Source organism: Carassius gibelio, chromosome B14 (assembly GCF_023724105.1).
Source record: "Carassius gibelio isolate Cgi1373 ecotype wild population from Czech Republic chromosome B14, carGib1.2-hapl.c, whole genome shotgun sequence".
Taxonomy (NCBI): Eukaryota; Metazoa; Chordata; class Actinopteri; order Cypriniformes; family Cyprinidae; genus Carassius; species Carassius gibelio.
Genome location: NC_068409.1, coordinates 2,280,681 through 2,424,859, shown reverse-complemented (window position 1 = coordinate 2,424,859; position 144,179 = coordinate 2,280,681). Strand labels below are relative to the sequence as shown.

The following is a 144,179-nucleotide window of genomic DNA, read 5'->3' as shown; positions in this document are numbered from 1 at the left end:
ATGCAAAATGATAGTTAAAGGCAGTTCATCATTGAATTCAGTGATGTCATCTCTGTTCAGTTTAAATAGTGTCTGTGCAATCATTTGCAATCAAGTCAGTGATATCGCTGTAGATGAAGTGACCCCAGTTCAGTTGGGGGGGGGGGGCAGTTCTCCTCTGACCAGACGAAACCAGTAGTTCGATTCCAGGCTGCATCAAAGTCAGATTGTGCAGAAGAATCATCTGTTTCCTGTGGTCTTGTCCTGGTGGTCCTCTGAGACAAGGTCTTTACAGGGGATCTGTATCTGGGGCTCTAGTTGTCCTGGTCTCCGCTGTCTTTCAGGGCAGTAGAGGTCCTTTCTAGGTGCTGATCCACCATCTGGTCTGGATACGTACTGGATCGGGGTGACTGCAGTGACCCTCTGATCTGGACACAGACTGGGCCACGGTGACCTCGGAACAAGAGAGAAACAGACAAATATTAGCGTAGATGCCATTCTTCTAATGATGTAGCAAGTACATAGGGTGTTATGTGAAGTGTTTCCGGTTCACCTAATTAATGCAGCCTAAAAATCCTTTAACGGATTTGGAAATTAAAAGCATATTAGTATGTTATGTGTAAACCAGGTTAAAGAAATGGGTCTTTAATCTAGATTTAAACTGCAATAGTGTGTCTGCCTCCCGAACAATGTTAGGTAGGTTATTCCAGAGTTTAGGCGCCAAATAGGAAAAGGATCTGCCACCCGCAGTTGATTTTTTTTTATCAAATTGCCTGAGTTTTGAGGATGCAGCAGACGTGGAGGATTATAATGTAACAAGAGTTCATTCAAATACTGAGGTGCTAAACCATTAAGGGTAAATGGTTTAAATCTATACGATGTTTGATAGGGAGCCAGTGCAGTGTGGACAGGACCGGGCTAATATGGTCATACTTCCTGGTTCTAGTAAGAACTCTTGCTGCTACATTTTGGACTAGCTGTAGTTTGTTTATTAAGTGTGCAGAACAACCACCCAATAAAGCATTACAATAATCTAATTACAATTACAATAATAAAACCCATTATAATATAGACATAATTACGGATTATAATGGCTTATACTGTCTTTTTACGCATTGCATTGCATCGCGCAACATAAACATAAAACCCACGTCTGCATTTGTGATCGGAGAAACGACAAACAACAAAACGCTACTCTACACTTTTTAAAACTCAACAAAAGTGCAAAAAAATTTCGCTTTAACAACGAAACACACAGTGTCTCTACAACATAGTGGCAGCAGCTACAGTGAGAATAAAGGTTACACCATTTGCGTGAACATTTGGGTGGCGTTATGCAAATCTTCCCACATCGGGATGTACTGTAGACATGTGTGGGCATGTTAGAATGAGCCCTTTTAGGAGGGCATGTTTGACTTTTAACTTTTATAAAATCTCTTTGGATTTGAGACTTTAGTCTTTGAAACTTCTTTATGCACCAGGAGCTTGTAAAACAATTTTTTTCTTGTAAAGAAAAGAGAAAGGAAAAATTTAAAACATATCATATGACCCCTTTAAAGTAAACCTATAAAATTTAACAGATGAAAAAAAAAAACAAACAAAAAAAACATTTGAAAATATATTTGAATAATAATAATAATAATAATAATACAATCTCAGAATAACGTTTTTATGTGTTGAAAAGGTAACGAACTGGTTAAGAAGTGCATTAATGCACATGAATACATAAATTTATGTTTTTCATAATTTGTCTTTATTCTGAATTGACCCAAAATTTTTAAAAAAATTACAAAAACAGTTTTTCTACACCAAAGTAGTGAGGAAAAGTGGCCATGTCTTAAGAAATAAAGCAAATTTAGTTATATTTGTCTTCTTGTATATAAATAAAATAGTGTAGCACTAGCACTAACTATATGGCACCATTGCGTGGGGGGTGAAAATACAGGCCAATTTTTGGGCTACAGTTTATAAATCAGCCACAATGTGGTCTTTGATTATGTGTTTATATATATACAGATTCTAAACCTAATAATAAATAATCATGTCTGAAATTAGTCTTTAAAACCATTAGGGAATACACAGTCCTACATTTATATGAACAAGCAATTAGGTAAACCGTGGTATTATGTGAACAAAAAGAAACGTTTTTACTGACATTTATTATTTATATATAGTTTTTTAGCTGCTGACCAAAACATATTCATTTGTGTTTCAGTTATAATGAATATGCACAGTTCTGAGTATGGGACACCATGCTTGGCCACACGTTGTTTAACTTCACTTCACATACAGGACTACCAGAAGGTTTAAAGAAGAAAAAGACCAGCAAGATGGAGGCAGCCATATTATGTAGTTCCTTCCATCACAGAGTTACGTATATACAGTTGCTAAAAGGTCATCTTTCAACTACAGTATTATTACACAGAAACACTAAAGATCAGCAATCAGTGTATCAGCTCTCATGACAATGAGTAAGTGCGCCGGTCATTATTGTTTTGCTCTTGCACATGTGGCTGAATGAGAATAACTCATCATCTGTCATGATGTCCTCATCTGCCATCCACCCACATGCAGCCGCACACAGCTCTAGACTTTGCGGGTGTCTCGCGGTCCCTGTGAAGTGAAGGGAGCCGGGCCGAGGGTCTGATTGAGCCCCAGTGATTGTATTTGCTCAGCCCTCCTGCTCGGCTGAGATGAGTCTGTGATGCTATCACACACAGGCCTGTCTCCGTCACACAGGTCCATTTATGGCTGTGCAGTTATTTGTGTTTGCCCAGAGATCAGTGTGTTATATGAGATGTGTGTCCATGCATCACGCACTAACTCTGCGTCTGCAGTATTTGTGTTTACCTCTATCAGACCTTAGTCTCTTTTATCCACTCTATGTTTTCAGCTCAGTTTTTTCAGTAATAGACAGACAGATACTGGGGAACACAGGATTTTATTTCTGTATACGCAGAATAAAAAAATGTTAATAGTAACATTACATTCAACCCTTTAAAATAAATGAGTGTTTTCATTAAGAGACATTTTCTCACATTGCACCACTAACTCCAAAACACTGGTGTTGGAGTTACTTTAACAATGGCCCTTTTTATGTCTCAGTGGTAGAACTTTATTAAAGAATAACAGATTTATTTTTCTGATATGATGACACAGTACAGGTTATTTCAATTGATAACATCTTTTTTTCCGATCTGTAGTCACATTCTCAAAACCCTATACACAATGAGCACAGCATCAGTCTGTTGTGACCATACCTTTAACACAATTCATGTTGTTTTCACACAATATTCAGCAAATTAACAAGTTTCTAAAATGCTTTTTTTTCCCCCACATAAGCTTACCCCATACCAAAATTAATCTTTCTTGAAAAAAAAAAAAAAAAAAAACTGTAAAACTGCCTTTTGATAAAAAAAATAATAATAATAAAAAATAAAATAAAAAAATGCTCCACTATTTACTTTTGATATTTTAAAAGCACATTTATCTCTTGGTTTTATTGTTTTATCCTTGTCACAGAGCCTGACTTTTAGTTTTACAGTTTTTTTCAACTGCTTACACACACAATTATTACTTGTCACACAATTTCTAAAACCTGACACTCAAACACCAGAACCACACACTAAATCTGCAAAACCATACACAAATGTTTGGCCTTTTACTCAATTTTCAATTTCGCTAAACACAATTTTCTATGCAACACACAAAAATCTGACAGGAAGTTTCTTGATTTCCTTTTATAAACACAACCAATCAAAATATCACACTAATTCATCAGCGCCTCACACTAACTCCTCACATGTGCAAACACTTGTTGCTTAACTGAACAACAACCAATCATAACTTTAGTAGTGGCCATAAATAGGCCAAAGGTCAAGTAATAGGTTTTGGACAATGGATGCGAACAATGCAGACAGAGTAAGAGGAATTGGAGGGAGAGCCAGAGGATGAGTACGACTAAGAGGAGTTGGAAGGGGAGCAAGGGGAGGACAATCAGAAATGGAGGAGGACAAGGAACAAGAAGAGTGGTCTCGAATGAGATTAGGGCTACAGTAGTCGATCATGTGATAAACCATGGTTTAACAATTAGGAGAGTCCACCCTAATTTGAGTAGATTTACTGTGGCGGGTATAATTCGAACCTTTAGGAGAACCGTAACAATCTAATGTAATGTACACATGTTCTAATGTACACATAATGGCTTTTTTTTACCATAACAAACAATAGGCCTATACTAAATATATTTTACTGTAGTACCCTTGCATTCATTTACTTCAGTGCATTGCATTGGTCACAGTTTGTTAAGGTATCAAGAGAGAATATAGCATGTGACGTGGATGATGTATTGTGGCCGGACCCAGCCCGGAGGAGAGATGGAGCCTAGATACACCCAACCATCTCCACATGCAAGCACACACATTATGTTCGGTTTTACACTACATGCTACAACACTACATATTTTTGATGTTTTTTTTTCTTTTCAAACTGTGTTCACTAATACTACATTTACAACCACAAAGAGCAAAAATAAATAAATAATAATAATAAAGTTTGGTTTCAATTTTGCTTTTGTTTTTACTTTATATATATTCAACAGCTCTTTCCCAATTACATTCAATCATGTGAGCTTTTAAAAGAAGAGCTTTAGGTTTTGAATAACAGTGTGTATATGACATAATAAAAAATATAACATTATGGTAAAGGTGTTTACAACGTAAGACAAATGTTTGCTTTTGAAATATGTTTGTGATATTGTGACTGTGGTGTTTCATTTTGAAAGAGATGTGAGGCATTTTGCATCTTGTGTGTGCAATTCTTGGATTTGTGTGTTAAGTTTTGAAAAAAAGAGGAAAACTTTGGAAAATGTGTGTAAGCAGTTGAAAAAAACTGTAAACTGAAATGCCCATCAGAATTTTAATTATTGGTTATTTAATGACTATGATGCTATAATTTTGTACAGCTATACACAATGCACTATAAACTATTTTTTTCCTGAAGTTAACAAAGATTAATGAATACTTACTATAACAAATGCATTGCTCATTGTTCATAGGTTAAGTATTGCATTAATTAACAATAACTAATGGGACCTTAATTTTTATTTACAGTACACTGTTGGACGATCTTAGTAGACCAGGTTTTTTTTTTTACTTTTTCATATTGCACACTGAAGGAAGTATAGTATGCAAGCGAAACAACACTGTAACTGTGACGGCAGGCTCACACATGCCATTTCTGCTGCATAACTGCACTATGATTTATTTGCTATTATGCAACTCTGCATCTTCTGTGCTGCTGGTATGCAGCACTGTTCCGCTTCAATGGGCAGCGTGAATATTGTAAGCCATAAAATATGTGGTGTTTTTGTGTGTATGTAAAACAGGCCTTTAAGATTCTTTATTTAACATTCTTTCTAAAATGCCTGTGCAGAAAAAATTACTTCTGTAATAAATATGAACAAATTGATATATTGGTTTGATCACTAGTCGCCTTGTTTGGTCTTTTAGGTCTTAGAGAAACAGTCCCTCTGTTCCTCTTACAGGAGCTGCTGTCTACACTTATGCTTTCAGAGGGATATGAGGCTTGTCATAATGAGCGATGAAAAGATATGCACATTCATATGACAATGTTTGATGGAAGACATTGAGAAAGGCACTGAGATAGTCATATCTGATATCAATGAATAATAAAAGAAATCTAGATTATTTTAGTAGATCATAGTTTGTTTCCGATTACAAATATTAAAAGAATAAAAAAGAAATAGAAACAAACTGAGTATGACTGATCCCCAAAACACACAGTATGTTTCAAAAAAGGACTCCTCTTGTTCATGTATTATTTAGTAACAGTGGAAATATTTGAATATATTTAAAACATGGCCAAGCTGAATTTTCCGCAGCCATTTCTTCAGACTTCAGTATTACACGATCCTGCAGAAATCAAACTACAGTAATATGCTGGTTTGCAGCTCAAGAAACTTTTCTTACTGGCACTGACATTTCTAGCACTATCTCATAAACCTCATAATTCATAAACCCTGTAAATCCAGGAATAATTCAGTGCAGTTAATTGTTAACACATAACAAGATGTTCTTAAATGACTCCCTCATCTAAACTTCAGACTGTTTAGTCTCTGACTGACATACAAAGTTTTTCTCCTCTTATCTCTCAGTCATAAAGAGTTCTGTGTCTGTGTGAAGGCTGGCTGGTGTAGGTGCTGAGTGTACAACTCTGGGTCCTCAGATGAACTGAGCAAAGTTATAACAGTCTTGCAGGGCTTAAGGACCTCTTGATAACCCCCACAGTCTGTCACATCCTAATGTCATTTAATAATTGCTTCTGTGCAAGGATTCTCCAAATGTGAAATTACATCTATCTGTTCTCCGATCTTAATGCACCAGTGACATACCTTAATTCCCTTCCCATTTCTCTCATTCTGGGGGGGCTTTCAGTTCAAGACAAAGTGGCTGTTGAAAACTGGCATGGCTTTCTATATACAGGATTAAAGCAATGTTTCAGTTAGTCATGTACTGTTTATTTCCCAGTTCAGGGTTTTGATTTAAATGTTAGAACTATCAAAATTAAAACACTATATTTCTGTATGTGACCATGTCATCAGAAAGCTGTGAACATGCAAGTGAGCTATTAAATTATTGAGATATCAGCTTAAAATATCAGGGGTTACCTCAAGTAAATATTTTAAACCAAAAGGGTTTGGAATTCCTGCACTATTTAACTATTTAATCATGAAAAAACAAGATCATCTCCATTCTGGACTCTATTTTTTTAACCAGGTATTAACATCCATATCAAGTGCATTAAATTGGCACAATGTTGCTCTAAAAAATATACTTGACCTATATTGAAAGCTTAGTTGTGTCAAGTTTTTCAGAAATGCATCATAATTATGTGGATATTCACCAGAGGCAGTACAACAACAACTTCAACCAACAACCAAATTCTTTTCACACTTTCAAAATAATGATTACAGTGGCAGATTATCAAATTTTCATAATAAAAACTTATTTTCACATGGTTCTTCGCACAATGCTATGACTCCAGACTTGTTTTTCTTCTTTTTTTTTAACCACTGTGTAAGTTTTGTAAATTATTACTTTAAAAAAGTTGCATTAAGACATATTAAACCTGCCTGGTAGCTCATCTGGTACAACATTTCACTTGTGATGCAAAGTACTCAGGTACAAGAATGAGAAACACTTGATGACATGAAGATTCAAGCTAAAATGGCAAGGTTGCTTAAGGTAGTTTTTTATCTCACATTTGATTTTGTTAACCTTGTACGTTAGGTTTACTGTGTGTAGTACAATAATTTCAAACCCAATAGAGCATTAAACATTTATCGCCACTCACTACACATTGAATTTTCAAACTTCCATGATACAAACAGTCTCCAGTGCAACATCATCGCACTTTTTTGGATTTGGATATAACTGAATGCAAGTTTAGTGCCACTCATTGGACATTTCATTTTGAAAGTGAAACAACATATTATCATTTTGCAGAAATGTTGCTACAGGCACACTTTTCCAACGATCCTGGGTTGGTTTAAAACCATTGATTTTGAGCAAGGATCACATTCTTTTTTTTTTAGTAGCCAGTCCTTTACTGTTGACCTACAACAGAATGCAAAGTCATAATCCAATGTGTGGCTATATGATTATGTTCAAATGTGTTTTGAATGATTGGATCACAGAACCTTTATTTTGTACAGGCCACTTGTGACCTGTTTCCCCAAGATGTACTGTATGCTGTATTTTCTGGACAGCTCGACAGTTCATACATTCCTTAATTGAAAAGGTTCAGCGTTAATATTCTGCTAAATATCCTCTTTTGTGTTCCACTCACTCAGGTTTGGAACATGATGAGAAAAGAGTAAAATCATTGGTAAACTAATCCTTTAATCCTAGGTGTAAAGGGGCTTTAACCAGCAAACTTCGGAGTGCTGTAAATGGAGTGTTAGTGCTTCAGTTCACAGACGGTCTGTCTTTCATGGTCTCTCCAGTAGATGATGCTCTGTCTCTCCTTTTAAATGACAGGTAGAGGAGTCAGCTTCTCAGAAAACCCACATTAAAGCCTGATCTTCCTCTCTTTATCACCTGCTCAGAGTCAAACCAATGCGAACAGGACCACACCATTTCGCCTATGTTCAGCACTGCTTCAATGGATAATGTGGATCAGTTTATTACATTGTCTCACTCATGAGAAAGCAGAAATAAGTCTGAATAGAGTACCCTTTCAGTTAATGAATAAGGTATACATACACCATCAATTGGGGGTTGGGATACGGAGGGTTTGCTGCCTAAATGAACCCAGCTGGCAGCCCTTTCAGTAGGGTTTTCATTAAAAGCTGAATGGAATTCCAATAACCACTATCGAGCTGGACAATGCAGTACATCACTTTTACCATGTTATTCCCTCTCATCAAAGAGCACAGTGTACCACCAGAGACAAAGCAAACTGTGTGATTCTTGAAATGTCTTAATTTCTGGAGCTCTTTCGATTGGAGGGAATGAGGACAGATGACCCTAAGCCAGATGACCTGTGTTTGATGTGTGCTTTCAAAGGAGAAACACCTGAATTATGAGTCATAATTGGTCGACACATTAATGAACTGGCTGTTTAAGTGGCCATGTATTTTGGTAGTTTTATAAATTTAAATACAATTAAAACATTCTGGTGTGATAACAAACCATTTCATGTTTTTAAAGGGACATTCATTGTTTTGGAACCCCCATGTTGTTCCAAACTTGCATGTCTTTCTTTATTCTGTTGAACATGAAATAATGCATTTGGAAACATGTTTTTTTTTTTTTTTGATACAATAAATGTTCTGTTTGTGTAAATACGACATCTAACACAGTGTAACACGGCCATGCTAATCAACCCGGCTACTTGATTGAACCTTCAACTAAAACTTACCATAGAAGTAGACAGTTTCGCAAATGCCTGTTATAGCATTTCTTGCGCCAATGCTGAGAATGAAGTGCATAAATGAAGCACTAAATGCACGTTCGTAGGGAACTTCAGTCCTTTCAGTCATAATCACAATAGATTATGAACAGCAGTCATTCAGCCACATCATCCCTCCACCACCCACTAACCCATTCTCTTCTGTTCTCAGATACTTCATTCTATCAATCCCGTAGTCCAGGTGTTTAGCTTGAATCTCAAGTTTCAACAGCATCAGAATGCTGTATCTCAGAATGCTGTAAACTGATAAACCTCAGCATTGAGGCTCTAACACAAGTTTATGTGCATAGGAATTCTAACACATTAAGTCTATGACTGTATTTTCCATAGGATTTGGACTTGGCATGGATTCAAATGAACTTGCAGGTGAACTTGTGAATTGCAGTATAAATTGTGTTCTGACACATTTCATAACATGATGCATGACAATAAGTGTGTATTTCTAGAAGCCTTGACATATACATAGAGTGTGCTCTGGGCCTTGTTTTGCACATATAAAATGTATGGTAGTGTTTGAGTGCACCTGGGACTTTTCAGCAAGCGCCGTCTGATGGTTTGATTGTGTATTCCACTGAGGACCAAACCTGTAGATGTAAGAGGATTTTCACTTGTCTCGGTATGGAAGATAATCCACAGACCCCAACACGGGAGTTCACTACATTACAGCACTGCCTTGATTTGAAAGGGATAACAATGCTTCTAGATCGATCGACTAATTTCTTTCTTGCGTGTTTAATATTACACACCAGAAATGCTCGGTGGAAGAGGTAAATAAATAAATATGACTTTGGATCAATGTTGAACTGAATTAATATCAGTTACCTTGGAAACAGGAGCAAGTGATGTGTATAAGAGAGAATACATCTGAGAGGTAAAAGTTCAGCGGTTGCATTCACCTCACTGGAGTTTTGCACTTACCCCCCCCCCCCACTTTCTCCAAAGGGGGCTTTGTTTTGTTTTATATTCTGAGGTTTTTCTGAGGTAAAATAGAGCATTTGAACCTCGTCCATGTGAACCAAGCCATTCAGCTACATTAAGCATTCTTTTTTTTTTTTTTTTTTTACCATATCTATTTATTTGTTCATATTGTTAAATGTATTTACAAGTGATACAACTGCCTTGATGTAACAAAAAAAAAAAAAAAAAAAAAAAAAAAAAAAAAACACCGTTAATTAAAAGAAAGGCATACATTCTTGAGAATTTACTATTATTATTTCTTTAAAAATAATACTGCTTTGCTGCATATTAGTATTTGAAAAATGTAAAGGAAAATCAAAACCATGCAGGTTGTAAAATGTCATGTGATATGACTCCCCCAAAATACATAGGCAGCGATGGGAGGTTTACTTTTAAGATGTATTCCGTTACGTTTACAAATTATTTATTTAAAAACTTATTCAGTCATGTAATCCAAGTACCACAATATGAAAGTAATGTAATCTGATTACTTTTGGGTTCCTTTTAGTCACATATGTAAATAAATACAAAACAGCAATTTCTAAGTACTTTTATTTTACTATGACTTTAAATTTAAAACCAATAAAAAATGTAAACCTGTTAGTATTCCCACGTTTTACAAAATTTAACTGTAATCTGTTTACTTTTTTAATGTGACTGTAACGGATTACATATCCTGATTACATAATGCCATTGCATGTAGTCTGTTACTCCTGTTTATATGTTAAAATTGTAATTAATTTTAAATTAATGAATGAATAAACAAACAAAATGTTTAGAGTCAAATGTATTCACGGTGTTATTCAATGTTATTACTTTTTTACTTGAAGGTTACATAACTGACTTTATTATTATTTATTTATTTTTTTGTCATTTAAGCTAAACCTTTCTTGAATAAATTAATACAAAGAGTAGATTTATATTCTTTCATGAGTAGATTTCAGAACATAGATTAGATTAGTGCAGATCCTGCACATGTGATTTAAACTAGGTTTCCTTAAGATTTTTCCTTTTCTTTCTAATGGACACTCTTTCTGTTCTCAGTTCACATGTCACAAGCACGTGCACAACCCACATAAACTGCAGCCCAGACACCACTTTTCATTGAGTAAAATGAATCTCTGATTGAAACATGTAAATGTGACCAGACATGCATTAAAGGACATCCGTAAATCTAGCTCTTCTCTCACAGATCACATAATGTCCACACTTTATTATCTTCCTTTGTAATATCATTGGAGAAATTAGAAAATAAATTAGCCCACAGTGTCCCAGCAGTGTGTCACTTAAATTACAATTTTCTCTTTTCCTTTCTAAGTCTGTGTCTTCCTGTTTCTGTGGAGTAATATCCCTTGAAATCAAGTGGAAGTGGAGGATGAGCCCTGTGCCAGGTATCAAACCCTGGGGCATGGTAGAGTTTGGTTGAGATGGCTGGTTAAGAATTTATTACTTTTAAAAGAAAAAAAAACAACAACAACTACTACAAGCTAGTAGTTTGATGTGAGGAGAAAGCAAACAAGGAAGCTTAACTCAGCACTTTCTTTTTTCTATACCCTCAACCTGCCTGTAGCATTTGCAGGAAGACACATGGTGCAGACTGATAAATGTGTTTTCTGGTAATCTGCAGGTGTCTGATGAAGTTGTGGCACATGTTTGTTTGTTGAGATTGACTCAAAATTCAAAACTCACACAAAGATTTATAATATTAGCATTGGGGAACTGGAAGGATTTGCATTCATCAGCATTTAAAGTGTATTTTCATACTTATAAAGCGTATTACCCAATTTATAAACCTCCTCACCAAAATTATGACTATTTGGATTCCTCATGTGTGGTGGTTCTCTGACCAACACTGAAGAGAGAGAGAAAGATTTGGAAAAATCTTGAGTTCCTGTTATTTTTTTTTTATTATTATTATAATTTTTTGAGTCATGCCTAAAAAGACCTAGTCTGCAGCAATCTCCTTGTTTCATCTCCTCTAAACTCTACAAACCTCAACCTGTTGGATGAAAGGTTGCTGGATATATCCCATCATTCCGATTTCCTTTGGAGCAAGACACTGGGGATTATATTTTGAATGAATGGAAAAATATATTGAACTCAGACTCTGTTTCAGAGTAAGAAACAGAGATGCAGATAACACGAAGACATTCTGGGGTCCATAAAAAAAAAAAAAAAAAAAAAAAAAAAAAAAAGCTTTTTTTGAACTGAGCTGTTTCCTCCCCTACTTACAGTCAACTTATGCCCTTTCCCATTAATTTCATCCCCATAGTCTCCCATGCTATTCTCTGATCACTATTACTAATGCAGAACTTAAGAATTAGAAGTAAGTTTATTCCTATCATGTAGGGACTTCAAAGACACCCTCTTTCCCTCTCCCCAGAGAAGTCAGATACTAGCATTATGATTCGCTAATCCTAATAGTGCACTATCCCTTCAACAAAGGGCCTTGGATCTCCTTTGAAGTCTCAACTCAAGCTCCAGGACAAGCAGACTTCCAGATAATGGAGCGAGCCAACCTTTTCATCCCCCTAAACCCCTCTGCTAACTCTTGACTTCTTTGGTTCTTCTGCTTTACATAGGGAAGAAAAATCACAAATGATATCTCTTTAGTATCTCCCTAGTTTCTCTGCAACACCAGTGAGATTAAATGGAGCATAAGATAAAGATTTTTGCTTCTCATATTTCATCTCCCCAGGAAAAAATACAAATAAAAAAAAAGTATCAGAAGACATCTCAACAATGACACCAAAGTCATTAGATTTTAAGCTGGTATCCACATTCAGTTTATAGAGTACCTCCATACTACTATTGCATGGCATACATGTTCTTATTTATGTCTATGTTTATTTACAGTTTTTCTCAGTCACTTTGGTGCATTTTTCAAAACAGAAATGAAATTCTCAAAACTACTTGTACAACCTCCACATCATCTAGTCATTAATACACATCATAAAACCATTTTCTCATTCTTTTGAACAAGTTGCGATTGCTATTGTACATTCATGCAATTGATTACGCACATTTATCTGCGGTTTCCTACATTATCAGTTGCTAATGTCATGTTGCTCAAAATGTATTATACAGTTTTCTGTGCAATAGTCTTACCCCCCAAAACATCTAGTCTTTAGTTCATCGTATAAGTCATTAAATGCAAAATGGTTAATCTAGTTGTCATAAACTGCCAAGCACACTTTTTATTTGTATTTTTACACACTATTATTAGATGTTTTGTCAATTTGGCATGAATTGTGCAAGTGAATCTTTACTAATGAAGAGAATGTAGATGATAAACCAATGATAAACCATTTCTCTGAAATAGCTCAAAGGTTCATCTCATGAATCTTCAGTAGGAAAGCTTATACTGTATAGACAAAGGACAACACAAGAGTTACAAATTCTGAAAATGGAATTATTTTCATCTTTGTTCCCATATTTCCTTTTCTATATCACAATGGCATTGTAAAAGTATTTTTTATTTTTTTTATTTTTTTGGTCAGACCACTAGTAAAAGTGTAACTGGGAATTCTATCCAGTCTCTTTCAATCAACATCCCACAAACAGTAATGTGTAAATGTGTAGTTTTGAAATGGATATATGGCATACATAAGCATATGGCATACTGTTCAATACAGTAGTTTACATCAGAACATCCCTCCACTGTTAAATTGACAACATGACTAAGCAATTTGACTGTCTTATCCGTAAACTATGACACAAGGACTTGTCATTCTGATGGCACTGACATGTTCATTGACACAGATATTTATTTTTGAGAGATGAACTAAGGATTTTGAGCAAGAGACTGGCTTTTGCAGGTCATCCATTGTGTTTTGATATTTGTACGAGTTGTTTTGAGAAATGCACTTACTGTTTTGCAAATCTCAAGAATGATTAGAGAAATGTACCAAAGCGACTGAGAAAAACTGTAAACTGATGTGAAACTTTTGAGACAAAGACTTGAAATGCAATCATGTAAGGGATAAAGAAGAGCTAGCTGTGCTTAAACAATTTTAATGCTCGATGTGGAGGCCAATAACCACCAAAGGCAGAGCGAAGTGAATAAAAATAGTTTAATGCACAGCTAGCCATGTTTTATCCTGGATATACCATGGTCATTTGAAAGCATTGACAAGTTAAATGTGTTAATGATGTTTGCAGAGCAATATTTGACTGGAAGGGTAAAATTATGGTTATTTTCTTCAGTTATTTTTCGTTAGAGCTAGCATTCTGGCCACCACATGGCTGAGGAATATCTTTCTAGGGTATTTTGTTAATGATAATCATGGGGCAGTTTCTGTGTGCGTAGCAATCTCTGTTGGTGTGAGTGATATGTGTTGGTTTCTGTGCATCAGTTAAACCAGAACATAAATATTGATCTGTGATTAAACTGTCTTGGAACTACCTGTGCATTAAATGGTTTTAATGAATCCCTGTCAGCCAATCAGAATAAATTATTCAGACAGAAAATTGTATAAGAAAGATTAGAAAACAACATAAAAAAAAGAAAAAAAAAAAGAAAAAGATATTACATATAATGGATTACATATAATGGACATCAACATTACATATAATGGACATCAAATACAAATGTATTTAATACTTAAAATGGAAAACTGACACACTATTATTCATTTACGTCTAGGATAGAATTTAATTGGAATTATGCCATGCTTTTCTGTCTTAAATCACAGGCTTTACGATGTGGCACCCACAGACTGACTAAGTGACATCCAGTCTACCAATCATTTGCAATTTGGATGGGACAAAAACACCAGAGGAAAGTGAGAGACTCAGAGTCGGAATAGTCTCATGAATTCTCCAGAGCTGAATGAGCAACCTGCGAGCAATAAAATGTTCCCATGGGTGTCTTTATTCCAGTGTTACAGCAAAAATCTGAACATTTCAACAGAAACATCAAGGGCAGTTGACAATTTATTTTTAGCTAGTGTAAGTTCGTAGCTGCTTGCTGTTGATGAGAACTACCATTAACATCTCTGTTGGCTCTATCCATGTCATACAGAGTGGCTGAGCTCCTGCTGAGAGAGCTTCTTAATCATGCTGCGTGAAGTCTTAAACCTCCTAAACATCAATGCACAACCCACCTGGCACACTGATGTGGTAATGACAGGCCATTTCACCACTGGTACTGCTCTAATAATACACCATGCAATACACTAAAGCAAGTTTGCCTGACAGCTGTCGGAAGTATCACGACTGATCTCCAAAACAGCAGTCCCCTTTTGCACCATGGTAATTGGCCAGTGTAAACCCAAAACAAATCCCTCACCTCTGCTTCTCAACGATCTCTCAGTGTTCTTACACAACAATTGCACATGTCTTTGCCTGCAGAAGTGGTGGGTGGGTAGGGAGTAATTGGCTGGGTTTCAACTGGAGACGGGCGCACACCCCAGAAGCACTCCCGTGACGCAGGCCTGCTTCCTCTGATTCACTCTTTGAATAGAGGCGATCTCTCCCTCCTTTTCTCTCCTCGCTCAGCTCCCACCTCACACTCCACCTGAGTCATCCTTAGTTATTTGCGTGGCCAGTTTGAAGCTAATATTTCTGCCTGGCTCCCATCCAAATCCTGGCTGTTCAAAATGAAGAAGCACCGTCAGTCAAACAGTCTTAAACCTCAATAAATCACAGGAATTAGTGCTCAGCAGTAAAGAGGAGATGGTAAATTATCTTGGAGGCATCCGTTCCTTGATTATGCGGCAGATGTGCTGGCCCGGATGCCTTGTTTATTTGGTGCCTTTCTAAATCCAGTTTTCTTCTCTTTGTGTCTGAGGGCGGCATGGGGGCATGACGCCATAGCCGTGCCAGTTAAATAAGGCTCTGCACAAATTAGGACCCTTACAGCCCAGTAATGAATCCCCAAGCTGATGAGTAATACATTGGGCTGTCTCTCACTTGGCTGACAGAGCTCTGTCTCTTTTCGCTTCGGCCCGGAGACAAATGGCTGACAAATGAGCCATATCATCTGGCATAGCGCAGTTCAGATTGGGCATCAGGACTGGGACACTGTCCGTACCTTGGACCAAGCCTACTGGCAACCGCTTTGCAGTTCAATCCAGTCCTCTTGGAGCTACAATTATGACTGTAAGCGGAACCTGATCCTTTTCATTAACAAGCAGGATCCTTCGTCTTTAGGTGTCCCTATGGTTTCGTTGATGACGCAAGCTCATTCATGCCTGCTTAGTGCTTGTGTAATACGATTGCTGGGTTTCCATTCACATCCTGGATTACTGAGATTTTCTAGAGGTCTATGACACCCATTTTCACCAAAGTCTTAGTTTGTAGTTAATAGATTCCTCAACGTCTGTCCAATATAGGTCACTTGGGTAGAGTGTTGCAGTACCATGTGGCACGCTGCTGCCTACCTGAACCCTCCATCTGGGCTGTTCAGTGCCTCCATCCTCTCGGGATCGTCTCGGATCGCGGCTCCTGTCTTCTGTCACTATGGCACCAGCCATGACAATTAGCATGCTCTTAATTACACAGCAGCCGCTGAGAGCCGTGGCCACCTCACAGTCTCACCCACCCACACACAGCCACCTCGCGTCGCTCCGATCACACATGCTCATTGCTGGATATTTATCAGCACCACTGCCAGTGGGGTGATGGGACCAGAATGAGTCACATCTCAGCATCAGGGGCTGAGGGAGCCAGAGAAGAAGGGCTCATTTGCAACTTTTCGGTTGATCACAATGGTGGCTTACAGCTCCATCGCTGTTCTGGAGAAAGGGAAGGCCTTAATTGCAACTCACGAGAGATGGCTGGAAAAAGAATAGCATGGTAAAGAATGGTTTACTACTGGATTTCATTCCGAGGGGAAGGCAGTTCACAATAATTTGATCTTCTGAGGAACATTGTCTCATCAAGATTACTCAAAAAAATCCATGTGCGAATGGTGCGGTGATCTGGCTGCTCCTGTGGTTAAGCACCATCGGGGTGGGTTGTAAGGGGACATAGCCTTAAATGTGTCACATCATTAAAGACATATCTTCTGAGAGATGTCATCAATAATCTCAATATTTATTAAAATTTTCCCTCTCTTTTCTGTGACTATTGTAGCATTTTCATCAGAGGGGCAAAAATAGGCAGGGAGGGGTCAAACAAACACGCCAAAATTATGTTATATTCTTGAAATTTAACAAGACCTTACAACCCCCCCCCCCCCCCAAGCAGTTAAAGACAAACTTAAACTATGATAAACAGTATGAAAATATGAAATAAAATGTTCCAATATTCCAATTGAATTATCTCCATCAGCCCATTTCCCTCAACAGAGATGTACAATGAATAAAAACTCCATTATTATACACTTTTTATATCCATTATTATAATATTATTATATTATATTTGTCCACAATCTAGTCATTCATTATTAGACTGCACAGATAACTGATACCCACTGGCTTAGTTGTGTAAAGTGCATTTTTCTTTTAGATTTTTTTTCATTTGTTCAGGAAACTGAAGTCGTTTTGGATCAAATGCACATGATCATTCTTTTGCTTGGGTTGAACACATGATTTTTGCTTGGCTGGAACAGCATCCGCTTCAGTCTGGATTCAACCCTTAAAAGATCTGAGATGACAGAATATCTGAGAAGAGACGATGCCAACACTTCAGAGGACCTCAGATGATGCCAACCCTGAAACATCATACAAAATTGCATTGTTCATATCTTGCATGCATTTTCCATTATTCCTGTTTCAATAGTATGTGTTAATGAAATCATTTAATTAGCATCATGATGTATGTGATAATTATACCATCATGATTTGTTTTCACAAAAAGGTTACTTGGTAATTTCATAAAATTAACCTTAATTAATCATACTAAACCAGACAGACCAAAGCAGTTTTTATCTTTAGAGAAATATATATTATAAATGCTGCAAAACTGAAAATGAATTACATAAAACTACATGTAAGCCATACTACTGGGAGCTTGCTTGTTGTGTGCATGCATGCAGTAATGAATTACCCTGACCGCCGGAAGATCAGTGGCCAACACATTGCTGTCATTTACATGTAATGACATGTATCTTTCGAATAATTAATAGAGGGTGATAGACCATCAATATCTCAGCTTTAAATATTTCTCCTGTCCTGATCTAGAGTGATATAATGGTTCATCATAAACTTTTTAATGTTCTCTTTGCTCTGGCAACAACTCAAAATAAAAAGTGACACTTTTATATATTAAACAACTTATATATTTTGATGCCATAAGCATTGCTTTACTCATCTTTCGATCATCTGCATTGAAAGCTGCCCTAAAGCTAACACAGCTTTAAAGTGAACAGTCTGAAAACTGAGTTGTTGTTGTTAAAATTGTATTTTTTTGGTCATCACTTTTATGTAATTACAGTGTTTTTAAAGATTTCATAAAATACATAGCGATCAGTTATTATCATCCCATAACTGAAAGCCTTTTCAATAGCCTTCTTCTCAGGTGTAAATGGCACATTTTGTAACACGTTTTGTACCGAAAGAGCTTCATATACAAGTCATTTCTTTATTATCCAACATAATTCCTTAAAAATGTATTCTTCCTATTACTGAAAAAGAAGAGAGGGCTAAGATAATTACAGAGTTTTTTCTGTTATGCACATTTTCACATCCATATCACTTTCATGATGAAACTTTTTAAACCTCTTTTTATAAATATTTGTTTTTATTTATTTTTTTTATTTTTTATGTTAATTAATTAATTAATGGATGAATTAATCTAAATAACACGAAACCCATCCATTTATTATTAACATTACAGGTGTTTCTTCATTTTTTCCACATGTATAATTACATTTTTTTACACAGCATGTTTTCTTGAGAAAATTATTGTAATTGGCTACCCTAATGGGTTTTGTGTGTCCTCAGGGTCACCTTCCATCCTATTAGTCTTTTGTAAAATACATTTTACCAAGAAAAGGGAGTTTTTTAATGACATTATTTTTTTGGTACATGGCACAAACAGTGAATATTAGAAGTAAATATTATCAGTGGATTTGATGTTTGTGATATTTTAATTTTTATTTCATCTGTATGTAAATCGCCATCCCTGAGCTATAGCTTACTTCAGCTCTTTATTTTTGTTTTGTTAGGTGTCCCATCCAGTATTTCCTGTATATGTAAACAATCCAGTCATAAATAATAAAATGTATGTGACAGAGCAAACATGTTTACATTCTTAAAATCTGTAAAAATAAGGCACATTGTAAATATGGTTTTTATTATTATTATTATTTAACCCATATGTTGAATGACCAAATGCATTGTGTTGTGTTTTAGAGTTAAACAAAATCTCTTTAAATTTAACCGATAAAGTCCTGGCAGATCAACCAGTGCAGTTTCTGCTTTTCTACTTTTTTTATTTTATTTTTTTCTCACAGTGTAGAAATACTTTCTTAAACTACAACACTGGCATTTAAATGTTTAATGCCAAGTTACAGAGCACAAACAGTACTGCAGATTTAGTAAAGTAAAGGCTAAATCATACTGATGCTACTGAATAAGCATTGACAAAATAGCTTTGGAAGGACTACATGCAATAATATAAAGAGATGACTCAGAGCTTTGATCAGTGTCCCTAATTAACGATGTGAATACAAGCTTTATTCTATGAATCAGACAAGATGAAACATTTCACCCATCAGAGATGACCAGCTCACATTACATATGCCTCACAGATGCTGGAGTCCAGTGCACTCACAAACCTGGACATTCTGTCAACAGTGCAGCTGGTATTCTTCCCTCTGATTTCATACACCATCGGATGCTTTATTCAATTTATCTAATTAAGAGTCTCACCGCTGAATGTGAGCCAAGTGCAGAAGCTGAGTTTGGTCTCTCCAAACATTTACGTCACGGTATGAGTGATGGATTTATGGAGAAAGGCATTACAGTGGCAAACAAACAGCCCCTCAGGCGCTGATATTTGCAGAGTGAATGCTATGCTGCTTTACAAAGTGCCTGGTGACTGTGCTCCCTCAAAAATTGGGGCAACATTTTTCTGAGCAATTTCACAAGAAGGTTAAGTGTGAAGAAACATGTCTGCCACATAACGCATTGATGAATTCAGAAGGTCCATCATGGCCCTGGGCAGAGGGCACACTTTTGGGAATTGATTTGGAGATTTTGGAGATGGGAATAAGAAGCAAGCAGGAGAATCTGGATGGAAATCTTTTTTCCATTGCTGACTTATAAAAGTCTTAGGCTTCAACTGAAATCACCTGTTGTAAATAGAGGAACGGCATATGACCGAACTCAGCAATCCAAACAAACACAAATCAAATATTTTACAGAATAAATTATAAAGTACTTCAAAAACATGTTAAAGGATTAGTTCATCCACAAATGAAATTTTATTTATTTATTACTATTTTTATTTTATTCTGTAAAACAGAAGATTGGATTTTGTCTTAATCTTATTTTGTGTTTCACAGAATAAATAAATGTTGTATATTTCTAGCCAATTAGCACAACAGCTTCCAAAACACATCTCAAATTAAAATAAATAAATAAGATATAGTAATTCATTCTTTCTCCATTTATTCTTAATGGTCACTTAAAATATTTTGTTTGTGATATGAACATATTACGATTTATTGAGCTAATTTGCAACATTAAAAAAAAAGTCCGAATTAGGAGTTTATATTTTGCAACTCTGACTTTTTCTGCACATGAATATGTAATATTCATAGATTATATGAATAGATAAAGAATCCCTTGTTATATGCAAGACACTGTAAAAGCAGCATAGTGAAATGAAAAAAACACATTTTCTATCATTTCTACTCATGCACAGAATAGATTAACCATAAAAATTTGCCTCTGCCAGTGAACGGTCTCTGCAGCGGGAATGGCGGCATATATAGGGGTCCTACCCTGGTAGAACAACTGCCTTTCCTAAAGCTGTCTCCAAGAATTATAGTCCTCTTTGCTCAGAACTACATACAGAAAGGGTGAGTAAATCATGAGTGTTGAATAAGGAGTAAATCTATTTTTTTTTTATTTTGTACTAAATTAATCCTTTAACCCAATAAATAGATGAGGCTAGATGCTAATCATTCTAATCTACAACAACAGCTGGTCAGAATATACCCCTGTGTCCTTAAATGCTGCACAAGTCTCTGTTTTTGAGAAATCATTTTATACTTTTCATCTTTATATTCGTATTAATATTCATATCTGACCCCGAACAGCTTTCCGGCCAGCCCCCATCAACCCAGAGGGCTTATTGCTACACAGAAGAAGCCAAGACTGGCCTGCCCCTCATTATACTGGCTTCCCCTTCTCACTAACCTAACACAATAAGGGCAACAGTCCTTGTGCAAGGGTGGCATCTGTTGTTATCTGGCACCGCCACGGGGGGTGGGAGCGGAGACAACGATCATGTCCAGCAAGGAAGTGCGTGTGCTTGTATGTGTGCTTTGCTTATGAATGCACAGCTGTGCTATTATCTCGGCCGGCCACATTAGGGCTTGACCCCAGCCAAGCCATCTCCAGGCGCTGATGGAGGCGAGATGATGGCCACGCTGGCTCTGCATGGATGTTCGCGAGTCATGCCACCTTCAGAAGGGTATAATAACACAGCATCCCACTGCCCAGAGGCAGTAACGTCATGCTTTTAGACCAATTTTTAGCCAGCCACACAAGCTGTGTGAAGGCAAGAGAGCTGATAGAGAGGGAGAGAGGTAAGGTGAGGTGAAAAGATTAAAGAGGAGATGTACAGATGTACAGAAGACACATAAATAAATACTGTTTCAGTCATGAACTACTGGTGTGTTTGATTGAATCTTTTAAACTGCGAATCGTTCTTGTTCACTTTCATGGCTGCACTGATTTGCACGTTCCAGACTGACTTTAAAAGGAGTCTTGAAGAATGAGGAGTGGAGAACCACCGACTGAGACATTGTGAACCTACTGAATTGGGAACAAAGGAATATTTGAACAGACAATAACTAAACAACAGGAGACATGTTGTTCAAACACCAATTGCATGTAAGTATTTTAAAACAATAATAAAATAATAATAATTCTGGTGCTTAAACACTTTTTTTACACACACAGTGTTTTGGTGATAAAAGTTTAGAACAAAATTGAGGGAATAATCTATAAATTGGAAATAAATATAGTTTTAACCAATTTCTTTTCTCAAATCATGTTCATGGTTCATGGTTCAAATGCTAAATTTTGATTCTATTAATCCAAAATATTTCTTTTTTATTTCCAAAAACAAATATTGACATTAATACAAAAAAACAAAAAACAAAAAAAAAACAAAAAACATTATTTGTCATAAAGTCACAATGAGAAGCAACAACAGATCCTTTTTTTACCTGTATTTGGAGTTACAGTACATGTGAGTGAAACGAATTACAGAGAAAGAAAGAAAAGTAGGATTTGGTTCCGTGCATATTCAAGGATACATTGTTTATTATTACATCTACAACATGCATGTGGAAAACAGACATGGGGAATTCTCATTTCATGTCAACTTAAAAAAAATAAATAAATAGGAAGTGACTTTGTAATATCAAGCTTTAGGCTTCTTGTAAATATGAATATACATTTCTTTGCCTATGACTGATTTTTAACTTTAATTGCACTGTCACCAAAATGGTTCATACATTTCCCGAGCAACAGAAATAAATATGCTAGAAAACCCAGCTCAGAAAGCACATTTACTGCTTGAATGGAGCAAAATGTAAGTGTCTAAAATGAACAGTTCAGCTGAGTGATATAATTTGCCATCTTTAGCTTGCAGTTAAACTGAATGCATGAAGCAAACTGTTTTCTGAAGAAAAGAAGAAGAAAACAACAACAACAACAACAACAACAACAACAACAACAACAACTATACAGTAAAGAATAATACACTCAGAATACAATCACCAGTGAATAACCAGTTTAATATTCAGTTTTTACTATCCAATGAAGAAAAGTAGGGAAAGTGGTGGATGACATTCATACTTTTTAAGGCATTTTATTTGCTTACATAAATTCATCCATCTTTTGCCACATTAAAATAAAGTGATGTATAGCAACAGTAAGAACTAATATAATCTAACAAAGGACAAACATATATTTAGAAATGGACATTAACCAAGATGAACAAATGAGTGAAAATATATTAATTCATTCATAAAATCATAAAAAAAATGTCATTTAGAATTCACCATATTAGATGTGCAAATCTAACTTCTTGCTGCATAAATAACTCTTTTTTATGAGTTTCATAGAAAGAAATATTCTAAGTTTATGTATTATGTATATGTACTAAATGTTGCTTAAATTAAAACACTACAGCATGATTAAGGTGCATTTGCTTCTGTCCCCTGTGGGGTTTTGTGTCTAAGAGTCGTAAAGAAACTCCAACATGCAATTACTTCCGTTCCTGTTGCATAAATCAGTTTTTATTCCTCTTTTTCACAAATTGTCTGCTCTAAAAATTTAGCGGCACCACACAGTACATTAAAACTTGAATCGTGGGATATAAATAACAGCTAAATTGCCTGGTTATCTCGATGGGTAATATCAAGCAGGGAACACAGAAGTCTTCCGTTTGAATGGAACTAATGCAGTGCTCGAATGTCGAGGGGGCATATTTTAAATGACACTGTCTACCCAGAGGAGCTGAGGAAATCAAATTAACATACGCAAAAACAGAGACTGGCTGAGGTATATGAGCTTGGGAAATAAAATCATTAATCTTCATGAATCTCCCAGAGGAAATCAAATAAAACCAAGCGCTATTGTTTCCCACGATGCTGTATGGGCATATGCAAAAAAGTTCTCCTAAAAGCGCTGAAAATAAGAAACAGTTTCCGGTTGATGTGGAGTCAGTGTTAAGTTTCCCCAGAGTGGATTTTCAATAGGTGGAGGAGACATTTCTGTACTAGTCCTTTTGAAACTCAGACCCACTGAGGTTTGCGTCATCATTTTCAAATGATTTTCAGATATATTCCCAGCACATCAATAATTTCCGCTCTTCAATTCCATTTCTATTAAATTAACATATACTGAATATTACATCAAGGCACTTTTTATTTTGGGCTAAGACTTTTACTGTGAGTAATAACTTTTGAACAAACCTGGAGATCATAGAACAAGATGTCTTTTTGCAGCATTGAATCTTCTGGATTACAGTCAATAAACAAAATCCAGCACACTGCCACTACTGCTGTCGTTTTATTTATTTATGTATTTATATATATATATATAATTATATTTTCAATAAAAATGTTTTTAATACATTTTTGAGAGCATTAATGGCAGTGCTCTGATTTTTGTTTACTGATCATGAAGGGTTTCATATGATTGAGCACCTGCACACAGTTTTTGGATATGCGTACATTATACAATCTTCTGGATATTACTCATTGATTAGTTTGCTAATAAATGCACAGACACTATTTAAACTGAACAGAGATATCATTACTGAATTCAATGATGAACTGCCTTTAACTATCATTTTGCATTATTGACACACTGTTTTCCTAATTAATGTTGTTCAGTTGCTTTGACGCAATGTATTTTGTTTAAAGCGCTATATAAATAAAGGTGACTTGACTTGACTTATAGTGCTCTAACCTGTGAATATCACTCCTATATATGTATAAATTGAAGTATATATATTAAATTAATTTAGATTAAAATGTTTATACGGAAGACAAAGATTGTACTGCATGTTAGCTGCTTACTGTGCCAAAGAGCATAATTTATTTAAGCCTATGTGTCTTTCTAACTAGTAACTGCTTCTAACCACAGGTCAAGAGCTGTAGTTCCAGCCACGCAAGTTTGCAGTGCTGTTTGCAAATGTTTGTTTGAACTATGCTTTTGGGAAACATAAAATCGTTGAACTATAACGGGGCATGGAAGAGGTGATGAGGATCTAAATGCAGCTTTAATATTTGAAGAGTTTGGTTCCAAAATGCCATTTTGATTAATTTGAGTAAAAATGTGTTTTCTTTACCAAGAAAGTGCCAAGATCAAAACCGCTATTTTCTTTTTCAAACTTTCACATAGCATCTTTAGGTTATAATAAAAGTAAAAATTTAAATACGTTTTGATTTTATTATTTTATTTTTTGTCACGCTGTCTAGTCTCTGTTTCCCTGGGTGTCCACTAGTGGGCTCACTTCCCCTTAGGCACTTCACCGTAGGCACTAGAATTCCTGTAGTCTTGTCTTGTCATCATAGTAATTGCACTCCTGTTAATTGCACCAGGTGAAGTCACTTTATTGTCATTAGCCTCCCTATAAATATCAGTCTTTTCCTGTTGTTTGTATGGAGTCCTTACCCTTCATGTATCCAGCATTCTCGTTCCCCGAGATTCTTCCTAGTCTTCTCGTCCTCAGAGTCCTCTCGTTTTCCGAGTTCCCTTTCCTGTCCCTTTCCTTTGTTTGTTTATTTTTGGACTGTCTTTATGGTTTTGACCTTGGATTGTTTTTGACTACAATTTGGATTACCCATCAATAAAGACATCTGCTATTGGATCTCTCTCTCTCTCCCTGTGTCTCTCTGGGTACACGATCGTCACAGAAGGACTCCATCACTGAGATCCAGCGGTATGTCTGTTCATATTTCCTCCCCAGTCACCGAGCGGTAGAGGAATGGTTTCAAGGGTACCGGCCTGGTCGTGTTGCATGGGACCAGGGGAGGTCGCTCAGGAATGAGTGGTCGTGAGGAGGTTCGGCATCACTCTCCACTATGGCCCCCCGTCGACCCTGGGTTCGGGAGGAACGAATGGGAGCCGCCGTCTCAACATTGTGGACGGAGAGGGAAAAGTAGGAGCAAGTCTGCCGAGCCAGCGCCGCTGCACAAGATGGCCGCCAGCCCAGCGCCGCTGCGCAGAATGGCCGCCGGCCCAGCACCACTGCCCATGATGGCCGCAGGTCCAGCGAAACTGCACAAGATGGCCGTCAGCCCAGCGCCACAAGGCAAGATGGATGCCAGCTCAGCGCCAACGCCCAAGATGCGCCAACGCCAAGATGCGCCAACCTTCCAGAGTCAGGGTTAGTCACCGTCGACCTTCCAGAGTCAGGGTTAGTCACGGTCGACCTTCCAGAGTCAGGGTTAGTCACCGTTAACCTTTCAGAGTCAGGGTTAGTCACCGTTAACCTTCCAGAGTCAGGGCTAGTTTCTGTTGACCTTCCAGAGTCGAGTCAGGTGCCCGTTGACTATCCAGAATTGAGTCAGGTTCCGGTTGACCCTCCAGAATTGAGTCAGGTTCCGGTTGACCCTCCAGAGTCGAGTCAGGTGCTCGTGGACGCTCCAGAGTCGAGTCAGGTGCTCGTGGACGCTCCAGAGTCGAGTCAGGTGCTCGTGGACCCTCCAGAGTCGAGTCAGGTGCTCGTGGACCCTCCAGAGTCGAGTCAGGTGCTCGTGGACCCTCCAGAGTCGAGTCAGGTGCTCGTGGACCCTCCAGAGTCGAGTCAGGTGCTCGTGGACCCTCCAGAGTCAGGGTCAGTCACTGTCGACCTTCCAGAGTCAGGGTCAGTCACTGTCGACCTTCCAGAGTCAGGGTTAGTCACCGTCGACCTTCCAGAGTCAGGGGTAGTCACCGTCGACCTTCCAGAGTCAGGGGTAGTCACCGTCGACCTTCCAGAGTCAGGGGTAGTCACCGTCGACCTTCCAGAGTCAGGGGTAGTCACCGTCGACCTTCCAGAGTCAGGGGTAGTCACCGTCGACCTTCCAGAGTCAGGGGTAGTCACCGTCGACCTTCCAGAGTCAGGGGTAGTCACCGTCGACCTTCCAGAGTTGAGTCAGGTGCCCATTGACTTTCCAGAGTTGAGTCAGGTTCCGGTTGACCCTCCAGAGTCGAGTCAGGTGCTCGTGGACACTCCAGAGTCAGGGTTAGTCACCGTCAACCTTCCAGAGTCAGGGTTAGTCTTCTGCTCCGCTCTGGGGGGCGTCTGTTTTGACCGCATGGATGTGGTGGTCTTCTGCTCCGCCCTGGGGGGCGTCTGGTTCGGCTGCACAGATGTGGTGGTCTTCTGCTCCGCCCTGGGGGGCGTCTGGGTCGGCCGCACTGATGTGGTGGTCTTTATATATATATATATATATATATAAAATAGGGTTGTAAATCGATTAAACATTTGAATCTAATTAATTACAGGGTGCTGCGATTAAATCTAATTAATCTCAAATAATTAATTAGTAAATCATACACACAATTTATTCGTATTTTCTTGCATGTCCATACAAACTAAATTTGACTGTGAAAATAACCTCTAAACATAATTAAAAGCTATTATTGTGTTAAATGTTTAGGCTAGTATTTTTGCTCATCCAATGAAAGTCTCTGGTAACAAAATTAGCTTACTGGCAGTCTTCAAAATACCTTAATTTATGTTGCGCAAAATAAAGTAAGAGATTCAGGTTTGAAAAAACATGAGTGTGAGCAAATGATGACAGAATTGATTTATTTATACATTTTTGGTGAACTATACCTTTAATGTTTGTTTATTCATTCAGCAAGTAAACATCGCTATATTGCTTACAGATGCACAACAGTTCTGAGGTGGCTTTATAGGTAATATTATCATTGGTAAAATTGAACAAAACACACAATATTGTGTTTGAAATGTAACAGTATTAACTTCTTATTTACTGTTACGGCCTAAGCCTTCTGAGTGTTGTATCTGTGTTTGTTTGTGATCTAATTAGTCTTTTCTCTTCTGAGTGTTAGGCTCCGCCCCTGCACACCTGTGTCCTGTTGCTCTGATGGCTCAACTAGAGTATATAAGAGAAGTGTGAACCAGAATGAAGGATGCAGCAGTGAATTCCATGCAGTGGTGAATTTTGCGTGCATCATGCTGTCCAGCCAGCCTCCGAAGAAAGCTGTGTTCTATTTGATGTTTATTTGGTTTGATCTATTTGTCAGTGTCTGTTAAGTATATTCTTTGACTTTGGTATAGTTTAATTGTTATTGTTACATGTGGAGAGTTGAGGTGAATGAGAGATGTGAGATTGCGTAATCGTTTATTAGTCCAAAAATAAATGGTTAAATTGCTGTTGGCCTCATGTCTCTTATGTTGTGGACCCCTTTCTCAATGAGCATTTTTATAACAGGGGTTCGTAACATTTACAATAAAATCACATTTGCACCTTATACAGTCTATGATTTGCATCTTGTGCTCTTCGTGACAAAAACAGCACATGTGTGATTGGGGCTATTGCTCTCGCTTCTGGTGTGATATCGCTTATCATATGAGACAAAAACTCATACAGGGCATTTTTGCCCCAATATATTGAATTTTAGGGCATAACTTCATTTACGGGGTTTTTGCCCTGAGTCATATTTGTCAACAGTCAGTTACTGTATAAAATGTACGATGATGTACAGGTTTGGGTGCAGGGCCAGTACGTTAATTGAATTTAAATATTTTAATCACATTATGTGTATATATATATATATATATATAATTCATACACTTGTATCATTTGATAAATTAGAATATTCAAGTTAGTAGATCCCAGTACTTACATTTATACATTGTTTCTCTCTCTCTCTCTCTCTCTCTCTCTCTCTCTCTCTCTAAAAAAAAAAAGAACAAGTCCTGTTGTCACCAGCACACAGTGAATTCTGGGGTAGGGTAGGCTGTGAATGATTCATCTTTTCTAGACTTCAGTTGAAGGGCCCATTTCAAGGCCACACCAAGTGATGCAATCACCCTTCAATTGGGGCCTTTGAAGGATGCAGCCTTTGAATTGGGACACAGCTAATATTTTTCTACAAATAATTTACACAGTCTGTTATACTTTTAAACTGAATGTGTAATGTATAAACTACCAAATAATTTTGTGGAAAGATAGAAAAAAAAAGTAAATTAATCTTATTTTGATTCTTTTGATATTTCTACATTAAAGATTCTTTTCATCTAAATAGTATTTGGGACCACCAAAATGGTTCTTCTTTGTCATCACTACAAAAAAACCCTTTCTGATTTTGGAATCTTTATTTTAAGAAAATTTGATTGCATTCAATACGGGTACATAACAAATTCATGTTCCTCTGATCCCAGCCATGTTGAAACCGATGCTAGAAGTTAATATTAATTAGATGCCAGCAAATTCTTCATGCCCACCACTCTGAATGGCATACTGCATTTGTGTTTCAGCAGAGGGAGACTAAAATTCCTGCAATTTCCGCCCCTATGCAGCAGCACTGATGGCGATGCATTAGGCAGCGCGACAGATTGCTCCTCAGGTGAGAATGCACCGTGCCACAGTAAATCCGTTTTTCATACTGTCTGGCTAACATGTGAAAAAAAAGGGAAAAAAACAAACAAAGCTATCTCACCAGAGACTAATTTAGCATGAAACCCAGTGTTGAAATGCAGACCATTCATTCTTGAGCATTCCACTGACTCTCAGTGAAGGATTGCACTGAAAAAGTAAGTTTCTCAACAGGGTAACCAAGGGTAAAAGGCAATAGCTTCTGACTGAATCAGTGGGTCTGGTGGCAAAACACAGCTGGATGAGGAATGATGCTGAAAGGGTGCGCATTAGATTTTTGTTGCTTTCTCTGCAATTCTGTTTTATTTAATAAGGATGTCAATGGAAGAGCCAAACAGAGGCTATCAATTATTTAAAAAGGCTTGTTTTAATAGGATGACTCACTGCAGAGTATACAAGAAGTTGAAATGAGACAAACGGGTTGGTGAAGTACTTAAATAATTAAAGGGGTCATATGATGTAATTTCAAGTTTTCCTTTCTCTTTGGAGCATTACAAGCTGTTAATGAATAGATAAGATCCCTAAAGTTGCAAAGACTAAAGTATCAAACTAAAAGAGGTATTCTTTATAAAAGTTAAGAGTCGTCCACGCACTCCTACAACGTCTCATTTAATCACGATCCCACATGTTTATGTCACTGTGTGGGAAGATTTGCATAACACTGCCCAAATGTTCATGCAAAGAAAGAAGGCATAACTTTGATTCTCACTGTAGTATTGTTGCTGCAGCCATGTTGTGGAGACGTTGTGTGCTTCGTTTCGAAAGCGAAAATACTTTGTTTGGTCTTCCAAAAGAGGACACAACTAGAAATCAGTGGTTAAGTTGTATTAACACAGCCTGATCTCACAGTCAAAACGTACATATTTAGACGTAAATTAAAACTGTCCAATACGTATGTGCCTTTACGTATTTACAGTGTCATTTACGTATTATCTGGACGTAATTACAGGTTCGATACGTATCGAAATTTACGTAAAAACAACCTCAAATACGTACAGATAGAACGTGTTCTCTGACCAGTCGGTTCACCATAGAAATTTGCTCATGAAGCTGCTTTTTTAATCTGATTTTTTTTTTATATTTATGTATATTTTCCCTTTTTATGATTTTTTTTGATAAGTGTAAGATCCCTATACCTCACCCGAACCTAAACCTACCCATTTTATACAGAATGTTAAAAGAATAAAACATAAAACAAATTTTTGTAAAAATACATTAAAATGTTTTTTTGAGCCACTAACGTTAATCTTACACCTAACGTTACCCCTAAACCTAACCATAACCATTTCTTAAAACTACATAACGTTACTGTTATAAATAAACAAATAACAGACAAACAAACGTAACGTTAATCATTTATTTTTTGCGAAAAAATATCAAAAGTGGTACCAAAAGTAGTTCAAATGATAATGAGTTCCAGTCGCAGTCCTCTCTGGAGGTAATAGTTTTTATAGGGTACAGAGCAGAATTTAATTTATTAATCCGTGAAATTATGAAGGCGCACTGGCGCAGTACTGATTTCAAATGTCTATCAACTGAAACACGACATGTCACAATCTGTGACGAATTACGTGAGAACCAATGAGAGTTCGATATCAGTGCCGTAAACCATGTCGTAACGTTCCTGTGGCGCACTGCCGCTATTTTCAAATTCGAAATCATAACGAGCGCGGGCTTTGACTGTGACGGATGCTGTTGCTGAGAATGAAGATGAAGATCGATTGATATGGATATGTTCCTTGCAAACATCTGGATTCTAAAGATATGGAGTACAGCAAACAAATAAAATGGATGTGATTTGTAATTTTATGTTGTGCTTTTGTGTATCTATGGTTTGCAGCATGCACATAAATTGTATTTCCTAATAAGTAGATGAGTAAACTGCTTTCAATAAATTCAATAAAAACATTTATTGATATGACAATTAAATACAACAGATTTAAATAATTAAAGCCACGATTTTAATATTAATACATAGGAATTCATATAAATTCACACTTTACGTTAGATTATTTACGTTTTTTTAGCTGCTAACACGTAAGTATTTGTACGTTTTACTGCTATAAATACGTCTAAATTGTACGTTTTTATGTGCATGAAAACGTAAGCAAATGTACGTGTGGTAGAACAATATTTAACGTAAAAATGCACACGTATACTCATGAGATCACGTTGATTAACAACACTGCTCCAGAACAGTCCAACCCAAATATTCAGATGTGTGCAACATCTTTTACAGAGGACTTTTACCTGAACCTGCAAGAGTAGTCTACAATGCCGGCTGTTCTGACTCACAGCCTGTAAGTATGTTTTCATATTTAAAGAATTTACCACTGATGATTCGAACGTGAGTTTTGAGCAGTGTAGAGTAGTGCTTGTTGTTTGTTTTTTTCTCAGATCACAAATCCAGACATGTTTTTATGTTTATACAGAGTGAAGCGATGCAACACAATGTGTAAAAAGACAGTATTCTGACAAGTCATTATAACCAGTAATTATGTCCCCACTGGATGCAACAAATGCCTTGTTAATAATGGGTTTTATTGTTTTTGTCTTGTCCTGCCGGGACACAGCAACGTCATTTGACCCCTTTAAAAATATTGATGCAATGAAGAATTGCAGTCGATAGTGTGATGAGAATCTCCTTTTATTTAACTTTTTATATTCCTCACCGTTTAGCCATGATGAGATTTAGCCGGACATGCATCCCTGAGCAAATTTAGTAAGTGTGGGAGACATGGGTGGTATGCTGTTAGATAAGAGACTGTGAGGTTTCACAAATTAAGGTTTAATTAGTCTCTCTAACTGATGTTCTGTCAGGCCTGTACCTGTGTGGTCCACAACACAAGGAGAAAAATGCAACTCAAGCTCTAGCCTTTTTTGACCCATCTGTATTTACCAGGGCAGAACTGTGAATAAACTATACAAGATGGATAGATTACAAATATATATATATATATATATATATATATATATATATATATATATATATATATATATATATATATATAATTAAAACAATTATTATTAATATTATTAATAATTATAATTATTATGATTATTATTTGCTCAAATAAAATACATTTAATTATGTACAAACCCCCCCCCCATATTATGTTTAAGGTAAAGTACGAATTACAGTATTACTGTAATAACATAATTAATTTTTTTCTAATACTATAATAATATAATCATTTGTTTTGTGTGATAGATAGATAGATAGATAGATAGATAGATAGATAGATAGATAGATAGATAGATAGATAGATAGATAGATAGATAGATAGATAGATAGATAGATGTCTCAGATTCAAAAGGACTTCATCAGACAAACATACCACGTGCAACCTGACAAAGAATGTGAGGATGTTTTCATGAGGTTCACCTATAAGGATCTCTGCATAAACAAGAAAATCCCTGTCTTTTGATAAAATAATGAGCTCACTGGAAACTATTTTCAGATCGACTTCAATTTCGCTTAACCAAAACAGTGGATTTAGAACTCTGTGCCCCTTCAGGTGCAGTGCAGAAATTCGTTTAAGAGGTTAAACACTTATCTTTTCCTTCATCCTTTATAATCCAGCATCCATGAGAGAGCCAGAACACTCAAATTATAGCTCTCCAGACTGCAGAAGGATTTTTGGGATGTTCATCAGCCTGAGCTATTGCCAGTTTCATATACATTGTTAATAGTGAACAAAATTAGGTGCAGAGGAAAAATGCGCTGTGACATAACAGCGACAGAGAGATGGGTCACGGCTGAAATCGCCCCAAGTGAACGAGCGCTAAATAATGCATTGGGCATACTGAGGAGCCACCCTGCATTTAAAGAGGCAAATGTGGATGAAGTAGTCTGGTGTCATGGTGGTGACAAGCTTTGAATGTTAATGTTTGGCCAAGGAATGATAGATTGCTGTGGAGGGGAAAAGTGCAATCTGGCAGTTTTTGATAAACAGCACATGAGCCACTTCTTTGAGATTACAGGCTAATTATTTAAATTTAGCTCAGTGTTTGAAAATTAAAATACTTTTCTGACCCCATTTCCAGTTGTGAACTGAGAGGGCAAGCCCTCTGTGTCAGTGTCACCCTGGGTAACGTTATACACAGTCGGATGAATAAATAGGAGCTGGCATAATCGCTAACACTCTGCGCTAATTAAACTTCTTTACTGGGAAGGACAAAAGAAGCGTCAGGATCAAGTTCAACTGAACTCTGTCACCCACAGGACATGAATGCATTGAATCTGTGCAATGAAAATAAAAAGTTCTCCCTTGAGATATCTTATTTTGAACAAAAAGGCAAAAAAAGCAGCACTGCATGTATTTTTTTTATTTTTTTTTGCATTTTTTTTTTGCATTTTTTTCAAAAATAAATGCAATAATAATTCCAAGATGCAAGATGAGATGAAAAGTATTAAAATGAAAAGTATTGATTTTTTTTTTTTTTTTTTTTTTTACATCATTATTGTGCACCAATATTTGACAATATATTTTTATATAAGCAAGGCCTAATTAGGGAATTGAAATAATCATTTTCTCTAAAGGAATTGAAATATTTATTTTGATTTAAGAAATGTAAAAGTATAATAATCAATCTGAACCATTTGCAAAAAGTATTTTTATTTCAGTATCTTTTATTTTAGTCTATATTACCAACTCCAAATAGCAAAATTTGGGAATTTATTTTTATATAATAAGGAGAGTGAAGAGAAAGAGATGCAAAGAGTCATTTGTTACTGTTGTTCATTTACCATTATATTATGAGATTTTAAATCTTCAGCTATATTATGGCTTAACTCTATCACAAGATGAAATTCATTGGTGTGTTCACACCATATCAGAATTAACAAAATTACTAGATTCTGACTCGTATCATAGCTAGTGTTTATATGCTCTTAGTTATAACTAGTAAACTTATAATTTAACAAGTAACTAGTGGAGATTAATTTTGAATATGATATCTTGCCCTATTCTATGGTAGTTATGTCCCTGATTATTAGTGTATCATGGCATTAGCCAAACACTACTGAAAACAGTTTCCCAGATAAACTTCATTTTCCAAGTTCTGCTCCATTCCAAGAGCTAAAATCACTGTCGCTCAAGCTGTCCATGAGTAGAAGGCAGACATGGGAAATGTACTTGTTGTTTTGAAAGGCAACTGCCAATGTAAAAAGTAAACAGTGAGGCAGCTAACTAGGTTTAGCCAAAAACAAAAACAAAAAACAAAAACAAAAAAAAGATTAGAATTTGTTAAAATAAATGGTTTTCAGACAAATGATATGCCAAAGGGCCTGAAATATAAGAAAGGTAAGACATCTGTGACAGACATGGAGGTTAAACCTCCCACGTGAGTAAAGTGCTCCGAGATATGGGACTTGGAAGCCAGTTATACATTTTCGGTGTTAATGTATTCGGGTCATTTATTATGTACAACAGAAGGTCTTATGAATATTGCTGAGGCCTGAGGTCAGTGTTCTTGCCGTAGGGTAATTATTTTTGGTACTCTGGAGATAGCTAGTTTCCCTCAAACCTTCCAAACGGCCACTTTATTGAATAAGCTCTGCTCTAGCAAACCTTGTGGCAACAGAGGGAATGTAGAGCACAGGATCGGTTGAACTCTCTATTATCTGAATCTCTATGAATAGAGAGCATTAAACACAAAGCTTTGGGTCACTTACTGGCTGCCATTTTGATCTTCTTATGCTGATTGCAGTGACCACATTGGGTTGGTTTGAAATGGCATTCTTTCACAGTATTTGTGATAATGTATCCCACAATGAAACATGCTTATTGTCAACTAAAAAAAGACATTGCTTTAAATGCCAATGATAAGATTTCTGTTAATAAAATAAGATTAAAATACTATATATATATATATATATATATATATATATATATATATATATATATATATATATATATATATATATATATATATAATGATTGTATGATCAAATATTATTATAGTTTTTAATTAATATTTTAATTCATTTTTCTATACTTTCCATTTTAATTTTAGTTAAACAGTATTTTTAATGTGTTTTGTAATTTTTTTGTCACTTAAAAAAATCTATTAAATTTTGCTTAAACTTTATTTTTGTTGTGTTTTTTTTTTGTCATTTTCTTATTATTTTTTGTCTATTTACTTTAAGTTAATTTTGCTGTTTATCATTTTATTGTTATTATTATTTCACGAAATATCTACTGTATATAGTTTTCATTCATTATTTCAGTTTTAATTTTAATTCTTTTAGGTTTTTTTTTAGTTATTTATAGTTATGAAAATAAATGTCTAGGGAAATATCTTAGATACATTTTTCTTTTTTCTTTTCTTTTTCTTTTTTTTGTTTTTGTGGTTGCTCATGTTGTTTTTATTTCATGCAATTCTTTTTAAATTAGCCAGTTCACTTGATAGCAATCCTGTAGAAATCCACGATCAGCTATTTTCTAGTGAAGTGAAGTAAAGTGAAGTCCTTTTCTGGTGAAGTAAAGCTCCTGTCTGATTGAATAGAGTAAGCTGACACATGGCCTTTGGCTGAAATATTTTCAGCAAATAAAATGTAAGTATCTCTTTTCCTTGACACACTGTAGTTCCAAAATGAAGGAAATTAATGTACAATGCATCTCAAACTTTGTTCACACTGCACAGAAATCCAATTTGGTTTCCAAATCCAATATTTAGAACTGATAGTCACTGTCATTTTGCAGAAGATCTCTGCTCTGTTTGTTCCTACAGTTTAGCCAGCATTCAATATAGAGCAGAGAATATCTGTCACCACATACAAGGAAACGATGGAAAACTGTAAATGTTTGCCTCTGCTCATGGCATCTTGCACAGTTATGAACAAACACGAGAGAATTTTAGAAATGCTTAATTCTTCCAATAGTATGACTTTTGACCTGCTCTCAAATGCATAAATGCTTGTCCGTACTTTATTTTAATAAGGCTTTGCATTTTACAAGGTGTTAGCCTGACAGCTGATGAAAGCTCCGCACCTTGAGCATATGCGTGAGTGTTCAGTATATAGCCTGAGTCAATTACTCACATGAATGCACTGGGATAAGTACAACTTTTAATCAGGGCTATGGTGACTGCTATAGTTCCTGCAGGATTTAAGGGCTCGCTGGAACTCCATCCAGGCTCGCTTTCCACCAACTGTTAGTTACCCAAGCCGAGACAGGAAGAATCGACGTCAAATACGTAAAATCAGGAATTCTCAACGCAGACACAAACAAAGTGCTTATAAGCATGTTTAATGAATCCACCTCTGCAATGTGTAGAGCAAATTGTTCTGTATTGGCATTTAGGAAGAGGAAACTTCATTTCGGTAGTACGTAGTATCGATCGACCACAAACATAAACAATAGGGGGATGTTCCTGTTCTAAGCGAGCTCATGCTGGGCAAATCCGAAGAATTGCTTGTCGTTGAGCATTATCACACACTTGGATTTCTGAAATCCATCAAGGGGATTTCCTCAGAAAGTCAAGCCTTTCCTAAATAGCCACCGACTTCACAGTTAGGTGCTTATTACTTTGTTTCTTTTCTAACGAACAAAGCCGTGCTCCCCTGGCTTTTATGACACTTGAACATTAATTTGATTAATGTTTTAATCCAGACTGACTGCATGCAGCCACACAAGAGAACTCAGGAGATCTCATTGTCATCCATCAAGCTTGTCGAGCTGTTTATCGATATGCTGGCTCATGAACGTGTTGTACCACCCTATGACAAGGCGAAAAGGCTTCTTCTTTCTTCTGTGAAATGGTTGCCTGTCTAGGAGAGTCGTTGCCACAGCAGGGGAAACAGATTACTGTCATGTCAGAATGACAGTATTCTTTAGTACATATCAAACAGCATTTACTTCAATTAAAATAGGGGTAGAGCGACACACTTGATTTACGATATTTCAAGACTTTTACAAAATGAAAATAAACAATGTTCTTTGAGAAGGGGATTGAAGTAAAGCAGCTTTTACTACTGCTTTTCTAAGCAACCTCCCCCTGCTAAATTGGAGATGCAACAAAGAAATGTAGAAAGCAGCTATTTGTGCAATGAGACATATGATAATTGCAAATACAAGGCAGTTTGGGTCTGTAGCTTTCCAGCTCTGACACTATTTGCTCTCTGCTGATTCTTCTCAAATGGACAAGAAGGAGAGCTAAATGGAATTTATGACAGTGAAACCATTCTCTTAATTGTACACAGGTAGTTGATGGCCAATAGGCTCCGTATTTTAATGAAGCTAATGAAGTTGAGAGCCACTAGCCAGCTGTACCCTTCAGTGATGGTTTCCACTGAAGCTAATGAAACCATATAGAGGAGTGTAAACACAGCATCGAAAATGAGCCCAGAGCCTGTCAATGAACTAAGAGCCCTGTACTTGTCAACTACTGTACATCTCACATCTGCCAGGCTCTTTAAGTGTTTTAAACTGATGTTACACAGATGGGCTACCAAATAACAGTTCAAATTACATGTTTGTATTGTAAAACAGTTTATGATCTTTTCAATGAACCAGTTGAAACAATTTACAAAACTAATCTGAATGGTTGTTCAGTATTTGCTTAGAAAAAACTCTCAAATAATGATCAAGATGTTATACTATTGTGGCATACAAGTACAGTATATCACTGAATAATAATAATACAAGCTGTAAAGTTTTTAAGTTATTATTTCCTTATAATTTAACAAAAATCTATCACTGGTTTACAGTCCACAACAATTCTTTTTACAGCTAATTTTACTGCTTTAAAGCTGTCACTTCTTTAAAACTTTACTACACTTTACTTCACTAATAATTGTGTGGGTTATTCTATAATTAATAACACAAGTGTAACTTGGAGAGCGTGAAAACAAAGTTTGGGATCCAAATGCAAGGCTTTATTTCCAAACGTGGTCAAAACAGTCAGGGTTGAACTCCAGCAAAACAGTACAATCCAAGGCGGAGGCAAAATAATAATCCAATATACAGGCAATGGTCAGGGCAGGCAGGAATCAATAATAATAATAATAAAATAATAAATTAATAATTATAATAATAAAAAAGGAAACAGTTCAAGGATAAAAAACACAGGTAAACTAGGAAACAGGGAATTCATTTAGAATATTTATTTTTTTAAATATACATTTTAGAACAAAATGTACTTATAAATAATGTTTTTGAAAATGGTGAAATGCAGATTTAGTAATTGGGGTCCACTATTACTAAAACACCTGCAAGGTCAAGCAAAATCCTACTGATTTTAAAAGCACTGATGAAATACTTATTGTAATGTGAGACTACTAGACTGCAATCATAGTTAGATATATGCACATTTCAGATCTAAAGTGCCATGTCAGGCATAAAATAACTTTGATTTTGTGCCTGTACTGAATAAATAATCCTATCTTTATTTTAGGAACAGAAAATGTTCTAAATGCAAGCGTATTCCAGCATTGTGAGCGATTATGTGTATAATATTCCATGCCTAGAGCTTTGATTCAAGGACACCTTAATACAGGTGAACTGGCCTCTCATTACAGCAGAATGAAAGTGAATCAGGAAAAGGGTGTTTCATATGACTCTGTTCCACGTCTTCTGAGTCTCAAGACTTCTCAAGTCATACAATATAGCCTTGTGTATGGAAAAGAGAAACTTTGTTAATGACTGAAAACCATGAAATGTGCAGTAACTCTCTAAGGGGAGATAGCTTTAATATACAATTTTGCTTTAAAATAAACACAGCCACTCCCCCAGTCATTGATAATTGTTTAATACAGTTCAGGGGAAACTAATGTTAGCTATCTTTAATTTATGGAAGGTTGCTAGCAGCTACTGCCCCTTCTAATAGGGAAGTCGCCTTCTGCCCCGCCTACTGCCCCTTCTGATAGACTTCTTAGGGAAGTCGTGGCCTAATGGTTAGAGGGTTGGACTCCCAATCGAAGGGTTGTGAGTTCTAGTCTCGGGCCGGACGGAATTGTGGGTGGGGATAGTGCATGAACAGCTCTCTCTCCACCTTCAATACCACGACTTAGGTGCCCTTGAGCAAGGCATCGAACCCCCAACTGCTCCCCGGGCGCCGCAGCATAAATGGCTGCCCACTGCTCCGGGTGTGTGCTCACAGTGTGTGTGTGTGTTCACTGCTCTGTGTGTGTGCATTTCGGATGGGTTAAATGCAGAGCACAAATTCTGAGTATGGCTGAATGTCACTTCACATTTCACATTCTACAAAGTTGATCAGAGATGAATGGGAGCAAGAGACAGGAGTTGGAATCTCTGAGGAGGTTTGGCAGAGTCGCTTGGATGATATTGATAAACAATCGATCAACACTAGACTATGTGTCATTAAATTTAAGGTTCTACATAGATTACACTTCTCTAAAAAATATTTACATAGGATTTTCCCCAATGTCCCTGTTGTGATAAATGCAAATCAGAGGATGCTGATTTGGCTCATAGTTTTATTTTCTGTCATAAATTCTGGTGTGAGGTAATTAAAGTGCTTTCAGATATGCTTAATGTAAACTTGGCTCCAGAACCTGTGCTCATTATATTAGGACATTCTAATTATACATGTTCATTGAACAGTGCTCAACATAAATGTCTTACGTATTGTTTGATAACAGCCAAGAAATAGTTATTACTGTTCTGAAAAAAAAGGGAGGTTAATCCCCCCACTGTCAAACTATGGCTTGAGGAACTGATATCTACTCTATACTTGGAATGAACCAGATATCTTTTATAAGGCCACACTGGACAATTTCATTTGGGACCCTTTTTTTTTTTTTGTTACCTCAAAATGTATTATATTCCTTAATTCAAAGTATTGTAACTTAAAAGTTATTTTATTTTAATGTCACTGTAATGTATATTAACAGGCTGGGGAAGGGATGTTGCATCTTATAACACTTTTTTTTTTTTTGTGCATATTTGAAAATTAATCCTGGATCATGTGATTATTATAAGGTTATATCCATACTGAATATTTGAATATATCTCGTTATTTGGAAGATAAATACAACCATATTCTAACAGTAACATTTTATTTGTTTATTTTTTTAAATTTGAAAGTATAATTGAAAACAATGCATTCAGCATAACATTTGCTGTTTTCCAACTGTTGTTTTCCTGATTGTGGCCTACTGAAGTACTGTGAATTATCAGGGCTTAGAGTCAACACTAAGAGACTGTGTCCAAAATCACACCCTATAGCCTCATTCACTATTCCCTACATTAGTGTACTAATACAGTTTAGTCCACCTGACAGGGAGAATGAAAATAAATGAGTGAATTCAGACACTAATTAACACCTGCAGAATCACTGAAGGGAAGAGAAACACAACAACTAACTGATTTCCCGACACAGTCTTAGATGAAATCAGCTGAAATAAAAGACATCTCTCAAGATTTCAGCAGATGATAATTAAACAATTCCACAAACAGTATAACAGCCTTACTTATTACTAACCAGGGGTGCATTTCGGAAAGCAGTTATGGTCAAAAGTTTCATCATTACAAATTGAATTCAGTGAAACTTATGACCATAATAAGCTAATGCTGCTTTTGGGAAATGCATCTCTGATTGACTTTATTTCTGTAAGATATCTAAAGCTCGTATCGAGAATTACGTAGGTTTAGATGTTAATGTTGTTTTATTGAAAATAATAGTTTCATTTAAAGTGCCATTATGGTGGTTGATGTTTCCTTTATTTGGGCTCTTGACCCTTGACCCTTACATTTGTTTTTCTGGTTACTGTAATTCAGGGATAGGCAACATCAGTCCTGGAGTGTTGCTGTCCTGCAGTGTTTAGTTCTAACCCTAATCAAGCACACCTGTCAAGGTCTTTAGGATTAAGTCAAGTCACCTTTGTTTATATAGTGCTTTTAACAATACATATTGTGTCAAAGCACTTTACAGTATTAAATAGGAAAACAGTGTGTCAGTAATGCAAAATGACAATATTAAACACTTAATCTTCAGTTAAAGGCAGTTCTTCATTAAAATCAGTTATGTAATCATCCAGCTCAGTTCAGGTTAAATAGTTTCTGTGAAATCAAGTTGACGATATCACTGGATATTTAGTGACCCCAACTAAACAAGTCAGAGGAGACAGCGGCAAGGAACCAAAACTCTATTGGTGAAAGAATGGAGAAAAAACCTTGGGGAAAAACCAGGCTCAGTCGGGGGGCCAGTTCTCCTCTGGCCAGATGAGACCAGCGATTCAGTTCCAGGCTACATCGAAGTCATATTGTGCAGAGGACTCGACTGGTTTCTATTGTCTTATCCCGGTGGCCCAGTGATTTCTAAGGTTACAGACAAGTACGTTTTTTTTTCAGGGTTGGAGCTAAACTCTGCAGGACATCAGCACTCCAGGACCGACGTTGCCTACCCTTGCTGGAATATATGGCTGAAAACTGAATTTGTTTATTGTAATCTGAAGATAAATGAAAGCAGGTAATGATATTGTATCATAAAGAGGCTTTATTTGTTGATCTAAAGTCGGATGTGTCCTAAATACATTCCAATAGTGAATATTGTGTTACTACAACATTTTTTTTGCAAAAGCTAAACAGAGGAACAGCAAAAAATAGAAGCTTATAAAGAAAATACTAAGAAAATTCAGCTGCATATCTTATTCATGCTGCAAAGCATGCTGGGAATCATGAATGAGTTACAGTACATATATGCCATCACCCAGAATGTATTATGTATTATGGCACGAAGCTTTGCAATTGTTGAGAATTATAAACTGATTATTGATGTCTGAGTATCTGAATGATGCAAAAGCTAAACTAGTTTGTGCAGAACATGTTTTAAAACTTCTACATAATATCATTATCATAATAGTCTGGATCTTATGCTGTAGTGTTACAGAGGTACTGCAATTAATCTTCTTAGATTGTTAAGATGTTGCTTTTATTATGGAAGGACTCCATAATCCATGGATGAGAGCAGGCCACCACATGATGATGACTTTATCACCAAAAGCAGTCAATATCACCTGATCTAATTTCCTCTGGGCTTATCTTGCAACAACAAATGAACCCAGCAGCTAGAGAAACACTGGAAATCAGTTGAAGTTGTTGTGTTTCTCTTTTCTTAAGTGATACTGCTTGTTAACAGCAGGTGTTCATCAATAATGCTCAATCAGCCCTTGAAATTACTGTGAGGTCAGTTTGCACTTAGTAAATGCTGAAATGCAGTGTTAGTTGACATGTTAATGATAAAGACATTACGTGTTTTGAATTCTGTTCTGTTGGGATTTAAAAGGTTTTTCTTGAGATTTGTGGGTTACCATTTTGCTTAAGAGTAGAGCCTGTTTGAGTGATGTTACTCTTGGAATCTGAGCCAATGAAAACACAGTGGATTACGTTTGTTTTTGTAGGGAATGCGATCTATATAAATGCGTCTGTGTTCACACAAATCATTAGTGATCCAGCTTCACCTGCTGAAGAAATGAGTATAAGGTTTTTTTAAAGACCCAATGAAACGGAAGTAGCGATTGGAGTCCAAATGGAGTCAGATCTGAATGCCAGTTTGTAGTCAGTTGTGAGGGGATTTTTCTATGTCCTAAGAGTAATGTTGTGATAATATCCTAATATCCTTTAAATTTTTAAGGGTAGTGTACTCCCCCCATGGCTTGTGTCATCACTGGCCAATGCATTTATTTTTTTATAACATTTAAAGGAAAATGCTACAAAATGGCTTGCACTAAAAAGAGATGTTTTTGACAGGGTAAAAAAGTGTTTTTTTATACTTCCATTGACAAATTTTAACCAAACTATGTTCCAAACTTTTCATTAAGACTACAAAGAATCACATCAACTTGTGGAAAATGGACATCCGATGACCCCAAGCAACTCACTGTATTATTTAATCTTTTTTTCCATTTTATTATATGATTTGTTATGTTTTATGCATTGTGTCTTGATATTTTATAATGACCATATGTTGGAAAAGACCGCTTTTCACAAATGGCTGGAGGACAAGGTTTTGGAGTCATTACGCAAAATCACAAAATGTGATACTATCAGCCGTGAATGACAGTATTTTTTAGCACCATCAGTTCTTCTCATTTTATGTCCCTATAAAGCAGCTCTCTGCAGCAGAAATAACAAGCAGAGTGAAGTGCGAGCCCTGCAAAATGCTAATAAGGATATAGCATTATGAATTTATTACATTTTTAATAGCTGAAAAAAAATATTCAAAATAGTAGATGAATTAAGAGATTTGTTGTAAGGTTGGCCTTGTCCCAAATATACAGGCACTGCAAAGAACTGAAGAGTTACTTTATTATTGGTGTTAGAGTTTACTTATGGCATCAAAACAACTTTTGAGTATGTGATTTCAGTGAATGTCTTTAGGATGAAGCAGCAGCAGTTGTAGCAGTCAATAAATGGTACAAAACCACCAGTCCAACTGAAAAAATAATAATAAAAAAAACACTGCTTCTGTGATATCACCATGTCAATTTAGTATAAGCAACACAAGATTTTAACAACCAATGACATTTACATATGGGGAGACTGGACTGATTTTGTAATCTTGAGCTCAGCCAGTTAAAAGCAACATATATCCTTAGATGTTATATGAATAATGTCCAGGTTTTATCAACTGGCAATTTTCAATGCACATTTAAGAGTGCCTGTTTTTAAATTCCCTAGCCTGACTTTCAGTCCACAAGGCTGACCAGGACTTCTCATCTCTCTAATAATCTGATACTAGGAGATATAAACATTGTATTTATTTTAATGCTGTACACAGACACACAAGGTATCTGTTTTATCTCTCCCCTTCATCCGCATTCATTGATCCACAACACTAACTTTAGCAAAGTTATTAGTTACTTGAGAAAGACAGCATACTAAACTTCTAACTATTTGTCTGAGACCCAGCATTTTCAACTCTTTATCCTTCTAGGGCTTTAATGCTACAAGCACCAAACTCAGCGGAGTCCTTTGACCTTTATTGCTTGTTGCTATATCTTTTCTAACTGATCAGACTTACAGTTTTGGTATAAATAATTGTAAAAAAAAAAATATTGCATTGACTTGCATTGGCTGAGTGAAAATTGCAGTCCACTAGAAGGAGCAACAGGATAAGAAATCTTACAAAGGGCCTCATTTACACTTGTTTTCAAACAGTTAATTTAAAAATAAATGCATACATTTCATTTATGTTGCCAAGGAAATATAGCATATCTGATTGTGACCAAGTCAGGTAAGGACTGTCTGATGGCCAGAGACCAGTGTGAAAGAAGCTCAGGACAGATGAATGATCTGTGGGCAGTGGGGTAGCAGACAGGCACGCAGGGCATGCACAGCGGGGGCTCCGCTATAACTTACCCATTGGGTTGTGTCATATCACGTGCTGACTATAGTCAGAAATATTGTTAAAAGCATCAATTAGGATATTGACAATATTAAGATGATTTGATATTTCCAGATGGCCTGTTACATTCGTCTTGTTTTTAGGCCTATTATTATTTTTAGGTATCTTTTATTGTTAGATTACAATTCATTTGCCCCGCAATAATTTAATAGCGCATCACTGCATAACTTACACGCTGTGAGAAAAACAATAGATTAGGCTATTAGCTTACTCCTCACTGAAAATGCTTTTAAAAATGTCTTTTAAACAGGTCCATTAATTTGTACAATTAATTATAGGACTATAATTAAAATGATTAACACTCATCAATTAAAATTAAGAGTAGCTTTATTTCAAGCACTGATTTTCAAAAACAACCTTTGTAATTTTTTTTTTTTTTTTTTTTTATGTACGGGCCACAAGAGAAATATTAAGGGAATAATTCAAGCCGTTATCAGCATATGTTGAAGTAGATTCATCTCTTGTCGTCTCTGAGAGAATTTTACTTTTTATACTTTGACTTTGTATAAATGACTGAGATAAAGACGCTTGCCAGCATATATCTTGAGCCAAGTTTGCGTGCTGCTTGATGAAGTGAAGTGAAGTAATTTGAATATCAGAATATCAGTGAATTGACCATGTTTAAGTTTTGTCACGAAATGATGTTGTTTTACATATCCTCTTGATTTTTTTAAGTGGGTAAACAGAAATCCTTGAACTTTCCTTGTGGGTATACGCCGTATACCTGCGTATCACGTAAACTACACCACTACATACTTGTTCCTTTATCATCTTCTGTTCTACACTCTCAGAAAAAAAAAAAAAAGCTGACACTGGGGTCTTTTATGTTATATATATATATATATATATATATATATATATATATATATATATATATGTATGTATATATATATATATATATATATATATATATATATATGTATGTATATATATATATATATATATATATATATATATATATATATATATATATATATATATATATTATATTTTATATTTTATATTAGTACATTAAATGTACATAGAAATATAATATACAAGTTTCACTTTTTGAATGCAATTAGGGAAATAAATCAACTTTTTGATGATATTCTAATTATATGACCAGCACCTGTAAGTGCATAAATGTTAAATATTAGCAATTTTTTAAAAGGTTACACCCCAGTGACAGCTTTTGTAACTTTTTTTTTCTCTTAGAGCATATTAACACATTTCTTTTTTAAAATGTTGTTGGAGTCCTAATATTGCTCCTGGCTAATGTGGCACCCAGCCAAAACATTTGCAAGACTTCAGCTGGCTCTAGCCGTGCCCTACAGGACAAAGACACACTGCGACGCAGTAGAAGTAAGCAGAACCAGGAATTGAAGGTTGCTTCAGGCACTATCTTCCTTTCATCCTGTACTTTGCTAGGCATCTCCAGCCACTGCTAACCAGCCTGTTGCTGGCTGATCCTCGATCGAGGTTTACATTTATATTTATATTTATGCTTTTTGCTGACACTTTACTTCCAAAGTGACGGTAAAGTATACTGATGACCTAGCACCTCCGAGCTGGATACTGATGCTTAACTTCTACTGCATGTGTTTTATCAAAGTAAAATAACAGCACAGTCATCATGGATAATGGCACCGCTTGGAGCAGTCACCAAGGGATGCTTTTGATACAGCCTGGTTATTGGAAAAGTTGTGAATACTTTATGAACCTCTGAGTCTTTTAGATGTTCCCACCAAGTTGCTCAGGTGGTTATAATTGGTTCCTGCTATCTTATGCTGTCTCCTTAGGTGAATACTGTATATTCTAAGGATTTATTCTCTTACCGTACTGATAAGTCAAGTCGCCTTTCTCTATAGCGTTTTGTACAATACAGATTGTGTCAAAACAGATAAGGAAGATGAACAGGAAGTAGCAGAAGCAATTATTGAAATATGGAGACAATTTCTGATGTAAAGGAGCTCACAAAAACAATACTATCATTATTTTGCTGAAGTTAGTTCAGATCAGTAACAGTGTGAAGTTAATAAAACAGCAATATTGTTATTTAGCTTGAGTCACTTCAGTGTGGTTCAATTCAGTTTAATACCAGTGTCGGTGTTGCCAGAGAGTTAGATAACTGGACATAACAGTTGCACAGTTGTTGGTCCTCAGTGGTGTTCTGCTTAGCAACAGACACTACAATGCCAGTTCATAGTGAACAGTAAACTGAACTGTTATTTTGTGCAGTTAACTGTGCAGCTATATAAATAAGCAAAACATGCCTCATAAAGGCTAAGGGAAAGCAGTGTACATCATAATTTTATGAGACACAGCAGAGGTCCCTAGTTCACCAGAAATGTGAGATTTCAGGCCTTAATACTGCTCTAAAATTGTAAGCTAGCATTTAGTTTCAGCAGCATAAAGAAAACAAATAACTCTTAGGCCCACACTATTTTAATATCCCCATTAAATCTAAATAAAAGTTTTTTGAGTGTTATTATCAGTACGTTTGTCTTAAGCGGCAGTGACGAAAGAGACAAAAGTGTTGTAGCCTCGTGTCGGAAACGTTGGACCAAAAAGATGCACTTGAACACACCGCACAGACTACAACTGACGGCAAACTAACTGTTCTGCATATGCATGAGAGCAACAAGGATTGGGAAAAAATCATGTGACATTTAAACAGCCTTCTGTCTGTACCACCTTCATTAACATGCTTGTTTTCATCACTTTCGGTTTAATTCTGGGGCACTGACTTGTTCACTAATCTGAACATCCAGTCAGAGCTCTCACTCGTGAACTGTCAGACGTCCCCGGCACTGACTCAACATGTTGAATTGGGGAAAGAGAGAGCAGACGAGAAGAACACACCAAACTAGCCTGAACGTCGCTCACCGACCATCGGCTTGGTGTGTTCCGGCCTTTACAGTGCTCGAAGAGGCCTGGGCCCGGTTTCCCGATAACGCTCACTCTTAGCGTGCTAAGAAGACCTCGAAAGATATATCTTACCAAAGTTGTTTATGTTCCTAAGTGTGTTCCCCGAAGTGTCCCTTAGGAAGCTTCTTAGCACGCTGCCTCTTACGTCCGACGTAACAAGAGCGCTGTCCAAAGTGAGGGTGCTGAATTAGTTGGCATCGATTGCTCGCTGTATTACACGTGAAGGTGCAATACAGCGTTAAAAAAGACAACACGTTCCATGCAAATGAAACACTCCTCAAATTATTATAGTAACATTTATTTTAACATATTTTAAGTTATCAGTAGAATATAGACTATAAATTAAATTATCGAATGGTCAGTAATATGTTCACACGATATGTTGTGACGGTTAGACTAACTGGGTATCCCTCGCTAATCATCCACCCTCTTTATCCCATTGTGCCACTTGTGCCACTTCTTGACATGGGTTTAATGACTTATACAAATGATATAATACACTTTTATATTAATGGTAAGGTACTTTACAATCAGAATTGATTGGCAAGCAGCTGCAGTTACTTCTGCTTAATGCGGTATTGATTGCAATTGGTTTATGTTTTAAATAAAAAGCAACATATCTACAATGAACAGAGAGAGAGAGAGAGAGTTAGATACAGAATATGATGGGGAAGCAACGTAAAAAAGGGCACCAAGCCTCTCGTCAGAGGAAGTTGAAGTTTTGCTGGACATTGCCACCAGTGTGGACGCACCTCTACACTGAGGTCTTGATTAAGCCGTAGCCCTGAATATCTCTGTAGAAAAAAAAAAAAAAAAAAAAAAAACGTAGCGCTGGGCTTCAGGGTTTAAAGCAAAATTCCGCTGCATTAGCCTGGCAAGCACAGGTCTGAGAAGGTCCAGCAGCTCCATAATGAGTTGTCTTGGGAGGCAAATTTTTATTTTAATATAGCCACGTCAGGCAAAATGTCAGAAGGGCTTAAGTTTTGCCGAATAAAAAAATTGACATGGACTGAATGGCTCCGCGTTCGGCTCCGTCTTTGATTCAAGGACACGTTGGATCGCTGCTATGGTCGCTTACTGGACACAGCCATAATTACCCATTTAGAGATCTTAGCCATTTAGAGACAAATTGTTTACCAGATTTTAATTATCAAAAAATTGATTGCCAATTCGCTTTAATTACATTACGAAAAAGCCTAGGCTAATTACCACCATATTAGTTCTGATACCACATAAAGTCAACTTCATAAATAGGCCTGTATCCATTGCGAACATAATTTATTATAAGTCTTAAAAAATAACATAAAATCATTGTTGAGCCACAACATTGTCAACATACCATAGTTTGACTTGTACTTCGCTGCGCTGGTTTCTAAAGACTGCTGTACAGTAGCGTCTTGAGCTCAAACAACGCTAAGAGAGAAGTTACGAATGGTCCAGACCAACCTTACGAAAGTGTGACTTACAGAAGATATACTTAGTGTACGAACGTGTCAGGAATCATGCCACAAGGTTAAGAGAGAGGTTAAGGAATAGGTTAAGAACTACTTGGCGATAAGAACGTTTTGGGGAACCGGGCCCTGGTGATCACACACTTGTTGCCTGCTCTCTGTGTCTCTATACTAGACTGTCTGCTCCATCACCTACACAAACCAAAGATATCACTATTACTATATTCTGTCCAAAAACTATCCATGCATAACAACACCAATCATTTACATTACATTTAGCAGACACTTTTATCCAAAGTGACTTAAACATAAGGACAACAGAAGCAACCTGCCGTGAAAAGTCTTGGTTATCCTAACACAGTACACCCCCCCCCCCCCACCCTCTAATCCCCTGACTCTTAATGCATGGCTTTTCCTTCTGGAGCATCAGTGAGCATTTGAACCTTCTGTAATAGTTGCACTGAGTCTCTCAGTTGTCCACAGTGTGAAAAAGATGGATCTCAAAATCATATAATCATTGTTGGAAAGGGTTCAAACGAAGAAAAATACCAAATAGTTTGTGGGACCTGAAGGATTTTTTTTATTTATTTTTTTTTTAGAAGAAGAACAGCAGGCAGTTTAACTGTTCAGGACAAACAAGGGACTCATGATCAATTATCACTAAACAAAAACACAACTGTGGATTACTAAGGTAACAACACAGTATTAAGAATCTTAGGGTATGCAAACTTTTGAATGGAATGTTCAGTTTTATAAATTCAACTTTTATTTTTTCTTGTGGACATTATGCAAGGTGTATGTAAATGTTTTACCTAATCTGTAAGCAGAATAGAGAATATTAGTGGTTTTTTCAAGTGTCTTATAAACAGCTAAATAAAAATAAAACCTCAGAATCCACAAAGAACTTTTGTACAGCAATCATAAAGAAATGTAAAGTCATGACAAAATAATCCATTAACAAACCATGAGCTCATGTTAGTTTACGGGTAATTAATAATGAGTTAGTTATGATGGACCCCTCAAAGTAAACTCATGGCACAATGATGCATTAACAAATCATCAGATAAAAACCATTAAACATGCTGTAAGAGTCATCTTTATTCCTTTACAACACCAGTACAACAAACAACGATAAAGGTTATTTAGAGTCCATGTATTATTTATTTACATAACTTAATATATATGTACTCAAAACAAAGTCCAAATGTGAGAATCATGGGATCAAATCACAGAGAACTGAGGGTGGGAAATGTTCAGTTTTTGGATTAACGCTCCCTTTAATATTGCTATTAAATTCACCACAATTTCATTCAATATAAAATATGCCAGAAAGAAGTAGAAATTGTTTAAAACAACCTAGAACATTCATTTGAATTAAAAGACCAAGGACAAATTAACAGGATAAATGCATTATGCCTGCACAGGAAGTTAATTGTTTGTGACTACTATGCTGTTATCAGGGATTTGAGAGAAAGCTTCTCTGATCTCCACCCACATGGCAAAATAACCCAGCTAGGTTGCCTCAGATTAATGGCAAAGATGAAACAGATTTAAAAATAAACAACATGAAGATTTAAACATACATGGCAAGAGGACAAAAAAAAAAAAAAAAAAAAAAAACAATCACAATCAAGGCGACATAGATTTCCCAAGGGCTCCAAGAGTTGGAATATTCAATGCGTGTTGCCGTGGCAGAGCAGGGCTCATCATACAAAATTCATACCTCTGGATCCAAACAGTGATATTGCACAGTAATGAAGCAACTAACATTTCACCAGATTGACTGAGATGATGGATTATGGTGGGAGGTTATCTTTCAATCTGCACTGAAAGTACAGAGGCGGTACAGTGTGAAACATCGTTCTGTGTCCGGCCTTCAGCAGTTTTATTTTCTAAATTATTAATAGTTCTTTATGGGACATTCAGAGAGTTTGGGTGAACTGTCAAGTTTTTATTTTATTTTTTATATATATATTCGCTTTGTGCCAGTTCGATAAAAGACAGAGCTTATTCTGAAAACCAGGACCGTTCAATAAAAGGGATTACAGAGCCAGCCTCACTCATTTTGACTCACTGCTGGAGAAATGATCACTTAGCATCTGCTCAGACTTTCGGAAAACACCCCAGGCACTGCTAAACCCTGAGCTCAAACGTATAGATTTCTGAGAAATAATTAGAATGCTTTAGGTAATCCTTTTTCTGTACATTTCTATTGTTTCCAAGCAAAGTTAAAATGCTTCATGTATTCACACTTGCATTATAAAATAATAATAATAATAATAATAATAATAATAATAAATTCAATGTATCCTCTAAAATAAAGCCAAAAAAGCACATATTGCTGTTTTTGAATGTAGTCATGGCAAGAGGTGGCAAATTAGAAGAAAAAATTTTTTATGTTATTTAATAATAACATGATTTTTTATATAAACACTTATGGATGGTTGGCAGAAGCCTACAATTCCCAAAGCCAGCATCTGTTAAGATGTATACAGTATGTTAAGCTCAAGATCCACCCTTCTTTCTTAATGCACTTTTACATAATCTTTCCGAACCAAAGGAACCTCTATTACCATTTCAGATGATTCACTTAATGAATATTAGTCTTTATATATGATTTTTGCCTTATTAATAATCACTTTTAGAACGCAAGCTAATAAGAGATACTTTTATACTATTAGAGTGACTGGGATACATTTTGCTGAAGCACAAAGATCCTTGGAAGTGAAGCGTCCATCTGTTGATCCTGAAGAAAACCTTCTGAAGGACACTTTAAGCAGTTATTTTTGAGCTCTTCTGTTTGGAATGACCCCACAACAGGATTGTTCTTCCTTCAAAGTCTCCTGCGTAGGCTTCATCTGTGCTGTTTGTCTTATGCACCTACAGTATAATCTCTGACATAACAAGACATTGCTATACTACAAAAATCATGCATTTATATCCATGGCCATAAGCAAGGTTTTAGACAGGTCCAAAAACTGAGCTTGTTTAGGGGCATAGGTTAATATCAGGAAAGTGTAACCAATTTAATTAAATTTATTTAAAATATGCACACATTCATTCTTAATCTCATGTATAATATGCTGAAAAGGGCTCCATTGAGTTGTTAACATCCCTGGATATTACTGCTGGTCATTTAACCATCACTATTGTTTCAAGTAGTCAAATTTTCAAATATTAAATGTTTACTTAAATCTTACAATTATTTTTTTTTTCGACCATCAAACTGGAATTCAATTTCAGCTTCATTAAGAAGTAAAGGGGTAAAGGGAGATGATGATGTGCAATACTGTTGAATGTGAGATTAACCATTTCTATGCTTAAAATATCTGTTTTAAATACTGCAATACCTTAACTGAACATCTTGTGTACTGTTGAATATGAGTCGCGTAACTGACTGTTGAACATGAGACGTCTTATGCTGGTAATATTGTGTTTCTGATCCTTTTATGTGTCTACTATTTATTAGATGTATTGTTTTCTTTATATTATTAGATTATCCACCCACATGATTGCATTTCAATTTCATTGTACCAGTACAATGACAATAAAGTCATTCAATACTGCATTTTCTTATTTGATATCGCAGTCATTTGTTCACTCTTAGACAGGTTATCAGGTAAGATATGGAAATCAGTTATGTTGGCATTGCACAGTGTTTTGCCAAATTAGAGTTACTATTAAACAATGTTATCCGACTTTTCTTAAACACCTCAGAAAAAAATAGCTCAACAGTGGATATGGCAAAGTATATTTGGGGGGTTTTAGAATAGGTAAAATACTATAATCCAGGGCTAGAACTTACAATTTTAATAATGTTATATTTAGAATCCTATTAGATGTTCAATGTGGAGACAGAGAACAAAGTGCTTAGCATTAGGAAGAGGTCCTTCATCAGAAGTAAGACCTGTAGTGCACTAAGGTCAGTATAGCCACAGGCTAAAGTGGGCTCATACAAACACAGGTGAAAAAATGTGTGCAAAATATGTGATGAGTTGAGTCCCGATTCACACGCATGCAACCCTAAATTAGTGCATCCCAAAACACTGAAACCTGTGCAAGAGTCGCCTCCACAGTGCAAGGGAGTTGTATTGTGGGTGGTTGCCAGTGTACTTGGCAGGATGCACTTGCCAGTACACACTTAGTATATCAGTGTGAACTGGGATTCAGCTTCTCTCAATTAAATTGTTGTTGGACCACTCTATTCCTCCCTCTTTCTCTTTCCTTTTAAACACATGCACTGTGCTAAATGCTAGTGTGGCGTTAAGTGCCTCCATGTGTGAAATGGCTAGTAAACAAATTAAACTAATGTGTGGGAAGCATTCTTGCTGCAAAATGGCTGCTGCGAACCCCTTCAACCGGTTGTCAAGCGCCTGGAGCTCAGAAGGTGTCGAACTCCTGAAGAAAAGAAGCCTGGTGATGCATATTCAGCACATAGCCTTAGTTAACCCACACAGCATAATCAGTCTTGAACTGCTCACAGGATGTATTTGAAAAGACCAGGAAAGATGAAGATGTAAGTTTCATGCATATCTTTTTGAACTCCAAGAATGGCAGAGCATTTATATTTGCAGCCACTTCCGTGGCTCCATTTTCAAGCTCTAATTAGCACAGCTCTCAAAATGAACCATAATTAAATCTGTGCTTTGAGATCGCTACCCACTAAATTGATTGCTTATTTTACAGCCACAACCTCCATGGTCTGAGTTCGACAAATGCAGAGCTAATGCCATGTTTCAGGCAAAGTAGGAGGTTGAGATTCAACTCAGGTTGAAATTCATTCCCGTCAATCTTACGTCATGATCTAATATCAACAAAGCAACATGGTGACATGACTCACCAAGACAATTTCATTTTCCTATTCCAGTTGTGGCACAAACAATCCATGAACTCAGATTGCAATTAAATTATCTCATCTATATTTACCCTCATGCCTTCATGGAAATAGGCACTTTATTAATTGTGATTCATTTAACATGCCCCCCCCCCCAGTAATAATAATAGTTATTGTAATTTTTTTTTTTTTTTGTAAAAAATATTCACTGTCACTGTCATTTATGAAATTACATTAAATGACACTTCCTCTGAATGTGAGGTTAAATTATCTGACGTAATTTTGAACATCTAAGGTTCAGCCTGAGTAAAATTCCAAGCAAAAATATTTAATCCTTATGTTATATTGACAATTATTATATTGGATTCTTGTTAAAAAAAATACCTTCCTTTTAATTTGCTTGTAAATCTCCCCTTGTGCTATATAATATTGTGAAATGCTGGATTTTTTTGTCAACTTGTTTTCTTTCAGTTAGCACAGGTTTTGTATTTCTCTTTGGAACTGTCTAATCATAGACCTCATTGATCAAAGTTTATGCAGCTCAGTATTTGAGTGATATAATTACAGAATGAAAAGAGGTGCAAAATGAGGCATATGAACAGTTAGTTCCAAAAAGATACATAAAACGTCCTAATTGAAAATTAACAATTAGAAAAAAAAAAAAAAAAAAAAAAAAAAAAAAAGAAAAAGATTGAATCCAATGTCTGGAATTAACATAATAAGAGATTTATAAGCATTTTTTTTGCAGGTCAGTATAATAATAATAATAATAGTTATTATTATTATTATTTACAAGGAACACATTCAGGTTAAGTAAAGTAAGAGGTTGAGGATGCAAATGCAAATGCTGTCTAAAATGCAGCATTCTTTTACAACAGTACCATAAACAAAAACAAGCAAATTTTTTTTTTTTTTTTTTTTTTTTTTTATGTTTAGTTTACTGTAAAGACAAGGAAGCATCATTAATCACTGAGTACTACATGGAAAGGCCTGCTGATAGAGACAGGCATACAAGGTTTAGGGTGGTTTTTAACTTCACTCTAGCATGTTGAGCTGAGCAAATCTAGCTGAGCTGAACAAATCTGTAATATATTTTAGGTCATCCTCAAACCCCACCATCAGGTCAGAGATGTCAGACAAAACAGCATTGTGCCTCAGACAAAAATCCTTCAGGTCTTCAGGAAAAACAAGCAGAAATATAAAAGTCTTGTACACTTCTACAACGCAGTCTTACAAAAGTGGTGTTTTATATTCTGTCTTGAAATATTTCTGCTTCCAAAACCCTGTAAAAGACACCATTTTGGGAGAAAATGTAATTTATTAATGTCATTTCATGTTTCAAAGAGTCTTTCATCAGTTTCTTCAAAGGCCCTACCCCATGGGTTTCCAGTCCTGCTCCTGTAGGGCCAATGTCCTGCAGAGTTTAGCTCCAACTTGCTCAGTTGCACAGCAGCCTGAAAGTTTCTAGGTGAGGTCCTTAAGACCTTTGGTTCAGGTGGAATTAATTAGAGTTAAAGCTAGGGGTGTAAATCGGATGGTTCGTCATGATACGATACGATATCAATGCTCATACCCAGCGATACGATATGTTTCGATACTTCAAATAATTCTAAGCTACAATTACAATTTGATACGATACAGGAGTATATCGATCGATATATCGATATTTTGATATTATATATCTATTTTAAATAACCATTTTCATTTTTATGCAACCAAAATATATAACAAGAACATTTATCTGAAATTTTTACGTTATGTACCTCAGTTGGGTCATTCACAACAAAAAAATAGGCCTACACATTTTTATTTTTTTATTTTTTTTATAATAAAGGAAATAAACAATTAAAAAACAATTCTGTCTGCTACTATGGGCTCAGTGCTAAAAATTATTTATTATTAGTTTGTTTTCACTTTAAGAACAAAGCACAGATTTAACATACTGATACGCATGCCTTTTCTTTCTCAACTGTTTACGTTAAGACATATGTCTAACCTACTGTGTTTCTCGGATATTCGCCAAAACACAAATTTGAAATTTTGTCCGTAAAAAGCAGACGATTTAGTATTTGCTTGGTCTAGATGTGGCTGTCTGTGTGCTAGCTTGCACTTAGACATGTGCACTGAAAACTTCTGTTCCGCAAACAATCCCGAGCATCTTTTATACTTCGGGCAGGGACAGTCCTTATATCAAGTCCAAATACATGAGTTTGAGCGAGAACGCACACGTTGGCGATAATGTATAGACGGACATTATGTGAAAATGTGGACAGTTGAAAATGATGCCTATACTTTATATTTATACTACAGATATCAATATTTTATGTGTGGCATCAATGCATTGTATCGTCAGACATTGTATTGATGTATCGATCCATATCGATTAATCATTACACCCCTAGTTAAAGCTAAACCTTTGCCCTGTCCAAATACCCACACTTGCGATTTTTGAACTTGACCACTTAACTTAAGTTAGTTTAGCGTATTTAAGACCCGGGCCTGTATTGCGCACTTACTTCCTGTTGTGCGCATGCACTCTCAAGTGACAAGACTGCAAGTGTGGGTATCTGGACAGGGCATCTTTTGAACTGTTAAACATGAGTCACAATAAAAGATTTGAACCAAACCTTAATGATATAGAAGATTCAGCAAATGTGCTTTTATCTCTTGTTTGCTTCTGTTAACACTCTTTAGGTTTAGGATTGGATTTAATGTAGGTGGTACATCATTTTCAAACACAATTAACCTTTTAGAGTCACTCACCAGGCAACAACCAATATGATTTGTGTTCTTCTCCTTTGGGAAGAAAAATATAATGCACATTTAGTGCCACACACTGGGCATTTCATTTTGAAAATTGTCGTGAAATGTGCAGTTTTCCACCCAAATGGCTCTCGCGATGGCTGTTGTTTGAATGTCTGTAAAGTCCACGGGCCATGGACTACTAACTGGAGGACCGTGAAGACTTAGGGAGGCTTTTGAAACAAAACCTTAGTCAAAGCTATTTTGTTTTCGATTTATTTCTTAATAATTTTTTCTGTGTCACAGAGGAGCATCTGATGACCAAAAACTGTCACTGGGGTGGTGAGAATGTCTTGAAAACTACACTCTACCAGACAAGCTTGCAGAAACATGAGGCCATAGGTAACTCAAAGGTTACCAGCTGACTGAACCTCGCTCTCCAGATATTACTTCACTCATTCCTCCTTCATTGCTCTCTTGTGTCCTCTAGCAATCAAAAGAGTTGCCTGCAATAGTCTGCAAAGGTAACAGACCTCTTTCCCTTGGGCTCAGAGCTTAAGTCAAATCACAGTAACATATTCTGACAGCCTGACCTGCACGGACACCAGAACCATGGGAAAACCAGAGATGGTTTCAGTGGCACCATATCAAACATTATTCATTATTCATCTGCTCTATTCTTAAGTCACCAGAAACAGATTTATTATTTGTTTTTCATTTTATTTTCATCATAATTTGTGATGTAAATCCGGAAGGAAAGAGAGACTGACATTTGACTTTTTGACCAAAAATTGTGAAAAGGAGCCTAACATGATGTGCACAGGTATGACAAAGTACTTATATATTTTTTCAAATAAAAAGCTACATTTGATGAATATTTGGGGAATTCAGAACATGCAATAATTTTTGTAATTTAGGCAACATGAGATATTTTGAGAAATAAGATTTTTCCAATGCATGATCAGTTTCTGATCTGCAGCTTTGAAGTGAAGACATATAACTGATGGATCCAAAATGAGCAGTCTTAGCTCATTAACAACCTAGCATGCAGCAGGCTTTCTCCTGTTATGCATACAAAAGGCTGATGCTTGTCTGTTTGTGATTAGCAGCAAATTAATTAAAAAATTTCCACATAAACTCCACAAATGCAAGATCCTTTTTTTTTCTGTCAAGCTTCTGATTTTCCTCTTTTCTATGTATGAGGAGCTTCATTATGCTTACTAGAACTGGGCCTTACAAAGATAAATTGTACCTGAGTACTTGAGTTGCCATAGTAACACTTTATCCTCATTATGGTCGAAAAAAGGGCAAGGGAATAGAAAAAAGCTGGTCCTATCCTTCGCTTAAAACAGTGAACAATCCACCATTTCCACAAAGAAACCTTAATATGACACTTTAATTTATGAGTAACTTCTGAGACTATACATTTATTACAGACTGATAAGAAACACGCTTACTAACTCTTTCTTTTATGTCTAGTCATAATTCTCTCCATAAAGGACTAAATATAGCACCTTCCAACCAATTAGTCTTTAAGCATTCACTGCGGTCCAGTGCGACGACCCTTTGGCAATGCCCAAGAAAACAGGCACAAAAGAAGGGGCTGGAGGGGGAGGTTTGCCTGCCAGCCTGGCACTGCCAGCCATGCCTCACTTCACAGTTATTACCTAACCCAACCTGGCACTGTGATGATTCTCGCAAGCTGTTCAGGTCCACGAGGACTAGCCAAAGCGTGTTCGCATCTCTAAGATTGTTGGATGTGTACATCACGCCAAGGGCCTTGTGAGATTTGATATGACACATTGTACCTGGATACACTATAAAAAAATAAAATAAAATAAAATAACACACATATATATATTATTATTATTATTATTATTATTATTATTATAAAAAAAAGAATAAGTGTCTAGTTAAAAATATGTTAAAAATGAAGTCATATTCATATTGATTTCACATGGTTTGCAAATTTAATATAATTAGAATTATAATTTAATAATTAAATATGATTTTAAGACCAGTTTTATAAATATTTAATAAACTATTTAATAAATGTTATTATAAAATGTTTTGTGGCGTAACCATCAAGTGAAGAGTTATAAAATATGCCTTACATTTTAAATACATTTAAGTGAAAACATATTAACAATTAATCAAAATAATATTAATGGTGATTATATATATATATATATATATATATATATATATATATATATATATATATATATATATATATATATATATATATATATATATATATATATAATATTACGCTACATTTTGAGGAGTTGCAGCACATTTTATAACCCAAACTAACCTTGCCTTATTGTAAAAAGGTAAAAATAATTGGTTATGTTACAAACAACTAGATTGCATTTTATTTAAAGGTGCCCTTGTTCCAGTGTAATTATACAGCTATGAGTAATATTAAATAATAACATGAACCTGTACTTACTGTAGGCTCAGGAGTAATGTGTGATTTAGGATTAGTTGCATGTATTTATGCAAAAAAAAAAAAAAAAAAAAAAAATGTTTTTGCAACTAGGACACTGTAAATTAAGATATTACTGATTATTATCAACACATAACCATGAGGCAATGCATGGGGTATGATATCACTTTTTAAATAAATAATTTAAAAGTATTTTTTCTTCATAATATTTTTACTCAGATATCAGGACATTTGCAAATCACGATTAATAGCTGTGAAGAAAGAGTTATTCCCTTTTTGAAAAAAAAACAACAACAACTTTTCGTTATGAAATATGTCATCAAAGGAAAGCAAACTGTGTTTATAAAGTGACTTCATTGGTCTTTAAAGACAAATTTATACCTGTGCTTGTAAAAGCTCTTTTTTCTCTCTCCATATTTCTCTGCCTCCACACTTCAGATTTTGGTGGATGTCCTTTCATCATAAATAAATGGTGGTGATGCAACTACTGAGTAAACTACAGTAAGCAGAGCAGCCAAAACCGGGATTTTTCCACCCTCGTTTCTCTTTTTTAGCACAAACTGTTCTTTTGTATGACATATCGCAGTTCCACCCAGCACTAGCTGTTTTGTTTGGAAACCCATCGGTCCACATCAAGCCTAAAAATGTCTTCTCCTCACGTTTCTCCAGCGCCTCTGGCTATAGCCTCATTATACACCTGATGCTTGCAGCCAGTCGGGGGTCTGGAGGGCTGAAGGTTCCCTCATAACTGCAGGGCTCTGTAGCCCAGAGCGGTGGGCTGTGCTTTGGTTAGCAGACTGCACACATGGTGGGTGGTGCATCTCGGTTGTTGTCTTTGTGCTGAATGCTGAACAGTGTGCGCTGCCAATCAGGATGAAAAAAAGTGGTCGCAATGATTTAATGTTTGCATAATTCCATTTTAATTTATTCTGATTTTAATTTAATCAGTTTTAATCTCATACTTTGCACAAGGTCTCAAAAGTTGCAACGGACTTCGGTAATGCAAAAGTTTAGAGTGCAAAACTCAAGGGGGGAGAGTTCAATATACACCCAATTACCAAGAATACCCCTTAGGGCATAAAAACATTGAACACATAGGCTACAAGTAATGAAACACACCTTCCATCAGGGGAGAATAGATAATGCTGCCCTTCATGGTCCAATATGAGATCGCTGACACAAGTTAATAGCAGCAATTGGCAGCAGTATATCCGTTAAAATACAACCAAGAGTCTCCTTTACCCTCGAACCTCGTTTCAGTTCCCTCTCAAGGTAACCTACCCATAATCTTTTCTCTTCACACTAAAAATGCTGGGTTAAAGCGTAATGTGTGGTTATTATTATTATTATTATTTTTAAACAATGTAGCTTTTTAACAAGTTCCGCAGATTTATATTTATAGGTTTGGGAACTGAGGTCTTATTTAGAACAGGTTTATATATATTTTTTAAATATCTGAAGCGAATAGCGCAAGCAGATAGAGAGTGTTCTGAATAAAAAATAAATAAGGCTCAGTTCTGTTCTCAGTTGTGGATTTTCTCACTGATGTTGATGGAATACCACACTAAAATTCTCAGACAGCTGTCTGGCACTACTTTAACGGCATTGCAACACCACAAAAAAATCTACAGCAATACAGACAGTGTAAGTGAGTATAGTCTGGTTGCATAATGAATGACTCTTATGAGACAGTTCTTTTTCGTGAATCAAGACCATGCATTACAGCAAGTCAAGTCAATATTTATTCGTATGATGCTTTTACGATACACATTGTTTATAATACACATATTATACACATATGATCACATTGTTCATATTTCATGTAGTGATGCTAGCTTAAGAAATACATTTTAAACATCTTTTCTAGTCTTCCTGTGATTGATTGCACTTTATTCTCGCCACGAATAGCCTTAGAAGCTGGTATGGCATTTAAAAGAAAATAAATAAAGAATGAGACAATATAATTTGCTGCCACAGATGCTGTTTATACTTATTCTTTTTGTATTGTCGTTGTATTTTGCGGCCATTTTTGTTGTCACACTCATGTCAATGGAAATATAAAGTATAAGTTAAGACATGGGCTCTTTAACTGTAATTCACTTAGCTAATTCGATGTAGGCTACTTACTGTGTGATCAGATTATTTGGTAAGTCTTGCAGCTGGACATCTTATTTAGCAGGTGCTGTGCCATCTAAAAATGCCCAGAAAGTTTCCTTTTTTTCAGCAAATTACACAGCACTCATTAAATGTGCTATCAAGACAAATCCTTTAATCAAGAAAATGTAAAATGAGAAGGCAGAGAAAATGAAGCTGCTCACAGCACAGATGTTTTTACTAAGTTCTGAACACAATGACCCCCTGCCATTTTAATTTCAGAAATTCAGTGCAGGCTGACGTCAATGATGTGACCCTTGTGCACAACAAGTGGATGCTCGAACAAAAGGTTTTGATAGCTACAAACTCTGATGTTCTTTTTTTTCTTGATATGCAGAGTAAACGGCAATAAATGTTTCTGATGGCTTTCTCCCCGATATTTCTGGCCAAACACAGTAACAAATGAACATGTTGACAGTCTAAAATTAATAATACATTCATCTGCAATAAATATTGCATTTAAAATGTTCCACTTCTGCTTTTATGAGTGAATATGACGACAGTAAGAAGATTCAGAAGGTACTGGGAATCAACACGAGGTTTATTCAGAAACTGAAACCTTCATGAACATTCAAGTAAGATTATGTCAGCTTCTTCTCAACAAAGTCTTCTTACATCACTGGCTCCCCGTCTTCACATTGCTTCTCCAGCAATCATGATCCAGAAGCCCCCCTTGTGGTAAAGCCTAATTCCTTCTTTCTTTTCCGCTGAGGTCTCTTCTTTCATCCTGGTCCAACTCTTCCATCCTGAGCCAGGATTACCTACCTCTCTCCTCTGCTACCTCTGCAGCCGGGAAGAGGAAATCACACTTCTCTGAGTTCACAACGCCCCAAATCCACTGTCTGCATCCTCCATCCCCATTCACAAGGATGAATCCTTGGAAGAAAACAACTCTCATCCCAGCCAAGAGCTCTCTTCTCCTGACTTGGAACCCCATGTGGGGCTGTCTTGATGTCTCCACTCAAGTTTTGAACCACTATTTTTTTTTTCTTTTGCATCTTTGGGGAGAAATATGAGCGAGAGCTTACAGCAAGCTTTGTTTTAGGAGCTGTTTGGTTGGATGCGACCTCGTTTGAATTCCCAAGAAGGACTAGATTTTCCTAAGCATATCAATACATGCAAAAGTTCAGTGATGTGATTGAGATGCGTAATAGTTGAGTCAGTCAAAGGATTTCCTTAACTTAAATAAATTTTAGATTACACACCATAAGAACATTATTTGGATGGTTCTGTTTTTCTTTGATTGCATAAAAGCAAAAACTCCGATTCTAATGAATGTTTTCAGAACGTGTTAGGATTTTAAGCAATCATTCACAAAGATTGGTTCATTTAAAAGTACTTGAATTTCTTAATTCTTTGAAAGAGTTTTATTTATGGCTATTCTATTGCTGTTATGTTTAAAAAAAATGGTTTGCGGATTGTAGTGTTAAAGAACCACAATTGTCAGTTAGGTACACTATAGTTAACTAATTTGAACTGTTGGTTTAAACCATTTTAGTTATTATTCAAGTCATTATTTTCATCATATTTTAAACCAGAAACCAGAAACAACAGAGAACAGTTTTTGATACACTCTCAGAAATAAAGGTTCAACAGCTGTCCCTGGGGCGGTACCTTTTCAGAACATACATATTTGTACTTAAATGGTCCATTTTGGTACCTTATTATTAGTATTTAAAGTGCACATAGGGGCAGCTGTGGCCTAATGGTTAGAGAGCCGGACAAGTTACCAGAAGGTCGGCGGTTTGAGTCTCGGTGCTGGCAGGAGTTGTAGGCTGGAGGGAGTGAATGAACAGTGCTCTCTTCCACCCTCAATAACCATGGCTGAAGTGCCCTTGAGCAAGGCACTGAACCCCCTGTTGCCCAACCCCCCAACCCCCCACCCCCCAGGGTGCTGGATCCATAGCTGTTAACTTCTCACTGCTGTGTGTGTGTGTACTTGGATGGGTTAAATGCAGAGCTCCAATTCTGAGTATGGGTTACCATACTTGGAAAATCTCATGACTTTCGTATTAGACCCTAATAGGTACATAAGTTTACATTTTGTAAAGGTACCACCCCAGTGACAACTTTTGTACCTTCATATGTGAGAGTATGACACTATGTGCATGTGTAGGTTGATTAACTGAAAGTTAACATACTGCATGGCAAAACATTGTGATTATATATATTAAAAAGTGCTTTTGCCATGCAATGAAGTTAAAATGATCATTACAGTAAAAAAAAAAAAAAAAAAAAAAAAATGCATAAAATTCGACGGTAATTTTAGTTCTTTAAGAACTAAACTTTTACAAATATGGTGGTACTAAAATATAAATTTATGGAATTTTTAAGTAAGCATAATCATTAGGTGAAATCAGACGTGTTATATTTCATTGGATTCTCATTTTAAAAAAATAGCATTAAGAGTATGGCGGTGTAACAATGACATTACATTAATGGTGTACATTCTCAATAAGCTAAGCTGCCTCCCAGAACCATCATTATCGGTTAAGGCCTGATAGCAAGCATACATGTGCAAGATAAGAGAAGGCAGCACAGGGTAAAAGATGCACGGTTTGTTCTTTCTCTGTCTCAGCTGGGAGAGGACCTCAATCCTGACCCAGATACCCCGCCCTTCCTTCTCCAATCTGGACCCGATCCAGCGAGCACCGTGGGCGAGTCTGAGACAGTAAAGGAAATTTGTGTGTGCGTCAAAAGAGAGAGACTGAAACGGAGGAAAAAAAAAGAGAAGAGGTAGTGAGTTGGGATCACAGCTGGAGTCAGACTCCATCTTGAAGGAGAGTCAGGAAGAGAAATGATGGAATGAATCTCGCTCAGTGTGTGTGAGAGACAGCTCGGGCCTCATCTTTCTGTTTGAGCAGTCGCAGCACAGCACTTTCATCATCTTGAGTGGGAGAGATGCCCATCACGGTTTAAAGCCCGCTGTACCAGATTGTCATTGTGTTTACTGGCAGGTCAGGGAACATGAGGACAGGAAAGACACCGAGTGCGTCTCACCTGCATGCAGACTGTTCTGTCACATTAGCAAGGTGACTGTCATTTTAGCAAGGTGGCTGTGTAGAGAACTTGCCTCATGCTAATTTCTCAACGCTGACAAGGACGTTTGTAGCCTAATAATACTTTAAAATTCATTCAGAATTGAGCTCTTTGAATTTTAAAGGTATAGTCCACCAAAAAAAATATTATAAATATTTGAAATATAAAATATTTATTTGAAATATAAAATTATTGAATATGTATCAAAAGGTAATTAATTCCAGTGGCGGCAAAGCTGAATTTTCAGGAGCCTCAAGGAAAATGAAGTCAGGTTTACTCAAGTCTTTATTGGCACATGGTTTTCCAGAAATCATTGCAGTATGCTGATTTGGTGCTCAGTTATTAAAAACAGGCAGAAAATCATCACGTGACTTCTTAAATCAAGATGGCTACTAGATCCAGTATTGTTAGTGTGCCATTGAAAATTGTCTGCATGTGATTGAAATGTTTCCTTGTTGGCTTTCTATTTTTTTATTTTTTTAATAAAGGTTTTTTTTTTTTCTTTTTTTTTTTTTTTTTTGTGTGTGCAGACATTTTTAAGGTATTTTACTTTTTGGTGCTCAATTATTATTCCTGCTCAATTATTAATAATATTTTTTAACATTATGTTGTTTGATATTTTTGTGGAATCTGGGATACTACATAGGTTACAGTTGCCATCCCGTAATCCCAGAAACATCGTCATTATATTTTTCATAAACTTCAGACAACCACAGCTGCCAGATTCGATGGTTAAATTATTACTTTAGAAGATTGCCGCTGGGTTTGACACTGGGTCACCGAGTTACTTATATCTCTAAACAGTGTGTGTACACCATTTTGGACTCATTTTCTTTTTCGCCACCAGGCTTATAAATTGTGGGCCAGGCAGACGTTTTGAGGTCTCGGTTGAGGAAAATTAGTCTTTGGATGAGAGAAGACGCTAAAAAAGACGTCTGAGCTGCTTTCTAATTCCGTATTCTGGGCCAGGTCCTCAATGGTGAGGTGGAAGACACTATGTAGGCACCTGAAAAGAGGTCAGGGGCAATGCAAACTCACTCCTGATTGAAGGATACCACAGTTACAATGCAACAGCTCCACTAATACACCTGGCATCACCCGGCTTCTTGGCGCTCACAAGTGTGAAGGATTCAAATTACGTGAGATTACATTTAGATTGGCTTCTGTGGTCTGCTCTGAATGCTGACTGGATGAACGTGTGATATATTTAAGCTCATCTAAGAGAGAGGAATGCTTGAGTTTGTGTTTCTGTATAGATGTGTATGTCAGCATGATACCCATCAGATGTGGCCCATTGCGCACTGGGCTGCATCCCTAAAACAGAGTTACAGCAACAGCCTATTCATCCTTGTGCTGGCTTGAAAGCTGTCGTCTGTCGCAGTCTGCATCTTATTGTACCAGCTAACAGACGGTAGGAGTGGAATAGTGGTCTCTTGCGTCCAGCAGATGGCACTTATGTCAAACTGAAGCACTGTGAGGGCCCTGCAGTGGCCTGTTGTTTGTTCATTTGCACAATAGTTCCCAATCAAGCTGTGTAATACAATTACTGTCTGTAAAGTGTTCAGCCAGCAGAACAGGATCTGTTTTGACCACGTTATTTGATATGTAGAGATAGGGTGGTATAAAAAATAGTATAATGCTCTCTCTCTCTCTCTCTCTCTACGTATCTCTCTCTCTCTATATATATATATATACAGATATGAGATGAGATGATATAAACAGCTATTATAGGCAGTCAAATTTGCCATTTTTATTTAATTAATTCATGCTTAATTTTTTAATGGAATGTTAATCTCAAAACAGTAAAATCTAGTTAAAATTATCATTGCATATTTTCCATTTAATGCACATATCAATGCACATATATAAATCATATAATTGATACTGTCAGTTGGTTTTGCTGATAAAACATAAATATGTATAGGTTGGTTCAGTGATGATAAACAATAACGTTGCCTCAAATCAGTTTATTATAAATGTTGCTATTTTTAGGTTATAATTTTTTTTGCGTGATAATCATAATGTTGCTTAATTTTATAATAGCAGCAAAATCGTCACGGATGCATTGGGAAATATTTAATATGTCTTTCAGCTCTAATAATATGCCAATCGGTCTGAGGAAGAGAAATTAAAAAAGGAGGAAGAACATTCTGAACTGGTTTCATTTCAATGACCCTCAGGGGAAGAATTACGCTGTTGATGAGATGAGTAGAGAACAATACGATAACGGCTGCAGGACGTCATGAGTTACAGATGGATCATTATTGGTGTCGGCAAACAAGTGTTCTGGTGGCCCTTCTGTGTCTCCAACAAGAGCCTGGGTCCCTTGGACTGCCTCCAATAACACGACAACCGTCATAACCGTAAAAAGAGCAGTGCTGTCCTCCCCCTCATATTCCATATTTCATCCTCCTTCTCTCTGTCTTTCCCTTATTCGACCTCATGAGTTAGTGTGAAATGAGGGGACATTCGAGAGCCGTGTGCATGTCTGAGTATCTCTGTGAATGTGTATGAGATGCTGGTTTTGAGATGAGTGCATTTCAAAAGAGACCCATAACAGACAACTTTAACACACTCCTGGCAATTCCAACACTGGCTCATTGAAGAAAAAAACAACAACAACACACTTTTACCTATGACTCAAGACTCAAAAAACTTACCAATGCATACAAATAACTGTGGTTTAAAGGTGTAATGAACAGCTGTTCAACATTAACATTCATTTTCATTTTTATGATTATATTTTATGATTTCCAGGGTAGATTATCAATTAATGAAAACCAGATATTGCTTGGTTTCTTGCTTGATACTGTTATGATCTCAAAACAGTTTAATCATAGTGGATGTTTTGTAAAATATTACATTTTGATATGTATATATATATTTACATCAGAGTATGTGTGGCTTTTCTGACACTTAAAACTTGTTTGATAGTTATCTACAGCATTGCATTTGTAATGTGGAGGCCAATGGAATGAGCTGAAAGAAGCAATGAAAAAAGTAGAACATGTTTTTATCTCAAAATTGCTTTTGTTCACACAATTAGTTAAGTTTAGGCCGGAGCCCTGCATAGTTTAGATTCAACACTTATTAAACACACCTGATACAAATTATCAAGTATATCTTCCAGGCTTATTAGATAGCTACATGGTATGTGTGTTGAAGCAGGGTTGTATCAAAACTCTGCAGGGCTCTGGGCCTCCAGGAATTGAGTTTGACACCTCTGCCATTGAGTAACCTTTCTGAGTAACCACTTACTGGACTTTAATTTCTGAAACTGCTGTGATATGTACAACACCAATAAACTTTGACAGATTCATGTTCATCTGTTTTAGATAAAACAGTCAGCTCAAGCATTTTCAATGAGTCTGCTTTATTTACTATTTTTACTATTTATTTTTACTATCTATTTGACATTTCTGACAAATTGGTGCCAAATTTGTATGAACAAGATTGTGTGAATTCACACAAATTTGCCACCAACAGGTAAAAACGTAAAATAGTTATGTATTGTTCAAACAAGACTTATTTTGTATGATCTGCTTGCACCCAACTTAGAGTAAGGCTTAGGCTCAGACTAATTTCTAATAATTCTGTATGCACTGATTTAGTAGCACTATATGGTTACTATATGATAATAATTGTCTTATTTATGTATTTTTATTTCCCCTAAAGATTTTAAAGAAACAATTCAGATAACATTCTGCACTAGCACTCCGTCAAGTCTCCTGAGATATGAAAGAGCAACCTTTGACTCTGAGCAATAGAGTTTTCATCAAGAGAGAGAGAGGAGACTGAACGGCAGTAACAGATTGTCCTATTCATGCACTTTATTACTGCAGTGAGTTCTGTCCAAACAGTGGATCTTGCTGAATATCCAAATTAAACTCCAGTGCAATCCAATACAATCCAATGAAAACTCACAGTCTGTGTTTGAAATGAATCCAAAGAGTTTACTGAAGACTTGTAAACAGTTCCAAGTAAGGAATTGTTGGTTCAACAAGTTTAAATAGCTAGCTAAACATACTAAAATAAATGCTAGAAAATGTTTTGGACAAGCAATACACAGTATAACAAGTCACCTTGTGAGGACTCTTGCATTTGAAAGCAATCCTAAATACTGCTGTGTGTGATCCACTCCATCCACTCTCCATCTGCCATAGTTCAGTCAATTCCCCCTGAAGTGCTGTCATAATGAGTCCCAAAACCAGGAAATTAGTAAGTTTTTCTTAAGCTCAAAATGTTTTAAGATTTTCTTTACAAAGAAAAAAAAAAAAAAAGATTTGTGATTTGATCAGCGTTTTTATTTTTTTCCCCTCAAAATGTATATGTATTGTTACTAACAATAACTATATATACAGTATATAATTTTTTTTTTTTGCAGGTGACTATTCAGGCTTAAACATTAATTTGTGAAGATTATCTTAATGAACAATGTGTAAAAACGATACATTTGTTGGTCACAGACCTTAATTTCGGCAATTATCCAATGGCAAGGAGAAAAAATCCTATTGGGTTTTTGTTGTGGGAAAGAGCTGATACTACTTGTGATATGTATGTATATACTGTATACAGTACACACACACACACACACACACACACACGATTGGATTATAGGAAAGGTCTCAATTTACTCTCCTTCCATCTCATTGCTGTCTAGGAGAACTAATTTGTCATTTTTATTCCCTAAAGGTGACCTTTAACCTTTCATCTATTCTACCCAACATAGTAAACCTCACGCCCCACACATAAAATGTAATTGCTAATTACTTCATAACGTGAGAAGGATAAAACCAGCCTCATTTAAATCACTGATGTCTCATTTACGTCTACAGAAATCAATCATTTCTTTGTGTGTAAACTCTGAGGGCGGGGAAGACATTCGCTGATGTGATCCTTCACTCTTCAGAAACTCCAGTAAACACAAATTATAAATCCTTCTCAGTCCATTTAATATATTATGCATGCAGCCATGCTTACATGCAGATAAATAAGCTACAGGCCAACTGATATACTGAGTGTATATCTTACAAAAAAACATGTGCCCTTGGCATGAAAATGAGGATTTGTGGCTCATGCTGCATTCGCATCTATCATCACATGCCTACATCCCTGTTTCAAAACCAAGCTTAACTTCAGGCTGATCACGAGCCTCTCTGGATTTTCACATGTACTCAAGGCAATAAGTAGATACTTTGAGTGGGACTTTCTCAGGCGGAGGAGCATGTGGGATCGATGTGGCTTGTGTAGATTTTTATGTTTACACAAGAATGCCAATGGTTCTTCAAAATGAAGATACATGTCATACAGATTTGAAACGACATGAGGAGGAGTAAATAATGGTGGAATTTGTCCGTAAACCTTTCCTTTAAGAAAAGCCAAATTCTAAAGGTAGCTACTGCAAGCCTTGTAATACTGAACTACTCAATATATATATCTAATACACTCTAATCAGCTAATTAACTCAAAACACCCGCAAAGCCTTTAAATGGTCTCTCAATCTAGTTTTGTGGGCTACACAATCATGGGGAAGACTGCTGACTTGACAGTTGTCCAAAATACGATCATTGACACTTTGCACAAGGAGGGCAAGGCACAAAAGGTCATTGCAGAAGATACTGGCTGTTCACAGAGCTCTGTGTTCCAGCACATTAATAGAGAGGAGAAGGGAAGGAAAATATGTGGTAGAAAAAAAGTGTACTAGCAATAGAGATAACCACACCCTGGAGAGGATTGTGAAACAAAACCCATTTAAAAATGTGGGGGAGATTCAAAAAGAGTGGACTGCAGCTGGAGTCAGTGCTTCAAGAATAACTATGCACAGACGTATGTAAGACATGGGTTTCAGCTGTTGCATTCCTTGAGTCAAGCCACTCTTGAACAACAGACAACATCAGAAGCATGTCGCTTCAAAAAGGACTGAACTGCTGCTGAGTAGTCCAACGTTATGTTCTCTAATGAAAGTAAATTTAGCATTTCCTTTGGATATCAGGGTCCCAGAGTAAGAGAGGGAAGGCACACAATCTACATTGCTTGAGGTCCAGTGTAAAGTTTCCACAGTCAGTGGATTGCGGTGCCATGTCATCTGCTGGTGTTGGTCCACTGTGTTTTCCGAGGTCCAAGGTCAACGCAGCCGTATACCAGGAAGTTTTAGAGCACTCCATGCTTCCCGCTGCTGACCAATTTTATGGAGATGCAGATTTAATTTACCAACAGGACTTGGCACCTGCACACAGTGCCAAAGGTACCAGTACCTGGTTTAAGGACCATGGCATCCCTGTTCTTAATTGGCCAGCAAACTCGCCTTACCTTAATCCCATAGAAAATCTATGGGTTATTGTGAAGAGGAAGATGTGATATTCCAGACCCAACAATGCAGAAGAGCTGAAGGCCACTATCAGACAAACCGGGGCTCTCATAACACCTGAGCAGTGCCACAGACTGATCGACTCCATGCCACACAGCATTGCTGCAGTAATTCAGGCAAAAGGAACCCCAACTAAGTATTGAGTGCTGTACATTTTCATACTTTTAAGTTGACAAAGATTTAAAAAAATCCTTTCTTTGTATTGGTTTTAAGTTATATTATAATTTTCTGAGATAGTGAATTTGGGATTTTCCATGTGGACTATTTATGGTCAAATGTATAGTAAAATTAATTTTGTAACTGAAATCTCTCAGGATACACACTCGGAGACAAGGGAAGTGAATCCAAACAAAGTGTTTATTTACAAGAATCAAGTGCAAGATGAGTGACTAGGTGAATCCGTGGCGAGGCTGGCAGCGTTCACCCGATGCCTCGGGGGTAAGCAGGCGAGTAGCCTCTGTGCAATATGTTGTATCTTTAGTGGACAAAGGTCATCAAGACTTGGTGTTTTCCCCTCACAAGAGTAGCCAGTTGGGATGGAAACCTAGTCCGAGGATACACAGGAGCTAGGAGATCATATCAGGAATCATCCAGTGGATCTGGAAGTAGATCAACAGAGACACGGAATTTAACAATCTTCAGAATGTATACTTCTCTTCCGTGAACTTGGAATGGGGTATGACGATAAGCAGGTAAGTGGTCTGTCCTATTCGAGGCTTGACATTGGAGTGCTGTTATGAGATGGATTTCATGTGCTGGAAAGTGACGGTGCTGATTGGGAACAGGTGCTGATCAATACTCAGGTGAGTGTGAACGCTGACTGGTGGATGGGACCGAGCTTGATTGGTCCCTAACAAAATCACTGTTAAATTAGCACAAAATAAATGTAATAAATATAATAAAAATAAATAAATAAATAAATAAATAAATAAATAAATAATAATAATAATAATAATAATAATAATAATAATATAAGAAACTAAAAATCTGTGAAGAAAGTTTTTAGTCATGTAGGACTTTTCACATCATGTTCACATCATTAAATTATTATAACTAATCAAAGATTATACTAACTATAAGATTTTTTGTTTCTATGGCGTTGTTACTAATACCAAAATGAATCCATTACATTTGATGTTTTTGGTTTATTTTGTGGTAAAACTTTAACTATCATGTTTTATCAAGACATTCATAAATCAGATTTCAAACATAAATATGTATAGGCATGATGACAGCACCAAGAAAACGCAAGGTGTTGAACCTGTGTTTTGCAGGAAGACATAGCATGGTTCAGGGCAGCTCTTGAACAGTCTGATAGAGAGACACCTGTTCAAGTCACATGACATGGGTCATTGCGAGGGTCACCGGGACTCTACTAAATCACACAACAGCCTCTGGGGCTCTCCATGCTGAGAATGATTGATGTTGGTGGTCGAAACAACTTTTAATCAACTGATTGCATTGTCTGCCATCTAATGGACCACATCTTTTAACATAATGGCCTGTGTGCATTTGAGAGAGAGAGAGCAGTGTGGGTGAAAAAGGGTTGATGAGAGAGTATTTTGACAGACAGCTGCAAGGAAAAGGAGAGAGATGAAGAGAATGAACGTTTGAGATGGAGAGTGTGGAAGAACTGAAGGAATAAATGGGACAATTCAGCCCAAAATGAAAAGTCTGTCATCATTTACCGAGTCTCATGTCATGCCAAACCTATTTTCTTTTTCTGCAGGCCATGAGATATTAAGCAAGATGTTCCTGCTGCTCTTTTCCAGAGAGTGAACACACACACACACACACACACACACACACACACACACAAAATGACTAAGTGGCTTTTAACTGCACCCATCTCACAATAATCATATCCTCTGCTCCGCCATTCTCATAACAGCTTATGATGCCATGTGATGTTATGAGGGATCTTTTAAGTTTTCCTCTGCTGTCTAGATGAAGAAGAGGACAGGATGTTGATGTAAGAGCTGAACCCTTTGAGTCTTCTGCAAAAGCCTTGTCAATGTTTAAAACAACATTTCAGCTAATTGTTAATTTTGGTAAAATGACTGCTCATACCCACAATAAATTCACATTTAAGAGCTTTAAGTTAAAGCAAAGGTACTTCATTAAATTTCTCCTACGTCTTCTGTTTTATTACATTGTCGAACTGTGATGAATATCATCATCTGCATTCTGTTTGAAAGCTTTCCATGTCCTTACTTGAAGATAAGGGAAGACTTATCGATTCACTAAAACTTATGGGAATTATGGGAGGAAGCTGTCATCTGCCAGAAAGATAAAGAGAAAAAGAGATGCAATACTAGAGCTCAAACTATTTAGAAACAATTTAGGAACAATATAAAACATGAATATGAGGTAAGTGGATATACAGATATGAAACATGTATTACAATGCCACTTTCAAAATTATTGTTTTGGCCTAAATCATTGACTGAAACATAGTTGTGCTTCTCTGATGTATGTGTTACTGTCTATTTTGTGCACACAATGTTGATAGCTACTACAGTGTCAGATATGTCTCTGTCAACATGTCAGCTCAGTGGACACCAGGACAGGGTTGACAATAAATTATTTATTTATTGAAATGTCATTTTGGCATTCGCTAAAAGTAACTTGACTGATCACTACAGCAGATGCCTCCGAACACACATGAAGTGACTCCTCTTTACTACTAGTTACAGTGCAAAATAAAGATGAATGAACATCAGAAGGAATGCTGACACAGTACAACTTACTGATATGTTTTTTGTCAGTGTTTCAACTGCAAAAAGATGTCAATAAACAGCTTGTGAACAATGTGACTGGCAGAAAAAGAGAAGCATCACGATAAATGCATATTACATAAGCTAATTTACATATTAATTGTAATTTTTTCATTAGTATAAATTTTATACCATCATATATATATTTTTTTTTTCTCCCCAAAAGAACAAATATATATATACATTCAGCCCAAAACAATGTTATTTCAAATCAGGGTGCATGTGAACCAAATCACATTTATTTTCATATTAAATGTCATCACTATATTTCATCATGCTGGAAACCCCTTATCTGTGCAGCTCAAGTTTTGTCAGCATTTGAAGACATTTCATAGCTTTCTAATTCCACAAATTGAGTCTAGTGACTCTTGTACACATATGACCTTGCGATAAAGCAGGCTAAAGTCAGGCTAATATGCAAAACCAGCTGTGTTACTTTAATTGATGAGTTATCATATTACCAAGAGCATTTACAGTAAATGACAAAACTTAAAGAGCTCTGTGAAGAAAACGCACATTCTGACACAAAGAATATGGTGTCTCCCACAGTGCATTAACATCGCCCTTCAGGAGCATTAAGCTAAAGCCTGCAATGAATCAAAAACCCGAATCCTACAAGGTTGTGGTGACCTCCCAAGATTAATGTTTGATTTTCATCGAACAGAAAAAAGTGCATGAGTTTTTGTGCTAGAAAGAAAAGCTTCCACTTTGTCATTTACCTGTTGAACTCACAGAAAATGTGAACAATGCTTTAGTATCGCCCGCGAGCATTTAATTTAACCGTGCTGCAGTACTGGCACTCCCTTCAAATTAAACAACGAAGCCATCTTAATGCATGAAAATGTCATGGGGAAATCGGGACATTTTAATCAGGCTATTCTCCATTATTAAAATGCTCTGATGCAGAGAGATACCGGCATTGAGAGAAGCCGGATGAGAGTGTTATTAAAACAAAACTATAATTAGTCCATAAAATGAAACATTAGACAGGGTGCTATGTTTTGATGTGCTCGTTTGGGCCAAGCTTTTCACTCCTCCCAACTCTGACAAGGTAATTGTGTGACAATTTGAAACAGATAGTGAAAAAGTGAGGGTTTTTACCAACCTGGTACTGTTTCCTTCACAAGCATGACTCCATTGTCAGCTCCTTTTAAATAAGTGTTTTACTGGGTTCCATGCGCCAAAGGGTTTGTATATTTGAACTTATCCACTTCTCTTAGCCATGCCAGTCGCCTGCACAATATTAGCATGGCTCCCCTTTTAGTTTTTTAATTTAGTCAATGCCATTGTCTGGGATGAATCAGATTGGCCGATTTTTAATTACCTGCGATAGAATCACAGTTTCTCATTAAAAAGTGAGGGCTGCTTTAAAGCAGCAGTGACAGGACACACCGAATCAAAAGCAAAGTTGGATGTCTTATCAGTTGGAACGGAGCTTTTTGTTACAGTATTGCTTTGCTATGGAAATGCTTTAGATAAAGCACTTCTACGTAAACCATTAATTTGATTTTAATAGACGCTTGCCAAACCTGTCGCTTGGGGCTGAAGCTAAAAGTGATTCATGCTTTATTAGCTTGTGATCTGAGGACAGGTTGGCTTCACTTACTTTTGCCATGGGTAGGATGAACACTCACATCTTTAGGGTGGCTTCTTTCTCGGATGCATCAGCTTCTGGTGTAAGAGCTGGCTAAGCCTTTCTGAAGTTTCATATCAACATTTTGGAATTTATGGCCCACAGAAATGTAAAAATAAATTAAGATTCAGAAAAAAAAACTAAACAAAACAACAACAACAACATGCTCATCACTGAAGAGGCTGCCATAAATCCAGTTCTCATTACAAATGAAAAAACTGCCATCTCAAAAAGCTTTATGACATGTAATGTATGTTTTAATGAGAAATGTCTCCACAGATTGGATCAACTTAATAAGAAGTTGATCCAAAAATAATACAGATCCCTTTAAAGACCTTGTCTCATAGGAGCACCAGGACAAGACCACAGGAAACAGATGATTCTTCTGCACAATCTGACTTTGCTGCAGCCTGGAATTGAACTACTGGTTTCGTCTGGTCAGAGGAGAACTGGCCCCCCAACTGAGCCTGGTTTCTCCCAAGGTTTTTTTTCTCCATTCTGTCACCGATGGAGTTTCGGTTCCTTGCTGCTTTCGCCTCTGGCTTGCTTAGTTGGGGTCACTTCATCTACAGCGATATCACTTGACTTGATTGCAAAAAAAAAGCACGGACAATATTTAAACTGAAGAGAGATGACATCATTTAATTCAGTGATGAACTGCCTTTAACTATCATTTTTCATTATTGACTCACTGTTTTCCTGATGAATGTTGTCCAGTTGCTTTGACACAATGTATTTTGTTTAAAACGCTATATAAATATAGGTGACTTGACTTGGCTTGACTTGACTCAATGTCAGCAATTAACAACTTCTGATAACAAATTCTGATATGTATTTATAAAATTGTTGTGCAACACATCACATCGTCATTTGGATTACATCTGGTACTGATAGTGATTTTTATTTTTTTTTATTTTTTTTATTGTTATTAATATTAGCAGCTTCGACAAAATATATCCTTTTATGTAATATTGTTACCATTGGAGGCCTGCATAATTCTGTCTGTTACATGTATTCTTATTTTAATCTTTACAAAAAGTAGATAGGTTTAGGATCTATAAAATGAAAGTACAACTATATCTATATATATATTTACCTATCATGTGTTCCCAGGGAATGGAAACCCCAACCTTGTCGCAATGCTCTACCAATTGAGCTACAGGAACACACACATATATATATTATTCACATGGTACTTTACAGCAGCAAGACCTGATTCATTATATGAAATGTGCTCTCCTAAATGCCCTCACTCTCTGAAAGAACTGGTTAGTCCATAGCCTATCTGAATAACTTTGACTATGACACAGCTGCAGAAATGTAACTACATCCACTGGTCAGGTCTTATGGCAAAAAAAAACAAACAAACAAGAAAGTATATATATATATATATATATATATATATATATATATATATATATATATATATATATATATATATATATATATATATATATATATATTCTGTTAAAATCAGATAGATAAATATGAATCCTTAAGCATTCACTTAAATATGAAAAATATCATTCATGAAATGTCATTTGTTTATTTGGTTAGCTTGTTCATTCTTTCATTCATTCATTCATTTTTTTAATGCTTTGAATCAGGGAATGATGAATAAAAATCATGGGGTAAAACAGTAAAAATAAACCTGCATCACATACGCATCTCAGGTCACTGTGCAAGTCCTGCTCTGACAGTTCTGTTGCCTCTTTAAAGGCCAATAAGATATTTCCATCCAAATGTACTCAAGTATAACACACAACACAGACTAAGGAACTCCATGAACTTTATCACACAAGACATTTGACCATATATTGTTCTGTAAAGAGCTGGCCCAGTATCACCCGTGGGACAAAGGAAAGAAAACAACAAAAGAAGCTAAAAAATATAGAACATTTTCATGTCATAAACATTTACAACAACTGCAAAAAGGAACACAATCAAATGGACACATCAGTTCTTAATTTAACCATTACTCTGACAACTGTGCACTTCACTTTGATATGCTCCATGCTACAGTGTCTGGTCTAGTCTGCAAAACAGCACTTGAAAAGCAATGTATTTTCTAATGGGTGGTTAGCTGCAACCTGTCTCACAAAATTTATCTCGGTTTTTGAGATAAATAGAAGAGAGGGAAGCATGCCGATTGTTCCTTTGGGAGATTATTACATAACATTGTCAAAGAGTCCGTGAGCTTCCTGGTGCTTTTTTTTTTTTTTTTTTTTTAGATATGTCATTACCCAGTGTAGGCATATGGTGTCTGCATTTCTAAGAATGGTATTCTTGTATTCAGGCATTTTATTCCATCCAACAGAAATATTATTCATTATAATGCACCTTTTGCCAAACATAACACATAAACAAACAATAGACTAACAAACCATTTCATCATTTGTATCTCTCCACTTGCAGCATTTCTGACAGTGAGCATCATGAGGGAGGTGCAAATACAATCATATGTGTATGCACACACACACACACACACACACGCACACACACAATATATATATATATATATATATATATATATATATATATATTCTTCACAGAGTGCTGTTTAGTTAATTGTTTAAGTATAGGTTACATTATTACACATTTAGATGGCAGCAACAACAACAACAACAAGAACAAGAGACTCTCTTTATGAGTGTGTCAGTTGCAAAGACTTTAATAATGAAAGGAACCAAAACAATGTTGTAGACAAGGACTATATATATATATATATATATATATATATATATATATATATATATATATATATATATATATGGGAAATCCCTGTAACCAATGAAAGGATACTACGACAACGACATTGCTTTTCTCAGTAGACATTCAAACTATTTTTTATTATGAATATGTGATTGAGCTGAAGAAAGAATGGCGCATCAGGTGCAGGTAATTACACTTGGTCAGCTGATCGCTCTCTTTCATACTCTACCTTATACAATAAGCTTTAAACTTCAATTAGGCAAGAATTCATTTCTAGGTTTATTAAAGTGATGCTTTTGAATTAGTAACAGAAGCTTGGGCTTATCTGTTCAAATGTCAACTTGAGATTTAAACCTGTAGTAGAAGGAAAGAGTTCCACACACAATAGGGTTTTTTAGCCTGTTGTTGCCATTGAACTGTTGCATAAATGCAATATCACATTCATAGCCATGCAATATATCTGCAAGGCCAGGACGCACCATGCCAACATTGGGCCGTCTGTGAATAATCTTGCAGCTGTGTGCAAGAATTAAAGCAAAATTAATGAAAATGAGCAAGAAACCCAAAACACATGTAATATAATAATACATATTTATAATAAATATTTATAACACATATAATACAGATATTTTCATGACAACATGAGCTGCTCAAAAGGAAGAAAGCTATCAACATAACTGATATTCAAAATACCAAGCAAGCTGTGCTTTGTTTTCCTTTCTGTGTATATCTTATATATCCTTGTTTTTGTTTCTCCTTGACAAATGTAAACTATTCACACCTACAGATATATTCTAACCTGCATACAGTTAATTCCTTAGACCCAGAAAACACACATTAGTCAGCTACAGTCTGTGTAGTGGGTCTAAGCACAGCTTTTTGGTCCAGGTATAGCCAACATGAGGTGACAACGTTAGCTTTCATCATCACTAGTTTTTTGAAGTTGTCTTAGTTTGTCCAGGCCTTTAATATAAGAACACTCTCAATAAGGGGCTGTTGAGTCTCTTAGAATTAATGTAAACTGGAGGGAGTTTGTCAATTGATTTATCTGAGAATTTATTGAGATATAGTTAACTTGTAGAGTTTCTCACTGAATTATCAATGTGAAGAGTGTAATAATACGATTTTTATTAAATAAAGATGAACAAGAATATCAAAAACTACTAAATTAATATCATGAATGATCAATTAATAAAGTGCATAATATGCATAAAATGCAAGTGATGAACATTGTGTGTTGCTCTGTCAGAGTTATGTCATCTTACGGAAAGATGAGCTGTCGCTTCTCTGAGACAAATTAGGCAAAGAACATTATTATGCATCAATAAAATAAATTAATCATTTGTTATCAATTGGCATTAGCTATTTAAACATCTTATTTATATTATAAAATCATAAAATCATAATATATAAAAGTGCCAAGGTCCTTGGAAGAGGTTTGGATAAGTGATATTAATGCTCTCTGTAGTTGAGTGAGCAGTCTGGTGGTGGTCACTTCGTCCACTGGTGGTGCGGATGACGGTGCACGGGGCAAAGGAGCAGAAATCCATTTCAGCAGTTTTTAAGACAAAGTGCTATTAGATGATGATCTCCTGGAGCACCAAATGGTCCTAAAATCTGGAACCTGAAGATGAGGCCCTGAAGTAGGTGCAGAAGATCCTTAATCTGGAACATGCAGATACAAGTACCTTGAAGTGAATTTTTGCTTGCTGGAGCTTAACCATGTTACAAATGTCTGAACGCCTTCAGCCTCTCTGGGTTGAAGACTCAGTACTTGGTCAATGTGCTTTTCTAACTTTAGGGTGGAGACTCAGGATGTCTCTTTTCTTAAAGACTGGAGGCTTAGAATGAGGCTGTATATTGCAGCCTCACAAGCTGGAGACTCTGTCAATGCCTTTACCACTATAGGACAGTAACTCAGAAGTAGTTTAGTAGCTTAGTTGTGTATGTTGGATGTGCCAGAGACTCAGAACTTAATTATTTGTTACTGTCTTCTACCACTTAGATTGAAGACACAGAAATCTCAGAAATTTTTCTGAAGAAAAATATTTCTACGTCTCGTACCTTGCAAGATGAAGATTCAGAACTTAGATGGTCTTTCACCTTTCTTTTCCTCCCGTGTAACTTATTTGCATGGTCAAAACACACAAAGAGTAAAGTGTCAGTAAAGTTTTAGCAATGCATTATTCACTTGCCTAACCATCACCAGAATACCTTTGTCAATGTTCTGAATGCTTAAAGTCCAAACAAAATAGAAAAATGTCATGCATGCATCAATCTGTCTATTAAAAGCTGGGTTTGATTAAGATGTTAAACCACACATCTCACTACACATAACTAAACTGGGCCTTGGAATGTGCTGCTTGGAATATGTTCAAAAAGGTTATTATTATTATTTATTTTTTTTAGTATGCTCTTCTAAATATAGCCAAGGAAATGCATATCAAAAAATGTTCTCTGTCCTGCAAAAGGTGTTCAAACTTTGAAAGAGTTAACTTAAGACATTTAATGACATTTGGGGGGGATGATCAGATATATAAATAATGTATCAAGTTTATGTGCATCATTCAACTAAAATCTGACTGTACATTTATAATTTCATGAATTTAAAGATGGATGTCTTGCTTTTTCCATTTACATCACTTGCCATGTAAATGACATCATGGTTGTATGATGGAAAGACAGGTTTCCAGATGGAAAAACATGGAAATGAAGTGTGCCTGAGGCATTGATTATAAGATAGTATATGCATTGAAAAAGCTTGTCTTATCTATTGAAAGAGGGCGTTGCGAATGTTGTGAGCTGTGGCGCTTGTCACTAGACAAGGCAAGGAACAAACTCAGCTCCTGCTGAGATAAACTATAAAGAGTACAAGCCGGTCTGATCTCTACGACATGCAATTTTCATACACACACATCGCAGGAAACTGACTTCATCCTTGTTCTATCTCAGAAATTATAAGCAGCACTCAGAAAAACATGCTAACTCTGTTTTCTCCTTTCAGTGCTACTTTGTTACGAATGAATGATGAAGAGTTCAGCATATAAAGTGTTGATTTTAAAAATGCATGTCTGGCCGTAACTCAAGAGAAGCCTACACACAAACTGTACAGGGACATCTTTGATGAAAATCAGCCAAAGCTATATAGCACATAGGGTCCATTTAACAATTTTGGACTTGGCAGTATTGTGCGCCAGTCATGTTTTTTTCCTCCCTCTCAGCATTATTCTTGTTCATGTGGTTGGAAGCGCATAACCTCATATCCATTAAAACTTAATGATGACAATATCATTTGCCACTTATCAGGAGAAGCTGAATCGCTGTCACTTTAAATATCACAGCCGAACTTATTGGCGAAACATCTATCCCCTTGCTGACAGTAATTGCCCTCCTGCAATTGTTATTCTGCCTGCAACTTTGGCAGCCAGACATGACAGCAAACTCCTAAAAGAAAGAGAAGAGTAGTTATTGAGATGCACTCCTTCAGGTTTGTTTTCAAAGTCCTTCAGCTTTTTATTCTTACCTCTCTCACATTTATGTGAACTGCAATTTTAGTATATTTCCTTGCCTGTGATGCCTTAATAGGTATGACCTTAATTTGCTTTACGTTTCCCAGCTACATAGTTTATTGAAGAAAAATGTCAAAACTTTTTTTTTTTTTTGAAAGAGGTTACGTTTTCATGACAGGGTAACTTGATTTTCAAAGGCAGGGAATTTGGAGTCCCTGAGGGCACAATTCAGTGCTCTAGCAAATACATTATTTTGTATTTTATTTTATTTGAGTTTATATATATATATATATATATATATATATATATATATATATATATATATATATATATATATATATTGCAGCGCACACTGTTTTATGTATGCTTTATTATCAAAGTCACTAGTTAATGTAACCCCAAAGTGTATCATGTTTCATTTTAAAATGATTCTCTCTTAACATACTGAATATTGGTGTAGACCATATCTTTATAACTTGCATTAATCACCTGTTGCTTAATGCACCTCTTGCATGATTAATGACATGCCGATAGTCTCAGTTATATATGTAAACTTGTATATCTGAGTAGGGAAAAAGACACTGTTCCAGGAGTTGATGGATGGTACAGGGAACACTTGATCAATCATTCCAGTTTCATTGGCAGATAAAGAGGTCAGGTGGAGTAGCATTGCATCACTGAGACCATGAAAGATCATCTGCATTATCACAAGTATGGCAAGGAGCTGACACTATAGGGAACATACTTCAACACACTGAAAAAATGCCTGCCAAATTACAAATGTGAATACACATATTAGCACAGGTTTAGTGAGCATACAATTAGTCAACCCTAAAGGTCTGGAGAACCTGGGGCTGAGTCTATGTATAAACTGAAAAATCTTTCCACCTTTGTTGCAAAAAACAAACAAACAAAAAAACAAAATAAAAATAAAACAATTGTTAGGATTTACTGTATGCCACTGGTTAGAATGGGCAAAGTAAATCCTATGTGACTGGACTGAACACAATAAATGCCTCTTTTGCTCTGATGACCAAATGCTTGAAGCATAACCAAATGGGCAGTTGAAGAAGGAACCTTAATATAGTTTGGTCAGAGCTGGGTAGTAACGGATTACATGTAATCTGGATTACGTAATCAGATTCCAAAACTCAAGTACTTGTAATTAGAGTAAACTACTTTTTAAAGTACTCGTAATCAGACTACAGTTACTTTTTTTATGGATTACATAATTACATATTATTTACACAATGGTAATAAGTCATTCACAATTCATTGATTCTCCTAAATTTATTTTTTTAACGTTTAGATTTTTTCCTAATAAACCTGCCGCTTAAATACTTTTTTCAAATGTTTCTGGCGGAGAGGGGGAGGGGTATCAGAACACTCAGAAGAAATTAGCAACAAGATAAAAGGAAAATGGAGGGGAAGGCAGCCTCTAATGGATGTTCAGACACCATTTCATTTTTAAAGAAAGACACGGGGGAAAATGTCACTATTCAGTGTAAACTCTGCCTACCATGGATTAATTTGCTGTCCATGGAATTCTTTGACCTATCAAAGTTATGATGGAAATTTCATGTCCTTTAATGTATTTTTTAGTAATGTTTATTTATCTTCAATTTTACTAACATTACCTTATGCACTTCAAGTGTTTTGAGATGGAATATTTGACCTGCATGGAAATGTTCTCTATATATTAGCCAGGGCTCGACATTTAATGCAAGTGGATTTTGTGAAGGGGCAAGTGAAAGAGAATTGTACTTGCCCGAACGGACAAGTAACCTGATCAAACTTTTAATAACAAACTATAGCTAGGGCATCACCGAAACTTTTAAGAGAATAATTCTGATTTAATTACTTTTAGTGTAAACGGTGACTAATAGCGAAAAATGTATTGACATCAAGGTCACGTCAGTTGAGGCTCGTGCAGTCAGTGTACTGTTTGAGTACATGAATTATCCGGGATATTGGTTTGTTTAGGAAGTGTCAGCCACATAAAAAAAGTTAACAGCTTAAGTCATTTGTGGATTAATGCGTATTGGAGATGCGAACCGTTTAAAACGATTAAGTTCGATTTGGTGAACTGGTTCAAAAAGATCTGGTACATCGAATGATTCGTTTGCGAACCGGATATCAAAAACTGCTTTGTTTTGAACTCTCACAACAGACACGGAAGAGAAGACAATGCTGAATAAAGTCATAGTTTTTGCTACTCAGGGAACCACGGTTACATTCGTAACCTGAGATATTTCTCAGTGATAGGTTTTTCTCACTTTGTTGTACATTGTGAAATGTAAAACTGTGCACTTCCTCTACATCAGCATCAATATACCGATGTGTACTTTTCAAATTTTTTGAGGTGCACATGTGGGAACTATATCAATAAAGGTATGTATGTTATCCGAGCACTAATGTGAGTGACTGATGTAACATTACAGTTTGTAAACTAAATTATTGCTTCATCCTTTATCATTAACTGAGACAGATGACAGTAATAACAGGGCTAGACCTGAAAAAAAAGAACACAAATGTACTCTGAAGAAAAATGTTTCTAAACAATATATATATATATGGTTCCATATGGAACCATGCTTTGAAAATGCTAGTTTTACATTAATATTAGCATGTTAATATCATTAATACTAGCATTTTTTTGCATATATTATTTATTATTGTTGTTTTTACCCCTCGATCTTCCTGGTCTTATAATATCTTGAAGTGGGTTTTACACAAAATCAACAACAACAACGTGTAAGTTAGGTACTTTTTTAATGACATGAAATTGTAGCAAAAATGACAGTGTTCTAACTTAAAATGGTGTATTGAAGACCATCCAGTGAAATATCTACACAATCCTCTATGATGCTTTTAAGTTCCTCATTATCTGTATTTTGTTGTGATTGAATGGCAGATGATAAGGTTGAAGGATGAATCAGCATCTGAAATGCACAATTGAGTTTAGATATACAATGTGTCTCCTTTCATTTGTAATTTCAATATCTTTGTTACTTATGTAGTGAAGAAGAGGAGAGTTTCCTTAACTGAACAGAGCTGGACACACAAACTAAAACGAGAAAAGGCATAGGAAACCAATTAGCATTTGAAAGTTATCATTTAAAGACATGTTAAGAAAGAAATTATTAACCTGTTGAGAGTGTGTTGATAGTCGGTGTAGTTGGATGGCTGAGCTCCAGAAAATCAGTAATGAGGCATTTTAGATTGTAGCCTTTGTTAGGGTTTTACATTAAAACAACAACAATAACAATAACAGCAGCTTCCTGTGTGAATTAAGTATGTTTTTACTGACATGCAAAATTTTCAGTGCTCTTAACAACAGTGATTAGCTAAAAACATTAATGAATGACAATTGACAGTGAACATGAATCACTACATAAAGAAGTAAAACACACAATAAGAACAAAAAATAGACACGATGAAGACCAACTTTCAGTGAAACAATCACAATCCAATCGATATGATGCATTTGAGTCCATCGTTTTGGTGTTATTAAGAAGCTATTTTTTCTGCAGATGATGAGGTTGTAGGATACAGTGCATCTGAAATACACAGTTTTAGAGAACACAGAGTTTTGATTGACAGTGTGTTCATATGTTTATGTAAAAACCATTATGTTTATGAAGTCCAAAAGCAAAAATGGACAGTATGTGAGCCCTTCACAATCTTGAAAACGGTGATATAAAGTCTGTATATAAAGTCATGGGGTAGTTTTCATTTATATATACACACCAGTGATGCGCGGGTTGATCCAAAATGAGCAATATTTGTAATAATATTCGGGTCGCGGTCGGTCGGGTCGTTTTAAATAAAGATGCCAATTAAACCTTTGTAATTTATATAGTACTATACACAATTTTGAAATACATAGGCCTACACTTTATTGGCTGAATAACTGAATAATAGAGTGACCACCTGTCCCGCTTTACGTTGTACTGTACAGCAATTTTACCCTTTCTCCCGCCTCACGCAAATTGAGCATCTGTCCTGCTTTTTCATTCGAACCTGCCTAATAAAAACACAGATATGTCTATGTGTACTGCTAACTTATGTCCAATAGTTCAGAGGAGAGCAATAAAAGCGTTAGTCAATAGGCTGAGGCGTAAGTCAATTAAACTGTTGATTGGTGCACGAACGCCTCCTCAACATTGTCAGCAATCTCAAACTGAGGAGCGCACTGTTCGATCAGGTTAAGCAGCCATGGCCAGTGTGGCCAAGAAAAAGAGAAGATGCTTTTTTAATAGTGAATGGACTGCAACATACTCTTGGTTAAGACCTGTAGACTGCATTTTATGCAAAATAAGTTTTTCTGTGGGACATGGTGAAGAATACGACGTGAAGTGACAGGGTGCATGTGAGTACCACAGAAAAAAAAAAGCACATCATCAAGAAACATGCAAATCAGTGCAATTGTTTTTCAATAAACCAAATGACCCACAGGCTGACAAAGTTTGGGCAGCAGAAGTGACGAGCATTTATCATGCCGTACATCACACACATTCATATCGCTCTACCGACTGCAGTAACAAGTTAGCCCCAGTCATTTTTCCAGATTCTGAAATAGCTAAGAAAAAAAGCTGTAGAAACTTTGAGTGATATTTTGGGTCAGGTAGTGTCTTAATCTTTTAGTCGGGGTTTTAAAAAGAAATATAGGCAATATATTACAGAAAGCTTGAAATGTATACTTTTAAACGAAAATATTCAAACCAAAATAAATAGGCTACTCTCTGATTATGTAATCCATATGAAATGTGCATTTCTCTCTGGCGTTCATGGCGAGTCCGCATCGTCAACTTCATCTTAGCAGCGACACAGAAAACACCAGTATATCACTAAACAATTACTAAACAATCCTTGCTAATTTAGATATATCCGTAATCATTATTTTAACCGGTTATTTGTGGCAAGCCTTATGTGTGCGGTCATAACGCTTATTATCCTGTAGGCTATAGCCTATTTAAGTAATTAAATTAATATAAAGGGTCGACGCATTTACTACTTATAGAAATTGAGAGTCAGGAACCAGGTCGGGTACAAGATCTTTTTTTTTTCTTTTCTTTTTTTTTTTGTGGTCCGAGTTGTGGTCGGGTTAGTTGAAAACATTGGCCGGGTGCGGATTGTTCATACATTGACCTGTGCACACACACACACACACACACACACGCACACACGCACGCACACACGCGTGCACGCACACACACACACACACACACACACACACACACACACACACACACACACACACACACACACATATATATATATATATATATATATATATATATATATATAGTGACTGGGTGTGAATTATAAATTCATGGTCTCTTTTAGTTAGTGGAGAAGAGGAGAGAAGTTTCCAATTTTAGAGTTACATTTGTATTTAAATGTAAGAATGAAATAATTGATCTGTTTAGAGTGTGTTGATAGTCTGTGTAGTTGGATCACTGAACTCAGTTTTAGGTGCTTTGAGAGTAACAGATTTGAAAAACAAAAGAGCGGTGATAAAGAACCCTAAACTCTAACACAAAGGAGCATTTCAGCTCCTTCATAAAAGTGTTCTTCAGAATGTTATAGTTCTAAATAAAACATGAAAACATGAAAATCAATAATTAGTTATACAGTACTTACTGGTTGTGATTCAGAAGAGAGTTGGTCCAAATAAAGTGGGCACTGTTGCATATTTGATGGATAAGCGTTTTACAGATCCTCTTTGAGTTTTGAGAAGCAGGTAACAATACACAGAGGGGAAAACAACAAATGTTTATACTGCTGTGGTATCACTGTTAATTTTAACCACGGACTCTTTGCATCCTCATCCTTTGAAAGTGCATATAAAGACAGTCTTTTTCAATGCTGAAAGCAGCGTCTTCTCAATATGTTGACAACACAACCAAGGAGTTTAGGGGCAGGTCAAGTAGATTTTGTATGTGGGCAGCCAAAGAAAATCACATGCTAGCATTATGCAAATTTGCAGTTAGCTTCATAGATAAGTTAAAGGGGGGGGGGGGGGGATGGTGGAATGCTCGTTTTCACTCAATATCCTGTTAATCTTGAGTACCTATAGAGTAGTACTGCATCCTTCATAACTCCAAAAAGTCTTTAGTTTTATTATATTCATAAGAGAAAGATAGTCTGTACCGATTTTTCCCGGAAAAACACGACAGGGTGGATGCGTGACGTGTGGGCGGAGCTAAAGAATCACGAGCGCCAGTAGGCTTTTGCATTGAGAGCGTTTGGAAGCTGTGACATTACCGTGAGGAAAAAAACATCAAAAACAAACCATGGCTAACAGTCAGATTCAGCCGTTTATTTATGATCCAGAATCAGATCCCGAGGCTGAAACTGAACGAGAGCAGCAGCAGCAACGACTCACTCTGAGCGGGGCTCGAACCCGGTCTCCGGCATGGGAGGGGGACGCACTAACAAGGAGGCAGAGATATTTGAAGCAGTTTTACTCACCGCCTGCGGTTCCAACACACGATCTTGACCCTTTTTCGTTGGGATTGCATCATCCTTAAGAAATAAACGATATGCAAATCCATCGTCAAACTGGGCCTTGTTTGTAAAACAAGCATCTTCGAAATGCAGGGAACAAACAAAAACACTTGCACAACTCCGTTTATGCTCTGTAAAAATAAACTCCATCCACTGGTCCCTTAATGCTGTTTTTTTTTTTGGTAATCTGTGCAGGGTTGTCTTTCCCTGGCAACCAAAAATACACTTCTTTTGTAACATTTCGGGAGACTCTCGCTCTGATCAGTGAATGTGTTTTGTGCTTTCAGTGCTCTGCCCCACGGGAGCGCGCGCTCTTCCGGCAGAAGTGCCCTCAGGACCCATATAAGGAAATTCCGCTCCATCTAACGTCACACAGAGCCATACTCGAAAAAAAAAAAAAAAAATAAAAAAACTTTCCGAAACTTGTGACAAACCGGAAGGAGTAGTTTTGGAACAGAAATACTCCTTCAAACGTACAACTTAATTTTTGAAACTTTGTCCATGCTTAGCATGGGAATCCAACTCTTTAACAGTGTAAAAAACTCAGTATGCATGAAATAGCATTTCACCCCCCCCTTTAAGGAAGTGAGACTGGAACTCCTTTCGGCAGTTCAGAATTGATTTCTTGCTTTTGGTAGTCAATAATCACCCTTCAGTTTTAAATCTGCAGTTTTAAATAGCTTATTTGGGGCCAGGGAAGCCCTCTCACTGAAGTTTCTTGACACTTAGAGGCCCTAGGCACTGGCCAAATAGCCCTGGTTTTTATTTCACCCTTGATGAAACATAGATTAAATGCCTGCTAGAAGATTAAATAGATTTGTCTTTGTCGTTTAATGTATTACAGTTTTTTTTTATTCGCTTTGGTACTATTTTCACAGATAAGGTGTACATTTTCAAAACCCTTAGTACAAAAATCCACACTGATCACACTTGTAACACTAGTCATTCTTTCAAAACCTGATCTTATGCTTTAATTCAGTTGCACATGTTTTCATTCCATATAATAATTGTTTCAAACACAAGATTATTGTAATATGTAATGAGAACATTTGGTTTAATCACCAAAACACTACAGTATGATCTTCTTTCAGTTTAGTACTTTTAACATTCAGTTCATCCAACGGCAAACAATGCAAGATACTGGTTTCAAATCGGCCTTAGAAGTTCTGAAATGAATATGCTACAGTACTATAAAAGACAGATTACACAGTTTTCACATTAGGCAATACACTTTTATATACCAATATATTTAATACATTACCCAACATTTACATAATCTATAATTTCCAAAATATCCATCCTATGTGTAATCAAGTGAAGGATCAATGAAGACATCCTCTACAATAATTTGGGCAAATTAGTTTGTATTTTTCCAGATATAATTGTAACATAGGTATATTTTCTATAATGAAATGAAACTAAATGAGAAGAAAACATAACATTTAGTGCACACATTACATTAATGTGGATCAAGCCGGTCTTGAGCATTTGGCCATAGATTCTCATCCACATCACAATAAATGTTATCACTGTTCAAGCACCTTGGAAAGAACCTTTTGGCGTGGCGAATCCATGCTTGACATTGGTCTACACTGATGTCATCACATGCATCATCCATGGCCTGAAGGAGGGTAGCACGCTCAAGGGGTTGGCGAACATAGACCTTCCAACTCCATGCTGAAAAAAATTCCTCAATATGGGTTGAGGAAGGGAGAATATGGAGGCAGGTAGAGGGTCATGAATCGGGGATGGGCCTGAAACCATGCTTGAACTACCTCTGCATGGTGGAACCTGACATTGTCCCACACAGTTACATAGGTGGCCCCTTTTTACCTTGACAGGCTGGCTCAATTTCATTGAGGAACTCAATAAGATGTGCAGCATTATAGGAGCCAAGTAATGGCCTACGTCCTACAACACCATCTTCAGCGATAGCTGCGCACATGGAGATGTTTCCTCCATGTTGTCCAGGCACTTGGACATAATTTATATGTTCGTAAAAACACACATTTTTATTTCTGTAGTTCTCAAAATCCATATACTGTATATTCCTGACAAACCAATTTAAAATCTACACTCTAAAAAACGCTGGGTTGTTTTTTCAACCCAACTGCTGGGTTGAGGCCGTTGGATAGGACTTTGGGATGTTTTAACCCAAGTTTGGGTTGAAAATAAGTTAAAAAAAAATTTTTTTTAACCCAGCGGGTCTGGGTTGAGGACGCGGACGTGAAGGAGAGCACGCACGTCACGTCAAGATCGTACGTCTCCAGTGCGAGCAGCCGCCATTTTCTCAGCGTGAAAGAAGCGAGAAGCGAGTGAAAGACTATGGTAAGTAAATATTCAAAATGTAAAGTTATCTTTTATTGTTTACCCGGTTGTATGAAAGGCGGAAGGTTTTATGAAAGGCGGAAACAAAGGAGCTTAACGTTATATATATAAAAAAAAACGGACGCGGTTTTCGCCTCAGACACGGAGGTCTTAACTGCCTCATGTAACGGTACTGAACGGAGGATGTACTTTTAATATATCGTCTGTGAATGTATTTTGTCATATTTACATAAGATTTTACATTATCTGTACTTTTTGAGGCGTTAACAGACGGTTATGGTCACGGTTACGCTCATGTGAATTTGTCTTTTTTTTCGCGGTTAAACTGAATGTATGTTTGTCTCCTAAAGGAAACGGCATTGTGTAGTAAAGACTAGCATAATTATTTTGAGGCTGTTGAAGTGGTAACTGTTAAAAGTATGTTTTACATGTAATATTTCAGACTTGTCAAGCTTGTGTCTTCATTGTCCTCGCGCTGAGAGTTAAAGACACATCTTTATTTTTACTAAGACTAAAATAATGTTGTTGTTTTTTTAGATGTTGCAATCCAGAGACAAGATAACTTCATTCTTTTGAGACTGATGTAAGTTAAGTTATTATTACTTTTTTTTCTTAGAAAATTAATGTTTATGTTGTGTCCTGCCTGTTAACTTCACATTTTGATGCAAAAACAGTGTGATTATTTATATATATATATATATATATATATATATATATATATATATATATATATATATATATATATATATATATATATGTCTGTATGTGTGTATATATATGTATGTATATGTTAATATTTTATTGAAACCATTGATGCCCCTCTTTGCAGAACTCAAACTAACTGGAGTTAAGGACACACAAGTCTTGTGTGAGGAGGTGGTTTTCTCAGCTTCTTCTGAAGAGAGGGAAAGATCGTTTAAGGCAAGTAAACTTCATATTTCATGTTATCAGTTGTTGTTGTGTTTTACTAAGAGTAAAATAATGTTTGTTTTTGTAGATGTTAAAAGCAAGAGACATGGGAGAGCATCATTCCTTTGAGATTTTATGTAAGTTATTTTTAGAAAATAAATTTTTCTGTTCTCTCCTGCCGGTTTACTTCACATTTTGATGCAACAACAGTGTGATTACATGCTCATTTCATTAAGACCATTGATGTCTGTGTTTTTTATTGCAGAAATCAAACCAAGTTTGGAGTTGTCTTGTCTGATTTGGAGAGTCATTATTCTTGGTCTTCGCTCTTAGAGGTAAAGTTCACACAAAAAATAATTTACTTGCCCTCAAGTCATTCCAAACCTATAAGACTTTTGTCTGTCTTTACAACATAAATTAATATATTTTTAGTTTTCTCATAATATTTGTTAATCCATTTATAGTTTAGATAATCAGTATTTTCAAGCTTTTCAACAAGAGTTATTGTAGAAGTAAATTCTGATATTTATATATGAATACATCTTAAATTATATGATAGCAAACATGTATGTTCAAAATAAAATACTGGTCTCCCAGACCAGCAATGGAGGACACAAAAAGAGAATATTAAATATATTCATATGTTTTCCAAAAAATGAGCAGAGTTTGTATGAGTCTGGAAAAACATGGGGAGAGTAAATTATGAACATTTTAATTATTTGTTGAACTAACGGTTTGAAGAGCAGCCCTCCATGTACGTGAATATTGTGAGGTATGTGAATGTCATTTCTGTTTTAATGTTTCAGTAAAGAAGCTTTCTGAAAGCGATATTTATTCAAACAATATCACCTGTCCTCACACTAGTGCTGCCATTATAGACTTCATGAGAGCTGTGATAGACAGACATTAAACAACCACACAAAGTGTTGAAACTTTAACACCGATTATTTACCTATCCTTACGGATGTGAATACACCTCTACCTGAAAATCGATAGTTTAATTAAATGTTTCTCTTAGGCCACTGATGAAGAACAGGCGGTGACTGGGATGAATCCTGGTCAGAGAGGAGGATCTTCTTTCCCCTAAACAGCGGTGGTTTTAAAGAAGGACGCTGCCCTGGATGATGTAGAAGATGTCACATGCTGTGCTGATGGGGTTTCTTCATGACTACATCAGTTATGCTAAAGAGATCATGAAAATTGACCGTGATGCATGATCTGTATTCATGGACTATGAAACAAACTGTAAGTGTATAATTTGTTAAAAAAAAAAAGTTAAATGCTTTTTCTGTGTTGTTTAGTAGAAGAGTTTACACTCTGTCATTCATACACCTGCTCACATTTTTTCACACACACACATGCGTCTGTTAAATGTTACAATATCAAAGTTAATGTTGTGATTTATTTGTGTACTGTCATGCCAGAATAGTTGGAAAAAAACCTAACTAATTGTACATTTATTGTATGTGTTTTCGTATATTTTTATACAATATATACAATTGAACAAAGTCCAATTTGATCTTAAGTTATATTCATCAAATGTTCAATGCTTTGTTTATGAACTCTGTAGCTGTTAATGCCATCCTTTTCTGCATTTCTTCTAACATGTTACTTTTTGACTTTCTCTTGTTTTTAATAAATATTTTCCTTTTGATAATTATTATTTGTGTGTAAAAGTGATATTTAAAATGAACAACATTTGTAGGTTTAATGCCTAGCTCAATTTGGGTTAATTATAACGTAGAAATGCATTGTTTCCCCACATGGCTGCACTCTGCGAGTTTATTTTCTGCCAGCAGGAGGCGCTAAGAGCGGGAGAGGTAGGTTTCTCCGGTAACGGCTGCAGAGCGGTACTGAGCTCACAAACGCTGCCTTATCAAGCACATGCGAAATGATATCGAACATTTTCTAAATACAGTAGTTTTCCTTCTGAAATACAGTGATAAAAAACACCCACTCTGGTTTTTGAAACCCTGCAATATAGTCATTTTAAACCATAAAAAAGGCAACCCAGCAGGCTGGGTTAAATATGATAACCCAACTGGTTGGGTTAAAACAACCCAGCGCTGGGTTCGTCCCTTTTTGACCCAGCGCTGGGTTGTCAAAATAACCCAAATTGGGTTGTTTTCAACCCAGCAGTTTTTAGAGTGTATAGGTTTAACAAACGGTTCAGTGATTAACCATTAAGATCAGTTGGATTAAATAATAGACAAATGTATTAAACTGAACGAGAAGAGATGAAAATCAAAAGTTTGATAGTAAGAGATTTATGAAAGGTGGTTACTGTGAATGAAATATTTATTAAGATGAAACACTTATTTTGTGTAGTGAAAAGGTTCCTTTGTGGTTTTGTGTATTGTGCTAACACAATCGAAAATATGCTGAAATGTTTGAAAAAAGTGCACTTTTGATGATCTGATGTGATATTAGTACTATACGTTGTGAAAAAGTACACCGTTCTTGTGAAAATAGTACCAAAGCGAATAAAAAAACCTGTATGTATTAACAACTCCATGTCGCATTTTCTTTCAGTATGTTGTAAGTTTTGTTTGTTTGGCAAATGTTATAGTTTTAGCCCCCCGGGCCCACTTTAATTAAGTCTTAATAATAATCGTATCAATGTGTCAATGCTGTACTGAATCAACAAATTGGTGCCCTAATAAAGAGAGGCATGGTTTACATAAAAAAGTCACAAATCATTGTTTTAGTTTGCGTCATACCCTCCATCTGCCAGATTGTTATACAAAGTTGTAATGCCACTTATCCCAATATTAATACTTCAGGGGCACACACATCCCCTGAAATCCAAATTAGCAGGGAACACTGGGCAGTCTGGCTACCCTGTTTCATGACCTGGTCCACTTGCAAACACTACAGATGGAGGCAGCGTTTGGCAGGTTACAAATGACTTCTCAAAAAGACCTTGACACAGGTTGCTATTGCTGCACGGTGATAACGCCACCTTATCTGTTGGCTTACACTGACAAACCTGTGAGATGAATATGCAACATCCTCATTACACACACGTTTTATTTCATGAGAGTCGTCTGGGATGCTCTCACTCTCCTACTGTCTTTTTTTAACCTGCTATCACAGTGTACCTAATTTGAGCAGAGAGAATAGGGAAGCTGTGCTCAGTTATGACCCTATTACTAAGAGCCATATTTTCTCATACAGCCCGTTTGTGCCTCTGTGTCAAGCCATTAAAGTGAAACAGAGTTAATGCATGTGAGTTGCAACAGTGTTGCAAGACAGATAAACTTGGGCACACTGTAAATTGCTAGAAATATGGCCCTACTATACAGTGACCATTCATTTCTCTTTCAGCAGCCTTGATTGTTTTTTTTGTTTTTTTCATGTAGTAATTTCCAAAATGTTTTAATAAAGAACCATAAATCAAACAAACCAGCTCTGATAAGAAATACAGCATTACAAACTTTAATATAAAGCAACGAATTGTGTTTTTCCACTACATAATGCGGCACAGTATGCCTCGGTACAGTTTACTTTTGGGTGGTTTTCCACTGGGTACAATACCTGGTACCTGATACTTTTTTTAGTACCACCTTGGTTCAGGTTCCAAGTGAACCATATCATTACCAAATTGTAAACAAAACTCCGGATTGGCCGGAGAGAATCGCCACTACCTGTTTTACTGAATTTGCAACAGAAACAACAAAAGAACCGTTAGTTTAAATCAGCGCAGCCAGTGAAGGATCGAATGCAACTGTTTTGAATGTGCACTCCTTTTTTTAAAAACCAAAATGTTTTGTTGTCTGCTGCGTAAGTACAGATGTTCCTCTTGTTGATAGCAGAGGAGCGGAACCAGCAAGAGCTTGATGGGGTGATGCAGAATTAAAAATATATATTTTTGGAATCGTGGCAGTAGAGGCGGTGCAACTATAACAACATTTGAATAATCCCGTCCGCTCTAAACCAATACTAAACTGCAATGGAAATGGTAACTGTGCCGAGCCGTACTGTACTGAGCCTTGCTAAGCCAAGTCATACCACACAGTGGAAAAGCACCAAAAAGTGTTTAAAGCTGCTGTCCAGATGTTTTGCTGTCCAGTTCTTTTAGGCCATCTCTGTTTTATACCTGTAATTGCAGTTACTTGCGGAATTATTTTCATTATGTGGGTTCTGCACCAGCATGGTTCTATCGTGTATGATCTAATTAGAAATTGTGAACAATTTTGAATCTGAAAAAAATAAAAGAAAAATAAACTACAGTAATATTGCATTTGAAGTATTTTTTATGAGGCAATAAAACTGTACATTTAGGATTGACACCTGGGATTCAAATAAAACCCTTTTGATTTTGTCCAACAACTCTGTGAATTTATTCATGAGTGTGGGTAGTGTCATATTTAAACACCTGTTTTCACCCTGTAAAGCCTGAAATGAGAGAGAGAGAAAAAGTGTATGCACATTAATTATACAGGGAGCAAGTTCCACTCCTGCCTGGCTCTTTTTGCACTTTCCGGTTCAGGTCCCATGGCTGCTGAGGCAGCACATTGACTTTGAATGTGGGGATCACAAGCAGAGCTGGCAGAGGAGTTAGAGGCTGGTATATCCCTTTCTCAGCCTTTACCCACTAGCTATGAGCTTGCTGAACCTGTCTCCTCTCTCAACACCAAAAATGAGTTGGTTGTGGTGATGACCTGTGCTACAGCTAGACTAGACTGGCTGGTGGAGTAACAGGAGATTGCTCCAGGCAGACTCAATTAGTAATTCCTGACAGGTCATCAGTGGTCCCCCCTCATGAGCCTTACATTTCATACGTTAGTCCACAGGTTCAGAGAGGCAAAGGTTTAGTCAGCAATAGTTGAGAAGTTCGTTCCTCGTCAAGGTCAAGGACCTCCAGCCTCGTAAAACCTTCTGAATTAGTACATGGTTCCTGGTCTTGGAGAAATGGTCAGAAGGCAAGCATGGATTTTCTACCCCCCCCCCCCCCCTCCCCATTTGAGTAGTCGGGGACTTGAGATGACATGCATGCTACCAAATCTTTGCTCACGAGCCTGAGGGCTCAAAGCTTTGAGATCATTCTTGGGTTTTCTACACCCCCAGACCCTGTCTATTTCTTGGGGCACAAGAGGTTAACAGAACTGAGTGTTTGCCCTGTCTGACAGGTAGAGAGGCCTAGCATACCCTTTTAGGTGTCATCACCACGCTCATGACAGATCTAGGAATAAGGCAGATTGCAGAGGTACTTTCTTGGAAGATTACATACAAATTTTATTTTTAGGACCAATCTTGTTGTGGGAGCATCCCATCCAGGTAAGCATTAAGGGGAATTGAGCTACAAAACACTAAAAAAGTTTGATCATTCGGTATGCATCTGATTGGTAACCCCTGGCTACAGCCTGGTTTACTACAGTTCGTTCTCACAGCTGGCAAGCAGGCATTCATTCAGTGTGGCTTAGTAGGTATTAACAGTCCCATAACATCAGCAAAATCACTCTCAAGGACCTTTTCCTGGACTGTGCTGAGCTGGTGGAATGACCTCCCAATCTCAGTTCGTACAGCTGAGTCTTTACTCCTTGTTCAAGAAACATCTAAAGACTCATCTTTTTTGCCAGCACTTAACCAACTTATAATAGCACTTTTCCTTTTCTTGTCTTTAATATATATATACTACTAGACTCAGTACTAGACTAACTGAGGCTTGTCATGGCACTTGTATACTGTTGCTGTTATCTTGTTGACCTGACTGCTTCTATTGTTCTCATTTGTAAGTCGCTTTGGATAAAAGTGTCTGCTTAATGATTAAAGGTAATGTAAATGTAAATAATAGTACAGGATCAAGTTCCCTCAAAAGGTAACATCTCAGGTTTACATATCTTAACCCAGTTTCCCGAAAAGGGAACAATATGCTGTGTCATGTTGCGATACTTTAGGTATGCTTGCACATCTTTATTCAGATGGTTCAAAATTGATAGTTCTTTATTTAGGCACTCTTTATAGCATGCCAGCACACCCAGTGAGGACATTTGACTGCTTTAGCTAATTAAGATGTTTTCACGTTTCCACACACGCATCAGAAAACTGGCTCATGCAAAGCTTTCCCATAGAATCAACACTACGATGCACTGACATTTTCAGTATAAAGAAGAAGAAGAATAGGAAAAAGAAGAAGAAGAAGAAGAAGAAGAAGAAGAAGAAGAAGAAGAAGAAGAAGAAGAAGAAAAACTGTTTCTTGAACACCATATCATTATATTAGAATGATTTATAAAGAATCAAATTGACCCCCCCCCCCAACCCCCCCCCCCCCTTTACTCTGAAATACAGAAATGTATTTTTAAAGGAAACTTTTTAATTCTGCTTTGTGGTCAAGAAAAACTTGTCACATTGCCAAACAAAGGAAGAAATCAAGCTGTAAATGAATAATATAAATATATTATAAATAATAATGTGTAAATGCATATTAAATATATAATAAATATTTTCATGTATGCCATTTAAGAACCCTGGAACTCATAATGGCTCTCTTCTTCAGTTTCATATGCTTGGAAACATCTCTCTATGGCAGTGAATAGATTTCTTCTTCTTCTTCTTCTTCTTCTTCTTCTTCTTCTTCTTCTTCTTCTTCTTCTTCTTCTTCTTCTTCTTCTTTTCTTTTCATTTTATACAGTTTCTATAAAATGTGTATGTAAAGTCACGAAAAAATCCCCAAGTATATAATATATACATTAACACTTGCATGTTTCAAGAGAGAGAGAGAGAAAGAGAGACAGAAAGAGAGAGAGAGAGAGAGAGAGAGAGAGAGAAAGAAAGAGAGAGACTTCCTGCTGAGATACAAGGCTTTGATTTTCATGTGTGTTGATTTTCATGTGTGCTTGTGTTTGTGTGTGTGTGTGTGTGTGTGTGTGTGTGTGTGTGTGTGCACTCAATATGGCAGCACTCAAGGAATGCAATATGGCTTCAAGTCAAGACATTTAAACTAAACTGCACCATTAAACAGCTGGAGTCGATGTTATGGTCAGAAAGTAATTCGCACTTTGCTTTCACTGACTGGCAGACACCTCAAGATCCACAAATCTTGTTTCTAGGGCAAAATGCAGAAAAAGGCATAGTTGTGGTTCTCAGCTGGCAGGTCTGTTTTGACAGGGATGTGGAGAGCATGTGACAATCTGTGGTAAATGTATGAAAAAATTAAAATACCATTACCTATTTAATATTTAATGCAATATTTTGTTCCTGATCAGCTGTTTTAAGTAACTATATGACCACCATAATCTAGTTTTTATTGTATATATGCTACACTAAAATCATCTCAGTTCGAAATTCTTTGCATAAGCGTGGAAAAATAAATCAAAATGAGGTATTATCATAAATGAAAAACGTGAATATAATACAATAAATCTCTTATTCGATGGTCTTATCTACAGTTTTGTGCAAATGTTCCACATATATTTCGGATTCTCTCTGCTGCAAGGCTTTTGTATGACCTGGAAACTAAGAGGTAAATGTGGCATGTAGAGCAGAAGAGGATGAAAGGAGCATGTACCTAGCACTTATTACAAATTCTGTCTCAAAGCCAATGAAAGAGAGCAATATGGATTTGAATCTTTCTGTCATCAGCATGAATAAAACTTGGCATGATACTGGCTGGCTGTGCGGAAAATGAGAAGATGTGAAGACTGTGAGAAAACCGACCTACTTTTGAAAAAGAAATCAAAGTTTGGGTAAAGTAAAATAGGGCCAAGTACTGTATTTACTTGAACCATAGTAGCCATAATTGTAGTAATGTCATCATTCCCTCTTATAAAAATATTGTTTTTGTACAATAACCACATTAATCAGCTGCTACATTATAAATTAACGTATCATGTGTATAGAATATATTTTAAAGTAATTGTAAACATTTTCAGAGCTTTGACCAGTTAAATTAAAATAGTGATTTAAACTGTGAAACTAGAATGTAATAATAATAATAATAATAATAATACAAATTATGATGATTAAATATGGTAATATCCATGAGAATTATTGCATTGTTAATTCTGCATAAGAGTTCCCTAACCATTGAGGATGAATGACATAAAATACATGTAATGTAATACAATTTACTGCTTTTTTACTATAGTAGAACTATGCTCACAAGAGTTGAACTGCAGAACTTTCATCCCGACTTCATTATTTCAAGCTAGACCAACATAATTACATTTTTTCTTTTCTTTTGTCTAAATAATTTCTCAATTAACCTTTCCAAAAGCACTTCTGTCAAATGAAAATATGATAGAAAGAGATTTCACTACAATAGTGTCTACCGTTGGAAAGAAAAAGCGGTCACGGCGCTTTAATAATGTTTCTAGCCACATTTACAGATATAATGGCGTTGAAAGAAAAACAGATTGCTTTTAATGCTCCTCATTGTTGCCAGTAACTGAACTGACCCCAGTAAATGCATTTCTGAACGGTGTGCTGGCTTAATGATTTGAAATTGATCAAAATAATGGCACAAAACAAAGAAGAGCTTTTGTAAGTCTTGATACTTCTGTTTGGAAGGATAAAATATAAAGAAGTAATTACAAAGCTTTCTGATATAGACTACTGATATTCTCAGACTGACGGAGACAGGTATAGTTTTGCAAACAGCATTCATGAAATGTCAGGGGTTAAGGGCTTTGAGCCTTAAATCGAAACTGCATTTACTGCTTCTGCGAACTTCAGCCATAGCTTACATTAATGCCTGACAATATGAGGGTTTGAGAAAGATGATTTCCCACCGGCTTTAAGTAAGCCTTGGGGTCAGATGTTGCCGTGTAAAATTTGGCCATTACACAGGACTGCATGAACATTTCATGACTTGTGGAATTAAGACATTTCTATGTATAAAAGTGACCCTGAAAAATATGGACACTTGAACCAAATGCATAAATACAAGTACATGACAAAATGATACCTCACTCTTCAAGAAAATATTTTATGTTAAAGAACTTAGGCTGAAAAAAAAAAAGTGCGGTAACATTCATACATTGTAACTGTGTCTCATGTAGATATATACAATATGTACAGTATGTGTATTCATGAGTGTGTCCACAAACATCTGTGAATAAAGTTTCCTTGTATAACAGCTCTGGGATATGCACTGCATAGCTGAAAACATTCATAAAGCTTGTTTACATATCAAGCATGACATCAACATGTATCAGCACACATTCTGGTCAGGCAGCTGTGGGAATGTAAGATCCCTGTGTTAATCATTTTAATAGTCAGAACATGAATGGGTTTATTCTAATGAGCTGATCTGATGACTGAATCTGAGATGGGCCTACAGGATAAGACGCATGTATGTGAGGAGCTGCAATGAAAAATATAGCTGTATTAGCCGTAGGGCAAGTCAGTGTCACCGATAAGGGGGCAGACAACAATTATTTATCAATGAAAGACTGCCATGCAAATACAATATTTGTCTGTTATAGTGTACTATCTGTTCACACTATTTATTTATTTATTTATTTATTTATTTATTTTATTTATTCATTTTTTTTTTTTTTTTTTTTTACCTAGCATGATATTCAGACAAAATACAGCTTAGAAATAGACTTTGTTTTGTTCATAACATAGAAAGCAGATTGATGGCAAGTATATTGTTAGCAAAGCAAAGATTGACAGCATTGCACTTCTTCTTTAAGTTCAAGTTCAAGTTCATTTATTTATATAGCACATTTAAACAGCCGCTAGACAGACCCAAGTGCTTTACAGAACAATCATATAAAAATAAAAGCAGCAAAACACACATAAGCACATAGAGAACAACCAAGCTAAGATTCATTATAAAATCAAGAAGCAAATGTAAAATAATAAGAACAGTCTAAGATAAGTAATCAATATGCTAATGAGAATAGATAAGTTTTGACCAGAGACTTAAAAACAGAGAGGTTGGTCTTTACTTTATTATGCTAACGCAAAGTTATTTAGGTGAACATCTATCATATTACATGCAGAAAAATACATTGGTTTTAACATTCAGTTAAATGATACAGTTGTACTAAAAAAGTAGACCATGAATAATAAATACACATATATTCATAGTCACACACACACACGCGCGCGTGCAACACACACTTTGATAATTCAGTAAGCCTTTTAAGTGGAAACCAATTTGAAAGCATTTTCATACAAATTATTTATAATTAGATCGTGATCAAGAGTTCATATGCTTTCTGGTTGCTCTGAAACGTTCAGATGTCTCACGGTCTCTCGTGTGAGCTAATGTCTCTCTCTTCATTATTTATTCAGGCTGTCATTGCTGACGAGTCCCCTACTATGCCTAGCTTTGTTAGCTTGCCATCCCCCAACACTTCTCTTTTTGTGTTCGCTGGAGATATTTCACATCTGTTCCACTCTGTCAGAGCAGCATATAATGACTGTTTGCCTTCAACCTTATTTTACCTGTGGCTTAGGAAAAAAAAACAATCCTATTGTTGATGTGTTTTATTTAATCATTAGGTTCTCATTTGCATTCTAACTCTGTTTCCTATGCTGTGAAGGCGTCACAAAAATAGATAAATATTCCTCATATTGTGGATCGCTGTCATTCTTATTATCTCATAATGGCCTATTTATATTTAGTTTTACAGGGCCTTAAGGATAAATAAGGATGAGAGACTTGTCATGAATTTTATCTGGTTACAGTGCCAAACATAGACAGAACAACACACATCATTCACTGCAAAAGAACAAAACTTCACTGATTTTGCAAAGATAACGAGCACGTCAGCAAATGGGGAGTTGCTATGAATAAAGAAACGTCAACTACTCAATAATTTGTTGCGTAAAGAAAAACTCACATGATCCCTTGATATGCATATGAAAGTGTGTTGTCTAACAGAGTCTGGCTGTTTTATGACAGCTTGCTGCTGCAGAGGATTATTCCACCATGGAAACAAAAGCAATGATGTATTTTGAACTCGCTTGACTTAAATCTGTGGCAGAATGCACGTTTTTCTGTACTAAATGTATTTTATTCTTGGCATCAATTAATGAGTTAAGTTCGACTTTTAAAGGTAACAAAACACAATGGATTTCAAAAAAGACCTCCCTAACTGAACCCAGCTCAGAGGTTATAAATTAGATGCACATTTTTAATTTGTAAGAATAATTGGTCTAAACTATGAAAAGTCTCCTCATATATAGCTAAAATTATTCATAATAAGCAATATATGTGCTCATTTGGGTTCTCTTAAATATCTTTATTAAAAAAGTTCAGAGCAAAACACATACTCAACAGTATTTCTTCTAGTTGGATACAATGAATGCTGTTGATTAGACCCTGAGAATCAGCAATGCATTCTTGAGCTAGTGTTTATTTATTTATTTATTTTTTACTTTGAAACAAAAGTTTATGTTTAGGCATTCATTAATCAAATTTAGACAAGGTCTAAAGGACTATAGACTTACTGTGCTGGCACCTAATTAATATACCTTATGAAACATCATCTTTATCTTGTGCTGCATTGTTGCCAAATTCAGAATCTGTTCAATACATAATAGGGATGGAAGACATTCAAATGAATATTCTAGGTGGGAATGTACTGTGTGCTGTTTAAGGAAGTCTTCAAGTCATAAGAGATAATGCGCTCAGCTGTAGGGCAGGTATTCCTCATTCTCTGTCAGCACAGAACACTTGATAGAAAGAAAAGGAGAGAGAGGGGTCTTGCGTGTCGCCCACTGCATAATGACTTTTAACAGCCAAGTGAAGATCAATTTAATTTGGCTTAAGTTAGAAGATCAAAAGTATGTTGAAAGTTGAAAGGCCTTATTTTGCAGTCCATTCCATATTTGCCAAAACTTGCCTGATAGCTTGCATGCTCAGAAAGATAGGATGGGGATATGGATTGTAGTTGTCGACAGTGATGTACAGCAATTAGAGAAGTTCATATACATTCTGTATTTTAAGTTAAGAAGGTGTCAAAGCTGTGGTCACATTTACCATTACTATTACTGTTACGTTTTTATTTTTTATTTGTTTTATTTTTGTGAAATATAGAAAAGCTGAACATTGTGATCTTATTGTGTAATTTTTTTGATCTTCAATAGACAGCCTAAAACTGTACACTGGAGGCAGTAATGATGCCACAATTCGAAGTGTCATGTGCATTATTTTTCTAATAATTCAATGCATTGCATCTCAAGACTCATAACAATAATTTTAGAGCTAATAACATAGATTTATGCCATTTATAATTCGGTTATTAATGCAGTCTGATGCATTATTAGAGGGAGAGAGATTAATTGTAGCTAAGTGAAGCATTTGTGAATAACCTGAGTGTGTATCTTTCAAAGGGGTTTGGCAGCAGGGTCTCTACTCATGGTGACAACATCAGGACCCCTTGGCATTGCTTTTTGACACTCAAGGTACCCCTTTTATATAAATATATTAATTAATTGTGGAGCACCTAACCTCACCTCTAACCTAAACATACCCACTTCTATACAACATAAAATAGTTGTCTGAAGCCATACAATATGTTTATTACAAGAAGAGAGAAGAGAGTAAAACATAAGGTTTTAATAATTACTGAAAATTATCTTACGCTTTGTTAACATACTCAAATCTCATTCAAAAAGATACTTCAATAGCATGATGCAATTGGTCACAAGACACACAAGAGCTAATTAAATTTTAAAACCAAGGCTGACGTAAGGCTTCTTCTGAAAATTTGCACACAGACTGCATCACACAGGATGAGCTTTATGGCGTACTGAGACGGCGATCATGTCTATTCCTCTCTCAAATCAACTGTTTTCCCCCGAAAGACTTGGACTATTAATATTTTTTTGTTATAAATAATGACTGTAATGATATCTTAATATGCTTTATTGACAAATTGTTGGTTTAGGGGCAGGGGTTGGGTTACGTGCTCATAAATGTGTAAATGGTGTAATTAAATAAATATGTTGTGACTGTTTACATTGAAAAATTGCACCCCAAAACATATGCAGTAATCGAAATATTACTACCCAATAAATAATTTAATCATGACAATAAAATTTCCAATGCATTTCGCGTTGGCATACTGATGCCAATGTTTTCTTATTTAAAGCAATGGAGGTTCCTGCACGTGGAAAAAAGGGGTACACCGTGCATCTAAAAGTGACACCAAAGGGTTGTGACCAGTATATGTGTCAGTGTATGAAGAGTGGGGAGTGAGAATGTGTTGATAGTGAAACTGTTAAGTTTAATTGCTTCAAGAACAGTAACATTACCACCTTACTACTGTGAAATGCCATGTAGCTTTTCAGCTACAAAACTGCTTTATTGATAAAGTTGTATGGCAACGGTTATAGATGCTCTGTGCATGTATGTGTCTGTTTGTTTGCATGCATGTATATGTACTTTGTGTGTGTGCATTTGTGTTGGAAAGCATGCTTTCCAGAGCTAATACAGTGCGATTATGTGAGAAAAGTGTAAATATCTTGTCCCTTTAATCCTATTTTATTATATTTACTGATTTGGTCAGTGTCTTTGTGGGTTGTGGTTCTTGTTGTAGGCTGTAAGGAACTTTGAAATTACTGAACTCATTTGGCTCATTCAAGTGATATGGATATGCAGCGCATTCAGTAAAGACCAGCTTGGAACCAATGTACTTTTAGCCATTCATTTCCCTGAAAATAATTGCACTTAGAGCATTCGTCAGCCAAACAGATTATTGGGAAAAATCAACATCCCAGTGGTATCAACATAAAATATTACACTAATACTGTACATGAGGTGTTGCTGTCAACTGTGTCTATCACACTTAGCACAGAACATGCATGTATTCAATATACTGTATATTGACCATCATCGGTGGACAGTTCCAACAGCTAAATTAATTATTTTGATAATATTACAGAGATTGCAAATGATACTTGGTGAAACGTGGTGTGAAGCAACCTTCTGGTGTTTTGTGGTGGAACAAAGTGATTTTGTGACATTTACTTTATCTCATATAATATTTACTTATTTATTTATTCATGCAGGCAATGTCTTATATTAAACTCAAAGCCGCTGTTTACTATAATGGAGCTATTCAAATTGCTTTTTTGAGACACACTGTCCTTTGAATTTGCAAGTGAGAAACCACTGAAAACACCCTAGCAACTGCTCACATTTTGTTTAGAAAATGTAAAAAAAGAAAAAAAATGGTTTGTTTCACTGTCTGATTGCAGGATGTTTTTATGTGATTGGCACTGTAGTGCCGTTGTTGCTATTGCACATCAGAACCACTGTTCTTTTTCTTGTATCTCCAATACACTGTACTTATCTGGTCCTCTGAGATAATCAATCTCCAAAGGCTCTCAAACTCTCACACAGACACACGCTTGCTCACACTCAGCATGCTGCCAAGTGCAAAACAGATTAAAAGGAAAGAAGGCTTTTCCCAGCAACAGAAATCAGCAACAAGCTTGAGTTTCTTTTGTGTTAGCCCAGCTTATATGGGCATCACTTACGTAGTAACCCTAGAGTGGTAATAATAATCACCTGTCTGTCTGCTAAATTAATCCACAATCAAGACTTTCTGGGTCATATTTCACACATACAGACATATGTACATACCTACCCGGTCTAATGGCATAAACGTACCTTGGTGCACATTTTAGCGAGACACAAAATATGTACAAATAAGTACATATCACTGCAGTTTCCAAAAAGAAATGAACACTAGAGGCAGTAAAACTCTGACACCTTTTATTCTTTTTCACACAAATTTACAGAGTTTCAATTAATAAAGCGTATTTTTCGCAGAATTACTTGAAGAATATCATGTTGCGACTTCAAAACAATATTAATATGCTGGGATATTTGAAAACCAATGCTTTTGATCATTAATATCGCACATATCCAGCTTTATATCTATGGGTTTTCATGGACGATAGGTTTGTTCGGTAGCTCACGGAGTTCAGAGATGGACTTCAGAGGCGAGGAGCTCCAGTTCGAATCCAATGTAACCACAGTTTGACAAAGCTGTTCAAATCTGCATATAAGTTAGTTGAAACGACATCAACAAATGCGTTTTTATACAGTTTTTTTTTTTTTTTTTACAGTTTTTAACAGTTTTGCATTTGTTAACACGTTTGGGTAGGTTTAGGGTTGGGTTTGGTGTGGGGCATACATTTTAGCGACGGTCCCCGGATCTTCGAATTCTGAACTGCCGCAATACGTACCAGGAGCAACATTATAAAAACACAGCAATACGTAACTAGATTAACGTAATCAAAATGTGCCAGGGTTCACGTATTAAACCTGTGTTTTAGCGCCACTCAGTGGACATCTCTCTTTGAAACTGTTGCGGAACATGCACTGAGGTACGTAAAAATGGTCTTGCAGAAACCATTACCCAGTACCCAGAGGTAGAGACGTTGAGACTGGATTGGTACATACACACATACATAAAAATACATATATCTTAAATGAAAATGAATATGCTTAACAAGGCTGCATTTATTTGATCAAAAATAATACAGTAATAATGTGAAATATTAATACTATTTAAAACATCTGTTTTCTGTTTTAATACATTGTTTAGCATAAAGCACTTTCAAAAGCCCTTTTCCTTTTAAGTTTTGGGTAAGATTTGATTGTGTGTGTGTTTATATATATATATATATATATATATATATATATATATATATATATATATATATATATATATATATATATATATATATATAATGAGGCATAATGATGCTAATAATAACTGATTTAAATTACTTTTTTTTCCCACAATCATTTTGCACTCCATACACCATAAAGGTAAAATAAATAAATAAATAAATAAAACATCTTTGGATTTTAACTTCTTTGCAAATTCAAAAATAAAATAAAAAATCCATTGCATAAGTATTCATACCCTCATACATCTGGTACAGTTTAAAATTAGTTCAGGAGCATTCATATTGCTTATCAATGTTACTACACTAAAATAATTAAATATAATTAACCCGTGGCATGATTTGGAAAGCTGATAATGCATATCAGAGCCAAAATTGAGCACTGAGGTCAAAAGAACTGACTGTTCAGCTCATCACAGCTGTACAGTACATTGGGGGAAGAGTTCAGAAAAAAATAAAAATTCTGCTTCAATGAAGGTTCACAGAAGCATGTAGTCTCTGTTACCCTTAATTGAAGAAGTTTGAAAGTTTGAGTGGCCCTGCCAAAGCCTGGGATTGAACCCAGTTAAATATTTCTGCAGAAACCTGAAAATGTGCATCTGCCCCCATCCAACCTGACAGAGCATGAGAAGTGAAGAGATGAGGAGAAGGATGGCAGATAATTGCCAAATACTGATGTGCAAAGCTTGGCAAAGTTTCAGTGATTTAGCAAAGTTTCTTCAGCTAAATATTTAGTTGCAATGCACTTATTTCAGTTTTCTTTATTTTTTATAAATTAACAAAGTTGAATGGAATGTACATTGTGGAAAAGTAATAAAAAAAAAACAAAAAAACACGTATGAATAATTTTGCAAGGCACTGCATGCTAATGATTAATTACATATCTAATATGTTTCTATTCATTTTATAAAATAAAAAAATACTATATATACACGAAAGAAAGAAAGAAAGAAAGAAAGAAAGAAAGAAAGAAAGAAAGAAAGAAAGAAAGAAAGAAAGAAAGAAAGAAAGAAGAAACTTTTGCTGAGAGGTAAAAATTCCTGCTTGGTCAGCACTACACAAATATATGAGAACTTTCTAAATCTATGAGCAAGGGAACAGCATAACCTCCGTAAAATAAGAACAAAGAACTGTAAGTCTGATCTCCCCCTGAGCTCAAGCTGTTGACATCCTAACGGAAGCTCATTAGGACTCCTGTGATTCATGATCTTGTCCTGCTGTTTGCTGAACTTTGTGTTGTGAAATAGGTGTTTAAAATTGAGCTGACATTGAGTATGGATGTGGGCATGCTTCATTTTCATGGAACCATAAACACAATTTGAAATCATGAATTGATGGTTGAAAATCCCGTTTGGAGGGTTGTGTTTCTGAAATGTCGTATTCACAGCTGATGTCAGTCTAGCAGGGAGAGCAATTTCCTGCCTTGTCAGTGGTGCTTAATAAATCTGCCAAATGTTACATGTTTCTCAAATGTAAACATTGTAGCGTGTAGTCCTTCACAACTGGTTTTGCTTAAGTATTAATTAAAGAACAGCATATTATCAGTAACTATATACTATATAATTTTTAATGATATTTGAATTTGCATTTGTTTTTATATTTTCAGTTTTCATACCAATTTTAGAAAAAAATAAAATTAGTAAAAAAATTATGTTTGTAAATCTTATTATTTGTTTTAACAGTTACTTTTTCTTTATTTCTTTTCAGTGTGCAGTTTTAATTTAGTTCTACAACTTATTTCAGTAGTTGCCAGGGCAGCATTAGATTTTCATCAAATAATAATATATCTTTTATTTCAGCTTTATTTCAATTAACATAAATTAATTAACTTCTTAATATTTATTTATTTATTGAAAACCATTCAAAAGTTTTAGGTGAGTGTTATTTATTTGTTTGTTTGGTTGTTTTCATTGAAACCAGTTATTTGATAATATCATTTATTTATTTATTTATTATGTTAATACTTTAATCTCAAAAGGTTGCATTAAAAAAGTGACAGTTAATACATTTATAATATTACAAAATATTTTTGTTTCATATAAATGGTTTTATTTTGAAATATGTTTTTACCTATTTTTTGCTTAAATGTAACCTTGGTGAGCATAAAAGTCATCTTTCAAAAACATTAGAGTAACTCTACTGGCCTCAATGCGAAATGTGCATAAAATGTAGTCAATATTTGATGTCGTCTATGCAAATAATTTTAACCATGACCAAAATCAATAAAATAATTGGATTAAATCATGCAGACTTCACTTCCACGATCAAGTGTGGTGAATTAATTTTATACGGGAACGCTGCTTGCATAGAGATTCCATTCCAAATTGGTTTGACACTGTGGCCAGGTATTGGCTGGCTGTTGACTAAGTACGAGATGTTTTCATAAAGGGAAATATCTAGAATGTTTACCTTCAAACCTTATGTTGAGCACACATCGTTTCTTTTAAATATGAGTGTAGGCGTTCATGGATCAGACAGTTAATTACTGACGTGACCTTGGTGATGGATTCAGTCTTTTCATGGACTGAAGGAACAAGCCATTCACAGGCACAGCATTGATGCGTGAAATGACAAGCTTTTGTTGCTGTACTGAGCGATTATTGTGCCAAATATTCAAACATTGGTTTTAATTCAAGCCAGAATAATCAGCAAGGTAATGTTATGACCAGCAAATCCACTTCTCGGAGGACTGACTATTCACACATCAAAAACCTGCAATTTCATCCACAGCTAAGGCCAAAGCTGCTTTGATGTGAAACAAATTATGTTTCAGACCATTTTAGTGTACTGTTTATGAGTATGTTCACTGATAGCGTATGTTTCCACTTTTAGTTAGTTTAATATAGTGTCTCAAATAGTCTTCTGAATACAAGGACATGTGAAGTCACTCTTTACTAAGCTAAGTGTCTGAGTTTTAAAACTACATGCATAATTAATATTTACATGTATATGTGCATTTTTACATTTGGCAGATGCTTTTATCCAGAGCTTTATTTTTATTTTTCTTCAGATGCACTACAAGGAAAGGAACTGGCCAGAATCAAGGCTGGATTTATCACAATGAACCCAGTATTAGAGTTGCCCAGGGTTACTCTGTGTCAAAGTAAATGTGATTATTATTAGCCAGGTTTAAGTTTGTACCCAGCTGTGTTTTTGGATTTGCCTTGATTTTGCTTGGCGCTTTCGCTAATAACAGCTGTTGAGAAATACTGGGTCCCACTTTATATGAAGTGGCCTTAACGACTCTGTACTTACATTTAAATTAGTCACTTGGTACAGTGTACTTATGTACATGTTTTTTAAATTGTACACATCTTCAAAATACCTGCATGTAATTACATCTGTAATTAATTTTTGTAATTATATTTATAGTTACACTGCCAACCCATTCCTTACACCTAACCCACTGTTAAACCTACCCATACATCCAACCCTGTCTCTAACCTTACCTGTATCCCACCTTAATAGCAGCAATTTTTTGCAATACAATATGAACACATTAAGTGCATTAACCCCCCCCCCCCCATTTTTTTTTCTCTCTCTTTTAAGTATATAGGTAATGACACCCAGTATTGGGCAAGCTACTTGGAAAATGTAGTGAGCTAAGCTACCAGTTACTCTACAGTAAATTAAGCTTCACTACATTGAAGCTACCGCCCTGGGAAATGTAGCAAGCTAAGCTACATCAACAGTAGCTTGCTACATCTAAGCTAATTTTAAAATTACATTTTTATGTTGAACACGTTTTATTACAAGTCAATGCTATCTCAGTGCTCAAATCTGTCAGTCAAACAGATAGGCAGGTGTAATTGTTTAGTTTAATAGTTTTTTTTTGTGTTCCTTATCAATTTGGCAACAAAAACAATCAAAATACATGTAATTAACAATGTGCGCACACGTAAGTGTATGCACCTGTTGCATGGGCATGCTTTATATACTGTAGGCCTTTGCAGAACAAAATGAAAGACCTCCAAACAGTACAAAAAAAAAAAAAAAAAAAAAATGGCCAGGCTGGACCCTGATAATTTTTACAAGCAGCATCTGAAAACATATTTTCTCTCTTGTATCTCGGTCAGTGTCATGTACTTGTCAAGGTAGGGCCACGGCGACTCACTCCTCGGGATTAACTGTTCTCCGACCTCATCCTATGCCATCATTTCATCAAATATTTTTTTGCGTGACTGGCCAAGGAGAGGTACCATCCGGAGCAGAAGGTGGCGGTAATGCATCATAAAGATGGTTGGTTGCTATCCACCATAAACACGAACAAGATGAAGTAGCGCCGTCGCGTCACTACTGATCCAGGATCAGCGATCTTAGCAGTTGTATTTCCCGATTTGAGTTTGAGCTTCAGAAATGCTTGCGAAAATGTAGCTTGTGTGGAAGTTACCGCACTACTTGGTAAAAAAAAGAACTTCGCTACTGAAAAGCTATTTGATTCAGAAAGCAGCGAAGCTACTACCAAGCTACTGAGAAATGTAGTTAAACTAGTAGCTTCGCTGCTTGTAGCGATGCTACTGCCCAACACTGATGACACCTAATGTAAAGTGGGTGCAGATATTGACATAATGGATAAAAATGGAAAAAAAAAATATATACAAATTGTAATTTGAAATTTTTTACCTATTCTAATCAGGTGATAGATTAGCTGTGTTCCTACTGTTTCTAGGAATATGGTTCATAATTATATAAAAAGTGGAAATTGTGGTGGATAAATATTTATGCAATGCCAGCATTTGTTCTGGAAATATTTGTTCTGGAAATGTTTGCTAAACCACACTTAATAGTGCACATGCCATAGGGGCTACTGTGTTAGTACTGCATGACTCACCCATTTCTGAGTAAAATCAGACGTCAAGATGTTTGCGTTTATGTATGTATGTATGTATGTATTTATTTATTTAGTTAGTTTGTTTGTTTGTTTTCTTTGAAACTAGTTATCTGAAACCAGCATTTAATTTTTATGAGAATGGCTTACATAGCATATTACATTTTTATAACATTTTCTTTATGGTGGACATTCTGGTATGTCATTGACCATTGTCTGATCTAAATAGGATGCATATCCTATTATATATTATTTATTTATTTATTTTATTTTATTTTTTCATTAACCGTCCCTTTAAGGAACATTGCTTGTATTCCATGTTCATACATATAACATAAACATAGTGGTTCCATTCACACACTTTAGTATAGGGACCAAATCTCATCATGAACTAGTTAGGTAGCATGCTTATTAATAACTGGCTGTTATTAAATTATCAGTTTATTATTACTTATAAAGCACATATTCTGCAATACCACATTTTACATCCCTAATCCTTTACCTACATTTCTCAAATAACTTACTATTAATAAGCAGCAAATTAGTAGTTTATTGAGGCAAAAGTCATAGTTAATGGTTTGTTAATAGGGAGAACTGGACCTTAAAATAAAGTGTGACTGATATGTTTTATTAAATAATTAACTTTTTTCAGTGATTAATGTATGTAGTGTTTACGAAAACATCACAAAACAGTTTGTAGATTCAAGCAGAAATATGCGTTACTCAATACAAGATTCATAGTATTCCCCAGCGAATATTTCTTTTCTCCCTCTGATATTCCCACACATCTGTCATGCTTTCTGTAGCTTGCTCTTTCTTCTCCCGTAAAATGAAACTTCACAAGACTTGTTTTCCAATAACCCTCACTAAACATGACGAAAGCTTCCCCTACCCTCAACACCCCAGCAGGGCTTCCTGGTCTTAGTTGCATAATGGCATCTCTTCTGAAATAGGAGTCTGGCGATACAGGAATAAACTGGGCTTTCTTTGTTATCAGACAGACTGCATTTTTTTTTTTTTTAAAGGAAGGCAGTTGTGAAAGATGGATGGTGCTGTGAAGACTTGTGTTGTGTCATTTATAACTTTCCAATAGCCTAAAGTTTAATTAAATGTATGCTAAATTAAGTTAAATGGCCTCTCCTAGCACACTAATATCAGGGGAGCCCTAAGAACAGAAACACTGACTGTGGTGGGTATCGCGAGGATGGTGCATTCCATAATCATCACCGTTACCTGTCGTCACAATGACAGCACGACCGGTATTCCCTTGCGGCCTTGGCTACCATGGCAGCACAGAGATTCAAGCTCTGTGTTGTCTGCCCACGTAGTCTTCCTGACAGCCTGTCAGCAGCAGAGCTCCTGAGAGACCCAGCTCAAAGCAAACATACAGTAGGGTTCCTGGACACCAACAATTTCACCACCCGTCTTGGGTGAGCCAACCTCAAAAAGTTCTATGCATATACACTAAAGAGGGAATAACATGAAAAATCACAAGCAAGAGATGCACAACATGCATAATTATTTTATTTTATTGTATTTTACTTTATAGTAATATTTGATACTTGAAATACTCTTATACACAACGTATACACTATAAATATGCTCTCTCTCTCTCTCTCTCTCTCTCTCTCTCTCTCTCTCTATATATATATATATATATATATATATATATATATATATACTGTATAATATTATTATTATTTTCCATATAATTAAAAACTACATTTAAATAGCATTTTAGTGATACTAATATAATATTGCATTGAACATGAATGCATAGCATGCAGCACGAGTAGAGCATAATGACGTCTGTAATAACATCATGCATATCCCTTTGTGAGTTATAAATAATTCATTAATTTCTCTTCATATTTAATATTTCACATTCACACAATATCCAAGTTGCAGCTGTTGATTTATCTCATACAGCACTGACAAATTATAGCCATTTAACAGTAAACTCCATTTGAATCTTTTATCTGTTTTAAGACTGCACCCGTCTGTTTCTCCATGGCAACAAAGAGAAGAATAACATAAAAAACTCAAATTGCACAAGGACGACATTTTGAGGTGCTGGGGAATTCGAAGAACGTTGCGACTGCATTTGGAGACAGGCTGCAGAGAACATGGCAGCCAACGACGGCTTGTCAAGGTTGTACTCACTGTACGACAACACGGGCAGTAAAACCTGGAAAATAAAGAGAAAGGGAAGGAGAGGCAGATTGCGGGGGCCGATGAGTGGGAGAGCGCTCACTGTGTCCTCAAGCTGAAGCAGTGGGCGGCCCACTTGAAGTGACGTGGTACATGGTCTTGATTGTAAGTGTTATTGAATGTGTACTATACTCTGTGCGTCATTTGATGCAGGAAGATATCAATGACTACAAAAGGCTATTCTATCAACTCCTGTAAGGTTACCGTGGCTATGAACAAAGACATTTTTGTTGCCTATGTTATGAATGCAAACCACAGAATAAAAAAAGGGGAAAAAAAAGAAAAGATGAATAGCTTCCCTAATTTAATTGAGACAGTTTTTTCCTTAGTATTGACCGTGTTGCACCACAAACCGTGACAAGAACACATAAGCTAAAAATGCTGTGTGAAATGTACCACAAGGGACGACCTGTATTTAATAAAAAAAATGGAATAAAATAAAAATAAAAAGGAAAAAAATATATATAGGATAGGACTTGGTTTTATATACGTCTGGATTTGACTGGACAGGTGAGGTGATGATATTTTTCTTCACAGCCTTGGTGACATTTAAATAAGAGCTCCTTTCCGAGGTGAAAATTTACATTTTGATGAAAGAAAACACACACACACACACACACACTCAAATTAGGAAAGACATTATAAAGGAAATTACTTACAGGGATAGTTTACACAGAAATGTAAATGCTATCATTGTTTACTGAGCCTTTTGTTGTTCCAGACCTTTATGAACATATTTTATGAAACCTGAGAGGTTTCTGTCCTTCTATTTGAAGTCCATTCCATCAAAACATTCGAGCTTCAAAAAGTTCATAGACACAAAATCATATGAATTTTGCAGTTTAATCTTTTTTTTTTTTGTTTTTGTTTTTTTGTTTGACGCAGCCACTTTTAAATGATGAACACATTTAGAGAGGCTTTTATTTGTACTCTAAATAAACATTGATCAAGGCTCACACATACAACAAATAAAATGTTATATATGGAAGCTCAAACGTATTTGCTTTACACACTAAAACAAACCTCACTGGTTTTTGCATTTGTGTTTGAGGGTCCATTTATCATATTTGATGTGCTGTATATATGTGCATTGATCAATGTTTTATGTGAATATAGGCTAAATTAGACCCGTTCATCATATAAAGTGATCATGTCTTTTCAGAAGACTTTGGGGGAGTAAAAATCATTATCAAAATGCATCTTCCCATTTTCTAAGACAAGAAAAGATTCTAAAAGTGTATTTCTATTTCAAAGAATGTAGTTTTGATATAAATACATTATGCATAAACAAGCATGTAGATGACTTCAAAGATAAACTAGCGTCAAACTGAATGACAAAAAATCTAAAAAAAAGTCTAAAAAAAATTATAATAAATTAAAATCTCAAATCGGGATAAATTAAGTCCTTGTCTAGTAGTACAGCTGTTTTTATTGCTGATAAATTACCTAAAAGGGATTAGTTATGACAGCAATGAAACATATATTCATTAAATATAAATATATATATATATAAAGCAGTGGTTAATATAATTATTCAGATGATTTAACGCATTGGAATGCAGAAAAAAACAGATTTTTGTTCTTCCCTTGTATTAGTTTTCTTTTTCTTTTGTGTGTGTGCACTCTCTTTTCCTTGTGCGTTTACTGCAGCAGCTAATTAACAAGGATTCTGTGAGAGGCTCGTGATATCTGCTTTTCTCTCGTTACAGCTGGGCCTTGAACACAGCACAGACAAGCAGATAAAAGCCCTGCTGAGCTCTCTCCCTCTCTCCCTCTCTCTCTCTGGCTCTCCCTCCTTCAGATTCTTCTCCTAGTCAATGCCATGCAACATATTCAGTCTTACCGAGTCTCTCTGTTCGTCAGCCAAAGCAGGCTGGGTTCTTAACTCACCCCATCTGGAGCTGTGACGCTGGCGACAGGCGGAGAAGCACAGGTTCTAGTTTTAATGCCTAGGACTGCAGTGACTGCATTACAACTGCTTTCTTGTGTTGAAGACAGTGTCGGTTCTTCAGGTGGCAAATTTTCACTCTTTACTAAATTGTCATGTTCATGTCAATGTTTCATTGTGCAGCAGATAAATAATGCCCATTCTAAATTATTTCCAGTCATCAGAGTAGTGTTTGCTCCACAAGAACCTTTCTTCACAGCACAATGAAAATAATCTGGTGTTGGATTTACTTAGAATTTCGGATTATTACGGATATTTTAATTCAGAAATTGTTACATTTCACAAACAATTACAAATAACAACACTTTCAATTAAATGTAAAAGTAGAAATATAAGCATTTTTAAAAATAATAGTATTTTCTTATTAAATATAGCCTACTCTAATAATCTTTGTTTACAACTTACAAAATAATACGGAGCTCCTCACATGACATGCAAGAAAAAAATAAATGAATTGTGCACACAATTTACTAATTCATTATAACACAAAGTTTGTGGGTTCCAGTCTTACACTGTAAAAATAAAAAATAAAAACACCATATATCATAATATTTAAAGGATTATTATTATTTTATTTTACTTTTATTATTTGTTTTGTGTTTTATATGTTGTTTCCCGTATTTTTGAATTACGCTTTTCATTGTGGGAGTGAGAACCTTGGACACTTATCGGTGAAAAAAAAAATGCGTCATTACTCATGGATATCTTCTTGGTCAAAGTTTCATTTTAAAGTTGGTTTTCGAAGTTGGGGGACCTGTTTCTACACTTCCGTGGTAAAGACTATGTTGTTATATGTCACATAACCAAACGTTAAGTTAAGGTCTGGCTTGTTTGGCAAATGAATGTCGGCACCGTCACATTCAACATTTTCTGCTTATCATAACAGATCTTACTTACGGAGGTTACTCTTTTAATTGTTTATTAACTTTTAATTGTTATTGATGCTGTGTATTTAGCGGTGATCATATCGTTTCAAGCATCTGTCATTACTGAAGAGAAGCATTTGTGAGAGAAGCGGCTGAGTGAACACAGGCATCCAACGAATGACACAAATCAGACTTCAGACAGCAAGCCAACAGCACATTGAGTTCTCTTTCACACTGTAATGGACAAATGCACATGACATCATGCCAAAATGACCGTTGTTGGTGAGTGACCTCCTAAACAACAGTCTAAAATCAGTTAAAAAGTCTTAATTGACCATAAAGATGAGGGTAGATTGGATATGTGTCAGATAAGTGTCATGTTTTAAAGGGACAGCAGTTCATGACCTACAAATAAAACCAATATTTTTAATTATGGTACAAAGTCTGGGCAATGAGCTGCCAGCACTTTTTCCAGTTTCTTATAGATTTTTGTTTATTTATTATTTTTTTTTTATTTATTTTTTTAGAGTTTAGGTCCACCAGGGATTGTAGGTGGAGGGCCTGAATAACCAGCTCTCTCTTCCACCTTCAGTACCACGACTGAGGTGAGACGCTTGAGAAAGGAGCAAGGCACCAAACCCCCAATTGCTCTCTGGGTTCTACAGCAATATGGCTGGCCACTGCTCTGGGTGTGTATTCATGGTGTGTGTGCATGCACTTGGATGGGTTAAATCCAGAGCACAAATTGTGAGTATATGTCACTTCACTTCAACTTCACTTGACTTCAACTAGTCAAGAAGTTCATAATATTTGATTACAATCAGCCATCTATGGTGCCTATGTCACCTCTAGGGCACCTCACTTTTGGTGTTTAAATCATTAACTACAAATATGAGAAGGAGGTTGAAAAAGAGTGGTTTCGTCCCTGGAGTGTGCTCATGGTATATGATGGTTCTGTATATAACAGTGCTGATACAGCCTTTTTGTGACAGTGGAAAAGAGGTAGTTTTACATAACTTCTTAGATTGCTTCTTAGATCTGAACCTGGAAGTTTTATTAGTGAGAGTTGGTACTGTTTAATTTGATTTTCGGGGTCAGAGATAGAATAATCATAGTTTCAGACCTATTCTGAACTTCATCCAAATATATAAATCCAAGTCTGCTTCTACAGCAGCGAAGCAGAGGATAAATCTCAGCACTAAGACCTTTGGCACTATAGAATTAAATCTTTGGATTCATCGCGTTCCAAACAGAAAATAATCACATATATAGATATTGTACTATATTATATATACTGTAGAAGTTAATCTGAATATATAGTTATAATTCTGAATATATATAAATCTGAATATATAGTTATACGTCTTAATATAGGTAAATCTAAATATATAGTTATAAGCCTGGATATATAAATGTAAGTTGAGAATATATAGATATAAATTTGAATATATAAATGTCAATTGTGAACAAATAGAATTGAATCTGAATATATACTGTAGTTATACTGAATATACTGAATATATACATGTAAATCATTGACATAAATCCATATCATGAAATCTGAAATGTATGCATTTATACTGTATAAATGCAAATTTGGATATATATATATATATATATATATATATATATATATATATATATATATATATATATTGTCTACATCTCAATATAACTATATTTTAATTATAAGGCATATACGGTATAGACTTTTTATTATACCTTTGCATACTGCATATAGTTATTAAATATTTTACTATATTAAATATTGTAAGTGCATCTCACTAATCTAAACCAAAAGGAGTATTTTTCATATACTTTAAAAAAGGCTGGCTGGGGTGCCAAAAGGTCCTCACAGTCAATGACAATGCTAATGCCCATGTTTTCTACAAAGTTCAACATTGCTGAATATTCAGATGATATATATAGTTTTGCCTTTTAGCTCAGTATTTTATTTTATTTTTTTTAAAGTCAGATCTAAACCTATCCTCTGCTCTGCACTGCAATTCAGTGCTGTGTAACATTTGAATTTGCATGCCGACTCGGTGTTGGGTCAAGCCAGTCTTTGCCACTGAAATCTTTGTTATGCATGCATGCAGTCCCCCACTTGAAAACGCTGAGAGAATATAAACTAAATTTAGTTTTGTATACCAAATTAATAAACACTTGGATAATTTACAAAATGTGTTATCAGTTTTATTTTATATGAATTTAGACGTGTTATAGCACTTGCATATCATTGCTAATGCTCTGGCTTTGACTCAGTTTTCAATTTAATCAAAAACGTTTTGCAAAACACAACACAAACACACACAAATTTGCAAATGTTTGCTTTTGAGGTGTGTTAGTGATACTTTGAAAGCAGTGCCTCATTTTGCAAGAGATGTGAGGCATTTTGTATTTTGTGTATGCAATTCTTGGATTTGTGTGTAAAGTAAAAAAAGAAAAAAGAAAAGAGCCAAAGATTTGAAAATGTGTGCAAGAAGTTGAAGAAACGGTAACTTATTTTACTGTGCTTTATAAATACGCCAGTGTGCTACAGTGCTCCTTGTGGCAATGTTAAGAATGCAGCGCATACTGGTTTGCACTCCGACACATTATCTCTGTAGAGTAAGTTTCAAGTCTTAAGATAGTATGTTTTCCCTTTCTGCAGTGTGGGAAGTGCAAAATTAATAGTTTGGTTACTAATTACTGTGATTTGCATTGAGTGCTTTCATATTCCACTTTGGTCAATGCTATTATGAATCATATATAATCACAAATTAGTCTCATGCTTTCTGTTCCCTGTGACAGCAGTCATGAAAGTATTATTCTCTCATGAGGAAAAAAGAAATGGAAAACACTGGTTTAAAGACCTTTACATCTTTGCAAAGATTCATTTTTTCATGGCTCACATGACATGCTAGTAGATAATAAAAAATGTATTCAGCATCTATAAGGAAGTCAATTGCCTTCACTTGCTTAAGCCTACCAGACTGTAAATGCATTACTGTATTTAGAATACATAATGGAGCAGGGAAACACAGGAGATGGATTTTGATGTGGAAGAAGTGGCGAGGTGTGTGAAACAAAGATGTCATTCTATTATAAATCTTTAATCATTTTAGAATCCACTTCATGCATTTATTGATCTTAAAACCTTCTTACTCTTTACTTCAGCAGTCTTAGTTTTCAAAAGAATATTTCAGCTGACTGTAGAATCTGGCAGCAGTCTTTAGTTTTATGCTTCGCTAGCTCAAATGGATTGCACACACTACATTCACATGAATCTTTGATGCATATTGCAAACAAAACTGGCAAGCAACAAATGGAAATATCCAGTCAGATTTCCCTCACCAGTTCATTACAATGCACAGGTGTGCATGGAAACAAAATTTGTCTTCGAATGGGACTATGTTGATGTTATTACTAATTACGAGGAAGAATTAATCAATTAAGCTTTGAAAGGTATTTAAGTCAGAATTCACTATTAATCAATTGCACCCTGTGGTATTTATTTGCACATACTGCTTGCAGTGCAATCACCAAATTCACTCATGTACTGGCATAAATAGCCCCCCCCCCCACACACACACATGTTTGTTTTTGTTAAAAGTGGGGACATCCCTTAGCCGTAATGGTTTTTATACTGTATAAACTGTATTTTCTATCGCCCTACACCGACCCTACACCTAACCCTAACCCTCACAGGAAACTTTGTGCATTTTTACTTTCTCAAAAAACAAAAAAAAAAACAAAAACTAATTCTGTATGATTCATAAGCATTTTGAAAAATGGGGACACGGGTTATGTCCTCATAAGTCACCCTCTCCTTGTAATACCTGTGTCATACCCATGTCATTATACAGAGTTGTTTCCTGATATGTCTCAAAAACACACGCACTGACGCACACACACACACACACACACACACACACACACACACACACACACACACACACACACACACACACACACACACACACACACACACACACACACATATATATATATATATATATATATATATATATATATATATATATATATATATTGTGTGGTGTATCTTAGTGTTCTACCATTTATTTCAAATAAATCTGCCCTTAAATGACACATAAAACTATATGAACTGTGTGGTTGGTTGCTCTGTGTGTCCATTCTAGACCAGAATAAGCTGCAACAGACCTTGTGACGTTAGTCACAAGGTTACATGAGGCTAAATGCAAACTAAAGCAGAAAAAAATCATGCTTGTAGCTAGACAGATGAGCTTTGGTTATTCATGCACCCGTCTTATGAAACCAGGCTTTGTCCACTGAAGCTAGGAATACCACTGTATTGCGCTCCACTGGGAAGTGTACTTTTGGACTAAGTAAATGAGTCCCTGCTGAGAAAGCCAACAACTTACCTCATGTTGAATGTGTTTTTGTTTCAGTTACACTGCACTGCAGCTTGCAACAGCATGTTTGCAACTCCCGTTTGGCAGGTGTGATTAGTTACCTGTAAAGTGGCGTAATTGAAACAGTGTTAAACAATGATAAGTCCGTCTTTTGAGAAGGTAAGGCATGTGTTTAAAGGACATAATACATCATTAGTATAAAAGGAAAGTGTATGGAGGTCATATCATGAGGAATAGGATTTTCCTTGATCTCAAATACATTAGCACATGACAGCCCATATTTGCATATCAATGACTCCTGCTGGTGTTTAGCAGATTGGCCCACCCAGTCATGCTGAGGCAATAAGGAGGAGATGGAGTAGACAGTCCAGCCTTAAGTGTTTGCGTGTCATATTTCAGCATGGGTTGTTTTGTGAACCTGTCAAAATGTAATGTAGGTTTTGAAAAGAAGTTGTTATTGGAGGATGGGCAGCAGAAACTATAATAGACCTGACAGCAGACCAGCAGCTTGTGAGTAATGCTGCCTTTTATTCAAAATCAGATATTGGATACTCCTACTTGATATCTTTGGCTTCAATAAAGGCGTTCTAATTCCTGACACTGAGGATGATTTATACTCAGCAATGTGATAAGAGAGTTGTTCAACTGTCAACAAACATGCATCTTTTTTTGCACAAATGATGATTACAGGGCAGATTATTGATTAAGATTTATTTTTTGCACATTTCCTTGCACAATGCTATGTTATATTTTTACCATCATGCATGATTTCTAAATTAATATTTTGACATTCGCATCCTGCAGTCAGGTCTATATACTGCATATGGCTTTTCTAATGTAGTAAACTTGCTTAGTACCTCACCTGGTACATCATTTCATTTGTGATGTGACGCACTCGAGTCCTGTGAGATAAAAGCCAAAAGTTTGATCATTTGTCGAAGCAAGCTAAAATGGCATGTTTACTTTAGCAAATGTGTTTTTATCTCAATTATTCTTTTGTTTACACTGTCAGTTAGGGTAATAATGTTTTATGTTATTTGCAAACACAATATACAATTACCTTTTAGCACCACTAACCAGACATTTCTTTATCTTACTGCTGTGTTATGTACAACAACATTGACGTATGTTTATCTGGCAAAAAAAATAAAATAAATAATAATAAAATAAAAATAAACATAAAAAAAAATGCTTTTAGTGCCACTCACTGGACATTTAATTTTGAAAGTGTTGTGAAATGTGCATGAAGCAGCGTAATATCATTTTGCAAAAGTGAGCAGTAGTTCCTTTTTTGAAATAGGAAATAAAAAAAATAAAAAGATACTTTCTGAGTTTCTGAGCTGAATGAAATACAGTTATTCAAATGACATGCAAAGATGACTCCTTGGAACTCTGAAAGGTTTACTTAATAATTGTCATTATGACTATTTGTAGCTGGGTGAAAACTTTGTCCAACCTTAAAGTGGACCTCAAGAGTAAAACAAAATGCAAAATAATAAATAAAAAAAAATACAAGAAAAAAGAAAAAGAAAAAAAAAGAAAATACAATATGATTCTGTCCGAAAATAAACGGAAACTTTCTGATTTGCATAATTGTATCCTGTTCTCATTTTTGTAGTAGAATTGAATAAATGTATGTGTGTATGTGTGCAAAACTTTTGTTCTAAATAGTTTATATGTGTATGAGGGGACTAGGTCAGCAAGAATGGCTGATCAGAGCAGCTCTGCAGAGGTGAACCATTTAATAAGTGATAGAATGATGTAGAAGGTTGAGCCATTGGCAGTTTTTGCCTTAAATTTAATTCCAGCCAGTATTGGATGGTAAGCAGACCTGAGCAATGGTGTAATGTGAATTTGAGGAGGTTAAAAACCAGTTTAGCTGCCACATTTTGGACACGCTCGGGGGGATTTATGGAACTTGCTGCAAGGCTGGCAAGGGTGTTACAGGGAAGCTGTAATGACCATGTTTCCTGTTTTTATGGCAAATTAAACAGTTTATTTATAAAAAAGAAAAAAAGAAAGAAAGAGAAGAAAAGAAAAATATAGGATATTTCTTGCTTTGCTTACAGATAAAAATGTTTTCCCAGACACGTAACTTGTCCTTATGTAAATACTGCCAATTTTCAGTAAAATGAAGCTTTTGTATAGTGTGTTAAAGTGTTTTTAAAGTGTGACTTTTTGAAGGGTGATTTATCTTACCAGCCTGTCATCAGTCAAGTAGAGTTTGCACCAGGGGAAACTCTTAAATGCTTCGTTAAGTTTGCCATCAATCAAAGCGTGTGCACATGTAGAGGGCAAATTTCTTCATCAGGACCTCACTGGCCCATCTGTGTCCATCTGTGTGAGGCAGTGACTTAAACTGACCAGATTGGATTTTAAGAAGGAAAATTGGCCTTGCCACCTGAAAATCAGTGATAGGAGTCAGTTCGGGACAGGGAGAGAACTATTTCTCTAGACTCCAAAAGACACCCATTAGGACTGCTGGTGTGAATCCTGTTCCAAGTTCATACCTCATGTCTGATGGAGGAGAGGCTGGGTCTATATATATATATATATATATATATATATATATATATATATATATATATATATATATATATATATATAGTATAACTTTTGTATGGTAAAATCACTCTGACTTTGTGTGGCTTATTGCTTTGATAAACATCCAGATAAGTAATTTTAGGTAGCACTTATTTTTATTTTTTATTTTTTTTGTCATGTGTTGAAAACTATCGTCATTACAAAATCATATGCTTCTGATACATCTCTCTCTCTCTCTCTCTCCAATTGCTAAATATTCTAATTGCTCATTAACATGCCGAAACAACTGTGCATAACAATGTCGTCCCTGACACCCGAAAAAAAAATAAGAAAAATAAAATAAAAAAATGGGTTTTGTTCGGAATTAATAAAAAAAAGAAAAGAAAAAAGAAACAATATCTGACAAGCAAGCATTGCCTTTGACTGACACAATGAAGTTAAACATTTCAAACTCATGTCAGATTAAAATAATTATGTGGTTATTGTTATGGAGTCACAAACTCTTATTTTTTGGCTTTTTAGACTTACTTTTCATGCTACAAAATCAACCACGAGGTGCACAATGAGTAAAAACTAGTATAGAGTATAAAGTATAAAGATCATTATATTAAAAATGTCTCCATAGACATTGTGTTCTTTTGAAATGATTTCAGATACTCCACATTTTACAAAGGATTTTACTTACAGCTCCTTTCACATTTGGCAAAGGATTCATGACTTTTATCAAGTGGCTTTAGTTCCACATTTTATAGTACTGTAACAAGCCAAATGTAGTGAGCTGTGTTTCATCAATTAAACATATGCCTATATGCATTTTGCCTAAAAAATGGTTTTGTCTTTGTTCACAGTACAGCATTATATCAAGTGCTTTATTGCAGATACATAATACAAATATTAAAGAACACACTTTTTCATTACAACTTTATCTTATTAGGCTAATTTCTTAAGTGTTTCTTCATTAAGATGTGTATTCAGCAAAAATGACAATATAATGTTTGAGTGAATACAGTGGATCATGCATTATGGTTATTCCCATATTATTATATCTGCTCTATGACCCCTTAGCTATATGCTTAGCTATTAGCAAAAATAATTTGACATTATGAGACAAGGTGGCCACATCATATAAATTCAAGAATTACATCCGATAGTAAATGTCACGCATTCGTTCACTGTGGACAAGAATATTTATTTAAAATATCACTGACGGAAAAGGTTACACCTTTTTAGTGCATCATGGGGTTCAGATGACAGCTACCTGAAAAATTAGGTTGTACATTAGCAGAGAGCAATTCGGAGAGCCAAAATGTAATGCATGATTCAACTAGAACAGGATTTCTATATGCAGCATGTTTCACTCTGCTGTCATCTTCACCTCTGAGTGCCACACGGTTTGATACATTCATGAACATCTAGTTTTATATCCCCAATGCTGCCTACTTTATAAAGTGAGAGATGCCCATAAGTATCTTTAAATCTGTGGAGATTTAAAGACGACAGGTGTGTAATTTCCAAATGTAATTAATTCAATAATATTTGTTATTTAAATCATTTTTTTTTTCTTTTCATATACTGTTGATGAGTAATATAATTTACCCGTGGCTCTATTGTTATTAGCCATATGATACTTCAACACTATCTCAAGGCCAATTCATACGTATTTTACGAGGTGGCTTATTCGTACGAATTTGTACGACCTCACTCGTACGGTTTTATACGATTTGTCTAAACCCCAGTTATGGTTAGGTTTAGGGGCGGGGTTAGGTGTAGGTCATTCGTACAAATTCATACGAATTGTGCAACTCGTAAAATACATACGATTTGGCAACTGTGAATTTGTTAAATTTGTAAGAGTATGGTCGTACGAATTCGTACGAATAAGCCACCTTGTGAAAAATGTACGAATTGCCATGAGATCGGGTTGGACATTTTGGTTCACATGAACAAAACAACAAATGTGGCAGTTTAAACTAAGCTACTGGCATTAAGATGAATGGGGGAGATGTCAATACATAGATTTCTGTAAGTGTGAATGATGTGTATAAGTGTTTACCAAAAAGAAACCTACCTGATACAAAAAGTCACAAAAATACTCAGCAGAAACATCTATTTAAGCTCTGGCTCCTCAATGTTTTGTGTTAGGCCAAACATTGTAAATATGTTTGCAGGTAACTGCATACCTATTATCCAATATGCAAAACATGGGCTAAAATTAATCCCCGTTCTGAATAGCTTGATGACTCTTTTGTACCACTTGTGCTTTGATGGAATTTCTGTGCAGTTGGTTCATGGTTATCTGTCAAAGCTGTATAAATTTGCAATTGAATTAGCCAGCCAGGCCTCAGTTACATTGGGAAGCTGTACACGATGCAATGAATAACATGGATAAAGCCAAACACGTCTTGAATAAGTCAATCCTTTGTTACAGCAAAAGAAAACACTTTTTTTTCCTGTTATTTCCTGGCAGCATGTCTGTCAGATAACATGTTGAGGTGAAGATTTTGTTCTTTGAATCACATGTTTTGCACCGAGGGACTTCGGTTCTTCAGATGGGTTAAAAGAACTTGAATATAAAATCTTCGACTCATACCGTGGATCGTGTTTGAAATGAAAGACTCTGCAGAATCTACCCTCAGTTGGAATTGGCAAGACTTTTGAAGGGAAAACACAGGTGAGGCCATGTTTAATATTGGCAGATACCAGAAAAGGGAACTCCACATGCATAATCGGATTTTATTTGTGGAAAAAAGGAGGAATGCATAATTAGGGTCAAACATCCCATTTTATTTTCAAATAAAAGATGCCAATATTTGTCCCACAGCCACAGCAGACACACCAAACTCCATCTGTTGAACCTGTTCATTGTAAAGTCCAACACAATAGGTTTTCATGTCCAGCTAAGTCAAACACATTTTCTCACAGGGGAACAGATTACCACCAAAGCATGAATGGTATGTGCTTGGCATAACACATGTCCCATTGTGAAGACACGTGTGGGGAAGGTAACTGTTTGGAATTACAGCGAAGGGCAGGTTGAATATTTCTATCCTTGCAAAGATAGCCAAATATCTCTCCAGATTTTTTTAGAGAGCAAAACAGCATATTCATATTGATACTACTACTACTACTACTACTAATAATAAATAAATAAATAGACCTTTCGGCGAAAACAAAGCCACGTGGTATAACCAACATTTAGAATAGATTTAGAAATAAAAATAGAAATACATAAATCATTAAACAAAGATATATAGTGACATCACAAAGTCACTCATTTAAATTATTGCCACCCATGGAATACACATACACAAAAAAAGAGGATGGGGCCTGGATGAGCTTAGCTAGAGAAGACAGAAGAGATGTTTTCGTAGTGTGTTGTGCTGTGTTGTGGTTATGGTAAGGGGCATGACATTTCCACAGCTGTTCAAGCCAATCGTAATGCAGTGGGCCAACCTATAAATTTCAGAAGGAGAGGTTTCATCAAAAGAGGAACATGGTACATGTAAAAATAATGCATTTTTGGAACAATCAAGCATGGAATCTTTAAATCGATGGCAGTCGTGACCTAGTGCTAGAGAGTTGTAATTGTAACCTGAAGGTCTCAGGTTAGAGTCTCAGGTCGGTAGGAATTGTAGGTAGAAGGAGTGAATAACCAGCACTTGGATGGGTTAAATGCAGATCGCAAAATCCGAGTATGGGTCACCATAGTAGACTGCACTAAAAATAAACCTATTCTGGACCACCCCAAAAAGCTAATAAAATTTCAAAATCCAAACAGGACATGGTTGATAATAATATTTATATTAATAATTAATCATCATCAAAAAAAGATGTATATGCATGTATCAGTTATATATAATAATTACATTACATTTTGATGTGTGCACTCAAATTTATTTATCAATTTATCAAGGTGTACAATTATTCTTTTTTTCATCGTGAACTTTATTTTTTATTGAACCTGCTTGAAACAAAAGTTGTGACCATCAACTTCTATTTCCAAGTGAAACAGAATATTTAATAATAATAATAATAATAATAATAATAATAATAACCCACTACTTTACCATCTCTAGTTCACATAAAACCTTTTTATTATTATTATTATTATTATTATTATTATTATTATTATTATTATTATTATTTATATTCATATGGACCTATAATTAACATGCTACTTGTGTGGTTCTCCACCCATTAATAATATTATAATGAACACTCTTTAGAAGTGGAAGAACTACTGCATTTGCAAGCATTTTCCAGGTCAGCAGAAATAACTATTTTATGTTTATTTTGTCAGTTAATTATATAAAATATTTGTTTTAGTACATTCAGATGGACATAAATTGTGATTATGAAGTGTAAACACAGCTTCTTCAGTGTTTACAGTATAGCTGTTTGCCAACCGACACTTCCGTGCAATTAATCATTACCCAGCCAATTCATTATTGAAGTGTCAAGGATTTCATATTCACCTCCCTCTAAATAGCATGCAAGATCAAAATAAACTGTGACTGGTCGCTTAACATGTTGACCAGATGGTCTCTTCCTGACCAAGTGAGTGGATATTGGCCAGAATAAATCAAGGTCTGGCTTCACAAGGCTAAGACTCTGCTAACACTGCACTTAAACATCATAACTCCAGGTTATATGGCTTTCATATCAGGATGCAGCTAGACTTATGCATGCAAATTACATATTATGATTGTTCACTGCTGGAGACTTATGGGTACAATTAGGAGAGAAACCTCTTTTTTTTTCCTTTTTTTTTTTTTTTTTTTTTTTTTTTTTTTTGCAGTCATTGCTACTGTGGATAATGCATGTGTGGATAGAAAACAGGGATGTGGTACAGTTAGTCTAGATATTAGTCTGTGCTCACCATACAGTGAAATGTAGTATTGATTAAGTGGCACAGCAAATAAATACCACTGCTTTTACACTAATATTTTAGTTGCATTGTTTAATTGAGGAAAATACGTTTGCAGTTTCACAAACTGAATTAACAATTGTTTCTGTATAGAGCAAGAGGTGATTGACATGAAACCTTTTCAATATATACAACATGATTTTTCATTACACGCTGCACAGATTGCTTGTAGATTGGACACTCTGTGTCACTTCTGCATGTAGACTGGAAATAGTGCTTTATATTGATTTCCAACATTTTTTTTTTTTTTTTTTTTATGCAGCCACCATAGCTCCTTCACCCTTGGTTTGACCAGTGATGGAAGACTTGTGAGACAAATGTAGTCATCGACGCATGTTGGACTTCATACTGTGCAATCTATACCTCATCTAGGAATGATGACCTCTTCAAAGGCACATCTCTGAAGGCCTCTTTGTCACCTTGTTCACTCAGAGGACAACAGATGTTTTCTTCTTTGTGTACAAACCATGATGTGACTGTCATCATTCAACGATAAACCATGCTAAGTCACAGATGAAATTACCCAGAGGCTGCTGCTCAAGAGACTCATTGGAGTACTTGGTTATGTTTCATTCATCAACTTGTTTCTCCACTTCAATCTATAAACCTGAATCTGCTCTTTAAAATGCTAAAAGCATGCTTGTCTGCAACAAGTCAGAAAATATGCCTTGTTATACACGCTACTTTGCATATAATCATCAGTTTATGAATTACTTATGCTATAATGGCTAGTATGTACAAACATAATTTTTAAGGACTGTTTACACAAGTAATGATTATGAAAAATAATGCATTGATATTTGTGATTTAATATGGAATGTTTAGCATGTTAATAATAATTAATGCAATCACTTGCCCAGTGCTATTGTTTCAAAAAAAAATTCTTTATTTTTTTAATTTTTTTCTGTACTTCCTGTGGTTGGGCTTTATTTGCTCTCCTGTGGATCATTAAAACAGTTGCGATCCGCAGATACATCTTCCTATATCGATATAACAATATATAAATATTGATTCATAGTGTTTTAACTGATAATTGTATCATTTATTAAGCATGGAATTATTATTATTATTATTATTTTTTATTTTTTTTTGCCAGGGGTGGGGGTGGGGGTTCATGCATCTATCACTCAGAGAGCAAATCGAGTACTGATAGAGAAACATGAAAAAAAATCTTGACGTTATTTCAGTAAATAAAGCTAATGTGACATTTATTATAATAGGTTTCTGTGATGGCTTTTAGAGGTTTATTTAAATTAAGAATTGTTTTAAGGTCATGTTCAAGAAGAGTAGTCTGTAGTCTAATTGGCAGTTAATGCCCAAATTGATGAGAAATGTTATTCATTTTATTCCAGAGATATATTTGCCTCTAAAGAAAACTATTTAAAGGAAAACTCCACTATTTTTGAAAATAGACTCATATTTCAACTCCCCTAAAGTTAAAAAGTTGTGTTTTAAAAGTTTTTGAATCCATTTAGCCGATCTACGGGTCTGGTGGCAGCACTTTTAGCTTAGCTTAGCATAGATCATTGAATCTGATTAGACCATTAGCTTCTCCATGACCAAAGAGTTTTGATATTTTTCCTATTTAAAACTTGACTCTTCTGTTGTTACATCGCGTAGTAAGACCGACGGAAAAAGAAAAGTTGTGATTTTCTAGACCGATATGGCTAGGAACTATACTCTCATTCCGGCGTAATGATTGAGGAACTTTGCTGTCGTACCCAGTGCTTTAAGTGGGCCGGTACGCACCGGTACTCAGTACCCCCTCTTCTAAATATAGCTCTTGAGGGTACCACCACCTCTGCGTGCACCCAGAATGTGCTTTTAGCGTACCGGTACGTTCATTTGGACATCTGCTTTAATAGAGGTTTTAATCCTTTGCCTGCCCTGCCACTTTTCAGAACGCCCTTCACAATGCACGCTTCCTAATTCTTCCTAGTTCGGAGTATGGAGCGTGAATCATTTGAACCAGTTCCGGAGTTCGGAGCGGGATCGCAAATCATTTGAGTCATTTCGGGAGTTCGTAGCGGGTTCTCGAATCATTTGAGTCATTTCGGGAGTTCGTAGCGGGTTCACGAATCATTTGAGTCAGTTTGGGGATCGCGAATCATTTGAATCAGTTTGAATCCAGTAGCTCTTTCTAAGGTTATTTTTTCAAAATCCTTTTGCACATTTTATTTATGTTCAGTAGCTAGTTCTTTCTAGCTCAAGCAAATCCACAAACTAATAAAAGGATTTATTATTAAGGTCGCCTGTAGAATGCTGTATATAAAACCCCTTCAATATACTTGTTGTTACCTCAGGGGATGAGGGGAGTCATCAAAAAAAAAAAAAAAAAAAAAAAAAAAAAAAACACAGAAAATATTTTTTTGGCTATAATAGAGTACCGGCACCTATTTTGGGCCACTTAAAGCACTGGTCGTACCATGTGTGTAGCAGGCGCAATGATATTACGCAACTATAATAATAATAATATGTACGACTACAAATTTCCTTGATTATTGCGCCACACTACAGAGACAAGAGTCAAGTTTTAAATGGGAAAAATATTGAAACTCTTTGGTAATTTTTGAGCAAGATGCTTACGGTCTAATCAAATTCAATGATCTACGCTAAGCTTAGCTAAAAGTGCCACCACCAGACCCGGAGATCGGCTGAATGGATTAAAAAATGGTAAACTCTAGGGGAGTTGGTAAATCAGCCTATTTTCAAAAATAGTGGAGTGATCCTTTAAAATGTACTTCCCTTTTGTTTATTCTAAATTCATTTTGTGTAAGTATACTGACATTAATGAGTTTGGGGTCTTTTTTTAGTCAACAAAATTAATACATTAATTCAGTAAAGATGCCTTAAATTGATTTATGATTTTATAAATTGATTATTGATTTCATTTAGAATGTTACAAATTATTTCAATTAACCCTTGATTAGGATGGATTGTAGGTGGTTAAGTTAGTAAATTAGATGCTATGTTTTGAAATACAATGGCACATCTTCTCCACAGATTTGCCTCTCTGATATTTGATTGAAGTCTTTGGCATCTGTGGACAGACTTTAGTGAGATCTCTTCTGAAACTTTTTATAGAAGAAGCCGAATACTTTTCTCTCAATTTGAAACAACTGAAATATTAAAGAGATTGTATTCGTGATTTTTCTTTTGCTCCTTACCTACAGGCAGGGTGAGACACTAACTTTCCTAATGCCCTCACTCAATTGCTGTCTTGCTTTTCTCAAAATGAGACGGTTCCAATTCACAACATAGTCATTCAGAGGTGCCCTCTAAGAGATCCTTTGACACTTTTACTCACTCATTGTAAGAGGAGAAAGTGACATGAGAGGAGAAAGAAAAGGGGGAAGGGGTTTGAAAGAGGTAAGGTGTCTTTTATTCTCCCATTACTATGGTAATGAATGGCTAAGCCTGTAGTGAAGTCTCCTCATGACTGTGTGTGGATGTCTGTGTACTCTAAGAAAGAGGGACAACAGAGGAAAGGGATCACAGAAAAAAATAACTGGTGTTTTCTCCTTTATTGAGCAGAGTCATGCTGTCAATCATCTTCATATCTTTTTCTGCTCAGCTGGAGTTCATGCACCCATCCTTCAGCTTTATACCAAAAGTTTTTCCACAGGGCTTCCGCTGTTTGATTTCAAAACTTTGCCATCAGGAAAGTTATTAAAGGGTATACACAGTGCTTTCGAGCTCGCTTCAGACATGGCTTTGTAAGCTCACCCCAAAAGAGAGAGAGGGAGAGTTTGTTAGAGTCACATAGTGGAAAAGGACAGTGTCAACAAATGTTCCTCTGGCCTGATTCACACGGACTCCTGCATTTAATTCTAAATAACTTCATGGCTGCTGCTTACTGCTATGTGACCACATGGATACAAGTCCGGCAGGGCTAACAGGATACACCAGTGACTTCATTTATAGCTTGCCATTCAGACGTGACGTCTCGCTGTTTAATAGATTGGTTGATTTTCCATTTCCTATTCAGAGAACAGGATAACTAATGCCTAGACTCGCATAGCAAGACCTGGTGTAAGGTCAGGCCCACATTACTACTAACTCTGACCTAAATAATATATAAATAAATCAATAAAACAAATACATAAAATAAAATATGAAGAAAAGTGTGTCATTACTAATTAAGCTCTAACATTGTAAATGTATTTAAGGACATTGCATGCTTTGTGTGTATTTAGGATACATTAATTCTAGCTACGAATCATTATGGCTTTAACAAAACTTTAATTTGTTTAATTAGTCTACTAAGCCAGAGCATGTACACTTGTCACACGCCGGCTGTTGGACATTGCAGTGTATAAGAGGTAAAAAAATTATATAAATACTTTTCAGTTTCTTGCACAGATCCATCGTTTCATGTCTTTACACATCAACGTACTAAAATCTGCTCTGACCCTGACGTGATACTAAGCAAATTTTAAGCACAAATATGAGCGTCGGCATGGTTTTAAGCACACGCACACTCTAAGATCATATCTGAGCATATGCAGACTTAATAAATATTTCCCCCAGTTACAACATCTTCTAGCAGGGGCTAACCGACCCATATTAACCAGTGTGACCCATTGGGAGATGAACATGGAGGTGCAGCGACCCTTGCAGAAAGTGGACAGTAATAATCCAAACAAAGGTCACAATCCATTGGATTTTACAGCATGTTCTGATATGATATCCCACGTGGTTATCGTTGTAATGACTGATTTATTCACTCCAACCCCTGGTGAAGGTTAAGGGTGGCATCTCGGGCACTCGTCTGTTTTCTCATAAAGCCCTTTCAGGCTTTTTATTAGTTTATTAAACGCTGCTTTATGAGGAGCACATAACTGCATCTTGCACGTTGATGCATCTCTCTTCCATCTGGCCTCTGTCTAAGTATATGCTTATGACTGAGTGCAGTCCACCCACAGCCCTGCAATTTGGCTGACTAGCATACCTTCAGATCTGCAAGTTGTTATGAAGATTTTTTCTGTTTCTCTTAAGAGTGGAGATCAGTGCGCTTGCCACAACAAAACAAGGCAAGCAAATCAACGCTATTTTGACGCAGCATTCTGTGGCTGCGCTCATAAACCCACGTTGTTCCCATGCGGTTCAGCAACTATAAAGCTTATGGACTCCTGTCAGATGGTTCCTTGGCATCGGACGCATCTCTGGCTCCAACTACTCCCCTCTGTGCAATTTGTGAAGCTTCCTGAGCCTCTGCCACTAACCATCGCCTGTGTTCTCACGCCTGGATAAAAGAGACTCGAGATTGAAGGAATCACAAACACTGGCAAAAGAGAAACGCAGACATCGGATCCTCGGTTTTGCATCCTCTGGCCCTTGAAATATTTATTCTCCACACAAAAAGGAAATCGCAAACTAGCGATGTTATGTAGGGCCTTGCCTGTTGAAGAAGAAAGACTTTCAGGCTAGTTAGGAAGCCTGGTAAGGACACCAGTGTATAAACACAACATATGCTGGTCGCCAACAATGTTGTGGTACAAACAGAAGAACAACGGCTCTTTATCTGTCCACCTCTTCTTTGATCCCCCTCACATCAGTGTAGATGGCAACCAGAAACCCTGCTTTCATGTGTCACAGGCTAGCTATTAAAAATATGCCTGCAGTGAGCTTCCAGTGAGACGGCCAAGAAAGAACTGCATTCTAGGACAGCGCTCCCTCTCTCTCTTTTTCTCGCTCTCGCTTTTCTGCTCCTTCCAAGCCACTGCTTCATTTTGCGGCCTTTCGTCTGGCTCCACTGTCTAATTCACTTGAATGTTCCACCTGCCTACCCTTCAAGATTTGACACATTTTATAAACATCTACTAAAAGGACTGTCACAGGCCTCCAACTGGCACCATTATCCGCTAATTTACCCTAAAAGGAAGAGGCTTTTATTGCAATCTGCTCATGGAAGAAAAAAAAAAAGTGAGACGTCTGATGTCGCTTCTCATGTGCCACTCGAGTCCTTCATCTGGTCCTCATGATCTGCTTCAGAGCGACAGCGTCTCGGTGACTCATTCTGTGCTGTCTGGTTTTTTGCTAATTGCCAATCTCAATATTTGACTTGCTGCGCTTCAAAGTAACCTCTGTTTATCTGTTGTCATCTTAAGCTCATGGTTTATGGACATATTGATTTATTTCTGAAGAAGGCAGGATGTTTAATGCATGGAAGATGTGTAGGGGTGAATCTCATGACAGAGTAGCATGACTTTCTCTTGAGCAGTGAGAGTATGTTTTCTTTTGCTCCGTACTTTCTTCGATATGGTCTGTAATGTTATTTTTCTGACAGACCATAGACTGAATTTGGAGCGCCATGTTAACTACCATAATGTACTTGCATGTCGGAATTTAATAGCATGTTAAACCATTGTTATTAGGGTTTCCGAATGACAGATGGAATTTGTGAAATGTTATAAATTATGTAAATGGATGATGCATTTCACACATCATGGTAATTGAAAGTGCATTATGTGCAGTAAGAGTAATAAAGGGAGAAAGAAAAATTTAAAAGTCCATAAGAACCTCTTTCTCTGGTAAGAAATAGTATGCAGGGAGGACATAGTAAAAGCAAAAGAAAAATAAAGGATCATTATCATTTTGCTTTTTGCTTTGTGACATCATTTCATCACAAAAGAGCACAATTCCCCTAAACATTCCCATGACAGTGTTCACTTTATGTTTTGACTTCTTTGAATTTCGTATTGACTTATTAGTACTGCATATGAATATACAGTAATATAATGATTTAAAACAACAACAACATGCTACCATGATCTACAAATAGTTTACGATTTAAATTTGATATTCTTTTGATTTCCATGTATTTTGGTTCATTAATTGGTAAACCATTGGAGAGTAAACTGTATTTTGCACATCTCATGGTGAAGAGTTTGGCCATGGCATAATAGATGTTTACTCTGGAAGTAATTGATGACTTAGTGGTTAACATCCTGTTGAGGGTAACCAGAGGTCTTGCCATAGCATTAGAGGGCAGATGTTTCTAATGTCCATGCTCATCTTCTGGCTATTGCTATTTTGGCCTTGTGCAACACACTTCACCCTTAACCTCTGATGAATGTGTGTCATCATTCTGCCGCCCATGGCATGCTGGAAAGTGGACTATCAAATAGGAAAATTCTCTCTGGAGAAAATAAAAATGCGGTCCACTATGTTAGATGCTGTTATTCATTTACTGGAAACCGGGATCACAGAAGCTACCCATGGGAAACCAGAAGTGCGACTCATGAGTAACTCCTGTGGAAAACCAGAGGGTGGAGTCTTGTGTTAACAGACAAACACAATGATTAATGATAAAAAAAAAAAAAAAATGTAACACACACATACAAATTATGGTAGCAACATTGCCAAATTTACAATACAAACCCGTATCTCATTAACTGATACAGTATATTATATAAATATATGAATAACTTTCTAGTTTGCTCCTGATGTTTGGTGCTCAAAATCAAATTAATTCAGCATTTGGATTTGTCTTCTTCAACTGCTCAGGTTTGTTGCATTGGGAAGCCATGGTAGTTTCCTCAGGAAATGGAAATGCGGTTTTCTACAATGCTCCATCATTAGTTGCGGAACAAGAGCCAGAAGAAATGAGAGCTTCCATTCGGATTTGTGTATAGCCTGTTTTCTCCTGTCCGATGGAAGTGTGAGTGATGGACTCCCTGCAGTCCAGTCTAAAGTGTTGCAAGATTCATCTTTGTCTGGCCTTGTGCAGCAACTCACTTAGAACTCTGGTTCTTATTTACTGGACTTGCCAGAGAAGAGAAGTGGAGAGCAGCAAACTCAAACAGTTCATCCCCAACGGGCGACACTTCCACAGCAATATGGATTTTCTCTGTTTGAAGTGCAGAGGGAGAAGAGAGAGCGAGGGCCTATTTGGACATGTTCCCAAAGAACATTACTACATCGTGAATTCTTGTATGGCATCCATGTGGCTCTCAATGTTTCATTCCGTGTTTCCTGAAAATTCCCCAAACTTTCTGTGAGTGAAATCCTAGCCAGACCCTTATGTAGTGTCTATCAATAATTAAAAGCTGTTGCTGACCCTGGTGTAGATCCGATCAATATGACTCCCAGGCAACTTTCCACTGCTCGTGAAATAGTGTATTCAAGAAGCATGCCCGTCATTTTAAACATTACCACAGCAAGCCAAGAAAAAACAGAGCACTTAAAGGTAAAAAGGTGGCCCAGGTCTCTAACCTGCGCAGACCCAAGTTTTGCCTTGTCATTGCTTTGTCTTCATCATCTCCTGAATCGCATTTGTCTTGCTGTGATTCCAGACATCACACTCTTTCTGCTGAGTTCACAGCTTGTGGGTGAAATGCGCACTGGCTTCAGTAGTTTTTTCCTCTCCACGATAGCAGTTATGCCCATGCCAACAGAGGAGAGCAAAGGCATTTTAGCCTGATCAAACCTGCAATCTTATATTAATATAATGTTAAGAACAAGGTAAACTCTACTGGCAGAACTGAGCTATAAAATCATTTTTGTTGTAATTTCTTATTTCTATCTACAGTAATGCATTCAATACTACTACTACTACTACTACCAATGCTGCTACTACTATTAATAATGGATTAATAAATTAGTATATTTAATATATTACGCATTCATTATTTGTATTACTTGGTGTATGTCTTTATTCATCAAGTGCAAGTTGTTCTCACACAGGTTTTTAATGCACAGACAGAAGTAAGACCCAGATCTTCATTTTGTAATGCTATTGCACTGTTGTTTGAATGAACGAATTAATGCATAAAATACAATACAATACATAAAATATCTAAAACATCTAAAACAATAAATAACCCATTTTCTTGTGATCTCTATATGTCTACACCACAAGGGGGTGCAAATTTATAAAGCTTACTATTGTGATATTTCAGATAAAGTATACAAATATTACAGATACAATAAATTATACTTTTAATATACTTTTTTTGTTTCTTAATTAATGGAAATAAATTCATAGTAATTAATTTATTCAACATTGTGACTCCAGACTTTGGCAGACAGAAATAATAATAATAATAATAAAAATAATAAATGTTTTATTATTACTAATACTACTTCTATGAGTTATAATATTAGTATTAGTATTATTTGTATTCGTATTGTGATTAGTGTCATTTCTGTTGGAATTTTTCTTTTTTTTTTTCTTTTGCCAAACAAGGCATACGGTTACTTATTGTGTCGGTCTGGTTTCTGGTTTAGTGAGTCAACAATCTTCTAACCACAGAATGTGACAGAAAAAGCTGCAGTAAGCATGTTTGTGCCTGGGATCGAGCTTGAGGCAGGAGGGGACGAGGCATCAAGCACCCCTCTGTTGGGTGTCAGGGCCATGATTCACGCTGAGATTCTGGAGGAAGAGCCACCGTAGGGAGCATCAGAGATGTAACAGCAAACGTTGACATCGTGTGACTGCTCTCCACACTTCAAGAACAGTTTTGGTGAATGGGGTCCTGTGTGTTTCTACAAAGGCTTGGAAATTTCTCTTTTTGGGCATGTTCTGTGAGCCTCTCTCTTTCTCTCATGTCACTGTGCTTTGGCAGCTCCCGGGGGGGGGCAGAGAGACGTGCTTCATCTTCAGCGTGTGTAAAGCTCGCTCAGAATGACTTCAGTGTGTGTGTGTGTGTGACTGTGATGGTGTCCTCTCTTCTAAACAACCTCTTAAAGGGATCCATCTCCTAACCCACTTTGTAAGTCATTTTGCAAACCCACACTTGAGAGTTTTCATAATTTCATTATGTGAGAATGAAATTATTCATTATCCTCCGAAGTCTCCCGGTTACGGAAGTATTTCCATTTATCTTATCCATAAAGATCTATCTATCTATCTATCTATCTATCTATCTATCTATCTATCTATCTATCTATCTATCTATCTATCTATCTATCTATGACAGACAGAAGATGTGTGAGACAGAAGATCAGTGCTAAAATATAAAAATTGTATTGCAATATATTTAAATCTAGTCAGACAGAAGCAGGTGGTGTCCAGTAGTTATACTATCCACCAGCAGGAGCTTGCTGGAGCAAGTAAGCAGCTAAATTTAAAAGTCCAGTCACATTTGGTACAATATTCACTTCGACAACTTCTCTGATTGGTGCGTTTCTCTGGTGGACCATGGGTAATGTAGTTCAACAGAAATGCAGCTATTACACTGATGTATGAATCACACTGACTGTACATTTATAATCTCTCGTGTAATTAATTGTGGAGTTTATGGAGGGTACGGTTTCTTCATGTTACACCACTTCCGCCCCGAGTCACTGTTTATTAGATCTATGTTTTATTTATTTATTTTTATTTTTTATAAATGCAGTGTGTAATTCTGGCTTTTGCGTGGATGAGCAGCCTGTTAAGCAGGAGCTGCTCTTCCTGTGACACTGCTGACAAACATGTGCCATTTAGAAAATGTCAGCACTGGGACTCGCTGCAGGACTGGATGGCACTCACACACAGCCTCAGATGAGGTTTTTTTTCTCACAGCTGTCTCACAGGCAGCGAGGAGAGAGGAGGGAGAGTGAGAGTCGGTGATTAAGCTTGCCCAGGGACTGCCTCACACTCTCCATTAATATTGCAGCAGTGGGATAGCTCATAATCACGGCCCAGCTCGCATGATTTGGAAGGATATTGGCTCCTCTGGAAACCCCTGCCTGTCAGTGAGTCAGTAAACTGTTGTAACGTTAGATGAATAAGTATAATTTTACAAATCAAGAGGGGATTATTGACAGAGAGGTCTCATTTAGTAGGCAATGCAAGGTAGCTGTTATTCGGATGAAGACAATTTGTTATGAAAACCATAAAGCCATTGTTAATTCCTATAACTCAAACTGATTACTCATAGTGTTTCAGTCTAATTAGATTTTTGTATGTGCTTGTTACTGTTATGGACTGTAAAAAAAAAAAAAAAAAAAAAGGGAGAGAGGATTTGTGATAACAACAAGTGTTATTGCAAGAAATTAATATTATTTTTTGTTTCCCAAATAGCCTGTCATTGGTTGAATAAACACACTGCCCCGCCCCAAACTCATACCATTGGTTAACAGAATGTTGCTGATGTCATCCTCAAAGAAACCACAATGTTTAGTGTCACTTCTTTAAAACAAATCAACCTATGAATAGTTGAGTTATTTCTCATTATCCTGTGCTTCTTAAATTGAACATTTATTTCAAAAGTTTTGGGTCAGTAGAAAAACAATATTTCAGTTCATCAAGGATGCAAACAATTAATCAAATCATTCTATTCATCAAATAATCCTTAAAAAAAAAGAACAGTACCAATCTTTCTACAAAAATATTAAGCAGCACAACTGTTTTCAGCATTACCCTGTGGTTTTAAAATATCTTTAAATTGAAAAGTTATTTCAAAATGTAATCATATTTCACCAAATTGTTTAAATGTATTTTTAATCAGATAAGTGCAACCTTGGTTAGCATAATAGTATTTTCCTGAGAAGAAATCATGACCCCAAACAGTATATTTTTAAATTCATCAAACAAACCAAGAACAAAGAAAACAAACAAAAAACAAAACTTCTATATAAGAACATTCCATAGTTGCTGTGACAATCGATTGTTAGCTACTGACCATGTTAAGTTAAGAACTAGAACACATAGAACAGGATTGTGTTACACTCTGTGCCTCTGTTATGTTGATGACTAAGCGTTGTGACTGTATTTACTGATAAAACAGATCATCCCTGCCAAAGACAGTTGTAATTTCCTCTGAGTATTCAAGCATAAGACTACAAGTTTTTTTTTTTTTTTTTTTGTTCTTAAGAACTACTTGTTCTTTTCCAGCAAACAAGTCTATTTCGTGGTACTGATTTCATAATGACATTTTTATTGCCAGAGTCTGTAATGTAATGATTCAGAGTGAAATTCTGTGTACATGTTTAAAAATAGACTGTTCTCCTCTTCTTGATGTAATTTGTCCGTTTGCATGTTTTAAATATTAAAACGGTTTGTTTCTGAAAAGAAAGGACACTTTAATTGAGATGTTGTAGTAGGGGTTTTCAAATGGGACTGCTTTATAAATAATTAACTATTTATTTATTTAGCTACTTAGTTAGTTAGAATAAATAATGCATGTGAAATTGATGTTTTTCAGGTTTGCATATACCAGTAATCCACAGAATGAAGATTAGTTTGATTCAAACTTACAGTTTAGCAACTTAATAATTAATGGCTTAAATTCAGTGTCAGTATTATTTACATTCAGTCATTTTAATTTTGAAAAACTATAATTGCCTCTACAGAAAAAGAATATATATATATATATATATATATATATATATATATATAGAGAGAGAGAGAGAGAGAGAGAGAGAGAGAGAGAGAGAGAGAGAGAGAGAGAGATAATTTATTGAAAATCATAGTATTTATCTGTAAGAAATGAAAAACAAATATGCATCCTTTTTTAAGAAAGAGACAGGTTTAAATATATTCAGATTTATATTTATATCAGTTATGTGAATTGAGCTGAAAATAAATGTTTTCCCAGATAATATTTTTAATAATTTGCATTAGCATCAGTAATCTGTAACAATGCAAAAGCCAACTATTTAAAAAGTTGTCTTTGACAAAGGAAAGATTGAAATTGGGGGTCTCTGGCTTTAAAAAAAAAAAAAAAAGTTTTAAAACCCCTGGCATAAGACATTTGGTGCAAATGAGAGAGGGATATTTCTAGCACTTGTGATGAGATGAAATTCATTACCGCTTTACTAAATTAGCTGAACAGTGAAAGGAAACCATCTTGCCTTTGTCTTCCACATCCACTGTGATTGAGCACCAGAGGCGAAGAATGATTTATCAACCGGATATTAAATTTCCATAGTACTTTGACAATCTCTCCCTTGGCATCAAAGAAAGGCTTCACAATTACCTGGGCTTTTCCTTTCCACCTTTTTTCGCCGTATTCCAACACCTCATACAAAAGTGATTGAGGTCTCTTTTGTGTAATCACAGATGGAGATTGTATTGCAAAGTGCCCATTGTGACTCGTATCTAAGAGCTCGATGTTAAGGATAGCAATTTATGTGGGGTCTGTTACGCAGTCCTAGAATTTGCTGTCACTGACATAAAGTGTAATCGCAGACGTTGTTAGAGAAACTTCATCACTGGTTCCAGATCAGTGAGGTGGCGATGTGTTTCATCACTGAGCCTTATAGCAATTATCATTAGAGAAAGCAGTCTCAAGGGAGACTTGATTAGCTGTCTGTAGTTTAGAGTAAGAGCACACTTATTTAAGAACACCGGCAAACTATCAACAGCTCGGAAACGGCACAAAAGCACGGTGCTAATTAGCAGCCATATACCTCAGAAGACTGTCGGCCAATTACAAGGGAAGTACACACAACCCTTTATTAGAATGAAGTGTGATTTATTTATTTATTTTTTACTCTGGGCCTAGAGAAGAAACATCCATGAAAGTTCACATTTCTGTGACAAAGCTAAAATAGTTTGTGAGAGGTTTTTCCTGTTGAATTTAGACTACCCGTCTCAAATCTCTTCTAAATGTTCCCTTAATTAAAAGATGAGATACCAAATAGTTTAAGGTGAAATAAATATTAATGGACCTTTGGATTTGTGGTGCTTCTGAAGAGCAAACAAATTGCTTCTGATAAAAATCTCATTTTGCATGCAAGCGAATAACAGCAGAAACATTTACACGCTCTCTGTTGTTAATGTCTAGTCTGCTCTGAGTGTGCATTCAACTAGACAGCATCTTTTTTTTTTTTTTTTCTTTCAAGTAATAGCAGTACTGGCCCGGCAGCAGCTATTCAGAAAGACACTTTAACCTTCCCTTTCTCTTCAGTGAGCTGATAAAAAGGATCTGTGAAGTGAAACACTCACATCTGAAAACAACCTAGCAGAAATGTCTATTTCATACACCAAAATAAATTCGACCTTATATTTGATTAATCATATCCAAAATAAAAATGACATATTTTATATTAAAATATTATAATAGTATATAAAAAATTAGTATATACTGTACAAAATAAAGTGTATTTTTATTAGGAATGATGACCTTGCCCAATATGTCGATTTCATCATGCAATCCAGTGCAGTCCAGTGTAGAAACCCAATGTCTTAATCTTTAAAAGTTTTTTACAGTGAAAATAAACAATTTGTATTAACATATACTTGGATGTAGTAGACAAATAAAGATATAATGACTAATATTTGTTAAAAAAATAAAATAAAAATAAAAAAACACTGGAAGACAAGAAATGAAACAGTACATTTCAATGTTCCAATGCTTTTTATTTACCAACAAAACTTTATAATACTTCAAAACTTTTACTGCACCAATAACACCCTTGAGCTTAAAAACTGGTTTGAACATTATCATATGGAAGAGACAAAGGCTAGTGTTACAGAAAAAAAATAAGATATATCTGCTTAGCATTATAATGTCACTGTTTTAGCTGGATAGTTTTCTCAAAGTCGATTAAACCTGTATTTTGAGGCACACCCTCTGCTGTGACCAGTAACCTATAAAAAAAAAAAAAAAAAAAAAAAAAAGATAAATAATAGTTTGATTTGATATTCGAAAGTCTAACAGCTAAACAAGTCACTTTAAACAGCATCAGATTTTGATAGGCTATCTGTACTTTTTAAAACAACACTGCAGATCCATTGAAATTAAGCCATTATAACACATATATATTCCCTACAAGTGAAGGTTTTTTTTTTTTTTTTTTTTTTTTTTTGTGACACTTTTTCAGTCATTGCTGGTTCATGTTGATCGTTGATGAAGTACTCTACAGCTGTAGTTACTCTGATCAGACAAAAAACTTATAAAGACACTTATAAACTTGAAGATAACTAACTTCATACAGCTGCTGCATCTGAATTCCTGTTCCTGTATATGCTGTATTGAGTACTTATTGACTTATCGACTATCGATGTAGTACATTCTTTAGCGATTTAGGTTTGACCACATTTACAGACATGTTGCATATGTCATCTTGGCATTATCTTTTGGTTTGTAAGTTCTTTGACCTATAAAATGCTCAGAACCACATAAAAAATATACATTACATTGCACAATAAACATGTACAGTTTAACAATAAAAAACAACTTTTATGGTGCCTGCAGCACTTGCTCTTAAAAAGATCCCCCAGCTCACAGGTCTCTGCTTTTCTTTTTTTTTTTTTTTCAGTTTTTCAACTTCTCGAATCTGACAGCATCTCAGCTCTTGTGGCCTCGTGGGATAGAAAAGTGTCCACTGGCTCCACACTTCAGAATCTCAGCAGATACAGTAGGTCATTCAGCTATTTGGTTTCATGAATACTGTATTCAGGCATCAAATTATTTGATACAGCTTTTTTGCATACTACATTGCATAAAGTAGGAAGTGTGCACATCCAGAAAATCACCTTGACACCAGTTGCTCAAATGTCACTGCAGAAATGGCTCAGAAAAGTGAAGTTAGTTCTGAGAAAAACATTTGCATTTGTTTGAAGATGCATCTTTGATCTTTTGTTATCTAATGCAATGACATTCAGAGATATTCAAATATGAAAAATGCTTTGTAGGGCCACTGAATATGCATTAAGCAGACATTTGAATGCTTTATGCTCCTTGCAATCCATTAAATATTTTCAGAAAAAGCTCACCAGAATTATACATTACAATACAACTTATTTATGGATAATTTATCAAGAGTTAGATTATAATACATTACAAAAGAGAAATACCACAGTGTTATCATCAAGCTGACAAGTCATTATACTGTATATTGCAGTGTAATAGTCATCTATTATATTGCAGAATTCTTTACAAGTACTGATCATAAGGTGCATTATAAAGCAAAACGAATACAGGCTTCAACATTGACTTTTGCCTCAATAAACAACTAATTTGCTGCTGAAGGATTGGGGATGTAGAATATGGTCATGCAGAATATGTTCTAATAAACAGCCAATATGTTATAAGCATGCTAATAAGCACTTAG

At 36.0% G+C, this 144,179-nt stretch overlaps 1 long non-coding RNA gene across 1 annotated transcript; it reads left to right on the top strand.

Moving 5' to 3' along the window:
- The first annotated feature begins 90,965 nt into the window (after window positions 1–90,965).
- Window positions 90,966–92,497, top strand: LOC127971476 (uncharacterized). Its single transcript, XR_008156863.1, has 3 exons — window positions 90,966–91,020; window positions 91,149–91,218; window positions 91,902–92,497. It is a non-coding gene; the product is annotated as an uncharacterized LOC127971476 (long non-coding RNA).
- Window positions 92,498–144,179: the final 51,682 nt, after the last annotated feature.